A 128,323-nucleotide genomic window follows, 5' to 3' on the forward strand; every position below is an offset into this window, starting at 1 on the left:
GCGCGCACTGTCGTCCGAGAACTCTGTGTTTAGAGATGGGAATGACAGTTCTTTGAAAAAAGAGGTTCTCCCCTGGACCTCCACCGGGGGAAGGAGTGGCCCTGCAACCACCTCCTAGATAGAACTGCAACCCATCTCTGAGCTGCCCGTAACGGGAGCGCCGCATTGCTGCGGGGCTGGTACGGGCTGGGGCGCCTTCCTGCGACTACCTCCACGGCACGGCCTGGGTGAAGGCTGCTGCTAGGGCCGGCGGGGAGTGTCACAGGAGGGCGTCCTCAGCGGCGAGCAGACTGATGCGGCTGAGCCGGCGAGTAGACTGAGGTGGCTGAGCCGGCGGCTGAGCAGCTGGCCGTGGGATCAAAGCCTCAGTCTGCTTCTGATCGGCCGAGAACTGTGGGCAGAGTCCTCGACTGCGCCGCCGAGGAGGCCAGTCTGGGATATGGGGAGTTGAGGAAGCGGGTTTGCTCAGCCTCGCACATATCAACCAGACTAAGCCAGTTTTTTCTGGACCATATGTGGACATCACCTGACCCAGGGAGCATGTGGTCAACTTCGTCGCCCGTACAGCGAGCTCGGTGACGGCACGCAGCTCTTGCAAGAGCCCTGGACCAGCCCCACTCTCGTGCATTAGCAATGAGCACCCTTGCCCTGGTAGACCTGAAGGATGGGCAAAGCATGCAGTGAGGCGGCAGCCAGCCCCGCAGCTCTATAGGTAAGGATGGCTGACGCGAAACAGTCGTTCCGAAGCTTTGCGAGATCCCGAAGCGCAGATGTTTCGAAACACTGATCCGAAGCGTGATTCAAAACACCCATGTCACGTGACTATGGCCAAACGAAGCCTCGAAGTGTTTCACTAAGTGTTTCACCAGGTGTGATCCGCCGAATCAGCGTTTGATTGACACACAATCGCACATCTGTATAAAAGTCAAATCAACACATATTGACCTCGGGGGATTTTGTGAGAGGAGTTTGATTTAGGGTCACCACGCCAGTGGATGCTGAAAACTGTAGAGGAATATTGGTGTGTCGACTGCGTATATTTATAGGTTTTACTCATGCTGATTGAGTGGACCTGTTGATTACTGATTGATGACAGCTGGTTGGAATGACTTGATTGCTTGATCATTAGAACGTGTTCCTCCCGAACCTTGTTAATAAAACATAATTTAGAATGAGAACCAGAGTGTCACTAAATCTCCCATTGCTGGAACCTTGGATTCGGCTTGAAAATGCGACCTGAACTTGTTTTGTAAGGTGCATTACTGACCTTAGTGGGAGACTGTACTGTGTGCCAACTAGCCTCTCCCGATGAAGGATCCCTTTATCACTCTACAGATAGAGCATTGTGGAAAATTTGCGTATCTACCCCGTAGTGATAAAATAAAATAAAATCCTGTATCAAATTTATAGGCAGGACAAGTAGTTTGTTTAGGCTTGCAGAGAATTACAAACATGCGCACATATATTCAAACGCACATAACTATAGAATTAATTATTGATGCGCACGTGAGCGCCATCAACGTTACTCACAGGTTCGCGTTTAAAGTCTGTTTAGAGAGAACGGTGTCGTCTTAGCGACTCCTAATTTAATAACACATTATCCTTTCGACGGAAGTGAATCAATCAAAACTAACTTTAGCTGGGAAATAACATTATTCAAGAACCGCTATAAAGCCAAAACAACCTGTTACCTTAAATTATACGTTTAACTCTGTAAAGCAGCTTTGAAACAATCTACATTGTTAAAAGCGCTATATAAATGAAGATGACTTGACTTGACTTGTGCTTTGTCAAGACAGTAGGTGTGGATTCTGGTTGTGGTAGGTGTATTTGTGGTGAGTGTGGTGTATGAGCAAAGTCCTCTGTAAGTGTAGTGAGTGTAAGTGTTGAGAGTCAAAGTTCTCTGAGGTGAGCCGTGATGGAGGGGGCACTGCAACAGGAAGTATGTGGCATCGATTCCTCCTGTATGTCCTCCCATTGCATTGGATGGTGTATGAGCGAGGCTCCTTATTCACCTCTTTTACCGTGCCAAGGTGCTCATATCCTTTCAGTGTTTGCATTCTGACAACTTGTATAAAGATCCGTTTGACCATTAACTTTTAAATGCATCGGAATGCATGAGGAGAGTCTCCGCATTAAAGAAACGTGACTGGCAGATCAACGTGCTACTGCATTTCTCACCGATATGGTAGGACATTAAATTCAATTAAATGTTGAGAGTTGTATCTTTGACAAGATAATTGACAGGTCTATCAATCATAACCGACAGAGAGCATCTGTTAAAGATGCAATTTTATGATGTGATAGTTTGTCCCAAAGCTAGTCTACTCTTCTGCTACACACTCAAAAGAATTAACTTTTTCTTTTAGACGAATTGAGACGCACCATATGTTTTTTTTCAGTGGTTGTTCTTCTGTTCCTTAAATCTAGTGTTTGTTATTTTAAATGATTGTTTATTAAAGTTATTAAAGTTTTACTGCTGCATTTAGATTCTTCCTCATCTTTGTTGTAACCACACCGTGACAGTTTAAGCAGTCTTCTATTTGAGGTTTAGATATTTTATTGGTTTTATTTGTAAAAAAAAAATTTGAAAAGGGACCATGTAAAATAACAAATGTTGCCATTTCATGCATTGTTCCAGATCTGGCCAAAGGCTAACTTTCATCCACAGTCTCTTGGCAGGTCATCTCTAACATACTTCCTATAAATTATAAAATAACATAAAACAATTTCTACATACAATAAAACATACATAGCAACATATATTTCAGTCTGTTTTTAAAATTGAGTAGTCTGTAAAGAATGTGTCATGTTTCTATTACCTAGAATAAAGTGTAAACTGCAACAGTGTAAAGTTTCCACCTTTTAAACTTATATTTGTAACGGGAAGTTATAAGATCATAATCCAGTCACTTCTTAAGAGCTATTCAAACAGAAATAGTTTACACTGAGGTGTTTGGGAAAATTCTCATGTGAATAAAACACTTTTTTTTTTTCAACCCAGTTACAAAACAACTTCAATAAAATGATGCCGTTTTTTGTGTGTGTGCGTGTATCATATATGAAGAAGTGTTCTCGTGACTAGACCAAAAAAACATCTTGTTTTTACATTACAGAGGCAGTCTGCTTGGTGCTACATCAATTTTGTCTTTCTCATAACAACCCTGCCCCTAATCTTTTTATTTTTTCCCCTTTTTGCAGGATCCTCATGTAATCTTTGTCTGTGGCAATAATAATAGCGGCCTTTTCTTCCGAACTACAACATTCTACAATAATATGTGGATCACAAATATAGTAAGATTGTTTGAGCACTTTTTTTTTATCAAATAATTTTCAAATAATCTGATTTTTATAAATGAATAATTTTTTCAGCAAAATGTAACAAATATCCAGGGTTTGATACAGTCAAGCTTGATTCAGTGTGTTTTCACAATCCCCATTGATGAAACCGTCACATCCTTCCTAAGCAGTGGCAACGGCACACATTTCAACATCAGCAACATTGCTAATTCCCAAATTTTCATGTTCCTTGACATCTGGAAGGGTTCAACCAATGGTGAGTTTGTTATATTACAGGTTGATATAGGATATGTATCAAATGCTGTAAGAAATATATTTAATTTAAAAAAAAATTCTATACAAAGACAGTGGGGTCCAAATGTCAAAGATATTGAAAAATAATTTTCAATAAATCACAAAGATAAATAAATCTTCTTTGGTTGTTCCAAGTCTAGAAACGGTCTTGTTAGCCAGTTAGGCCATATGCAACAAATCTGGGTATTATATTGGATTCAGATCTCTAACTTGATTGAATACATTAAGTCAATTAAAAATAGTTTCAACCAGTTGAGAGCTATTTTTGACTTTTCATGATTTGCAAAAGGTTCCATGCTTATATTACATCAGGAGCAGGCCATTGCAATTATCTAGGTCTTTCCCACATCCCCAGTCCTCATTAACACGCTTGCAGATTTTTATGATTTGGAGGTTGTGGTAAAACAGCAGAGAGAGAGTGAGAATCCAAATGCAACTCACAAGTATAATTTGTCTACCAAAATAGTATAATCCAAACAAGTATAATCCATAGTCATACCAGGAAGAGGGTCAAGCACATGTAATTGGTCCAAACACACATACAATCCATGAAATGCAGACAGGAAGAAGGATTCCAAGACTCAGGAAAAGGTTAACTTAAAGGAGAACTTGGCAACTTTTTTAACTTAATAAAACTGTCTAGAAATCATTTGGATGGTTAAACAACCTGTTCTGGTGATATTGGTGACTTTCCCCGCTCCCCCCAGCGTTCCCAGGTGGAAAACCAACCTAGCAACTTGGGGACTACCGTCCCGGCAAGATAGAAATTGAATTGATTGAAAGATAGAAAACGAACCGCTTTATGGTTGATAACAGAATACAAAATGTACATGTCAAATGTTCTATGATAATGTGTATGATGTATTATCCACCTCGGTAGACATAGCTCCACACGATAAAGTTGGCTTGCTCCGATCATAACAAATGCACATGAGCAGCGGTTGAAAGGGGGAGGAGGGTGCCGCAAGTGAGTTGTTTTACGACAGTGTTGTGAAATATACGCCCCACAGCTGTAGGGGGAGCTTGTGAGGAAAACGTGTGACAACAGTGAAAATCAGTGAAAAAAATGACTAGAGTTGCCGAGTTCTGCTTTAAGGAACACAAGAACTGCACAAAATGCTGACAGAGAATCCTAACCAAAAACAAACAAGACTTCACAACAAAGGCAAGGCAAATGGCATATGCATAGACAGGGGTAATGATCAAATGAAACAAAACAGCTGAAACAGATAAACTAATAATGAGCAGAGGGTTCTGGGAAATGAAGTCAGGGAATAAGTCTATGGGAACAGTGAGGGACGAGGCTGCCACCTGCTGGTACATGATGGCACCCGCAGCTGACAGATGTAACACAGATAGTGCAGAATGCAGCAGCAAGACTGATGACTGGTACTAAAAAAAGGAATCACATTACTTCAGTTCTGGACTTGTTTGATTGGCTCCCTGTCCATTTTTTTATTCATTTTAAGCTTACCTAATTGTTTACAATGCTTGTAATTAGTTTCTATGTCTATTGTGCAGCACTGGGACACTACATGTGCTTTATAAATAACATTGACTTATTTTTGTAAAACAATCCATTAAAAATGCATTCAATATTGTAGACTTTGCACTATTTCTAGGGCACTTATCAAATAAGCAAATTTGTAACATGACCATATGAACTCCTTTTATTTTTAGCATGGATCATTGTTTTGTTTAATGTGTTCCTATCATTAAAGGAAAAGGTGAATATTCCAAATACTCAAAATTATGAAATATTTTTTATTTTTTCTATTCAACTTTTGATTCAACCATTCAACTCAAGTTGTTTAAATATAATATAAGTTGTGGTAAGGAAATTGTATAATACATATGAAAAATGCAAAATAGTAGCATTTTTAGTGGCTGAGGCTTTTGGTCCCAACTGTACATGCATAAACCCTTTGCTGATTATAGACTGACATTTTGCAATTTGTTTTAAAGGAACTGTGCTGGGAGCACCAACAAGTGCACTTGGGTCCTCTGTTCTGGTTAATCTAGCTAATGTCAATTCTAATAATGTTGTAAGCACCACAGCTGGCACCACAGCTAACACCACAGCTGGCACTACAGCTAACACCACAGCTGGCACCACAGCTAACACCACAGCTGGCACCACAGCTAGGACCACAGCTGGCACTACAGCTAACACCACAGCTAACACCACAGCTGGCACTACAGCTAACACCACAGCTGGCACTACAGCTAACACCACAGCTGGCACTACAGCTAACACCACAGCTGGCACCACAGCTAACACCACAGCTGGCATCACAGCTAACACCACAGCTGGCACCACAGCTAACACCACAGCTGGCACCACAGCTGGCACCACAGCTAGGACCACAGCTAAATCAAATGCCATCTCACTCACCAGCCTACTGAGTCATGGTAACAATTCTCAAAAGTTCTCCAATGTTGTGTTAAATCACAATTCATCCAACAATAACATTTATGTTTTTTTCTCTCAATGCATACAGTTCAAATAACTCTCTCTCTTCTTGTTATGACTTACAGCAGCAATTTGCCTTCTCAGTATCTTCTTGCGACTGATCTGATGAGACCCGAGAGAGACCTGAAGACTAATCATGCTTTAGAGTACGATATAGATATAGTAGTAACGTTGGCATGTTTTCAAAACAAAAACAAAAAAACTCTTATTTCTATTGGCTTCTTTCTTTATCTGATTCTTTCTATTCACAAACCCATGTGTGTTTGATATTTACATGGTGTTAGGTATGTTGGACACATAAAAGACTACTTTTTTTATTGTGTTTTAATTATCGTATGATAACATTATTTACTGATAGTGGAAATGATCACATAAATGTACACTTGTATTTTGAAAGAAATTTGAAGTTACTTTGCATCCATTTGTTAAAATAATAGCCTACATAAATAACAAATGTCATATTTATATATATATATATATATATATATATATATACACACACATCAGGTACAGTATTTACAGTAATCATTAATTACAATATTATTAAAATGTTTGTTGGTCAATCTTTACGTAATATAAATAAACACCTTTGAAACTTAAATGTTTATTGTGACGTCTCTTTAAAGGTGCAATGTGTAATATTTCTGAGGATCTATTGACAGAAATGCTATACAAGATCCATAACTATGTTTTCAGTGGTGTATAAAGACCTTACTTAATGAAAGTTACCTGATCGTGCTCAGTCAATAGCCGCGTGTGGTGTCCAAGTTTGTAAATAAAGACTAAATGGCTGCGTCTGATATATTTGTATAGCGACTTATTTTTTACTGGAGTGCCGTGAGACATGATTTCGGCCTCTGTGGCATGAAGAAGACTGCATATTCGTGAGATGGACGTATTTGCATTAGGCTACTCTATTTGTTTTCTTTCTAGGCGATGTTTAGGTGGTATTTTTCATGTTTTTCATCATATTTTCATCACGCAATCATGTTTTTGATGCAGTGGTGACGGGTGGCGGCGGCGCTGCCGATAAAGCACCTAAAAGCTGTCACAAAGCACCGGCAAAAGCAATGATTATGAATATGTCAAATATAGCAAGGAGACATTTGAATTGTTTATTAATAAACATGAAGTTGACGATGCTGACTCGCCATCTTCGCATGTAGTGAATGCGCCAGAGAGAATGCACATTTCATACGGATTACATAAGCAGAGAGCAGTCGGTTTTCTTTCATTTTGAATTGTTCTGTTTAAAAGTAGACATTTCAATATAGATATATTTTTCAGGTCTGTGAAGTAGACTACCTTATACGCTGAGTTTCGGTTAATTTATGAGACGCGCTCCAGTTCACGCGCCTCCATGTCGTGATTATCTATTGTCTGCTATATTTACTTCTTATTTATTAAATCCAGGCAATTTGTTGATGAAAAATGTATTAAAATTAAGACACAATTAGCCTAATACAAAACGAAATTCACTTTAAAGAAAGTCTTTGTGCCTTCTTTGAAGTCTCTCTGGACGTTTTAAGTCTTTTAGTGCCGCTTCAGAATGGTCGCGTCCGTAACGGAGAACTGTCACGTCTTGTCAAAAACATTGTTTTTTCCTCATTATTGCGAACACAAAAAATTTAAATAAAAAAAAATATATGTAAAATAAATATAGCTGCAAGCAGCGATTACGGGCCCAAGCCGGTGGCACCGCCACCCTGGTGCCTTTAGTTACACTAAAGGCACCGGGCTGGCGCTGCCACCGGCTTGGGCCCTCCATCGCTGCTTGCAGCTATATTTATATATATATATATATATATATATATATATATATATATATATATATATATATATATATATATAAAAAGCCGCCACCCCGTTGCCTTTCGGGTTCCTGTGCACGACGGGCAATAACGTAACCCCGCTTTGACTGTCGAGAAGAAGTCTGCTTTAGAGCTTGTATCAGTGTGAGTCTTTCTGCTCCCCTCCAAACACACACAGAAAAGGGGGGGGACTCACATTAGTTACATCCATGTGATCGCTCTCTTACAACAAACACGCTACTGAAGTTTCATCAAGATCAATTAATGTATGAAGACGTTATAACACATCGTGTTTCTCTTTTCTCGCCATAATTTCGTTTCCTCGCCACGGCCAAACTGTTCGAGATATCAAAAATCCGTCAGCAATTTAGTATCCTCAATGTCTTGTCGTCAGGCTGACCGAGTTTGGTTGCGATTGGATGAATTTTCTAGAAAGAGTGTTTCAAATTCCAGGGGCATGCGTTTTCATACCACCCATAATAGCCGACTTCCTGTTGGGCTGGCGTAAAACTTAGAGCACGAAAGTTGTTGTACCGAGTTTCATATTATTACATGCAAGCGTGTTTGATATACGGACAAGTGTTTGAATCCCATTCCAGGGGGCGCTGTCGAGCCCCCCTGCCACACCCGGGTACCAGCTTCAGCCTGGCCCTGATGGCCGCGGGTTCTGACCTGTGTGCAAAATTTCAAGAGTTTTCGAGCACGTTAAGGGCCCCAAAAGTGCCCGAGATTTTGCACACAGCAGAGAAAGGGTTAAACTAAACTAGCCCCCCTCCTCACACACACACACACAATAGCCCCATTCACACAGCACTTTGAACCCGGCAAATTGCCGGCAAATTGCCGGAACGCCTTCTGTGTGAACGCAAACACGACCCGGGTTTAATGCCGGGATCGATGCCGGGTTGGGGACCTAGTAACATTGCCGTGTTCAGACCCGGAACGCGCGCTGTGTGAACAAAAGCCAGGACAAATGCCGTAAGGGGTGTGTCGTAGTGATGATGCACGAGCCTTCGCAATGACAGTTATCGTGCGACTCTGTTACTCTGTTAGAAGAAAGTTTGTGTTCGTCATCGATACAAGAAAGAACGAAAAGATGTCTGCAAACTGGACTGAAGCAGAGACCCGAGAGCTCCTTGCAATCCGCGCCGAAGCTGAGATCGTTCGCCAGCTTTGTGGAACGTTACGTGATGCGTTAGTGTACGACCGAATCCGAAAAAAAATGATCGAGCGTGCGTACCTTATACGTCACATCATAACGTCACGCGTCTATCCGGGACATACCCGGGTTGTGTGTGAACGCGCTCTCTGATTCCGGCAAATCACTGGCAGTGTGAATGAACCATTTTCAAACGAACCCGGGTCAAATCCCGGGTCACTTTATCCGTGTATTTTCCGGAATCTCTGTGTGAAAGGGGCTATACACAGATCCCCCCCTCCCCTCCCCACCCCACACAGACAGACACACACACACAGAATGGCAGAGAGACAGAGAGAGACACAATTCACATTCAAACCACAATATCTGACTTTCTGTTGGTCGGAGCTAATGACTGTAAATTAGAAAGTTGTTCGGCTTGATAAGATCAATATACACGCTGAGTTTTGTAACTGTAGGTAAAACTATAACTAAGTTATAACACACTTTATGCATCCTTTTTTAATCATAAATTCGTTTCCTCGCCACGGCCAAACCGTTCGAGATATCAAAAATCCGTCCGCAATTTAGCATCCTCCATGTCTTGACTTCATGCACACCGAGTTTCGTGGTCATCGGATGAATTCTCTGGGAGAAGTGTTTCAAATGCCAGAACATGCGTTTCCATAATAGCCGACTTCCTGTTGGACTGGCGTAAAACTTAGAGCACGAAAGTTGTTCGGCCCGATGAGATCTATATGTGTACCGAGTTTCATATTATTACATGCAAGCGTGTTTGATATATGGACATGTTTTTGAATCCCATTCCAGGGGGCGCTGCCGAGCCCCCCTGCCACGCCCGGGTACCAGCTTCAGGCCGGCCCTGATGGCCGCAGGTTCTGACCTGTGTACAAAGTTTCAAGAGTTTTCGAGCACGTTAAGGGCCCCAAAAGTGCCCGAGAAGTCCCACACAGCAGAGAAAGGGTTAAAATAAAGCCCCCCTCCTCTCTCACACACACAGACACTGAGAGAGACTGGCAAAATTCCCATCAAATCACATTCAAACCAAAATATCTGACTTCCTGTTGGTCGGAGCTAATGACTGTAAACTAGAAAGTTGTCCGGCTCATGGAGATAAATATAGATACCGATTTTTGTTACTGTAGGTAAAACTAATACCCCATTTTTGACTAAAGGTGGCGCTACTGAGCCCCTTACCACGCCCGTTTCTAAAACTTTGCACAAGTGTACTAGGCAATAAATGTAAAGTGTCTGTCGAGTTTCATGCAATTTCAAGTATGCTAAGAGTCTCAAAAACTTTAAAAAAGAACATTAAAGTTTGATGCGTTGCCATGGCAACAGTATTTAAGATATAAATAATCCTTTCACAGGTCTACATCTGCCGTGTGTTTACATTATACAGATGAAGTTTGAAGCAAATCGGGTAAAAATAAGAGGGTGATTTCAAAGCATTTTGAAAGTGACACACTTCCTGCTGCCAGTTGGTGGCGCTATAACTTTGACTCACAATAGTCACATCCATGTGATCGGCCTCTTACAGCGAACACACTGCTGAAGTTTCATCAAGATCAGTTAATGTATGAGGATGTTATAACACACTTCCTGTTTCCAATATTCGCCATAAATTCGTTTCCTCGCCACGGCCAAACCGTTCGAGATATCAAAAATCCCCTCGCAATTTATCATCCTCCATGTCTTGACTTCATGCACACCGAGTTTCGTGGTCATCCGATGAATTCTCTAGGACAAGTGTTTCAAATGCCAGAACATGCGTTTCCATACAACCCATAATAACCGACTTCCTGTTGGACTGGCGTAAAACTTAGAGCACGAAAGTTGTTCGGCCCAATGAGATCTATACGTGTACCGAGTTTCATATTATTACATGCAAGCATGTTTGAGATATGGACATGTTTTTGAATCCCATTCCAGGGGGCGCTGGCGAGCCCCCCTGGCACGCCCGGGTCCCAGCTTCAGTCGGGCCCTAATGGCCGCGGGTTCTGACATTTGTGCAAAGTTTCAAGAGTTTTTGAGCACGTTAAGGCCCCCAAAAGTGCCCAAAAGGTAGTAAAATAATAATAAATATAAATAAATATAGCTGCAAGCAGCGATTACGGGCCCAAGCCGGTGGCACCGCCACCCTGGTGCCTTTAGTTACACTAAAGGCACCGGGCTGGCGCTGCCACCGGCTTGGGCCCTCCATCGCTGCTTGCAGCTATATTTATTTATATTTATATATATATATATATATATATATATATAAAAAGCCGCCACCGCGTTGCCTTTCGGGTTCCTGTGCACGACGGGCAATAACGTAACCCCGCTTTGACTGTCGAGAAGAAGTCTGCTTTAGAGCTTGCATCAGTGTGAGTCTTTCTGCTCCCCTCCAAACACACACAGAAAAGGGGGGGGGGGGGGGCTGTCTGTGTGTGTGCCCTCCCTCCCTCCCCCCACACACACACACGCACACACACACACACACACACACACACACACACACACACACACACAGAGAATGGCAGGGGGAACTCTGTCAGAGAGAGACAAAACCACATTCAAACCAAAATATCTGACTTCCTGTTGGTCGGAGCTTATGACTGTAAATGAGAAAGTTGTCCGGATCGATAAGCACAATATACAGACCGAGTTTTGTGACTGTAGGTAAAAATAACCCACCCACTTTAGTCAAAAGTATCTTGAAAGTAACACACTTCCTGCTGCCAGTTGGTGGCGCTATAACTTTGACTCACAATAGTCACATCCATGTGATCGCCCTCTTACAACAAACACACTGCTGAAGTTTCATCAAGATCAATAAATGTATGAAGACGTTATAACACATTGTGTTTTTCTTTTCTCGCCATAACTTTGTTTCCTCGCCACAGCCAAACCGTTCGAGATATCAAAAATCCGTCCGCAATTTAGCGTCCTCAATGTCTTGACTTCATGCTGACCGAGTTTGGTGGCGATAGGATAATTTTTCTTGGAGGAGTATATCAAATTCCAGGGGCATGCATTTTCATACAGCCCATGATAGCCGACTTCCTGTTGGACTGGCGTAAAACTTAGAGCACGAAAGTTGTTCGGCCCGATTAAATCTATATGTGTACCGAGTTTCATATTATTACATGCAAACGTGTTTGATATATGGACCAAGTTTTTCGGACCACGTTCAAGGGGGCGCTGTTGAGCTCCCCTGCCACGCCCGGGTACCAGCTTCAGCCCAGCCCTGATGGTCGCAGGTTCTGACCTGTGTGCAAAGTTTCAAGAGTTTTCGAGCACGTTAAGGGCCCCAAAAGTTCCCGAGAAGTCCCACACAGCAGAGAAAGGGTTAAAATAAAGCCCCCCTCCTCTCTCACACACACAGACACTGAGGGCCCTATCTTGCACCCAGCGCAATTGACTTTGAACACCGACGCATGTATCATTCCTATTTTGCACCCGCGCACAGCGGACTTTTCCCTCCACAGACGCACGTCGGTAAATTAGGGAATGAACTTGCGCTCGCGGGGGCGGTTCAGCGCAAAGAGAAGGCGTGTTCCGGCGCAAAACTTCCATGGTGCTATTTTCCAGTTTTAGAAAGCAATTGCGCCATTGATCAGAAAATAAACAGTCTAAAGACAGTGGCGCGTTGCGCGTTAGTGATATGGTATTTTAAGGGCGCGTGCTTGGCCATAATGTTAACGCGCATCCACTTTGATTCTCTAATATAAACAGATGCAGCAGTTTTCATTTTTGCAAATCATACATTATTACAAGGAAAAATATTAACACACGAGGGAAATCATTGTTGTGTCCGTGAAGATGTGAAAAAGATCTATCTAGATAAAAAAAAAAAAAAAATCTAGATTAGGCTACACATTTACCCAAATTATACGCCTGTTTAACCGAACCTAATTTGGGTGGGTTTCTCCCATCATCCCCAATGTCACTTCTCTGTGTTTTACAGCCCTGACGAGAACGTCGGTTTCCTCGGCTGTGAACTGCTCCTGGCGTGCGCCGGCAAATCCGCCGTTATAATAGCGATCCGCCATGGAACAAGCGCGCCTGCTCTTAAAGGGAATGTGAGATGGCGCTCTGATTGGTTTATTTCACGTTACGCCCAAACCACACCTATGAATAATGAAGCTACTTCAGACCAACCCCTTTTACATTTGCGTCGGGCGCAAGAGTCATTTATCCCGCTGGGAAAATAGCAACAGCGCCGGGATCCGCCCACAAAGTTACTTGCGCTTTGCACTTTGACACTTGCGTTTCAGATCGTTAAAATAGGGCCCTGAGAGAGACTGGCAAAATTCCCATCAAATCACATTCAAACCAAAATATCTGACTTCCTGTTGGTCGGAGCTAATGACTGTAAATTAGAAAGTTGTCCGGCTCGGGGAGATAAATATAAATACCGATTTTTGTTACTGTAGGTAAAACTAATACCCCATTTTTGACTAAAGGTGGCGCTACTGAGCCCCTTACCACGCCCGTTTCTGAAACTTCACACATGCCTAGTACCTAATAAATCTGATATGCATGTTGAGTTTCATGCAATTTGAAGCATGTTAAGAGCCTCAAATGCACCCAAAAAGAATATAAAAGTTTAAAGCGTTGCCATGGCAACAGTATTTAAGATATCAATAATTCTTTCACAGGTCTACATCTGCCGTGTGTTTACATTATACACATAAAGTTTGAAGCAAATCGGGTAAAAATAAGAGGGTGAATTCAAAGCATTTTGAAAGTGACACACTTCCTGCTGCCAGTTGGTGGCGCTATAACTTTGACTCACAATAGTCACATCCATGCGATCGGCCTCTTACAACGAACACACTGCTGAAGTTTCATCAAGATCAATTAATGTATGAGGATGTTATAACACACTTCCTGTTTCCAATATTCGCCATAAATTCGTTTCCTCGCCACGGCCAAACCGTTCGAGATTTCAAAAATCCCCTCGCAATTTATCATCCTCCATGTCTTGACTTCATGCACACCGAGTTTCGTGGTGATTGGTTGAATCGTCTAGGAGGAGTATTTTAAATTCCATTGCATGTGTTTTTTAAACTACGGCAAATAGCCGACTTCCTGTTGGGCTGGGGTAAAAAGTCAGAGCACGAAGGATATATGAACCGATGAGATCTATAAGTGTACCGAGTTTCATATTATTACACGCAAGCGTGTTTGATTTATGGACCAAGTTTTCGGACCGCGTTCCAGGGGGCGCTGTCGAGCCCCCCTGCCACGCCCGGGTACCAGCTTCAGTCCGGCTCTAATGGCCGCGGGTTCTGACATTTGTGCAAAGTTTCAAGAGTTTTTGAGCACGTTAAGGCCCCCAAAAGTGCCCAAAAGGTAGTAATATAATAATAATGAAGAATAATCCGAAGGAAAACAATAGGGCCTTCGACTTTTCAAGGCTTGGGCCCTAATAATAATAATAAAGAAGAAGAAGAATAATAATCCTTAGAAAAACAATAGGGCCTTCGCCTTTTCAAGGCTTGGGCCCTAATTAATATTTTATGTTCTGTGGAAAGCCAACCCTTCTTCATCCGGTGGGTAGTATTACTTTTGATTTGCAGTGTAATTCATAGAATTACTTAAAAATATTTTGCCTGCAAAAAGTAAAAAAAATAAAAATTGTCACGCATGAATATGCGTGTCTATTTCCCTCTTATTCCGTTACATACTCAGGTTGTCCCTGACTCTGCAAACGTGGAGAAAAACATCCTGTCTGAACGACACCTTGGACATCTTAACGTTAGCTATTTCCCCTTACAGCTGCTTTGATGCTCTTATCCACATAGCTCTTATCTTATACTAACTAGCATGGAAACAAGCTATGGTAAAGTCAGTGAATAAAAGACTAACACAATGATGAACAAGTAAAAATAACAATCGCAATAACATGTGGTTTTACTGAATAATTAAGCTACATATAATTTAATATAAAATATAATATAAAGAAAACTCATTGCTTGATTTGCTACTCTCTGCTGACTCAGACAACGAAATCTTTTATCCTACGTCGGCCACCGTAGCTTCTCATTCGAGTTTGAAAAGGGCCGTAAGTGACTCTCTGTTTGCAATTCGCAAATCTCACCACTAGATGGCGCTAAAAATTACACACTGCACCTTTAAAGTGCCTCTATTATGCTTTTTCGAATATTTCATGCAGTAATATAGCTGTCTGTGAATGTAAACGGTCTGCAAAGTTGGAAAGTCGAAAGTGCACGATAAAGAAAGCTATTGTCTCCCAGAAGAAAGAATAGGCTAACGAGTCGTCAGGAACTCTTCCGTATGTAACACGGTATCACATTTGCATAATGCCATCCTATGGTCTTCAAACGTCTACTTTGACCCTATAGCAACTCATAATGTAAAAACTGCACATAATGTAAAAACGACACATAACATAATAAATGTTACATAATAATTGTAATAAAATGTTCATAATGTAATAATTTTCTCAATGTAATAAAATCTTGAGCTCACAATGTAATAATTTTTATATTTTGAGAGATGTATTACATTAAAAACTCACCAAAAACATTGTCATTTTGTCATAATTTTAATAGCTTTTAAAACATCTTACAATCATGTACAGTGGTTGTAAAATGTCTACAAACCTTTGTTAAAACAGTTAGGTTTTGTCAAAGAAAGAAAGAAAGAAAGAAAGAAAGAAAGAAAGAAAGAAAGAAAGAAAGAAAGAAAGAAAGAAAGAAAGAAAGAAAGAAAGAAAGAAAGAAAAATCTAACATTTGCACCTTTAATGTGTAATAATAACCTATGCAATCCCACTGAAAAAAATATAATCAAGCTCATGTTTAATAGTACACGCCTGTCATCTGAAGTGACTCTGATTAACACCAAATAAATCTCAGCTGTTCTTGAAAGATTTTTCTGGCATCTTCTTGGGTTGCACGCTACTACAACATTTCCAAGCCATTAGGTGTACCATAGTATATCTATATCAACACAATGACAACATTCATCAACAAGTGGAGAAAGTATGAAACAACAGTGACAATATCAAGAACATTTTCCCTCCAAAACTGATGAGAAGACTATTGGCGCTTTTCCACTGCAAGGTACGGTACGGTATGGCACGGTTCGGAACGGCAACCTTTGGCTCTTTTCCACTGCATGGTATGGTATGGTACGGTACGGCTCGGCTCGCTTTAAATGGTACCACCTCTGTTGAGGTTCCAAGCATACCGTACCAATACTAAAATGTGACCAGAAAACAGAAGCAGATCAGATTGGAAAAGCGCCAAAAGAGAAAACTGGTCAGAGAGGCTGACAGCAACATTAAAAGAGTTTCAGCTCTATCTGGTAAGTACCGGTACATGTGACAACTATCTCCCATATTCTACATGTCTGGGCTTTGAGATGCAAAGCCAAAAAACATTAGGTGCTTTTCCATTAGTTTGGAAACCCACGTAAAAGTCCTAACAGAAAGTGATGCATAAGAATGTAGTGTAACGAAGAAGTATTGGAGGATGTTAAATGCCAGTTTTAAGTTTATTCTCGGTTCTCCCAAGCCAGGAAAGTGCAAGGTGCTCACAGGTGCCAAAAACATTTAAAAAAAAAGAAAAGAAAAAAAGACTTCAATATACATGAGACTTCACCTTGGATCAGGTATAACAATTCAATCAGACTAGTACTCGGTAGATAGCCTACTGCACTCACTACCAGTAATAGACTCCCTGACCACTTCCTTATGTGAGCATTTATACACATGGGTACAACCATTTCTCAATCATAAGATGGGAAAGTATTAAAGACCATAAACATGTGCTAAAGATCAAGTAACCCCATTTCCTTCAACACACAAATTTAAATAACACAGCACAAACTTCAGTTCAACAATAATTATAGAAAGTAGAATTATAATTATATCAATCAACAATAATTAACATAAATAACTTAATCAAAACAATTCCACCCCTTACCCACCATTCTTGGTATCTCCCACTCCCATGATGCAACACAGCACAGGTACAAAAAGCACGACAAAAGTCCATTCCGGTCTTCTTTATTTATTTATCTTAATAACACTGGTTTAATGAAAATAATATAGTTGCCCTCATTTATTTTTTATTTTTTATTAATAGACTCTATGCCGTTTATGGTATTACACACTCCTGTACAGTTGGTGGCGATGTACTACAAAAGAGTCATCTGCCAAGAAATAGAAGAAGAAGAAGAAGAACAACAACAACAACAACATGGCCGCCCCCATGTATGCTGATTTAGGTGATAAGTCTACCAGTAGTAGTGTGATATCTGAATGTTGTGTTCCATCTCCTAGACCTTTAAAGATCGTAACAGTCGCGTTGACAGAAAATGTTCCATCATTGATAGAATGTTTTTTAGCAGTGACAGAAAAATCTGAAAGCCATCCGTCATTTTGACAGAATAAAAAAAACAAAACAATCTAGCCTATATGCTTGTCCTGTAAGTTTGTGAATGAAAATGTGAACAAAAATAGAGCTGATTAAATGGCTTATTATCATTAAAATATGAAAATTACGGGTAATAATATATACTATTTACGCAAGGCTAACCAAGATGGGCCTCACCTCCGCACCACGCCAAACATGTAAATATACAATATATACATGCCATAAAAGACAGGCTCCGCAAGTCGCTAGCGCCATCTCCAAATGGTAGAAGGGTTGTCCAGGTTAGTCCGCAAGTCGCAAGATCCAACGAGGACCCAGTTAAAACTCCGCCAGATGGAAGAGTTTAAATTGAGTCTGGGCAACCCGGGTCAGCCCGCCAGACGTAAGGCTAACCAAGAGGGCCTCACCTCCTCACCACACAAAGCACACACTGGCTACCACCTTCAGGCAAACTGCTATTCCTCACAATTAATTAACAAAAGGCACAAAAGAGTCACTTACTATAACCAGAGTGATATTAAAGAGTTTGCTTTGTTATTAAATAGCATAACTATTTATAATGAGAAATCTAATAATGAACATATCCGACAGATGTTTCAAAGAAAAGAAAAAAAGAAGAACAAATTGTCTCTAGAGATAGATCCCATTGGAATGACTGGAGAAAAGCAGTTGTTGACCCATTAATACTTTATTCCCAACAAGTCCACATTAAAATCTAGCACAAAATACACCCTGTACATTTAAATTTTCCTAGTCATGATGATGAAACTTTAATAAAAAAATAATTCTTGTGAATCCATTCAGAAGATTTGGTCTAACTTAAATTCCCATTTAGTTAAACCCCCTATTTTTGACCAGTCTTTTAATTTAGTATTATCCCTTTTTGTTTTTTATTATTAGATATTATTTGCCGTTTTACTAACAATGACTAAGGAATAATTTTTTTTTTTAGATATCCATAAAACAGAAGTGTTTTTGGCCTCACTTCCTACTCTCACTTTTTTATTTATTAAGGTAGACTCTTAATAATAGCAATAATTCTGACTAAAATATAATTTTGCTACATTAAATATGCCTTTTATTGGCTGCTAGGAATACAATACTACATTTGCATTTTGATGAGAGCAGAAAATGTGACTGTTGTAATAGTAATATAATAAAATATGATACATATAATAATAAATATGATAAATATAATAAAATAAGAGTAATACAAATTACTATTTCCAAATAAGTAAATGTGTGTGTTTAGTCTGTGCTTTTGTTTTTCTGTGTTATAGTGGGCAAGTTTAAGAATGTAATGTTTATATTTTAACGCTTTTGCATTAAAATTTTAACATTGCCTAGTCACATTCACTATATTTGTGTCCATAGGTTTTATTTTAATAGTTTATTTATTTTAGTTTTAACATTGTTTTGAGGACAACATTGTGTAGGATGAAATAACTTGTTTATAATAAGATCTGCTGGACATATATATATATATATATATATATTTTTATCCAATTAATAAGATATATTTGACAGATTAGTCAAAATAATGATTAGTTGCAGCCCTAGTCATGACTCGCTGATCCTGGGTCTCTTGTTTTTTTAAGACGGGTTTAGTTTAACTAAAGCTCTATTTTCTATTTCTTTATCCTGTTTCTCTGTTACTTGTTTCTTTTCCCTGTTGTAATAAATAAAACTCATTATGCTGGTTTACACTCTGCAGTGCAATGACTTTCACGTGTCGACCTCTATCTCACCGTAAAATATGTTAGTTATTGTTCTGAGCATAAAAAAAATGTTGTATTAAAAATTGAGTTTCTAGTCTTTAGTTTATAGATGCATTCTATGTGTCTATCTCCACCTACTGGACTTTTTTTTTACTTTTATTTTATTGGTCCTAATTTTAAAAATAATAAAAATGCATTATGCTAGTTTAGACCTTGCCTCAGACTGTTATGCTTTTTTACACTCTGTCCCAATTTTTTCTTATTGGGGTACTAACTACATGCTTTGCTACTCTCGACTAGCTGATCTCTGGCCCGGGCTCTGGTTTCAGCTGCCGCTGTGTGTTCAGCTCCTCCAGCATCCACACAGAACGGAGAAGAGGATGTAAACTGTAGTTCACGGTCCACTTCTCTTTCTATAGGTGATCAGGAAGATCTCTGCAGTTCCTGTGTCTCTCCTGCTCACCCTATACAAATAATCAAAACAGTTTATCTACACTAATCCTAACAATACAATCCAAGCCATGTCTGCTGTGATTCAGATAAGTGTAATGTCACTGGCCACCTGTTCAGTGTAGCCAAGGATGGCGCTCAATGTCGTCTAAACTGGGACGATCTCCTGCCGCGTCACTGAGACACCAGCTAATCAACTGACGGCACTCTGTTACACACAATACAATCTTCAGGAACACAAAAGAACAAACTTATCCTGGGTTTCTACTTCTGAATGTTTGCTATCTCTTGCCTATAGACAGTTCTCTAGGGAAGAGCAGTCGGCTTTTGAAGGAGACCCTCTGTGCGGCTCTGAAGGGAAAGCACAGGATGTTGTAGAGCGTCACCCCCACTGACCAAACAGTAGCCGGTCCTGCATGATAGCAGTGCTGATCAAACCACTCAGGAGGAGCGTATTCAAGACTACCTGAGAGACCCAAGAAGAGCAAAAACATCCACTGAAAAGGTTCCAGTCCAAACAAATTCATCAAAAGTTCACAAACATCCACAGAGCATTTCTTGCTGTAACGCAAAACTAACCTGCATAGTATGTGTAGGCCGAGTCCTTAAGCAGGTCTCCACAACCAAAGTCCAGCAGCTTGATGTCATGGGACGCTGTGGAAATCAGCAGGTTCTCTGGCTTGACGTCCCGGTGCAGGACTCCGCGGCTCTCGCAGTGTTTCAGCGCGGTGATCAGCTGCACCAGCACTTTCTTGGCCAAGCCCTCATCCACACCGTTCTCCTCGCAGAAACTCTGCAGATCTTGGCAGGGAACTGGCCGTTCCAGGATCATGCTGTAGCGACTGCGACGGTCAAACCACTCCACGAGCTGCAGGACGTTGGGGCAGGCAGGAGCTGAATTGACCCGGGTCATCAATGCAACCTCCAGCGGCAGCAGACCCTGACCTTCCTGCAGGGACAAATGCTCCATTATATCCAGGGCTGAACGAAACGGATGAAACAACAGATTCACACTGGAACTTACAACTTTCAGCCTCTCTTGGGTCCTGTCTTTAGAGACGTACTTGATGGCAACCTGTAGACGGGTAAACCACAGTAAATCACACTCATTGTGACAGATGACATTTACTGATATCAACATTTCTAAAGGCTGTCTGAACAAAAGAGAGAAGAAAATGTCTTACTGGCAGTCTGTCAGACCTGCGGATCCCAGCATACACAGAGCCGAATCCGCCTCGTCCCAGCAATGGGCCCTTCGCATATGCTTCTGTAACATATACGATCACAAGAAATGTTTTTAAAAGAACACATGTTGCAGTATCTAATGACAAATTATTAAATAATTGACCCATAACTTTTAAATATAAACTTATTCTGACCTTTGCGAGAGCGTTTAGCAGGTCTTTTAAATGAAGTGGACGGACGTCTATCATCTTGGCTCCTCTGGCTGCCGCTCTGCCTCTTCCTCTTCCTGTCAGCCTGACCTGTGGAAACAGACAACACAGAAGACAGAGGTGCTAAATACCCAGGAAGCTCCTGGCTCAGTGTCTGCGTCGGGTCTGGCAGCAGAACCTGATCGCGATCATCAGAACCGAGTCTCTCCTGACCAGCCGTCTGAGTGGAAGCAGCTCTGCTGGATCTGGAGCGGCCTGAGGCTGGAATATTTCAGACATAAAAAAATAAAAAAATGTAATCAGTAATCAATGTCAGCAAGTCACATCAAATAATTACTTTATTATTTTCACCTTTCTATTTTCAATGACAAATCATTAAATAATTGACCCATAACTTTTAAATATAAGCTTATTCTGACCTCTGCGAGAGCGTTTAGCAGGTCTTTTAAATGAAGTGGACGGACGTCCATCATCTTGGCTCCTCTGGCTGCCGCTCTGCCTCTTCCTCTTCCTGTCAGCCTGACCTGTGGAAACAGAAACAGACAACACAGAAGACAGAGGTGCTAAATACCCAGGTAGCTCCTGGCTCGGTGTCTGCGTCGGGTCTGGCAGCAGAACCTGATCGCGATCATCAGAACCGAGTCTCTCCTGACCAGCCGTCTGAGTGGAAGCAGCTCTGCTGGATCTGGAGCGGCCTGAGGCTGGAATATTTCAAAAAATCACATAGGCCTAGTTAGTAGTTTGCATTATAATAATCAATAATCAATGTCAGTGGTCAATTAAAAATTGTTACTAGTTAACGTTACTCAAATTGAAAAGTTTATTTCATATGCAAGAAATCAAGTAACATGTGGTCACTTAGCTGGGAACATTTAGGGATCAAATGGGTTATCTCGAACACGTTTCTTCACATTAAGTTAGTCTATCATTGTACAGTACAACATCATACCAATAAAAAATTAAACACTCACCTCTTCTTTCACTAATGTGAGCCATCGATATCCTCCTCCAACCTGCAATAAAACCAATACAAAAAGCACAAAAAAAACAAACAAAAAAAAGAGAATACAAATCTCCCCAGAAATACTCCTCGAAAAAAAAGAGTAATGTAAAAAATAAAATAAAAAAATTACATAAAACTCGCAACTCCCTCTAAAACTAGAAATAACAATAAAATAAAAGTTTCCTCAGAAATAATATGAACTCTTTCAAAAGTAAAACTATGTGATGAAAATATCCTCCAATCTCTTTCTAAAGTGTCCTCTCAGCAATCCTCCGAACAGCTTCAAAATCTCAAAATACTCTGCAAAAGTCTCTTAAATCGCCTCGTCTTTAAACCAACAGATGTCGATTTGTTTGATTGTTGATATGCAGTCCGAAATCATACAACGCGTCGCTATAGCAACTAACATTCGAATCAATCAATGGCACCGCACGCACACCAGAAGTCGCGTGCATGAGTAAGTTACAGCAGAGCACACTCAACAAATGTATAGCTTCATCTTTGATGTTTTCTTTAATACATGTGAGATTTATTCTTTCTGAACAGTTAGTATTAGTTTTACAATCCCTGGAATTATTCGTGTAAAAGGGGTGTCGTGCGATATCACGTTGAAGAGCATCTAACGTTATCAGTTGTAGTTCTGGCGCCTCCGTCTCAACATACAGTACAACGCGACGTATATTCACATGAAATGCAGAGGAACGGGACGCTGTAGTTCATAAAAAAATATTATTTGCATGTGCTTTAAAGCCTTGCCGGTTAAACATGTCATTCTCTGCTGATGCGCTGTTCTAACGAGCGCTTTTCTGAGCACATAAGTTAATACACCCGACGCACATGCACTAAAAGCCTGTCTAACAGCGCCTAGTTACTGGACTAAGTTATCTTTCGTGTCTTATTGCGCTAATTCTGTCAAATACACACAAGGTTTACATAAACAAAGTTGGTTATGTCTAAAGTGAAAGAACAATAGATTTTTTTTTTGAGAAAATCTGCTTGTCAAATGCTTGTAGGCCCATATTAGACTCGTCGCGTGCATATCTTAAAGTGACAGTAGCCCTAATAGTAAACATGCTGCCGCTTGTCCTTAAAGGGATAGTTACCTCAAAAATAAAAGTTCTGTCATTATTGACTCACTCACTCTAATGTTGTTCCATACCTGTATTAATTTCTTTCTTGTGCTGAACACAAAAGAAGATATTTTGAGGAGTGTGGCTAACATAGTAGGAAAAAACTATTATGGAAGTCACTGGGGTACATACATCAACTGTTTGGTTACCCACATTCTTCCAAATAACTTTTCAACAGAAGAGGGAGACTTATTCGGGTTTGAAACGGCTTGAGAGAGTAAATAATGACAATTACAATTTTTGGGAGAACTATCCTTGTTACTAAAACAACAAAATACAAAGAGCAAATCACTCACTGCTCTTGACTGAGAACTTTAATAGTAGCTTTAATAAGAATCAATGTACAATTTATACAGTGAAGTCTATGTTGTGTTTTATTTTCATATTTGTTCATTCAATTACTTTCTTCAATGCTGTTAAATACACCTACTGTAGCTGAAACAATAAAACACTGTTTATTTAATTTGTTTATTAAGTTGTGTATGTGTATCTTTGTTCTTAATTTTTATTAATAAAGAAAATGACAAAGATGTTTTATCTTCGCCACTTTGGCCTAAATGACCGCCATTCTTTTTTATTTTATATTTTGTTACCTAAGGCTTTGTTTTTAAAATAGGGAGATTAGTTTGGCTGTAATGCTCAGTCACTTGCAAAATAGTAAAACCAACATGAAAAGGAAGCGTGATAAAATCGCGAATCGTGATTTTCCTGAAAAAAATCGTGATATGATCTTTTTTGCCATATCGCCTACCCCTTGCAAAAGTGTCCACTTGGCAAGGCTAATTTTCACTTAAAGTCCCTGTAAAGTAAAAATTAAGTATGTGTTGAGTTTGTCACACCACAGAAAAAAAATTGTATTAGCCACCGAGCCAAATTTAAATTATTAAAAAAAGCATTGTGTTTTAGCAATACATTTCTAACATAATGTGTTTAGATTTTTTTATTTTTTAGAATTGCCTTACAGTCTGGAGCCCAGTCATTGCTTCTGTCCAAAATGCGAGCAAAAAAGCTAAAGGGAGGAGTGGCGAAGCTACCTCAAACGGATTGTTGTACAAATGTCTCAACTGGTAAAACTAATTATACTTTCAAATGTCCAAGATATTAGGAATACTTACAGGAAAAAAATGCCCTTTCTTATTTTAGGAGTTTGGTGTTTTGTTTATCTTTTATTTTGAGAGTTGTATTTATTCTTTTTTATTGTTTTTATTGCAGGTTAGAGGAGGATTGATTGCGATGGCTCACATGGGTGAAAGAGGTCAGTGTTTTAATTTTTCATTTGTTTATTGGTATATTATGGTTGGTATGAGGTTGTATAATGGTTTAGTAAATGTCTAAAATTGAAACGTTTTTTATTTCTTGCCATGATTCTAGCTCAATTGCAATTCAAATCAAGACCCAATAGAAAACTATATATATATGCATGTACGGTAAAATTTGATGTGACCAATGGCATGAATTATTGATTATTATTAAAACATTACCATGTGATGTCTGAAATATTCCATCCTCTGGCCGCTCCAGATCCAGCAGAGCTGCTTCCACTCAGACGGCTGGTCAGGAGAGACTCGGTTCTGATGATCGCGATCCGGATCCGCTGCCAGACCCGACGCAGACACTGAGCCAGGAGCTACCTGGGTATTTAACACCTCTGTCTTCTGTGTTGTCTGTTTCTGTTTCCACAGGTCAGGCTGACAGGAAGAGGAAGAGGCAGAGCGGCAGCCAGAGGAGCCAAGATGATGGACGTCCGTCCACTTCATTTAAAAGACCTGCTAAACGCTCTCGCAAAGGTCAGAATAAGTTTATATTTAAAAGTTATGGGTCATTTATTTAATGATTTGTCATTAGATACTGCAACATGTGTTCTTTTAAAAACATTTCTTGTGATCGTATATGTTACAGAAGCATATGCGAAGGGCCCATTGCTGGGACGAGGCGGATTCGGCTCTGTGTATGCTGGGATCCGCAGGTCTGACAGACTGCCAGTAAGACATTTTCTTCTCTCTTTTGTTCAGACAGCCTTTAGAAATGTTGATATCAGTAAATGTCATCTGTCACAATTAGGCAGGTGTGATTTACTGTGGTTTACAGTACCTTCCGACCCCCCCGGAAGGTATAGGCAGGACCATCCTGCTGGTGGCGGGGAGGGTGGAGGTAATTTTTGCATCAGCATCTGCGAACTCTAACATGTGTAAGTACTGATCTTTTATACAGCAAGTTTTAGGACATAATTGGTTAGATGTGAAGGTAATAAAGTGACGTAGTAATTGAGTCTTCCTGGCAGAACTTATGCTGAAGCTTTAATTTCTGTGATTGATCAGTAGCTTAGAAACTAAAAAGTTCTAGCATATATTTCTAAGTAACTAAAACTCACAGCTTCACTATTAGTAGAGAGACGCTGCCAGGTGCAATTCACACATAATCACTCTCTCTCTAATGGATTCATATAAATGTAATCTTTACTGTGCTACATTATCTGTATCTGATTTAGAACGAGCAGAAATCTGTGAGAAATATAATGACCCAAAGACAAATTAACTGAAAAAAATAAGCTGTTATGTAGGAGTGCTGTGTCATATACCATTGCTGTGCACAAGGCAACCCGCATCAGAGGCTCAGCTCTAGATTCAGGATTATTTGTTCATCAATGACATCAGTAGCAACTAGACGACGTTGACTCAACTTACATCACATAAATGTTGACTTTAAAGGGGGGGTACAATGGTGTTTCATGTATTTAGAGTTGTTTACAGTGTTAAAGAGATGGATTCTCATGCTAATAATGGCCAAAGTTTGAAAAGTTATTTTGAACGAATAACAGAGAATTTCTGTGCTGAAAATCATACTTCCGGATTGCAACACGTTTCGGCTGGTTTTTTTCTATCGTAGATCTAATGACGTAGACCAGAGTGGAACTCCTTATATGAGCATTGCTCTCGGAAAAGCGCGTTCACGCACACGTCGACCAGAGGAGAGAAAGACCGCGCTCATCGGCGCATGGACATCATATATCTCTATATAATATCTATGCATCGACGCGCTACTACCGGAAATCATCATCAGCAGCGCTAAATAGGAATGGTTGATGTCAAGAATGTCTCCAAAAAAGTGTGTTTTGGGATGTGAGGGAAAGTTTACCTTGTTCAGCTTCCCAAAGAACCCAGTGTTACTGGAACAGTGGATGCAGTTTGTATTTCCGGGACAGCAAAGGAGTGTGGCAAGTGCGGTTTTGTGTTCTGGTCATTTCAGTGACGAATGTTTTATTAACAAGGCCGAGGTCGTCGCTGGATTTGCAAACCAAATACTATATGTATATATATATATAGTAATATGGCCTACCGCACCACGATCGATAATAAGCAAACCTTCCCGGGCGCTCCCGCTTGACTCTATAGCTCCGCCCACGCCCAGAATCAAGGACCTCGGCTTTTTCCGGTAAGAATCGGAAAGCTGTATTTTTATTTTATAAATATGATGAAACTAAAGACTTTTTGGAGATATGAAGGACGCACTATTACTCTATAGGTACTCAAGATGAACATGAGATTGACTGAAACTAAGTATTTTACCCCCCCTTTAAAAAAATCTGAAGTTGTTCAACCCCTAGCGCACACCAGCATTCATTCAGTGAAGTCTCTGAAGTTTAAAACATGTTGTCTTTTAAAAAAAATAAAAAGTAACCACGTGTCTACTTTGTCTGGTTTACAGGGATATTGATAGACAAAAACCACACACTAGTAATCTAGGATTTTTCTGGAAAGATATCAAGCAGTTATTATTCATTATATTGGTCATAACATGGTATGTGTGCTCCCCCAGTGCAACCGCATTCATAGTACGAACGTGATTTCAAAGAAAAGGGCAGGTCAACCCTACAAAGCACCGTCACTGAAAAGAAAATACATAACAGAATCTAAATCATGTACAATAATTGTCTGAAAATGGTCAAATGTAAAAAAAAAAAAAAAATAAAAAAATATTACAAATAATTGTAATAAAATTGTAAATGCAGGGTTTTTCCTGGCTCAAAACGAGGCAGAGGTGCCTCCCTAAGGAGGATTTTTTTTTTTACATTTTAAAGATGCACTCATTAATCTGGTGCACTTTGAGTCCGAATCCGCTGTTAAAAATAAATAATGCACCGCCAACCGCCCAAACCTATGATATTCTTTGATTTAGATATTTGCATCTGATCATCACATTACAATTATTCAAATTCTTAGTGTTAAGCATGATGATACATATCATGCTGAAGTATTCTTAAAATAAAAGTTCTTCTTTTGGCAAAATAAAATTTCATTAATAGCCTAAACAGAGGCTTTACTCCCTTCAAACTTAAATTGTCAATGTTTCATTACACTGTGATCACTGTAAAACACTCTTATCAGAATAATTTTGATACCTTTATAAAGGGCATTTTTCCCTAATTTTATTAAATGTATGCTCCTTCTCTCATTTCAAATTCTTTATTTTGATCAATACATTCAATTAGAATAATAAGACACTATAGGGACCAATCAAATTAAATAAGTTACATTGAAAAATTACAACAGTATTAAATTAGATTATTTTAAATATTTTGTGAATATACAAATAAGGAATGTTGAAAAGAATGATACTTTGAAACTAAACCGCCAGTAGGTGGCGGCAGGCGACCCTCTTAATGAATTAGTATTTGAGTCATTCATTCAAACGGCTGATTTATTCAGAATGAGGCAGTTTATGAATGGGTAGTTGAATCTTTGACTCAATCGATTTGTTCAAAACACTGAATCATTCAGTAATGAAGCACGAGTGTTCCTGTGAGATGCATTATGGTTCTGCTGTGATCTTTGTTTGGAACTATTTTCGCTGCTGAAACAGAACAAAAACAGTCATTGTGTCTACAATGTAAGTGACTTAATTTTAACTATTTGTTTATTGAACTGTTATGAATCAGTGTCTCGGTTTCAATCGCGTTTTCGGTGATTTCCTAGTTATTTTTTATATTGAAAATTGTTTTAATCAGGGCATTTGTCTGGTTGGGCAAGTACAATTCTCTTTCATTTGTCCCTTAAAAAGCGTTAATGTCGAGCCTTGGCATGTGTTTTCCTTGATTGGTTTTCCCTGAAGAGAATTACGTTGTTGAAAACGAAAGTAAAAGAGTGACGCACGTTCATTGTGCTTTACCCGTGATGAGTTTCCGTGTCTTTATTAAACTCAACACATTATAATGATTCATCTGTCATCCACTCTTTTATGACTTGGCCCGCCTGACCCATGGATTTTAATCCGCGCATCACTATCGGCAAACTATACGGTTTGAGAATGGATACAGGCCAGGAACCCGCAACAGAACCGTTACAGTGGAAAAAGGGTATCTGAGCACTTGTCTGAGTTTATTCGGGAGCCGGAGGCGGCACGAAATTTGACGGAGGCAGCCGCCTTGTAATTCTCTATGCAGGAAAAACCCTTGTAAATGGTAAAATTACATAAAAAGGACTAGATGTTACAATCCCAACTGATTCAGTCCAATTCCTGTTTTGAGTGGGTTTTGAGGCACAATCTTAGTTGGGGGGGTTTCGTTAGTGACCACTTTCGTTAGTGATGTTTCCTCCTTTTACGACACATCTTCAGTTGTGCATCTTGGCTTCTTTAGGTGTTTCAGCCATTTATCACAAGACACCCTCCGCCAAGGCAGTCCGCTTGTGTTTTGCAAGGGGACTGAGTGGTCATTTAAGCATAGCACAGCTTTTTCTTTTCGTATGCTTCTTCAGTGGTTTCATCCCAGGGGACCGTTAGCTCAAAAATGTAGACACGACAGCAGGACATGGACCACAGCACTAGGTCTGGGCGCAGGTTGGTCACAGCTATCGCTGGTGGGAAAATGAGTCTCTGGTCTAAGTCGACTCGCATTTCCAAGTCCCTGGCTTCGTTTAATGGGCTAGAATCTGAGGATATAAGGGGTCAATGTGCTTAATTTCCCCTTCTCGGATGAAGGCTGTTGGCTTTTGGAGGATGGTCTGGGTATTTGGGATGGCATTGGTTGTGACTCTCTTATGCTCAAGTGTTGAGGCTAGGCATCTCAACACTTGGTTGTGGCGCAAGGTGCATCTTCCTTGGGTCAAAGAGATCTTACAACCCACCAAGATGTGTTTGAGGGTTGCTTTGGCTGCACACAGAGGACATGCCGGGTCCTTTCCAAGCCAACGGTGTACATTTGCTGGAGAGGGCAGAATGTCGTATGTGGCTCTGATGAAAAAATATTCCATATTCCACAGGTCGCTCCAGGTGATTTTTCTTTTCTCTATGCCATCCCAACTCACCCACTGGCCTTGCTGGACTTGGGCGACCACTCTGGCATATCTAGCTGCTTCCTCCTGGCGTCGCACCTCCATCACTACCATTTGGCGCCGCTCGGTTGGAGTAGCTTTTTCCCATGTGGGTGTTGTTGTTCCTAACCCAAAGCCTCCCCTACCCTGTTGGACATGCCCCACTATATCCCGATGTCTGAGGGCGGCCTTTGCGTCTGCTACTGCTGCGCCCGGCTTCCATTTCCTCCTAGTTGCCAAAGTGGGAGCAGCACTACGTACCAATGGATCCTGGGACTCAATGAGTGTTAACTCAAGCCGTGTCTTGTAGGGGTGTAACAATATATCGTGCCACAATATATCGCAATACAAAAATGCAACAATACGTATCGTGGATAGTGACAATATGTATCGTGGATAGTTCACCCAAAATAGAAATTACTGTATAAGAAAAAAATCATGTTTTCAGAGTTTTAGTGTCAGTACTACATTAAACTACTATATAATGTTGATAATAATGTATAATAATGCAATGGTCAGCTTCAGAATCATGAATATTTTTATTCTGGTGTCACCATTGTCCTTGAATTACAAGCACCAAGTCCAAACCTGTTAATTTAAACCCACAATGTAATTTCAAAGTTAGCATTTTAATCAACAGTACATTTTTTGTTAACCTTTTATCATATGTCTTGGGAGTATCGCAATAATATCGTATCGTGAGTTCAGTATCGTGATATATATCGAATCGTGAAATGAAGGTATCGTTACACCCCTAGTGTCTTGGCACATTTGTACTCTTCCACCAGGCTTGAGAAAGCACTCCGTTCACATACACTGCTCATGCATCTTGGCAGCCCAAGCCACTTCCTTATTCGTCTCATCCGTGAGAAACTCGAGACTGGTGTTGCGTGCTGGTGACGCTCATTATGAGTTACGTTTAGTATGTACTTGAAGTATACCAGGGTAGGATGCATTGCAATCTTTCAATATAAACACAAAACATAATATAAGTAATAAAGTGTTTTTCATATAAGTTTCTATTCAGGAAAAATTATTTAATTATTCAACAACAAAAGTTACAACAGACTGGTGTGCATGAACTGGTTTCTGGATCTACTTAACTGCCAATTATCAAATCCAAACAGTCAAGTCTTTCTAATATTGTACATACAAATTATAAATGTCATATTAAACATACATATTTCCTTATATTATACTATATTTCCAAATAGCAAGTTAAGTTAACATACATACAAACAATCAGTTTTGTTCAATGTGTGAATATATTGTATGACTATGAGAACTCTGATTGGATGTTTGACTCATGTTTATGTAATGATCTGTTTGAAAGAAAATATCTCCTTATGAGGTGGAAGATATCTCTAAATGAATAGGTAGTAGTTATTCTTTTGTTTGTGTGTGTGCTGGGCAACGTTTAATCAGCTGTTACAATACAACCTCGCCTCGTTGGATATGAAAGCCTAATAATGTTTTTACACCTCATGCAGTGAAGAGAGAGATATTGAACTGCTTTGCCAGTGTCACTACGATTTGTTAAAATGAGCCTATTAGCCAGAGAGCCTAAAAACCCCTCTCTAATAATTGACATGAAGACAGGTAGAACAATGGAAAAGAAAAGTTGTGATTGATGGCCTGTGAATTTTAGGTTATTCAAAAACCCAATAAAGATGACTGATACTGTTCTCTGGGCAAAAGGGAAATGCAGCAGACTAGAAAAAAAAACTATTTATAGTTTATAGTAGGTGTTCTTGGTGTGAACAAGCCTTAAACCACTAGATGGCACAAAAACTCACCTCATCATTCTTCTGAACATCTGTGTTTCACCATGGACTTGGAAATTTGGCTGATCAGGAACATGTTTGCATTGCAGTATACAGTATCTCATGATTCCTATGCTGCATGTAAAACCTTTTGGTTAAAGTACAACATAACCTCACTGTATCTGAAAACAACATATTAATCATTTTACACATCATGCAGTGAAAAGAGATATAACGGTTTTTCCAGTATGTTTACAATTTGTCTAAATGACCCCATTAGCCAGAGAACCTGAAAACCTCTCTAACTGACATGAAGATGGGATAGGAAGAGAAAGAGTGACGAGTGGAAAAGAATCATGACTGACGGTCTGTGAATTTCAGGTTATTCAAAGAGGAGCCAGTAACTATGACCGATCCTGCGCTCAGGGTGTACATGGGAAATTGGTGCATTCCTGAAAAAATAATGTATTGTTGAGTCATTTTTAGCAATGGAAATGAACTCTGAGGGACTCTCGACTGCTAACTGGCCAATCCAAAAATTACTTCGCAATCTGTTCATTTCCTTTCATAATGTGACATAACAGTAAGACCCTCAGGTGGTCTAATAACCACTTCCTCTCTGATTGCAAACGGAAGACACATTGATCTCTGTCAAAGTTTCACCAGAGGACAGAAAGGCAGCCTCTCCAGGGACAGCTCTGGGGACACAAGGCAGCTCCTTTGACAGTGGTTCGGGTTATTAAAAAGAACTGCACATATACGTTTTTGACCAATCCAAAATTGCACATCAATGCAAATTTCGAATTAACCAAGAAAATCATCCATCCATAACCATTTAAAAGCAATGCAAAGTTTGCTGATATATCTATTCATCTCCGAGCTGACTGAGACATCATTTTGCAGTGGACGTTCTAGCAAGATGTCATTTCACCACTCGTAATTTACAATGTGGACAATTAGCTTGAGCGACTGTCATTTGCAATGGAGTAGGAAGTCATTATGCAGTGAAGGAGATGCTTTTATTGGGCTCAGAGGGCATTCAGAGACAGATGAGAGCAAGGATATGAGCGCTGGCCTCTTTGATAAAGTGTGCCATTAAATTTGTGCTTGTGTGGAGACAAACAGCATCTAACTGCCCTGCAGTTGGACCTGTGAATCTGCTACTGTGGTTACACTATCAAATGTTGCGTGCAGGAAGGTTGTGTGTTTACATACAGCTCCAAGAGAGTTTCTTTGGAACACAAAGAAACTGAGAATTAATACCTGGTACATTCTAAACTGTTATTTGTTATTGGGATATAAATGAATGTACATAAACAGGCTGCACATATTGAACTTGCAAAAAATATATACATGAACATGTTATCACACTCAAACTGAAAATCCAAATGCCCTGATTGTTCTTTTTAGCTTTGTCTCTTCTTTTTTATAAATGAAATTTATAAACCATAAAGATACATGCTAACAATTCCATTTGCAGACTCATTAACAAACATGCACACACAGTCAGTTCAGACAGATTCTGAAAGCAATTTATAATTGCTCTAATTACTTATTATTACACAAACATATGCACACTTCAATGTAAAACTTTTTTAATGTATTTTTGCTTTTTTTTACGTATTCTTGTTGTACACATATTCATACTTCAGGATTCAGAAGTATTGACCTTCTTGACTGTATCCAACAATTAAGACTATATAACAGCATATTTTTTTACAAAATCTGTTCTGTTGAAATTATATTCAGATCATTAAAAGTATTTTGCTGCGCCCTACATTTCACAGTCAAAACTAAAACTGTTACTACATGACTTTACACCATTAATATAATTTTATTATTGCCTGAAACTGAAACCCAAAAAGTGACAATGCGGACACTTTCTATATGAAAAGACTGCATTTATTTAAGCTCAACTTTCATCCCTGTTACCCAGGTATTGTGAGAGAGGGAAAAACTGGTGCCATTACTGAACAGTTGTATGGTCCTTCTCATAAGTCTCTGGAGCATTGTGAATCCTCAGAGGCCATTAAACAAAATTCAGACCCTGCATATCTGCCCAGTATGCCCATTTACTCACTTCATCACAGGCTAAAGTAAGCATACTACTTTTCTTATTCTAAATGTGGACCTATAAATCATCTGCGAATATATCATGACAAAGAAGAAATGGAAATACAATAAGATGGCCATAATATTTATATAAAAAAAGTATTTATGTATGACAGTGTGCAGATGTGTATGTGTGTGAGAGAGATCGCAGTTCCTACCCTGAAGAAACCAAAATAGCTAATTCACTGTTCATCTATTTTAAATAAGCTTCGGGGCTTCATTTGGTCCAGAGTCAATTAAGACTTATTCAACAGGGAAATCAGTTCATCAGTCTCAGTTAAAGATTACAAAGGCAAATGAAATCTGATACTATATGGAAGCTTGTTTCCGCCACAGAATAAAAAAATAAAAAAGGTAACTGTGACTTTTTAGCTCACAATTCAAACTTTTTTTCTCAGAAGTGTGTGGTATAAAGTTGCATTTGCGAGTTATAAAGTCAGAATTGCCAGATATAAACTCGCAATTGCTAGTTATAAAGTCAGAATTGCGTGATATATAGTCGCAAATCGCATCGCCCGAGCGAGAGGATCTTATGACTTCGCCTCCGGCATCTGATCCCTTCGCTCGACCTCGGCCCGTTGACCTGTCAGCCCCGCCTTGGCTCCTCCCACCCTCGGCTCCACCAGAGACCCTCGACCTTGCGGCTTCACCTGGTTCCCTCGTCCCACCGGCTCCCACTTGGTCAATTGTCACTCTGCTTACGCCACAGACTTGCAAGCCTTCCGCTGCACTCAATCTCTCCACCTCTACGGCTTCAGCGAGTTCCTCCTCCCCTTCTGCTCCGCCTCATTCCTCTGGCATTCTGGCTCCACCTCAAGTGCTCATCGCCGCACCCTCGCCTTGGTCTCCAGAGCCAGTGGTATCACTCAAGTCCATCAGTTCTCTCTCTGCGCCCTGCGCTCGTCCCCCGGATGTCATCAGCCAAAACTCAATCATTGCTCCTCCATCGACTCTGCCGTGTGCTATTGTCCTGGCTGTGCTCTGTGCACCATCTGGCCACTCCTCCCATCTTCTCCTCCCTGGCTGCTACCACCATTTTCTCCTCCTTGGTCCCTTCTACCTGCTCTCACTAGCCCTTCGCCTGCTCGTCCACCTTCAAAGCCACCTCCTTTCCTCCCTCATCTTCTTTACTATGGCGCAAGTTTGTGCCTTCTGGGAGGGGGCGGACTGTCACAGTTATGTTCTGCTAAATTCATTTTCATGGACTTTTAGTTTGTTTATCTTCAGTCACAAGTTTTTCTTTGTCTAGTGTAACAAGGTTAGATGTTATGGGAAAAAGGAGGCGGGAACCGGCGAACATTCAACAACTTTAATAAATAAATAAATCCAAAATGAAAGTATAAGCCAGCAGCCCCTCGCGGACGACTGCTGGCTACAGAAACAAAACACAACACAAACACAGGCCTGTCCTCTCTCGATCTTCACTGTCGTCGCTCCTCCTTTTATGCCTCCTCTCCTCCGTGAGAGATACGAGACCGGTGCGTCACGCAGGTGTCGCTCATCAGTAATCACGCCACCGGTCTCACGCCGCTCTCACGTCCCTCGACCTCGTCCTGCTCGCCACATCTAGTTTCCTGCCACTTATGAGTTGTTATGATTACTGATATGACAACACGATCTCATGAAAGTGCGTATCTATACCACGAATGTTATTTCTTGTGCCATTTATACGCCAAAATTGTTTTCCGCGTGCATATGTTACGCACTGATAGCCCTTGGTTAGGTTTAGGGGTGGGGAGTGTGCGTATTACACGCCATAACGTGTGTATCATATACACGCGCAAACTGCGTATCATATGCACACACAAAATATTTTTGCCATATAAATGGATCGAGAAATAACATTCGTGGTATAGATACGCACTTTCATGATATCGGGCTGGATATGATTAGTCATTCTGTTCAACTGTTTGTCATTAATTAATCTTGTCTGCCTGAGTATTTAGTTTCTGTGTTTTCAGTTCTGTTTGTCGGTTGTCATTAACTTATTTCCTGAGTTTGGTTATGGTTTGCTTTCATTGTATTAGTTTATTTTGTATTCATCTTCATCGTCCGGTTGTCTACCTACAACAGTGTTACTCATTGGCTCGCCAAGCTTTAATTTGTGGCTCGCATGGCGGTACATAATACAGTGATATGATCATGTAGTCACTACAGATTTCAGTGATATATAAACATGCACATCAACCCAATCACGTGTTTAGCGTTCATACAAACTACAATACATTCAGATTCATCAATCGGGATGGTAAGATACATGATGGGCTAATGTAGAAAAAAATAACTCAAGGTCATTAAATATATTCTGGAAATCCTGCTTTTTTTTTGTCATTAAGGGAAATCATCTTGTCTCAGTTACAAATGTGACTGGTAAATCATGAAGAATGTATTTTTCCCCGCCCTTTTGTATTGTTTCCAATGCATATTGTATTTTCATGGATGACAGATTGATAAGCAGACATGGTATTTATGACTGGATGTAACTTTTGATACTTCGCGGTTAAATTGGCTCTCCTACTGACTTGGTCCTATCAGTTTGGCTCTCATGACAAAAATAGTGGAGACCACACTTGGAGACTTTGTGACACCAATGGAAGGGTTTGTCCATATTTGACCCAAACATGGGTTGAACCAACCCAGCATTTTTTAGAGTGAAGATCCACTATGTTCTTCACAAAAAGATGTCGTATGGCTTCCGAAGACTTGAAACACAACATGAGTTAATACTTTTATACTGTTTTCGGTCAGTTTTTGCAATAAATACAATAAGGGGCTGTACTTTTATTTGCCTGTTACGTGTTTTATATTGTTTAAAAGTGGGTAGGTTTAGGATTATGGTGGGGTTTGCTGCTCTTAGCTGGAGTCACGCTCTTCTATCTACGTGAGCTGTTTTGTGTGCTGAGCGTGGTATTCTGATTCCGGCACTTTGGTCTAGTTTGGTTTCAGTTCTGTGTCGGGATTCGAACATTCATGCTCTTTGTTTTTGTCTTGTGTTGTGAGCACACGGGATGAGCATTCACTCGTTCTCGTGTGCTTTGGGTGCTTCTCATTTCTAATTTGTGCATCCTCGTTTCCTTTCTTCGCGTCTCAGCTCCGCCTCAACCCCCCGGCTGCAAGGGAAGAAAATGTGGACGGAGGAATCGAAGGAAAGCTTATTGGAATATTCTTGATCACTTAAGTGTCACTTCACAGAGTCATCAGATTCGCTCAAAGGATCTGTCCTTATGTTGTTGAAGTTTAGTTATTTAAGAAATTCTTAATAAATAATAATGCAAGATGCCCTGTTGAACTATGTGAGATGTACAGTATAGCTTATTTAAACTGCAAAGGAAAAGCATGAATTATAATGAATATGACAGTTGTGAAGGGGGAGGAGAATTCATACGTGCATCAGGATTCTCAACAAGAAAGACTTCTGCATTGGATACACCTGTGTATACTCGCTCAAAGCTCCACTGGAAGTTTCCTAACTCCTCATTCCTCGCCTCCTCGCAGTGCAATTAGAGAATTGAAATGGCCTTCAACATGGCTTTCTTTGGTTGGTTTCCGGGTCACATGCTGGAGGACGGAAGAACGAGGAAGCATCAACTCGAGTATTGAGAAGCACTTGTTGTGTGAGTGTGTGGTTTCGAGTTGGCTCTGGCCATACACTCTTCTGTCACGTGTGTTCAGTGTAGCACGCGGTTCATGTTTCATCAGCCGATTGCTCTCTTGTGGTTTCGTACACGGCGTGTGATTTCATGTTAGCCTATGTTTTGTCTTGTGTTGTGTAGCAAGTGGCTCGTTGTTTGTCACTGGCTGTGTGCTTTCATGTTGTCATGTTTGAGTGTTATGAGTGTTCTCATTAGCTGTGTGTTCGTGTCTTGTTTTGTTTGAGCACATGGCTTGTGATTGTGTTCGCTTGCCGTGTGCTACTGTCTAACCCCTCCCATCTTGTTACCTGATTATTGGTTCAGTTGTCCCACCTGCTCTCCCTCGTTACCTGCCTTGTTTGCTCCCTATTTATTCTCCTTGTGGTTGCAGTCCTGTGCCAAATCATCGTCATATGTTTACCCATTGTATTCCCTCTCATGTAGTCTAAAAACACTTTGGTGGACACACGGCCTTAGAATTTAACCAAGCCATGTAATAAATAAATAATAAATACAGCAATAAATTAATGTTTTTTTTAATAACATTTCATATGTAGATTTTACAAAGTAACGGACATGTTTAGCATACACAAAGGAACTTACTAAACTGTTTTTTTAGGTGGAAATACCTTTTTTACAGATCGGTGAAATAAGAAATAAATATTTTCTATTCAAAATTAGAATAATTTTTATCTCAATGTGAGGAATACAATTATTTGTAATAGGTAGGAGATTGTTACATCCTTCTCAACCATGGTGGCCTGAATTACCAAAAATGAGTGATGTGATTTTTTTCACATGTTATGTAGCAGTGATATAAGGTGTCACTATTTATCAGTGTGTTTATCAGCACTGTTATCTGTGACAACCTGACCCAAAAACTTGCCTGAGTTGGAAAATACACGTAATTTTTCTTATTACTGTTCATTTTCTCAACTGCGCATCTTAACTTCCTCAGGAACTACCTGACATGCCCTCCAACCAACAGGATATTTAAGGAATACATGATGCATCCAATCATGACTCTAAGGCTTCATTATTTTGAATGTTGATTTCAAGTCTCTCTCTCTCTCTCTCTCTCTCTCTCTCTCTCTCTCTCTCTCTCTCTCTCTCTCTCTCTCTCTCTCTCTCTCTCTCTCTCTCTCTCTCTCTCTCTCTCTCTCTCTCTCTCTTTGTTTTCAAAATTTCTTTGAGATAAGGCAAGAAGACTGTAAACTAATTGAAATATAATTGACAAATGTAAACAAAAAAATCTACTTCATTAAAGGGGGTCAAATGGAAAATAAAAATGGAAAATTTTATATAAAAAAAAAAATCAGAGCCAAATCATTGTGAATATCATGTTATGTGCAAAGCAAGCATAAAGTGAAGTTTCATATATTTGCTGTTGATGGGATAATTAATAATTCTGTTTCACAATTCAAACAAAAGGTGCTGATCTGGAAAATATACAGTAAGTGTAGTAAAAAAACTTTATTGCATCCTCAGTGGACTCAAATATTCTGAGGAGCACCACCGTATACAGCTGTTTAAATGGGATTCCAAAATGCAGAAAATATCTTAATATAAATATATATAGTGTGATATGGAAAGGCTCTCTCTCATCCCAGAGATTTATTGTAATAGATACAGCATAAAAACTATGTTTAGAGGAAATACTGCTTGTCCAAAAAAAAAACCTTCGTAAATGGGATTCCAAAATGCACTTTTCCCCAAAAAAATTTACAACTGTTGCTCTTTAGAAAAGTTGGTTTGTTTGAGCTGAGACAGTCAAGCGACAGCCCTGCAAATATGCAAGACACTCGTGGTAAGATAATTGTTAATAAGGCCTATTTGTTTGGGGCAAAGACATTATTGCTTTTGGGAAACAATTCTTTAAAACTTAGAAGGGGAATTGAGAACTTCTTACAAGCAAACATTATTACAGAGAATAACACTTTTATCTGTCTTCTTGTTGTGACCCACAGCCAATCTATGATCAATTTCAAAAATTAATACCATTGTCTTGATACATAGAATCTTTGCGGTGAATACAGACACTCTAGACACAGTACATAATTGGAGAGCTCAATCAAGTGTATACATCTCTTAACCCTTGTGTGGTGTTCAGAGACTGAAAATAAGAGAAACATTTAGTTTTCTGGAGCATGTTCATTATGTTCATGTACACATAAGTGTATGTGTGCTTGCAAACATTGAGCCCTTGGACCTGTGCCTGTGTGGATACATGCATACACACTCTACCCAAACATGCAACCCAATTAAATGCACCTGAACCAGCCAATCAAGGTCTTACTAGGCATGCTAGAAACTTTCAGGTAGGTGTGTTTTAGGCAAGTTGGAGCCAAACTCTGCAGGACAGTGGCCCTCCAGGACCAAGTTTGGATACCCCTGGTCTAGCACATCCCACAGATGCTCAATTGACCTATCGGTATCTCAATTGACCTAATGGAAGAGTATCAGTTGCACGGGGACCAGTTGGAAATATTTAGATTTCAGCGCCATAGAGAAACATTGGGAGATCCGAAACTCTCATCGGTTTTATGGCGTTTTTGTTATAAAATGGTAAAACAATGTGCCTGGGGTACTTGTAGCACTGATTCCAGGTTTCCTGAGAGGATGGGAATGTATATTCATACATTCATGTATTGAATCACCGTATTTTGCGAGTGTTCACCCACGTGTTCCAAAAGTGTGATAAGATTTGCGTGAACGGACCAATTATCTGCGCAATACAACTGAAGCCCGGTTTATTTATAATTTCAATAATGTTACACTCTTAGAAGAAAAGGTTCTATATAGAACCTTAAAAGGTTCTATAGGCGCTTCGTATTTGGAACCCCTAAAAGGTTCTATACAGAACCCTTTTTAAGGGTTCAATCAAAAGGGGTTCATTAAGGGGTTCATTCATTAATTTAGAAAATTTAAAAGGTTCTTTTGGAGTTGAGTAAAGAACCCTATGGTTCTATATAGAACCCCAATGAACCCTTTTTTTCTAAGAGTGTAGAACCTTTTAGGGGTTCCAAATACGTAGCGCCTATAGAACCTTTTAAGGTTCTATATAGAACCTTTTCTTCTAAGAGTGTAGTAACCAGTAACCTGGTTCCCTAATGGTGCGTTAACACCGGACGCGAATAGAGCGTCATAGTGATTTTTGTGCATTTTGTTTGACGCGAATTCGCGTCTGCCACCCGGGTTGAAAAATCTGAACTTCTGCGTCAATTCACGCCATGTTAACCAGTCAGGAGCCTGCTTGCTTCACATGGCATAAAATAGGATTATGGTGAAATTCGCCAAACTGGGTTCGCTTCCGGAGGGTCTGGTGGACCCAAATACGGCGACGATGATCCCTACGCCACTGTTCTGATCTCCAGAGCAAATACAGAGCGGTGACTCTCTCGATAAATGATCTATCAACATCACACATCTTGTAAAAAGATGGCTGCCAACGGGTTTCGAAACTTTTAAAACTTTTGCCTCAATTTTGCTTCAAACTTATGTTTTTATGCGCATCAATGTCGCTCTTGACACGCGAATGGACACAAAGTGGTCAAGCGTATAAATAAAGCGTATAACGCGCTATTCGCATCCGGTGTGAACGCACAGTAAGGATTCAACCCCAATCCCAATGATGACAAAAACTTAAATTTTCTGGTTGTCTTAGTCATACTCTCATTAAGTTATAATTAAAGTTAGTGAGTTAATGCAAAGTGCAAACCTAAATAGGTAACTGTTCTCACGTCATTTACAGTGTAGGTCGAAACAGCCATCTGTGATCGTGACAACCGTAACATGAGACTTCTCCCGCTTGTATTGTGATCTGTAAACCCTCGCTTCCAAATTAATCGTGTTACGTATTTATTTAAAAATCTTTTATATATCCCTCCATGGCATATTTAAGTCCCACTTGAATGCTCCTTGTCAAGAGGTGGTTCTTCTGTGTCCAAAATTGATCAAAAACATCTTGGGACAAGGTTTTCACACTGACAGCTGTCATTGTAAGACAGTTAGCTACTCTGTTTGTTTGTCCGAGATAGCAACAGTAACTTAAGGGGGCGGGGCTTACCGATAGGTAATTGACGATAGGGATTGAGATCTGAGGAATTATGAGGCAGGACAACACCTCAAACTCTTCATAATGTTTCTCAAACCATTTGACAATGTGTGTGCAATATTGCAGGGTGCATTATCCTGCTGAAAGAAGCCACTTCCACCAGGGAACACGATTGTCATGAAAGGGTTTACCTGGTCTGCACTTTGCTACACTCTGCTGCGTATGGGGCTGCATAGCTGCTGACCAATCAGAGTGCCTATTGACTCAAAAGTGCCTACAATAGGCACTCGAGCGTCGCTACTGGACATTGGATCAGTAAAAGAAGGTCACCTGGTCCAATGAGTCCTGTTTTCTATTACATTACATGGACGGCCGTGGACGTGTGCACCGTTTACCTGGGGAAATGATAGCACCAGGATGTGTGTTGTGACACAATCCTCCCATAACCAACATTAAAATGTTGTGTGACTTGTGCCACAATAGTCCTTCTGTTGGCTCGGACCCGACGGGATAGCCTTTGTTACCCTCATGCATCGATGAGCCTTGGGCACCCAACACCCTGTCACCTGTGTTTGTGGTTTGTCCCTCCAATGAGAACTGTTGGTAAATTCTCACTGCTGACTGGGAGCAACATACAAGTCTTGCCATATCATAGATACTCTGACCCAGTTGCCTTGTCGTCATTTTACCCTCGTCAAAGTCGCACAGATCTTAATTCCAGCCCATTTCTCCTGCATCCACGTTGATTACAAGAACTGATTGTTTGAATTGGTCAAAATGTTTTGGCTCAGTGTATAAAGTCATACTTATAAATATATATAGTATAAAGTATAGATATATATATAGTATAAAGTCATACTATAGAGTCATACTTATTTTACATAATCAGCCATAACACAGCCAAGTGGAACATATAGTCCATACAGCAAATGGGTGACTGATACTTTTGTATGCTCCTTCGTACATTTAGGACCGATAAAGCCTCATAAACAAACAACTTAATTTGCTTTGAATCTGTTATGACTCATAATAAGGCCATACACAATCCATGAATAACAAAATAAATATGAGACTTTGAATGGTAGAGTTGAGAGTCAGGATACAAAATGATGGCCTAACACTGAATGTTCAGCTTGTTAAATTGGGTTGATGAAACTTTTGAGTTGAAGTGCATTGAATGTGGTCAGAGTGCAGGAGATGTCTTATGGTGCATGACAGTGTATATTCCTGCACTACTTTGTAACCTCTTCTAAACTATTTTCCAGAAATAAAAGCAAATTCAGACTGATGATGAAAATAAGGTCAGAAAATCGGTTTCTATTAATCATTATTATTTGAGTAACCTGAGCGATGTTCAAATGACATCCTGCTTTTGCCCCTTCTCTCTTAATCCAGCTCATCAAAGCTTATACACACTTCTATCTTCTAGAAAGCTAGCCTGGCTGCTTTAATTGTCTTGCTCAGTGCTGCCACGTTTTATTCAACCCCATAAATTAGAAAATTTTAAGTATATTATCAGTCAGTCAGTCATATTTATTTATAGAGCACATTTAAAAACAACAGCTGTTGGCCAAAGTGCTGTACAACATGTAAGCAAGTATTCTAATGAGTAAACATAAAATCACAGATAAACAATACACAATACAATACAATACATTACAATACCACTATGCCCACTTATGACCATAAGCAGCAGTAAATAAGTGGGTTTTAAGCAAAGATTTAAAATCAATGTATGTTGGAGCTGTCTTTATGTGAGATGGCAGATTGTTCCAAAGCTGTGGAGCGGCCACTGAAAAGGCACGATCTCCTTTTAATTTTAGACGTGTTCTTGGAACAGTCAGCTGTAGACTGCTGGTTGACCTGAGATTTCTAAAAGCATTATGGTGGAATGAAAGGAGATCAGAGATGTATGGAGGAGCCAGTCCATGCAATCCCTTATAAACGAACAGTAGTGTTTTGAACTCAATACGATGTTTAACTGGCAGCCAATGGAGAGAGAACAATACTGGCGAAATATGTTCTCTTTTCCTTGTTCCTGTCAACAATCTAGCAGCAGCATTTTGGACTAGTTGAAGACGTGACAGTAGGGACTGTGAAACACCCAAGTACAGTACATTACAGTAATCTAATCTTGATGAAATAAAAGCATGTATCACAGACTCCATGTCTCTGGGTGTTAAAAATGCCTTAATTTTCGCAATATTCTTCAACTGATAAAAACAACTTCTGACCACACCGTTGATCTGTTTGTCAAAAGTCAGAGCAGAGTCAAAAGTAACACCCAGATTGCGGACATGTGGATGGAGATTGCCAGATAAAGGTCCCAATTTACCTGCAACAACCTCTGTTAACGTAGATGAGTACATGAATTAATTCTTGAGAGAGACAATGATGAGTTAACATTTAGTAATTACCCTTACAAAAAAAGGTTCAAGAGTGATATTAATATACTTTTAAACTAAAAATAATAAAGAAAACTTTCTATCTACTTTTTACGTACTTCTCAGAAACATACTTAATTGCACCTAAATATACTTGACTTATACTGACAGAAAGGTCTTATATTTGGCCTATACTTGTCCTCGATCTTTTGATTAAGATACAACTACAAGCTAAGAATACTTAGAATAAGTATGTTTAATCTTTTGATTGTGTGTCCCATCGGGTAATCAAAAGTTCTACAAGCACTTGCAGTCTTCACGCCTACTTGAACACTTGGCTCAAATACAGGAAATACGTCATGTAAGACAAGTAGTCAAGTGCAAAGACCACAAGGGTGTGTATTTGGAAAGGCCCAAGCAATCTCCACCTTTTTCCTACACCCCATGACGCTTTGCACAAATTGTGGGTGTAACTTCTGCTAAACTGTAGCCTGCAATACCAGACTCTGCTACTTCACTTTGCTTCGTAGACAGAGTCTGGAATGGCATAATAGAGAAGTGCTTTCTCTCTCGCTAGGGGGCGCTTGTCTGAAGTTTAAAATCATTGGTTACCCGTAAGCCAATCAGATAAGTTTAGTTATGACGTATGTTATGGGCCTGTACAGCCGCATCGAACCACAGACATCATGCATCAAACTCAAATCTATGATTGAACTTCCACTGTAAACACATGATGATGCGAGCGAAATACCGGAGTGAACATGGCTGTAAACGACTTTTGCAGACATTGCCGGCGCTCCCACCACGCGCTGTGCGTAGGGTACCAAGAGCTGAGGGAGCACCAAAAAAATAGCCTCCCGGAAGGTCCGAGAGTCTCCCGCATATTGATAGCGGCTCACTGATGCCCGCGAATTAGTTAAAATCTCCGGAATCTAGAGCGAGCGCGCCCGCGAGACAGAGACTGTGCTCCAAACCGCGTAGCGCGTGCACGGCAGAGAGGGAGAGAGAGAGAGCAAGAGACCTCATGAAGCGCATGTAATATCATCCCATTTCCGTCACTTTTTTTTTCTTCATATGAGAATGTTTAAGAGACATGCACGTTTAAATCTCCGATGAAAAACACGGCAGGCCTTTCTTTTCTTTTTTGATAATCAAAAAATTATTTTCTAATACAGAACAGGACGTTGATTTCATACATGTGAACATAGAAATAAGTTTCCGTTTTCGATTTCTCTAACCTACAATGTAAAACTCGGCGCTTAGCGTCTACGTCACGGCTCTCAGCCCGCCCTCTGTTCGTTGATTGGTCCGGCCGTCCGAAGGCCGCTGGAAAACTGAAAGATAGGCTGCTATCTCAGACTGACTACAGGGGCGAAATGAAATTAGCGGAAGTAGGAAGTCTGACGTAGTCAGGCTAGCTGAACTGAACACAATCAGTGAATTGTTCAATGTAATCCTTTTTTTATTATTAAAATTACCCACATTCAAGTGTTGATAAAAAATTTATGCATGAAGATGTTTCTTTTTTTAAGCAGAGGCTCTGTTCTTTCTTTTGATATACTGTATTTTCAGATGTTCATACAACAAATTGTTCTGGTTGCCATGAAAGTTTTGTGAAAATGATCAAAAATGCTGCCCCTGGCTGGTAACTTAAAAAAATGCTAGTGGGGAAAGTAAAGTATACAGCAAAATCAGTTGAATGCTCTGCTGCATTATAAAAAAAAGTTTTTCACAAGCTTCACAATAAGGTTTCATTTGTTACATTAGATAACTATATTATACAGTTAACATGAACTAACAATAAAAATGTATTATCTTAATGTTGATTTAAACATTTACTAATACATTATTTTAACAAGTAGTTCAGTATTTACAACACTAACAACATCTTTTTGCATGCGCATATATGAAATAGGCATATTACAACGACTCTAATCAGTAATTAGCAAGTTATTTTGACAATTGAACATCACTTTAAAAATACTAACATAAAGCAACATTAAATGAGTAATTAGTGTACTCATTTGAAGGTCAAACTCCCTTTTCCGTGTTGGGACACCTCTTGCCTTTTCAATTGCTTTATCTCATTCTCCTTCTTTATAACAGAGAATAGTCACCAGAAATGGGTTAAGTCCACAATTTGGTCACAAATTGGTCTGGCGATTCAGTCATTCATGTAATTCTGCTGGCTGTAATGAGTCATGCTTGTCTTACTCATCCTCATTTCAGAACACTACAGTGACATGCTAGACCTCACTTATGACACTGGTGCCGTGAAGATAAAAGAGGATGTGAAGTTCGGTAATAAGTGGATGGAACCACTATCGATTGAATTCTATCTGATTTTGTGCAACACTTAGAAAAAAGCAATTTGATGCTGCTGAAATATTGTCTCCAGAAACAAAAGGGACTTTGTGAAAGAAAGAATGAAATAAAACTAGATTTGAAAGAATTAACTCGGCACAAAAACTAAAAAAAGTCGGCTCCAAAAAAAATAAAATGTAAGCGTGAACTCACACAAAAGTAGGCACTATAACAATATAATACGTAACTATGGTAACTAATAAGATGAAATCAAGAACTAAGGGTACGTTGACAACAATGTACAAAAAACGTAAAAGTTTTTCTTTGCGTTTTTTGAAAGGTTTCGTGTACAGATGACAATTTTATAAAAATCATCCCCGTTAACATAGGTGCAACAGTAGGTGGGTTATGTGGTAACATTAGAATATTGACATGTAAAAAAAAATGTGTACAACATTTTTTCACAATAATTTTTATATCAACCCCTTTGGGAAAAATTATAATTGTATTTTTACTATAGCAAATCTTTTTTTTTTTTTTTACAAATCATGCATGAAATGTGCTGACAATTAAAATAACACTCTTAAGGGCCGTTCACACCAAGGACGATTACTATAAAGATAACGATAAAGATATAATTCTTAAAAATGTTCTCCAATTAAAGAATAACAGAGTTCACACCACAACTATAACGATAAAGATATGAGGAACGATATCGTTGGGATCACTTTCAGAACTTTCACACATTGTATCAGTTTATCAGAATAAAAATGACACAAAATAGGACAATGTATAAGCCAAAATTTAACACAACTCGACAACTGTGAAAATGACAACTAAAGGGCCGTTCACACCAAGGACGATAACTTTAAAGATAACGATTAATATATGCGTCCACACTAACGACCGATAACGGCCTTTTTAAGCACGCGATGTCATCTGCCATTTTAAATGCGCGAGACCTTTAAATTAGAATGGATTTGTTAGAACGATTGTTTTATCGTTCGACAGCTGGAAAAAAATCGTTCTAACAAATCCATTCTAATTTAAAGGTCTCGCGCATTTAAAATGGCAGATGACATCGCGTGCTTAAAAAGGCCGTTATCGGTCGTTAGTGTGGACGCATATATTAATCGTTATCTTTAAAGTTATCGTCCTTGGTGTGAACGGCCCTTTAGTTGTCATTTTCACAGTTGTCGAGTTGTTAAATTTTGGCTTATACATTGTCCTATTTTGTGTCATTTTTATTCTGATAAACTGATACAATGGGCCTCATTCATGAAACATTCGTAAATATACGAGTAAATATGTGAGTGATTTGCGCGTAAAGAGACCTTCCCGAAAACTCTTCTCCTGATTCACAAATACTTCGTAAACGTCAGATGTGATAGTGAAACCTGTGTGTGTGTGTTATGAATTCCAATCAGTCGTAAATGGGACGCGCGTGCACGCTCATTCTCAATTACCATAAATCCCGCCCATTAAATCCGACTGACAACTATATATGGGCATCATATTATGACACCAAACGAAGGATTTCAACATGTCTTCTCAAAAGCGAATGAAAAAGAACAATTTCTCAGATGTAGAAATTGAAGTTTTATTATCAGATGTTCATTAAAAACGCCACATTTTATTTTCAAGCGTAGCCTGTAGTGGCGTATCAGGTCCTAAAAAAAGGAAGCTTGGCAGCATACAGATGCAGTTTGGAGTTTCATCTGTTAATCGAACAGTCCCAGAAGTTAAAAGAAAATGGTTCGACATGAAGCGACTGCAAAAAACGAATTAGTTCACTTCGAAAAAATATAGCCCAGCCCTATTGAAAGCAATTAATTATTTTATTAAAGTGTACTGTTTGCAGATGCTATTACTGGCTCTCATAATGAAAGTAAAAAGAAAAACCATATGTATTGCTATATATAATAATATTTTTTCAAAATGCTGTGTGTAAATGTACCCGATTAGGTGAATTAAAATGCAGCCTTATTAATGAGCAAAACGTTCGGAAGTTAAACGCACTATTTACGCGTGGCTGGGAGCAGGTGTAGATTTCTTTCGTACCAACTAACATTTGGAAAATACGAACATTTTAATGAATCCGAAAATTTACGCCAGAACCACTTTACACACGATTTACACAAAAATTCGTTCTGCTCGTGTTTCATGAATGAGACCCAATGGGTCTCATTCATGAAACATTCGTAAATATACGAGTAAATATGTGAGTGATTTGCGCGTAAAGAGACCTTCCCGAAAACTCTTCTCCTGATTCACAAATACTTCGTAAACGTCAGATGTGATAGTGAAACATGTGTGTGTGTGTTAATGAATTCCAATCAGTCGTAAATGGGACGCGCGTGCACGCTCATTCTCAATTACCATAATTCCCGCCCATTAAATCCGACTGACAACCATATATGGGCATCATATTATGACACCAAACGAAGGATTTCAACATGTCTTCTCAAAAGCGAATGAAAAAGAACAATTTCTCAGATGCAGAAATTGAAGTTTTATAATCAGAAGTTCATTCAAAACGCCACATTTTATTTTCAAGCGTAGCCTAGTGGCGTATTATAGGTATTAAACAAAGGAAGCTTGGCAGATATTACAGATGCAGTTAATGGAGTTTCATCTGTTCATCGAACAGTCCCAGAAGTGAAAAGAAAATGGTTTGACACGAAGCTTGACTGCAAAAAAAAAACAAATTAGTTCACTTCGAAAAAATATAGCCCAGCCCTATTGAAAGCAATTAATTATTTGATTAAAGTGTACCGTTTGCAGATGCTATTACTGGCTCTCATAATAAAAGTAAAAAGAAAAACCATATGTAATTACTATATATAATATTTTTTCAAAATGCTGTGTAAATATGTACCCGATTAAGGTGAATTAAAATGCAGCCTTATTAATGAGCAAAACGTTCGGATGTTAAACACACTATTTACGCGTGGCTGGGAGCAGGTGTAGATTTCTTTCGTACCAACTAACATTTGGAAAATACCAACATTTTAATGAATCCGAAAATTTACGCCAGAACCACTTTACACACGATTTACACAAAAATTCGTTCTGCTCGTGTTTCATGAATGAGACCCATTGTGTGTATGTATGTTTTACTGTACGTATGTTTTGTTTGTGTTATTTTTATCACTTATGTTAGTGTTGACCTGTCCAGGAGACAGTGGATGAAAATTAGCCTTTATAATACATGAAATGGTAACATTTATGTAAAAATTTACAAATATGATCCTTTTACAAATAAATCAAAAAAAAAAAATGTCCATAACTGTTGCTGTCTCCTTTGATAAATGAAAAAGGGCACTTATGTTTTGCAGTGTGGTCAGAGATGGGCTGTTTATTTGGTGCACAGCCGATTTGAAGATTCTGCAGTCTCATTAAACTGAAAAACCCCACAACTCACTTTATGCTCAATGTATGCAAATCCTTGTATTTGAGTTTTACCCAAAGGACATTCCTGCATATCTGTCGACAGACATAGAATATTTAATGGTTTGTAGCTTTATTGTCCAAATTTGTTCAAAAACAACACTTGTGAATGTTGTGTTTGATCATTTTAACCATTAACATATTCACTTTCATTAACTGTAAACCTGACTTAGTCCATGTCACCATTACCACGGGCCTGGAGTTGAGCGCTCCGCTTCAATCTCCCAAAATCTCTTTAACAAGCAGGAACACAGGTCATAATATCTGCTAAAGAGACATTCTGCTGAAATTCACGTGTAGGATGAATACAATACATAGTGGAAGTCTCATATTAGCTTTTAATACTCACACAAGTCCATTTTTAATTTTACTTAATATAACAATCATTACAATTCCATAGGAAAACAGACATTATTGTCAGAGTTACTCTTTAGTAAGATAGATACCTTCCTTCATTAAAGAATCATAGATTCAAAAAAATTAAAGAAGCTTAATATATGCAATCGAAAATGGTGTCTGGTAAATGAATACAGATCATCTGGAAACCAGTCTTCAGGACACAAAAAGCATGATATTTATCATTGACTAATGTCAGCTTATATTTTTTAACTCATGAGTTATCAAAGACAAGATGATGGTGCACTGTGGAAATCGAATGCCTAGCTTTTTAAATGTTTTAACCCAGAGCAAAAATATAAACACGATAGTGATCAAAAAGTCAATAAAGTTCACAGTCTCAGTTTAAATAAAGATCCCATGTATCTGTAAATTCATTCAGAATTCCATCTATTATAAGTATTGGAAGATTATAAATTTAATAAGATATGCTCAAATGTGTGTTCTTTTATCAGCATGCAAATTAATTAGTATCTGAAAATGAAGTACCTCAAGGTTGCATGGAAAATAATTTCATATGATGGTTTGAATATGATTGATTTAAATTATTGATGTCAAATGCCATTTTGATTTTATTTTTATTTTTTTTAGGCAATAGCAACACAAATGTTTTGTGTAAATTGGTGATGAAGGCAATATTTTAAAGTAATACTTTTTTTTAAACAATCTAAATATTAAAGGGATAGTCTGTCATCATTTACTCATCCTGATCTTGTTCCAAACCTGTATGACTTTCTTTCTTCTGTTTGTCCATACAGTTGAAGTCAATGGTCACCAAAACGTTTGGTTAACATCAAAATCTCTTTTTTGTGTGTTCCACAGAAGACATAGTTTGAAACAACATAAGTGTGAATAAATTATGACAGAATTGTATTTTTTTGTATAAGTGAATTGTATAAGTTTTTATAATATGTTATAAATAATTTGTAAATAAGTTTGCATGTTTCTCCTTCAATGCAGAAATATAGCTGAAATTCTTTTGTTTTTTTACTGTTAACTGTATATTTGTCTATGTCTGAGGCTGTGACCAAAACCTTAGTGTCTTCGTGCTCTGTCAAGCAAGATTCCATCACTGGTCAGGAGTGAAGAGACACTGCGTTCTTGTTTTTTTTTCAGCTGTGATTTAATTCCTATGGACATATAGTAGAGACAATGTTATGATGCAATCAGTTTTCTGCATCACAAGCAGAGACTATTCCTATTCTTGGCTACCGAGAACAGCCAGGCCCGGTCACAAGGATTCACTTTTCAGTGTCCCAAACCCGTTGAGGTGGAGTCCATCTCCACCTCAACCAGAGCAGGTGATGCTGGAGAGAACAAAAAACTGAAAACCATTCAGAAAACTGAAAATGTATACAGGTGAAACTCAAACAATTAGAATATGGTGCAAAAGTTCATTTATTTCAGTAATTCAACTTAAAAGGTGAAACTAATATATTATAGACTCATTACATGCAAAGTGAGATATTTCAAGCCTTTATTTGTTATAATTTTTATGATTATGGCTTACAGCTGAAAACCTTTTCACAATATTCTAATATTGAATTTGGGGTTTTCATAAGCTGCGATCCATAATCATCAAAATTATAACAAATAAAGGCTTGAAATATCTCACTTTGCATGTAATGAGTCTATATAATATATTAGTTTGCCAAATTAAGTTAAATTATTGAAATAAATTAACTTTTGCACGATATTAAAATTTTTCGAGTTATTTTGTCCCTCTAGAATACAATTTTAATCAGAACTTTAAAACTGATATTTAGCCAAATTTATTCAGGGTTATTTATCGGCAGATGCATGGTTTTGCCCTTATATTTGCCTATAATCTAATGTTCCCTGCACATATAATAAAATCTATCCAGTGTTTGTATGGGCAAAACAAGCACTTGACATTCCATCCCCCATGGGCAAACACGTAGCATCTGACATCATTACCTCTCTCTAGACGATACTCTCCTTATCAATGGTGGCTCTAAATTAATAAAAGCATTAATGACCACAAATAATGCTGCCTGTTCAATTGATCCGCGATGGACAGCGTCAGTAGCTCTTTGGTTATTTAACTAATCGCTTCCTGAAGCAGATTTCACCTGAGGTTCACAGTAATAAATCAGAAAGCTGGCATGGAATGGTTCTTCCTGTGATTAAGGAGAAAGTAAATATGGTTTCTGAAGCATTTGCACTTTGATCTGGTAAAGATGTTATGTTACAACTGTGCATTTGAAGCAAAACTACACTGGAAAACATATTAAAATGACAATTTATTATATATTAAAATATCAAATAAATGTTATTTAAAAAAATATTTAATATGTAACAATTTAAGCCATTTTAATGGTCAGGTCGGGTATTAATAGCTCTTTAAGCATAGCAGCAACACAAACGTGTTCACTTCCTGACCAATAACAAAAAGGAATTGTCTCTGATGCCTGATTAAACCCATGTGACATGTGTCAGCGCTGGATTACCGGAAATCATTGTCATTTTATTCGCTGCTTTCATATCTCTCCAGACACTTTGACATTTGCATGCCAGCATACGCACGTTTCGGTCGGCAAATTTGCGCTGACTGAAATGTACCTGACTTTTGATGACGTCCTTCCTCTTTTCCATCCCGGCGGATATGAGAGCACTTAAGGCTTCCAGGGACATTCTCACGAACTGCCATTTTGCCTTCGGTCTGTTGGGTCCTTGTCTCGTTGATCTGTTCTTATCTACTCAAGTGTTTTTCTCAGACTGCCAGCATTCGGCCTGCAGGATTCAAAAATACATGATACTTTATTTCCCTCTGCAGTGCCAAAGAGATCACAGGAATGTGTTGTACATGAGCTTTCCACATGACAAAGATCAAATAAACCAACTTCAACATATTGAGATATGCTTCAAGTGGGTATTACAGTAATACAAAGTTACAGAAGAATATTTGAACAAAAATAACTTTTAAAATGAGGTAATTGTCTTATACTAAGGGGCTGTTGAATGCTTGAATGTGATTGGTTGCAGTTACTTATAGACCTACAACAGCAAAAGAACCAAAACCCACAACGACACTGATCAAGAAAATAAATATGGAAAACAATAGGATAAAAATAACTAATTATTTCCATGTTGTTGTTTTTTGCCACAAAATGATGTTTTATTATGTATGGAAAGCACATACTCTCTTTCTCCCGCTCTCTCTCCCACTCCAACGCACACACATACAGTATGGACACACACTCGCACATAAACGTGTTGTCAGCTCTGATGATTTTATCATTAAAGTAGTTTAGCAACTTAAAAGCTACCTCACATTTCTAGCGAGTTAATAACGGCGCTGTTCTTGAAGCAGATCAATTTACAGTTTCGCTATTAGTGGAGATGCTGCTGCCGTACAAATAACTGAACAAATGATGAGTGAATAACCATTTTACATACATTTTCACCAGTAATTTTCACTCACTTCCCAAAGAATGCGCAATAATAATAGAGATGCTATAACACACTCCGCTTATAATATTTCTGCACAAATAGTGAATCTAGTTGACCTCAGGGTCACCACGGCCACCTCCTACTCTCAGTGTTTTATATTCATTCTTCCACCTCCTTCAATAAACACGTGTGGCTTCACACATTTAACTTCACTGATGGCATGACTTTCTGCCAAAATGCACGTAGCTCCAATCACCAGCAGCTGGAGAAAAAGAGCTGCGAGCTGTAAAATCCTCTGACCTCACTTATGCTCCAAATTGTTGCTTATGTTTCAAATCATATTAGGAGGCTCTCATAAAGTCAAAGAACTCTTAATTGCCAACCTCCATGCGCTCTTGTTGCTAAAATGTTTGTCACGTAATTATTGCACTTGAAGCTGTTTATATGAGAGTGCCTTCTCTAATTATCGCTCAGATAAATGTTATTGTTAATAATAGTGTCAGAGCTAAGTTACATCAGACAATTGGCTTTAGGACACAATTAACATCGGGGCAGAACACACGCGCGCCATTGTCCATTAAACACTTCAGTGCCTACCCAAAAGCCACCTGAGAGATGCGTACTTTCTGTGGAAAAACACAGAATGCGAAGTAGATTGAGAAATTGCACTGAATAAACTGGTAAATGAATGAACTAATACTAGAAAAGGTGAAATATATGAAACACATATGAAAATAAAATATCTAAGCTCTGAGTGCAGATCCTTTACAGTCTCTGACACAGTTACCAGTGACATTTCCTGTGACGTCTTCAGTGACGCCGTTGTTAGTTCACACTGAAAGCAGAAATGCTGAGAAAAGCAACACAATCACAGCCAATCATATTTGATGTTAAATATACAGGTATGTTTTGGGGATTTTGGACCAATGATATTTCACTGTGGATGGTGCTACCCTTTTCAGCATGACATAAATAGATAATAAAAAAACGTGAATAAAATATTCTGTTAATAACCCATGCCACTTTAGTGTGTTCAGGTTGAATGGGCACAGTAGCAGGACACTACTGAACGTCTAAGTTCGGAAGAAGGATTTGAGACAGCAAATCAATACAGCTTGTGAAAGAAGAAAAATTTACTGTATTGGTACCATCAAATGAAATGAGTTCAACGGTTGCAAACATACAGTCAATATAACTAAAAATAAATACAATCAGGCCTGTTTGGTACAACAAATAAAATAAATGTTTCCCCAAACGCAGTCCAGCAAGTCTTTTCTTTATGGTCTTATTTGTCTTTTTAAAGTATGATCCTTCCGGAAAAAAAATGTAAGTTATAAAATAGAAATAGAAGAAATAAAAAAAATAAAAAAAAGTTATCACGTGACAGAAGAAAGATTTACTAAGAAAATGCAACACACCATACACCTTGAGTGAAAGGTGTCCGAAGTGTATGGTGTGTTGCATTCTCTTATCTGTATCCAGAGATTGATGACAGATTAAGGATACTGAATTTGCTCCAGAAAATAATGTGTTGCGATCAATTAGACACTGTTGGCTCACCATACACTCGTCCAAGGTAGACTCAAGAAGTATGTATCAACAGGAAACAAAAACAAACAAACTGCACAATAGGTTGGGAATGAATTTATCACTCATTCACATTCACTTAATCTGAATTGGCAACAGATGAATGTCATGAAATTACACATGAAATTAATTTTCTTTCTTCAACTGCATGTTGACTTATTTTACAAAGAAAATCCTCGGAGAATACAGGCTACCCACCTAATCAACATTAAACCGAGCAATGTCTGACATCTTATCATTATTGTATGACTTAACCATAAAATGAAACAACTGGATGTCATACCTACAATGTCATTAAATAATCACATACTCTGCTTCTTTTCTTAACAGTATAATTAATAATATCAAACTATCACAAAATGACTCAGTTTGCATGAACAGATGCACATTAATTGGCATGTGTGACGCAGTTGATTTAAACATCACACTTGAATCAACTCCGATTGGTTTTATGACATAATTATCTTTTATTGCTGTCACAACATGTATATTTCAATATTTACTCATCATCTGTTAGTTATCAATTAGATTTCTTACCATAAATCATTAATTGAACACAAATGAGCAATTACAAAAAAAAACAATGGAAGAAAAAAACACTCACCGGTGTTCCCCGAAATAAAAGTATGAAAGATATTTTTTTCCCGGATTTCACTGGAAAAATAACTTAAAGGTACACTGTGTAGTTTTTAAGTGTTTTATTAGCTAAAATAAATGTCTTTATTTATAAATATGTCCTCATTGGTGTAAACCTCTGCCAAGGATCTGACTTATCCTCGTAAGCGAATAATTTCTTATTTTTATTTACATTGGACGGGTACAGTAAGTCCAATGTAAATACCGTTACGCCATTTTGAAAAACTATAATGGCAGAGAGGGACAAAAAGCACTAGCCTACCTCAACAGATTTCGTTCAGAGCCAGTGTCACGTGACTGAAACTAGCTGGACAAGGAGATCAGTGAGAGGCGCTTGTCACTGTCCTGGCGAATTTGAAAGGCTGCACTGCACGGTACTTCATAATGCAGAATCACTTATGCCGAGCCACAGGAGATGCTTTTTACAGGCTGTGATTCATACTGTAACATTCGTTTGTTCGTTGTGTGTCAAGTTGCAATTTGTTTTTAAATAACGAACCTCATCACCTGAAAGAAAACTCGATGAAGTGCTATTGGAAGACATGTTGTCATAGCTTCTTGGTACATAACGGCTACCATAGTGGAAACACGCATTTGAAAAAGCGAGGCGCTAGAGAGCACTATTTGTTCGAATGCAAAATACAATTTCACCGCTAGATGGGAGAAATTCCTATACAGTGTACCTTTAAAACTCTTTCCTGACACTGTTTCAATCTTTTAAAATAATTATGCTCTGAATCAAGTCTTTTTCTCGCCTCTCTCTGGTCACTGTAGCAGCAGAAGGATAAAAACTCACACCATTGATTGAGCCAGTGTTGCTATGTCAGGATAGATTGCACTTGCACTAGTAATGCTTAAATAAACAAAACAGTGTTCTGAGATACCAAAGGTTTTTGGAAAATCAACAAACAAATGGCTCTGTGGTGCATTCAAACAATGCTTTGTGTGTTGGATCATCCTGACTTTGGGGTAGGAATACGCGCTCCCTTTGAGTGAACTTGTGCTGCATCGATGACAACACTTTGGGGAACGCCTCTGCGTGACTGTCGTCTGAAGCACGTGTGCAACCTGTCCAGTCTTGGTTTGCGCTGAGTCACCTCATGATGTGTGAGAGCGAAACACGGAAGCTTTAAAGAGAAGGCGGCACAAGGCAGCGTTAGCAAGTGCTGTCTGTTGAACGGTTTGTCCTATTTATTGTGTATTTGTCCCAAAAATAGAAAAGAAAAGAAAGAATTATAGCGAGTGAACAGTTCAGAGTGTGTGTGCCTCCCTGCCCTAGATAGATCAGGGGCGGGGACACACACGAGTAATGTGTGAGCTGTTTGAGGGCGAAGCATGCACGAGAGTGAGCTGCCTCTCGAGTGAACTGCTTGCATGCACTGTGAGCAGCTGCCATTTAGGACCCTCCACTCCCACCTGAACGTGTTTGATAAGAGTGGCCAAGCTCGTGCTCCCCCAGCTGTTAGAGGCAGCTTCTGCTTTTTCTCGACTCAAGTCTGCTGACTCCAGCGCTCTCGCTCAGGATCCGGAAGCCCACTTCGCGGCTTTTTCTGCCTTGAGGGAGAGCCTGATGCTGGGACTGTCTAGTTTTGAGGAATTAGACGTCCTTAGTATTGATGCAGGGGATATTTAAGACTCACCACCTCTTTCCCCTGCATATGAGGAGCTCTTGGAGGTTGTGACTCCTGCTGTTAACAAATTAAATATCGACTGGCCAGTCGAGAAACAGGAAACGCGGAGAAAGAATAAGCTGGACGAGTGCTTCCTGCAAATTAGAGCACAACCTCCATGTTGGGGGCTGCCTTTCTTTCCTGATCTCTATACTGAGGTATCGATATCGTGGAAAAGGCATTTATAATCCTGTAATTCTAGCCCTACGGTTTCATATTATTGGTTTATCCTGGGGCTAAAGGAGAATGGCTATGGGAGGATGCCTAGGGTGGAAGAGACTTTAGCATCATATCTCTCCCCTGACATCACCTCCCCTTGTGTCATCCCTCAAGGCCCCGACACTGCCCACCAAACCCTGCAGAGTGATATCTTCTATGGTGGGCAAAGGTGGCAGCAGGTCGGGCTGGGGCATGCTTGCAGACCATGGGCATCATGTAAGCTTACCGGGCCAGCCTGCTAAGGGACCTTGATGAGGGTGAGGGGGTCGTGCCCGATGCCATCAAAGAACTGCATTGGGCCACAGACCTGTCTCTTTGGGCTACCAAGGAAACGGATAAACCTCTTTGGCATCAAGGAGAAGCACAAGACATTCCTTCTTAATGCCCCGCTGTCACCTTCTGGCCTCTTCAGCGACTCTTTCCAGGAGGTTAAGCAACAGTTGGCAGCATTCCAGAATTTTATCCCTCGCAGCTCCCAGTCCCGTTAAGCTGCTGCCAGGGGGCAGCCTCATCCATCAACAAGCTCCTTACACAGACAGCAGCAGAAGGAGAGTGTTGGCACTCAAAGAGTCTTGGGGTCAAAGCAGCACTCTTGCCCGTAGCCTACGAAAGAAAAAAAAGATCTAAGGAATGTGCTTCGGGAAAGAGGTCCTGACACAAAGTGTATGCCTCTAAGGGTCACACCCCTCTAAAGGCCCAGCAGAGCCCTCAGAAAATCTAATTGTTTACCCCACTGTCTTTGGCGCTTCGGGACACATCAGTTTCCAACTAACGCATATCTCAGTGTCCGCCTGAGTTCATTGCGCCCCTGCAAAGTATGTTCCTTCCAAGGAAGCCTGTAGTTTGGATGTTCCCTGCCAGCCAGCCGCTTCAGGGTGTCAAGTACAGTATTCAAAGTATACCTGAGGTTAGTCTCGACAGGCTGGTACCCCTAGTGCACTACAAAGAGGCCTTGTAGGATCCCGGGAAGATCCCGACCACCCAGGTTTAATGGGTTGGTGTCTACTATAGTGGCCCCCGAGCAGGGTCTGGTATTGGAGCAAGAAATGTTTTGGAGAGAGGGCCATAAAATGTATTCCTCCTGCCTAAAGGGATTCCTGGTTTTACAGCCAGTAATTCATAGTTACCGAGAAGGATGGGGGGTTGCGTCCCATCAAAGATCTATGACAACTGAATCTTTCTCAGAAGAGATTCAGATTCAAGATGCTGACGATTCCGTTAATCGTGAGTCAAATTGAATCGGACGATTGGTTTGTCACGATCAATCTAAAAGTATGACTACCATATTTTAATCATTCTTCAACACAGGAAGTTCCTGAGGTTCACTTTTGGGGGCGAAGCATACCAGTATCCGGTTCTTCCGTTCGGCCTACCTTTTCCCCGAAGCATCTCCAAGATGTCACTCTAGCCCACATAAGTTGCTTGGGGTTGAGACTAAACTCCAAGCAGTGTATGTTGTCTCCATTCCAGAGGACAGTCTTTTTAGGAGTGATATGGGACTTTACTACAATGCAGGCACATTTGTCTCTAGCTCGTGTCGAGTCAATTCTGTTAGCAGCGACCAGAATCAAGCTAGTCCAGGCTGTTACTGTGAAACAAGTTAAAGGTTTTTGGAACTCATGGCAGATAATATACCACCCTCTGCCAGAGCTATGGAAACTGTGGGTCTGGCCCTTGAGGGCTAGCGAGGTTCTAGAGACCCTCTTAAACTTTAGAAGCTAATACTGCCTTGTGCCGGCTTCCCTTTATAGCTTCCATGGTTCACCATAACACGTTATGACGCAGCGCCAATCGAGATTGAACTAGTTTCACACGTGCTTCAGATGACAGTCAATCAGAGGCATTCCCCAAAGTGTCGTCATCAATGCAGCGTCTCGTTCCCTTCTCATGGAACAATGGTTACATTCGTAACCTGATATGTTTGTCTGATGAATTGCAGATGGGAGAGTTTTTGAGAAACCTGTACTTAAATGCATTTAGAAACTGGTTGCAGTTTTTTTTTAACTAGAGCTGTAAATTGATGCAAACATTTTAGTTTTCTGTGTCAATGCATAATGGCCCATTTTACAAGATGTAAAATAAGTCTCTGATGTCCCCAGAGTGTGTGTATGTGAAGTTTTAGCTGAAAATACCCCACAGATGGGTTTTTTTCCCAGCATGTTAAAATTGCCACTTTTAGGGGGTCCCTTTAAATGCAAATGAGCTGGTGCCTCTGGCCCCCTTTCAAGAAGAGGGCAGAACTTCAAGAGCTCGTGCTTCAGTTCAGTGTCAGGACAATCTCATCTCACAGAACGGAATGAAAATGTCAGAACAGAAACTGTAATAGCGGTGTTCAGCTCGAATCGGAGTCGACAATGATGCCTACAGAGCCAGAGAATATATGTTGCATGGAGATAGAACAGGTATAGTTTAGTTTAATTGCGGTTATAACTTATTTGTCATCTTGCTTTTATCCACTAGTACAAGCCTGTTTTAGCGGACCTCGTCCGAATTGATGGCCAAAAATGTACTAATAAGTTTTATAAAGTTTATTGTACTTGATATTGTACATACAAAAGATGAAGCATTTGTTTTAAACCAGAAAATCACTGTAAGAGCTGAGGAAAACAGTACAAAATGTGTGCATTAAAGTCTTATCCATAAACTCTCTCTCCCTTGCATTATCATCAACATACACAGCGAATTACACAAAAACACTTGTTACTAACAGTAAACATATATATATACAGACCTTTTCAGTGGGTGCTTAATAAACTGGTAAACTTTATATCCGTAAAACAATTCTGAACTGTAATAAAGTGCGTCCTGTCCCTTTCATTACTGCCGTGACCAGTATCGCGGCTCCGGACACTGTAAGCTGGATCACAAACACAACAGTTGGTACAGATCCATCGTCGAGTATCAACTTTTTGGCAAAGCCTGCTTTGTGCGGACCCTCGTTCACAAAGCAGTCAGGTATAAAATGATTTGCGCAAATATAAACGCATGTAGGGAGATTGTGGGCCCATAACAAAAGTAATCCACTTTGTCTTTAGCAGCTCTAATTTGTACGTCAGTAAAGATCGGTAAATGACGACTGCTATGTTCATTCTTACATCCAAAAACAAAACACCTAAATCACTTAAAGACATTCTTTTAACATCTATTTTAACACCTTCAAGTTATTGATCTATTATAAATATTTATCCTTTATGCACACACTAAGTTCATCATGAAGGGCCACCAACAAATGTGTCTTATATATCACTTGCTTCTTGTGTTTTCTGCCCCACTACTAGTTTTGAGCACAATTAAAGCAGCATTACTATAATCTATCAAACCTTTCTCTCTCCAATACTCCACACGAGAGTGGGTGGTTGTTTCACACTCCTATCTGTTTGTCCTTCCCCTTGGGGCCACTTTGGTGTTTGTGTCACTGGAGTCACTCCATCACTCTATAGCCCGACTGCATGGCAGCTTCTGTCAAGACTGCAGGGGAACAATCTATAGAGATGAGCAACTGAAGAGCGCTTTGTGCTTCACAGTGTTCTTTTTCTAGAAACTAAGGTTAAATGCAAAGCAGATGAAAAACAAACACTGAAATACTTTCCACTTAATAACACAGAGGTCTCCATTGTGAGTGCGGTTTGTTTGGGAAGAGCATAACGTGTATTATGCATTGCGGAATTGGATTGACTTTGCCTTTACAGTGAGAATGAATGGACGAAAGTCAACATGAGTGCTAGTCACAATAGCCATGACTCACTAAAATGAATAAGCCACTCAGCGTGTCTTTATTGCAAAGCTACAAAAGCTGGCAACATCGTGCAAACAAGGTGTGTGACCTTAGAGTTAAACCACTCCAGCACTGTGTTTTCAGGAAAAAATATATAGTAACTCGTTAGAACAGTGGTTTTATGAATATATATAAAAAAGTTCAATTACATATAATAATTCAATATATTGTATAATGAAATAACGAATAAAAATTTTTTTAACTGTTACTGTGTATTCACTATTAAAGCTCACTGGTTGGTTGTGTGAAGAATAAACCAAAAATGTATCTATTTTTGCTGCATACTTACTGTAGGCTACAACAGATTTGAACATGGATAAATGGTTATCAACACGGTGGCTAAAAAGTACAAATTTAGATGTTTCTCTACAAGTAAAGATAAATCTTCAGCAAAGCATAAAATCAATTAGACTAAAAATAAAGCTAACCAAAGAATATACAGTATTGACTACCTATATCGCTAGTTTACACATGTGTGGGAGGGGAGCACAAGAAGCTATGTTCTGTATTGCTGAGATGAAGCTTTACATTATTTCGCTTATTTTAGCTTTACTTTACATTATTTAGCTTTACACATTTTTTTGCCGGAATAAGTTTCACGTCAAGCCTGCTCTCCGTTTGCAACTTTCTTCTCTTCAGCCCGACAGTGCTTAGTAAATGCTAAACAACACCAACCTCACAAAGATTTTAATTTATAAGGTCTAATTGTTATATGCGCCACAGTCTATTGAGGCTTGGTCAGGCCCGGTTCCACGGGGCCGGGGGTGCTAAGCCCCCTTAAATGAAAGCAAAAGAGCACCCTCAGTTGAATCTGTAATAATAGGATATTGGCGAAACAGATTTGGCAAACGCTCCAGTGCGTATTTGTGTTTGCGCTTTGGGGAGAGTCAAATTATTCTATTTACAACTTGCTTGTGCAGTGTTGAGCAATGTAGCCACTGTGATAACAATCTCAGTTTCCAAGACCTTGTTAACCAAATTCTTGCAGTGGGCTGGTTGCCCACATGTGTTTGGTTGTGTGGGCTGCGAGTTGGAAGAGGTTGGGATCCACTACTTTCATTCAACTGTGCACTATTACTTAATAATTTGTTAATCCGAGTTTCTTGTTAGTTAATAGCAGTTTCTAAAATGTTAATATTATGTTACTCATTTGTTCATATGTAGTTATTCATTAATGACGGAACAGTATTCTAAAGTGTTACCTTTTTAAGTACACATTTACATGCTGTTCCAGATTTTACTGTGACTGTACAATGGCTGTTGTCTCTTGTATTTGATTCATGTCTAGAAAAGGTCACATTTCATGGACAGGAAATGTGCAAGCGACTGTTAAACGTGTTGATTCAGACAATTGATCTTCCCGTGCCAACTGGAAAGAGGGTACGTTGTTTGTCCGATAACTGCGAGACTAGCCATTGGGCATTTAAAAGAGAACTTCAGAACTGTTCAGGTGGAAAATTAGATGTTGAAAGAACAAACATTTATGGGAAAGGCTATCGATCATCGTTTCAGTGCAATAAAGTTTTGTTTCTTCTCATAATTAGTGATCAATATTCATCAGCTCTGTGGATTGAGATAATTTTTTGATTGTTCTAAATAGCAAATGTTACAGTTTAATGTGTTTCATTTTCTTCTTTTGGTGCAGGGCAGAGAGTGAAAGATAGAAAGAATGAAAGAAAGGATGGAGAAAATGCCCTGGAGCCAATCAGTTGGGTCCTCAAAGGTGTTACTGTGTGAATTGTGGACAGTCCAGCCTGCTAAATTGTGTCCCGTCTGCCATGAAAAAAACTGTTCAGAAACACTCACAGGGAACCCATTTATTGTCACTGAGAATGGGATTGCAGTACAACACATATTAGAGCCCCAAGCCAAAAAGTATGAAATGTATAATTTCCTTCAGACGTAATACATTTGGATTACATTTTTGGATTATATGGGAAGAGAGGTCAAAAGTCGAACAGAAAGACCAGGGAAGAAAGTGCAAGATGTCTTCCCCCACAAAGAATGGGATTAGACAGATTGCAAAATGTCAGAGGAAGCTGGAATTTCCCTTCTGTTTTTGATGTTGATTATATATCCTCTGACTATATCCTCTTTTTTCATTCCACTAATGGAGAAAAATTCCAATTCTACGTGCAACATTAACACAAGACAGATTGAAATGTAAGCCTTTATTAACTGTCAAATTATTGCTGCTTACACAGAAAACATCAAATATGAATCTCAAAAAAATATCTAAAACCTCATTGGTTCTCACATCCAATGTGGCCAAATGTCGTGATGTTGCGAGAACCATGTTCTGTGTTCATGGGTGTCTCAATCAGGTCTTCAGTTCAGTAGTCATGGCACTGATCAGGGAGTCGGCCATTTTAACAGCTGTCTCAGTCGTGTACTGAAGTGTTCGCTCCCTAAAAAGTCCCACAATGCTACATGAAAATCTGGGAGTATCGTTGCTCACTATGTTTCCTTAACGGCAGTTCTGAAGCACGAAACATAAATTACGTTATAATGATATGGGATAGATGTTTCGTTAAAAAATAATGGTTATTTAGTGATATATTTTGTTTTTCTAGCAAAACATACGTCTAGACAGGTACTGAACATAATCTGGCTAACTTTTATAATTTTATTTATGGCTGAAATGTTACAGGTATACATGTACCAATCAAAGTATTTATCGTAAGATACTTTAAAAGTGCATTGTGTAATATTTAGGAGGATCTGTTGACAAAATGTTTATATCGTATAAATAACTATGTTTTCAGTGGTGTATAAAGACCTTACATAATGAACCATCTACATACATGTAGGATGTTCCCCTTACATCGAAATAGCCATTTTGCGCCGACATGTTTCTACAGTCAATCAATCAATCAATCAGTGGCCCTAAACGCACAGTGGCCCTAAACGCACAGTGGCCCTAAACGCACAAACTACTACAGAGCGCGCTTCGTCACTATGTTGTTCTTTGTGCAAAGAAGCTAGCTAAATTCGGGCGAATAAAACACTGACACAATGATGAACTAGGGACAATAATATTCGCAATAACATCTATTCAAGTTATCTTCTGTTTTGTTCTACAGAAGCAAAAAAAAAAAAAAAAAAAAGCCATATGAACCTGAAACAACAGGGTGAATAAATGATGACAGAATTTCCATTTTTAACTATCATGGAACAGAGCATGTTGACAATTTTTAGCTTGAATCGACCCAAACATACATTTGGTTGTAGTTGTAGGTATTAGAATTTCAACAAACGGGTCATGGATACAATTTCAGGGGGTTGTAAAAGAGACCCAGCGCTCTCACGGTGAGATCGATACAGTGTTTCTGCGCTTTTAGCATCATCTCGGGCTGATAATAACTGCAGCTCACGCTTCCTGTTGCTTCAGCAGCTTCTACTGTCTTCATTTGCTTAACATTGTTAGACTCATTCTTTTCCATTCCCAGAAACATTACAGAAGCCACAACAGTAATGCATTCTATTCACAGTAATTCTATTCTATTCATGTGTTGTTATGTGCCTAATGGCTGTTTGTGTGTTACAAAATCAATGGCATAGAAGCAATTACTTGCAACTGATGTTGAATGAAGTGTATGAGCTGGGGCACCAAGTGTAACTTCACAGATTTTCGTGAATGAATTGCGTGACACAAAATACAGTATTTTACACTTGAATATATTTCTTACACAGAAAGACAAACAGCGATTGCATTTTGTCAACTGAAAAGTGAAATGTAATGTTTATGTCAGCACTTAATTTACACACAAGCTCATTCCATTTTGTGCACATAAAGGGGAATGTACTTTATTATTTTTGGGATGACACACTATTCATAGACACAATGCACTCAGCATGCCACATATATCGAATTATTTATCCATTTTATCCACAGAAGGGGCTGTGTTTTGTCAAGATGTTTATTGTCCATTTCATTTAGTTAATCAGAATTTCATAAAGTGTAAAATTTCCTGATAATTTACTCATCCCCACATCATCCAAGATGTTCATGTCTTTCTTCAGACCAAAAGAAATTAAGGTTTTTGTGGAAAACATTCCAGGATTTTTCTACATATAGTGGACTTCAATGTTATCAACGGGTTGAAGGTCCAAATTGATGTTTCAATGCAGCTTCGAAGTGCTCTACACGATCCCAGCCGAGGAATAAGGGTCTTATCTTGCCAAATTATCTGTCATTTACAAAAAAAAAGTTTGTTTTTAACAAATGCTTGTCTTGCACTAGATAGCTGTGATGCGCCACACATTATGTAATCACGTTGAAAGGTCACGCGTGACTTGGTGGAAGTACCAACCTAGTGTTTACAAAGCGAATGTGCAAAGACTAAGTCAAACGGCCTTTACAAAAAATAAGTAAATGGTAAAACAACGTTGTCAGACAATCTTAAAAGTTTTTCGCCCTACCCTACCTTTTTGAACCGGAACAATCGTGACCTCTCAACGTGATTACGTAATGTGTGGCGCATCGCAGTGCTAGTACAAGATGAGCATTTGTGGTTAAAAAGTATATGTTTATTATTTTTAGAAAATGGCGGATAGTTTGGCTAGATAAGATAAGATTCCTCGGCTGGGATCGTGTAGAGCATTTTGAAGCTGCATTGAAGCGGCAATATCGACCTTCAAACTGTTGTACCCCATTGAAGTCTATGTATATGAAGAAAAATCCTGGAATGTTTTCCTCAAAAACCTTCATTTCTTTTCTGCTGAAGAAATAAAGACATGAACATCTTGGATGACATGGGGGTGAGTAAATTATCAGGAAAATATTATTCTGAAGTGAACTCATCCTTTAAGGCCCATTCACACCAAGAATAATAACTAAATATAAATATTATAATAACTATATAAGCGACAAATATAACTATATTAACAACAAACTATAACGTTCAGTTTGCTGCAGTAATATCTTCTGAGCTCTTTAAAGCAATGTGGATTTTGTTTGCCTGTCAATGATTGTATAGTATAAAAATGATTGTATAAAAAATTATAAAAGCGATTCCAACAATATTGTTATCCTGTGTAGTTATCGTTATAGTTTTTTGTGGACTTCATTTATCTAGAATTAGAACAATTATTTAAATCGAATTGTTATAGTTGGTGTGACCAGGCATTTAGAATTATATTTTGGTATTTTTTTAGCATTCTGACTGTTTCCAACAATCATCTGGTATTCTTGTTTACACTGTTGATCATTCATGTCCTCACTATCATCATTAGACCCGCTCTCTTCTGGTATCCTTCCATGGCCATGAAGATCTAGTCTTCCTGATAGCCCTCATACTTTGCACATTGACATGCACCCAGAAGCCTCTGAGGGATCCCTGTGGCAAGAGGGCGGGTGGTGACAATGAGGCCGCAGTTTCTCTGACTCACACACTCAAAGTAATTGCTACACTCATACGCCAGCGTCCTCATACCCACTCCAAATGATGGACTCTGCCACTGGATTATTTAATGAATCATGTTGCCCTGTTTTCGCGGAGATTGTTGTGGAGTGTTGATCGCTGGTTGCTCTGTAGGACTGAAGCTCATTGCTATTCATTATGCAGTTGTTGTTCTGTTGAAAAGCCGAGAGGAGATGCTTTCGAGGCCTGCAACCTTGAGCACAGGTTAACCAAAGCCAAGAGGCAATTATCAGAAAGACAATAGCTCTTTTGCACTGTGTGAGAAGTGTGTGAATCATTTTATGAAGAAAACTTATTTAGTATTTAGAGGTTAAAGGTTTGGAACAAAGTTATATAAATGTGTAAAATAAATATAATAGGCAGTATACAGTCTGTCAATCTAAATCTAGATTAAAGACTTATCTCTTTACACATAACAATCTATCACATTTCAATAATTCAAATCCCTTAAAGGAACTCCCTTATCCCCCAGAGTTAGATAAGTCCATACATACCCTTTTCATCTCTGTGCGTGCCGTAACTCTGTCTGACGCACCCACCGCTAGCCTAGCTTAGCACAAAGACTAACTTTAGGCTTAGACTTAAGGGAGTTAAACAGTTAAACAGTTTAGACTTTAGGGAGCTAAACGGCTCCAGCTAGCATACTGCTCCCAATAAGTGACAAAATAACGCCAACATTTTCCTATTTACATGTTGTGATTTGTATAGTCACAGTGGCCCTCATTTATGAAAAGTGCGTACACCAAATTTCCAGCGTGCACCTGGCGTACACCCAAAACCACGGTGACTTTGCGATTTATCAATATGGACGTTGGCGTACGGCACGCTCAAATCCTACGCCAGCTCAGGAGGTGGTGTACATGTACGCACGTTTTGAGTTAGTGCTGAAATGCACAGAAAAACAATTCCTAACACCACAAAACGCACTGACAAACTAAAGATATGATATATTATGACCCACTGTAAAATAACAACAACATAGAAATGATAAACTTCAGTGTTTATTTTTGTGAGTTAAGCCCGGCAGGTGCGTACGGACTGGGTCCAGTAATGAAAGGCTTTCAATGAACAAAACATAATTCAGACTGACAAAATAATAAAAATGACATTCTTCTTCTTTTAAATAATAATAATACAAATAATAATAATAACAAAGACATTCTTCTTAATAACAATAAGTGTCATTAATAATCAAAATCATAATACTAATAAGAAGAATATTACAAATTGTCATGCAATTATTCACATCATCATCACTATTGTACACCCCATTACATGTGACGTCATGCGAAATTCAACGCTAATAGTTTCAAAACACGTGCTGTAAAATAATGCATTGTGATAGGTAATTTGCTCAACCAACCAACGATTTAAACTGGATTTCCACCGGAGAAGTTTCTCCTCTTTGCCGTCTTCCGTGTGTCCATGGCGTAAAATGAGGGCGTGGGGGAGGCGGAGACGTGAATATATAGGGGCGTGTTAATCTAATGACGATCAATTTCAGCCGTGGCATTTATCAAGGGCAGGTATTGCGTACACCTGAATTTCAAAGGTACGCACAGCTTCATAAATCAGGCGGTGAGAGGAGTGTAAGCATAATCTTACGCCAACATATACGCCCGTTTCGACGCAAGATTGATAAATGAGGGCCAGAGTGTACAAATAACATGGTCACATGAGACACAGCCATCTTCTAACCGCATACATACTGGGAACTATATTCTCAGAAGGCGAAGCACTGCTACTTGGGCGGAGTGATTAGCGCAACACTCTGAGCGATCTCTCTGCTCCTCACCAGAGGGCTTCTCTGGTGCTGCGAGCAAATCACTCCGCAGATGTAGCAGTGCTTCGCCTTCTGACAAATATAGTTCCCAGTATGTATACGGTTAGAAGATGGCGGTGTCTCATGAGACCATGTTATTTGTACACACTGTGACTATACAAATCACAACATGTAAATAGGAAAATGTTGCCGTTATTTTGTCACTTATTGGGAGCAGTATGCTGGAGCCGTTTACCTCCAGTATTTGTGCTAAGCTAGGCTAGCGGTGGGTGCGTCAGACAGAGTTACGGCACCATAGGAGATGAAAAGGGTATGTATGGACTTATCTAACTCTGGGGGATACGGTGAATAAGCTAAAGTCCCCAAAAGTCGGTGTGTTCCTTTAAAGGATTGTTAAACTGTATAAATTAGGTCAACCGGAACCTATAGGAACACTTCCCATAACCTCCGATGTACTTGATACAACGTAAGAGGAGTGGCATCAACATTCTTATCCTTAGGTTACCGTAGGCAGCCGAATCTGGTCCATATCCACACCTGAACATGGAGATAACCACAACAGCGCAGAACAGACAATTAGACGAGCCCTAGAGACAGATCCCCTGTGAGGACCTCTTCAAGTAAACAGCCATCAGCACAGACCCTCAGTGAAGACCGCGAGAACCAGACAAGTCTGCACACCTAATGGCCAGCTTCAACTCCCATCCCACCAAATGTTGCCGTAATATCTCCCGATCATCAAGCAGAAGGAACTAGATTAAGTATTCTGAATTATATCAATCCACAATCTGACTTGTGATGCAGCCAGGAATTAAACCACACCATGTTCATTTGTCTGGCCGGAAAAGAACTGCCCCCCCCCCCCCGACTAGCCTGGTTTCTCCCAAGGTTTTTTTACTCCATTTCTGTCACAGATGGAGTTTGGGATCTATGCCACTGTCGCCTTTTGTTTTGCTTATTGGGGAGACTTAATATTCAACAATATTATTGATTTGCCTGCACTGACACTATTGGATGAGAACCGAACTGAGCTGGATGATGACATCACTGTTTTCTCCAGAGCGGCTTTATAGACAAATTGAACTCATTCCATAATTGATGAACTTTACATAGTCATGGAACTGAACTGAATCAACACTGAACTGATTTCAACTGAATAATGACTATTTACTGTTGTCTTTAGAGCTGCTTTACAGCCGATTTTAATTCTGTTTGCATCGTTTATTTCCTGTTTATCACTGTAACGCTGTTTTTAAACAATCTGTATTGTACAAAGCGCTAAATAAATAAAGGTGACTTGACTATATGGATAATGATAGTAGAAAATTATTATTATAACTATAATGTCAGTTATCTTGTGCATTTGGTGTCAGGTTATGGAGATGATCCTAACTACACATAGGAAACAATACAATAGCCTTTAAAGCTGATCGTTTTAAATGGAAAGATAATGTTGAAAAACTGCAATAAAAGTACACAACAAACAATAGTAAATGAATAAACAACACGATCTCATGATAGTGCGTATCTATACGACGAATGTTATTTCTCGTACCATCTATACACCAAATTTATTTAAATTTTTTTGCGTGCATATGATATGCGCATAAAACTGCGTATCATGTGCACGCAAAAACTATTTTTGTCGTATAAATGGCACGAGAAATAACATTCGTCGTATAGATACGCACTTTCATGAGATCGGGCTGGAATAAACCACATTGCACAAAAGATATTCTGAGAGTTTATTTCTTCCCAGACCCCATGTGTACAGCTGTGAGAATAACACTGTGAATGATTTAAATACAATTTTCTTTTTCATTCCTACAGACAAATTAAAACATTAACAGTGAATGTTGGAAGTCATCCTGATGCTCAGCACAGTTTGCTGACATCTGGGCTGCAGAATGGTTGTTCTTTGCAGAAGATGGCTTCAGTGCGAACATTATTGGATCAGAATATTCATTCAGTGTTGTTCCCACCTGGAAGATATAAAACATAAGATATAATTTAGACATGTTTCCAGTTGCCTTGGTATTAGTACTAAAATCAACTTGCATTTTAAATCCAACCATATAACTTCAAAACGAATAGTCTGTTCTACATTTGTTCTAATAATCCCTCAAGAGAAAACCATTATAACTGATCATTATAAATCATTGTTCATTTTGCTTTGTAGAGTCTAGACTCTCAAACACAAGTGGATGTTTATATACACACCATTTTGAGGAGTAGGTAATCAAGTCCCCATCAAACCCACGATGAAAACACACAGAAATGCACTTAGAAAAGAGACACACAGCCTCATTGAGACTTGAAACGTAGCATCCTTTCCATTTTATGACTCACGATTACATGCGTCATTCACTGACAATAAATAGTTTAACCAAATATTTCTGAGCAAAGTATTAGACGTGGAGTTTGTAGCTAATAAAACTAAATGCTAATATTTTTAAATACTGAAAACAAAACTTGGCAACACTTTACAATACGTATAAAGTACTTACAACTCATGTGCAAACTATTAGTTTATAGTTAATTAATAGTTTATAAACTGTAGTTGATACATTAATAGACTATATACAAATAGTGAGGTTTTTTTTTTTAATTAGCCTAATACATAGGTTAGTTGAAATATATATATAAAGTGAGTATAAACTATTTGGACTGTGATATTATCATTACTCAACCAGTTGAAATAGCGCTGTTAAACATCTGTCAGGCAGAAGTAATTCCTAAGCTTACAGCAGATATAAGCTTGAGGCTGATCATGTGAACATACTGCATTTACCTTCATCCCCATGATGGAGTCAATCCTCTCGAAGACAGACTGAGTGGTTGCCTGAAGTCTTGTGGAGAACTGTGCCTTATTTTCTCATAGCCGGGTGTTCAGTGGGTGTTCTGCATTCAAAGAGCAAAGGACCGGCAGAGTCGGACGAATTCAATGAGCACTTTCTCTTTTTCTTTCTTCTCTTTAGTGTTATATTCAGTTTCTATTCCATTATAAGATTCCATCTTATATGCTACAGATGTAGTATTGCATTACATGCTATGAAAGTGTGCGTGGAACAGGGTCTGTTTACCAAAATGGAAAACAATAAGCATCTAATTATCAAGGCATTATGAATAAATTGCCTGCCATGCATTTATCATCTAAAACCATGATCAAAACTATTAACTAGTTGCTTATTAGCATGCATACTATGATATTTGCTGTTTATTAGTACTTATAAAGCACACATTAGGGCCTTATTCTGTATGACCATATTATACATCCCTTAATCCTACCTATTAATAAGCAGTAATTATGTGTTATTTGAGGCAAAAGTCTTAGTTAAAATGAGTTAATAGTGAGAATTGGACCCTAATCTAAAGTGTGACCAAATATTTTTGGTACACTAGTTTAGGGTCCAATTCTCACTATTAACTAGTTGCTTATTGTGCATATTATGACATTGGCTGTTTCTGTACTTATAAAGCACATATTACCTTATTCTTTCTGCATGACCATATTCTACATCCCTTAATCTTACCCAATACATATAGCAACTATCTAGTAATAATCAGTAATTAAGAGTTTAATGAGGCAAAAGTCAGTTAATAGTGAGATTTTGGACACTAAACTAAAGTGTGACCATCAAATAATTGATTAATTATGATTTATTAATTTAACTACTATTATATTAATGTTATAAATATTAATGTCAAGGCCTTTTTGTTTGCTTTTGCACGATAAAAAATGTTTGTATGATGGGTCGTCACTTGCATGTCCTATTTAAAATCTGAATACTGAGGTAAAAATAGCTAAGTGTCACTGGAATAAGTGTCAAGCACAGTGCAGTGCACAATAAAGACATCAGTATCCATAACATCAAAATGTGCATCCTATGGTCCATGGCCATAGAGGGATGGACTCTTGTAGGGAGGAGTAAACTCAGTTGTTGTGGAGGTGTGTGCATATGTGTAATTAGGATGGTGACCTCTGGAGATCCCTCGGTCCCCTTGAGTGACAATGTCACAATCTGTATCCTGTGAGAATACCTCGCTGCTCTCGGATCTGCGTCAAGCTTGCGCAAATACACAACCTCATTCATATACACAGACAGCGGGATTGCGCCTGTCACTACGTGGGTCAAACAGAGCCAGCCCACTCAGAGCGCTATTTAAGGGCCTCTCTTGCACAGTGCAGCGAAGTTGTGCAAGCACACTTGTTCTGCAGTCAGCGTGTGTTCTCCATCTCTCTCTCTCTCCTCCTCCTCCTCTCTGCCAGAGTTTCACCTGAAGGTACGATCTCAATTTTGTTCTTAGTTTTGAATGTGGAGTATTGCATGCTTACACCGGCTGTTGCATTTATTGTGTGAAATCATTTGATTTATTTATTTTAACACGTCATTGTATGAAATATATTGTGAAATATTTCAAATGTGTGCTTGTGTGTGGCATGTGCTAAAATTTTGACATTTAATTTGTAGATTTTAATGAAAACTACGAAGATGTGAAGTGAGTGAATGAGATTCACGAGTGATGCAGTTTCTATTTTGTTATAATAATTGAGAAATTGGATCTATTTAAAATTCCTTTTGCTGTTGCTTCTTGGCTTGAATCCAGTTAGGCTTATTTTGTCCTCAAGCACAATTTTTCCAGTCTGAACGACTTCATTGTTTGACAATGATGAATGAAAAAAAAAAAGTGGTTAAGTAAAATTTTGGGAACCCAGAAAACATCTTGGGGAAATGGGTTTTATTTGAACCACGTGTACTAAACGGAAAAACAAAGAGCTTAGATCTACCCCTATTAAAAATTGCATTTAGTCCATCTATCAGATGTTGAATACAAATGTATTTACTTTTGTTTGGTCCATAAATGTGTAGGATTTAGTATTTTGGGGTTGAGGCAGGAATTTTATTTTAGCAATCATTATTAATTAGTTTGGTGGTGGTGGATTTTAATGTTTGATTTTTTTTCAGGTTAAATCATTTAAAAAGCAGCTCACTAGCCTTAACATAAAAATGTATGTAATAGGTTTGAAAAGCGACATGAAAGCTCTAACATGTGTGTGTATGTTTCAGCTATGAACACTGGGATCTGTGTGTGCGTGCTGCTGGCTGCCCTCTCCACCAGCAGTTGCTTTTCTCTCCCGACACATTCAGAAGATGGAGTTCAGTCTGATCTGGGGACCATAGCGAAACACACACGCCACACCCGTGCAGCGCCGTCCAGTGGACAGCTGAGCCTTCTGTCGAAACAAGACGATGATGAAGAACCCCGCAGCAGCTTGACTGAACTACTGGCCAGAATCATCTCCACCAAAGGTGGAATTCCTCTTTCAAATGGCTTCATTTTATATTTATAGAACTTTTTATCAATCGTGCTTCCTGCTTATTATGTTATATGGTATAAACAATGATCAGAACTCACAAGCATACATTATAGTCATTCATATAGTCTTTGTCCTTCCATGCAGGCACATACCGCAGAAGTCCCTCTCCGAATAGCAGGTCCATGGGCTCCCCTCACAGAATAAAGGACAGAGATTACCTGGGATGGATGGATTTTGGCCGACGGAGCGCAGAAGAGTACGAATACTCCTCATAAGACCCATTCAACCACTGACATGAATCAACCTGATTAGCCAGTCATCTGTACAGAGTCACTCATTTTAATGTCAATCAATCACAGTCTGAGCTCGGTCTGATGTAAATTTGTTTGTACAATGGAGATGATGCAATATATCAATACGCGTGTCCATCTATGTACATTTATTTTGCAGAAAAAAAACCAGAGTGAGAATGTAGTCTCTACTGCTTTTATTCTCATAACTCATGTATATATGATTTTGTCCTCAGACATATCACAGATGTCTATGAATAAATCATTGCCTTAACTCACTCATCCGAACTCCGTGTGGTGTAAACTTTTTTTGAGACAGAGAAATTGCATTTTTGGAATATTAAACAACAGCAACATATAAAACTACAGAAAAACGACAAGAAAATTGTTAGGGTAAAAAAAACTAAATCAGCAGCTGAGGCCATTTTGTCCATTATAATGTTTCTTGATCAATATTACATCCATATTAGCTTATATTAGTATGTAGCTTTGAATAACTATCTCAGCTGAATCCACCACAGCTCAGTGAAGCCATTTGTGTGGCGTTGAGGGACCAGGCTGACGGATTACTGTTAATGATCTTATTATGAAAGCTTTCTCTTATTTGAAAGCTGAATTACAGCACTAGTGCCACGAGTAGCCTTCAAATCCAATTGTCTTCCCATTGCTCGAGGGACAGATTAGAGTTCAGGCAATAATACCCGATTCTGCTGTAGAAGAGAACAGGGTGAGAAACGGAGAGAGAAACACATGCAGACGGTAAGATGGGGAGACAGCGCTCCACGGTTTATTGCGCAAAACACTTGAGGTAGCACATAATGGATGAATCGTAGGCTGATGATTGCGAGCAAATGAAGGGCTACACCAAACAAAAAGAGCCATTATGCCACAGGTGTGCCCTAGTGAAAGAGATTTCATTCTGTTAGACGATATAAAGTGAACCAATAAATGCTCGCTTACACACACAGTGCCAAACATGAAAAGGTTTGCAACCAGGGCAATTAAATGTGTTCTGGCAATGTAGATACATTGTCTGAGCCAACTAGCCAATTCTCTTATTTCCCCCTCGCTCGTACATAGACATCTGCATCTTTGAAGTCTCTTCACTGACTCAACTATCAGCTGACTGATACTAAAGAGTTTGGCTTTGCCTTATTGATCACAGGTAGGGTAACCTTAAAATTCTCTTGGTGAATAAAACAAGGCCTACAGAACAGTAGCATATGCTTAGCAATTAGTCTGGCACTAAAATGGCACTTCCTGTATCTATGTCTTGTCCATCATATTTAAATTTCCTTTATAATATAACAGCATATTAGATATAACTACGACCTTATGTGATTAACTTACAATTCACTTACTCTTTTTACCCAATGACTTAATTTAGTTTAATAAATTATGATGAGGTGTATGATGTATGACTGAATGTAACAAATTGACAGATTATTCGGCAGAAATTATGACGTATGAATTGTACACTGAGATTTAGTTCTTGGTTCTGGGGTTTGTTAAAATCCCTAATCCAAAGTATGAGTTTTTGTTTCAGTGTTTTTGTTTAGACATTTTTCAGTGTCTATCCAAACACACAAATATGGAAAATGTGTGGCATTAATTTACTGCCTAACATGTTGTGGATGTAACCACATATTCAACGTTAAGAGCAAACTTTATTTAGGTTGCAGTCCTGGCTGAAAATCTTGGAAGTCAGGAAACCAGACCTGGATATTGTTCTTAAACTCAAGCTTCTCTTCTTCAGAGGGTTTAGATTCCGGAACTTTTAAAAGAATTACAAACTTGTTATGGACAAGTGGTAGTAATTTAACAAGTGAATGTGAATACATATTCAAGATTATGAGCAAACAATATCTGTTGTAGTTGCAGCTCTGGCTGAAGTTCTTACCCTTAAAGTCGGGAAACCAGTCCTGGAGCTTCCTCCTGAACTCAGCATTCTCTTCAGCTGATAGTTTTACTAAAAGGGTTCATGCAGAAAATGTTACTACACATTTTGCATATTATTCATTGGCTGAATAAAACATAGGCTACGTTAACATGTTGTGAAATATCCAGATCATCCTTAAATACTAATTTTCGGTGTTCCTACCTTGAAAATTTGGAAACCAGTTCTTTAGTTTCTCATGAAACAGAGAACGACTGCTTTCAATGTCCCTTCCGATGTTATCCATCGCTTGATCAGTTGGGGTTATACAAATCACTGTGAATGTATTTGACTTTATACTCAAATATCAACTCTATATCAATTCTCTTTTAGCTTTCAATCAACTAACACACTACACACAAAAACAGTCTTTTATACTAAGTTGTGCTACAATGACATCATAATGTCTGTGAACATTCCACAGAATCCTGCCACAAGACATAGGTGCCAACATTTCTCACAAACCTTTATGCACATTTACATTATTCAGAGCCTAGGCTACATATTGTCAACCAATATCAAACTAGTGCCCCCCACCTTCACACACATTATATACAAGAGACAAAGACCTTCCATTGACTTATTATTTTCTGTCCCATAAACCTAACCCCCTAAAAATGTTCACTTAGACAACTGTATGAGGAATACGTGCATTTTGCATAGGATTGGAAGGTGAGAGTTAGGCTGAATCCGAAATAGACCCTTATACTCACACATAGGGCATTACTTGAGGGTACAGCAATTTGTAGTGGTGTCTGAAACCACAGTGGACTTTATTGAGTGCACTCATTCAATCCCACATTTCGCTCACTAGTTTTCATTTACTCCAAGTGAACTGTACTAACTGGACTAACGTAGGGAATTGTGATTGAGGGTTTAGGGGGCGATTTTGGATCCAGCCTTAATCTTGAGTGATCTGCTATGTGGATGGATGGTTGTTATCAAGAAGTATCAGACCACTAAAGTATTCCAGAGAGCCATGTAGCCTAATTTATGCTGTAGGATGCAGGTGGTGTTTTAATTTAGTGGATAATCATCCATTTCCTTCTCAACCAATTTACAATTGGACAACTGAACTACGACTCATGCTTGTTTATTTCTCTCACTCATCAACGGTGAACATTTTCCTTTCAGTGGGCAACAATTATTTTAAAAAAATGAAGTTGAAATGATGCAGACTGCTGACTTCACGCTTCAGCATAAACATATACCAATCCTTGGAGCTCACAGTAAGTCTGTGATTTCAAAATTCATCTTTGTAAAAGTTCCTCTATGGGAAAAAGAATGATATGTGCATGCGTTTGATTGTGCGCCTTCACAAAGTGGATCAATATAAAATAAAAAAATAGCGGTTAACACATATTCCACATATATTCTAACTACACAACTATCAATGTACTTTTATTTGCCTGTTAAAGTTTTTACAGTTGAAAATTGTTTAGGTTTGGTGTTTGGATTAAGAGGTCTGACTTTAAATAGTAAAAATGTAACTAAACATATCTATGAATATAAAGGATGTATACATTTTACATTTCTACAGCTGTACAATAGCTCCATAATTGGTCATATCTTAAGTTTATGAAGAAAAATATTGGGCCACTCTGAACAATCTTGCAGGAACAGTCTTGAATTTGTGAGTTCACAATAACTTGCCGTGTTTCTATGGAAACCCTCTTCAGCTAGAGAATGTCATCTGAATATCATCACATTGTTAGTAAATAGCCGGTGCTCTTCAACAGTAAGTGGCCTGTTGATCAGTCAGCTGTGGTCTGGTCACAAGCATCTACTCCATGCAAATGTGCAAGACAAGGGCCCTAAGGGGTTTCTGTCAGCACAAGATCAAACAATGACAAATTCAGAAACGTGAACTGGCATATTTTGGACTTTGGATCTACGCAATATGGAAATATGTTTGAAGGGACCATAATTTATAACTGAATCAGCTATGCCACTGAATCCAGGTGATAGGGAACATTTTTTTTATTTGGTGTTGCAAACACAAATGTAGAGCTGTTCTGCATGCTCAATGTTGGTGAAACACTCCCTCTTGTGGTCAACAAGGCTAGTGCATCTCATGCTTTCTAAATAATGTTTAGAACGGATATTTGTGTACATATACTTGAACAAAGACCCGATAGCATCAAAATAAGACAACCGACACAAAATTATCGCAACTGGTTTATTGATCCTGCAAAGGGGAGCTTCTAAAATTCATGAACAAAAACTCCACTTTTCACCAGTGTCAAGTTGTCATTGCTTTTCCATTTTCTCATTTTTATTCCCTTCAAGTTTATTTTTTTTTATTTTTTTTTTATATATATAAAAAGTTAGCATGTTTAAATTCTTTGCATATTTACCATTTACAATATACAAATAAAATGTCCTTTCTAATGAAATAAACACCATTGAAATCAATGACCAGTCATGGCAGATACCTCTGAAACACATTCAACAAAGGTCATGCTATGATTAAATGCGCACACACAAATACGCACACATTTTCATCTAACAAACTTGATTTGCCTGAACTAAAAGAAAAAATACCTTTTCTTTAGACCGACTCATGCACTTTCAACTGTATATGCATCCTCGACAATGCATCAAATACAATATATCTTTCAAAAATCTGCATCGTCAGGTAAAAACAACTGTTAAGTCAATACATCACACATAGTTACAGTGTGTATGCCAGTGCATACTGTGGCAGGTGAAGCCATTATGATTCAGTCTGTCAAAAAAAAAGAAGAAGAAAAAAGAATCAGGCACTATGAATGACTTCCTATTGCACCCTTGAAATCTTTAAAGCTCACAATACATACTTCACTTGCTTTACATACGACACGTATCAGTCAGTAGGTTCCAAAACCACAGCAGATGTACAGTATTTTTTTGTCTTCGGTTCAACCTGACATCCTTTTGACCAATGAAATGTTTTGTGCAATTTTTCCATCAAGTCTTTGATACTGCAATTCCACACGCCATGTACATCCATACACATACACTAATAAATAATGTTGGTCTTCAACAAAAGGACACTAAAAACATGAACATGATTGTGTTTCAAGTTTAAACCTGCTGCAATTTCTTTACGCAGCCCCTTCACAGCCCTGTGGTCTCGGCTTCTCTCTGAAGTGTTTCAGTCAGTCGACTCTTGAGGATGTATAAAGCAGAGAGTTTGTGCTAATGTGCAAATGATCACCAATTCATGCCAACAGCGTTTATTACTGAACTGTGTTATTACACTGTAATTACTATCATATTATGCATTAATAAGCCATTTTAGACAATGAACATTACGCTGTAGTTATTTATTTGCCTGGACTAGACAGAGAAGGCTTCTGTGCAGGCATTTGTGCTTGGTAAAAGCAGATTTTCGGCACACTATAGGGGCTTGATAAAAAGCTGTATGTCATGGCCTTTTAAAAAGTGCCAAATCAGACCACATAATAAATAAGAAATGACAATACTTCATTGTTCACCAATGTCTGGGTTACCATTAGCATTAAGGTGCTATCAGTGCTCTTGCTAGCATCAAAAAACTAACAAATCTTGAAATGTCACATGGGAAGACCAGATTCAGAACAAGAAAAAAAAAAAAGTGAAAAAAATAATAATTTGGGGGCATGAATTTTCTGCTCAGTTTGTATGCTACATTTTCTCACAGCCAGCAAGTGCAAATTGTCACACAACGACAAAAGCTTGGAATATGCCCCAAGCTATGTGACAATGCTGAATGAATTGTACTGTATATGTTGGTCAGACGGAGAGAAGTAGACAAAAAAGAGGTTGTTATATCAACTGTTATAACAAAATAATCTATACAAATATCATCTTAATAACAGGCACTCGAGTTGTCGCGAGAATGATATACTGTATCAATGCAAATTTAAACAAATAAAAGGCAAAAGGGGACGACAGAGAGGCAACATTCACTTTTCATTGAGGCTAGTTTGTCTTGGTGGCCCATGGACCAATAGCAGGTCCTCACTGGGAGGCCCTGCGCCCTTCATAGCCATACTAGCCCCAACCATAGCTGGGTAACTGCGGTTTCGTCTCATCCCTGAGTTCAGCACTGGCAGTCCCCCGATAGGGGAGGTCACAACAGCGTGGGCTCCGAATGGCGGTCCTGGGGCCAATGTTCTGGGAGCTAGGCTAAACCTCTTTACCTTGTCCACAAGTCTCAGATTCTGCACACTGACTTCAGTCTGACTCTGTGTGTCCGTTTCAGCCCTTTCGTCCGCCTCCCGCACTTCCTTTAGAATCGAGCTGGCTGGCCGTGAAGCCAGGAAGGTTTCGTAGGGGGGGTCTGAGGGGCTGTAGTCTACAGGGAGCACAGGTCTGGTGGGTTTGGACTTGCTGGGGGAGTTTGGAGGGGTGGAAGGGAGCGTGTCTGGACAGGGGTGTAAGGGGTGGGCAGTGTGTGATGAGCAGGGGTCTGGTGGAGGGGCTCGATCCGCCCGGTCCCAACTGAGAGGGTTATAGACAGCAGAAGATATACCTCTCTCCTGCAGGAGGCGCACAAGGCCCAAAGAGGTGCTGGTGGTCTTGGTTGAGTCGCGGAGGTTGGTGAAACTCTCCGCCAGGCTGAGGCGACGAGGCGTGCAGGGGGTGGACACAGGGGTTGAGCGCAGACTGCTGCTGGACATCACGCAGGTAGTCAGTGATGGACCAGACACAAGACTGAGAAAGAAACACTCGGTTAGTTCGCATTATCGGGCTATATAAGCCACAAGCCAAACCATGCAATGGTAACTCTGTGAACACGATTAATCAAACTGAAATATTCAATCCAATTCAGGAACATTTTGCTCACAAGAAAAACAATTGGTTAGTGTTTGCAACATAACTGGGACATATACGTTTTGGATTGCGAGAGTTTAGATTTTCTTTTTTATATAATACATTATAATGTGGCCCCAATACTAAATTAATTAAAGGAGAACTCCGGCGCAAAATGAACCTTTGGTCTAATTACACATTGTTACCTAGTCAACCGTTATCTGAGATTTGTTTTCATGATTATCGAATGTAAATAGTTTTATCTCTAAAAAAAGTTTAGCCTATAACGCTAGTATAACGCTAGTATATGGGGCATTGAGTAATGACAAATAAAAATCGCTTGTTAATACCACTAACAAGGCTCAAAATAGCCTCACACTAACAAGCCTCTGGACACTTACACCGTTCTCAATGCTTCGGTTTGCATGTAGGGACCCTCATTATGCTACCGTGTTAGTGTGGGGCTATTTTGAGCCTTGTTAGTGGTATTAACAAGCGATTTTTATTTGTCATTACTCAATGCCCCATATACTAGCGTTATACTAGCGTTATAGGCTAAACTGTTTTTAGAGATAAAACTATTTACATTCGATAATCATGAAAACAAATCTCAGATAATGGTTGACTAGGTAACAATGTGTACTGTAATTAGACCAAAGGTTCATTTTGCGCCGGAGTTCTCCTTTAAGGCTACATGATTTGGGCAGGCTTTCATTAAAGCAGAATTTACTACGAATCGAGTCGAGCATTTTATGCAAGAACACCATGTCCTGCTTTACTTTGAAACATGCAGTGGATACATTTACTTAATTAAATTGTGGTCTTTGCGGTTTGATTTTTGCACAAAGCCATATCACGATTTTAGTTTTTATTTTAAATAATTATGCAGCCCCAATATGAATTTCAATGCATAAAAGGACTTTACGATATATTAAACCAATTGGCATCTTCAAATAAATTATGCCTTGTTTCAGAACTACATTTAATTACTTTTATTGGTAACCACAGGTGTACGAATTATTATGCTTTTTTTTTTTTTTTTGGCAAATACTCTTATCCAAAGCAACTTGCATTACTTTCAAAGTATATATTTTTTGTCTTGCTTTTCTTTTTTTTCTACATTTCTTGCATTCCCTGAAAATCGAACCCATGTCCTTGGCGTTAATAGCACCTTGTTCTACTCTTTGAGCTACAGGAACGCCATTGATCTATTTTAATATCTAATGCAATGGCATTCAGACATTATCATTTTGAAGGCAAATTCTTTTGATTATAGATTAACAGCTTTAAAAAAAATTCCTCATGCACTACAATCAGTGGCGGACTGGGACAATAATTCAGGCCGGGAATTTGACTCCACTGCCAGGCCACCTCTGCTGCTGCAGTCACCACCACCCTATTCATGTAATCTACTGGACTGATAAACTTGTAGGCTAACCCTATTAATGTAACAGGTAGACTACCAGATGCAATAATATATATAAAAAAATAACCCTTACAAACTCACTAGGAATACACCATTTATACTACCAAACCAATGACAAATAGAAAATTGCCTTAAATTGGTAAAATAAATAAATAAACAAACAAACATTGTAGGCTACATATTGTAGACTAGAAATGAAAAATCTAAATAACTAACACTGTATTCTTTTCCATACCATCTACTTGATTTATTTATTATTTAAACAATTTGACCCAATAACACTATTCTGTCTACTTTTTATACATTTTTATTTATTATATTAAAAATATGCTACATGTAGACGAAACGAGACTTGACACAGCACCACTTACATATTGTTGCTCGTTTGTTGGTTTAATTTTATCTATTGTGATTATCTAAGTGATTTGTATGTAGTGTTAATTTTGTCACCTATTTTTAATTTAGTCTTAGTCTTGTGCCAAGTGTCTTAGTTAGTCTTAGTTTTAGTCAACTAAAAGTCTCGTCATTTTAGTCTAGTTTTAGTCAAAAGAAACTCAAGGTATCTTAGTCAAGTTTTAGTCGACTAAAAGTCTCGTTATTTTAGTCAAATTTTAATTAGTCGTCTAATTTTAGTCAAAAGAAACTCAATATTTCTAAGTTTTAGTTAAAACATTTTAGTCTTTTTTTTAAATAACAAATTATTTCTGAGATTATTTCTAATAACCATTTCAGTCAAATAGTGTTTCACACATCTCAAATATTGGTTAAATGTCATAATTACCTGAAAAAAATGTAATAGATCTTTTTAATGCAACTATTTTTTAACATTAATCTGTTCATAACAGATGAATATCCTATCTCCTGATGATGGCAAGTAGAGACGATTGGAGACGAAAATGAAGAGAGATTTTATCTTAGTTTTTATTTTATGCAAAACATTCTCGTCTTTTTTCGTCAACAATAATGCATGTTAATTTAGTCTTAGTCAGCGTTTTTGGACATTGGTGCAGTCTCGTCATGGAAAAAAAGGTCGTTGACGAACATTTTTAGTCTCGTCTCGTCTGACGAAATTAACACTATTTGGATGAAAGCGTTTATCTGCCAAATTATTACAAATATAATGTAAATGTAATCTTGACCGACCTGTTCCCTTACTGGCAAACATGGCTGAGATTTTGCAGCAGCTTGCCGAGTCTGTGGTCAGGGCTTTTTTCCTTTTTAAACGCTCCCTCTCTGCTCCTCCTTTGCGTTTACGCTCCATTTTTTGAACTATTTAGTCAGATATTAGGCAGTGCTTCGTGACGTTGGGTGGGATTGTCATTTTCACTCCGCCATTATGATTCGTCGATTGAGAGATCCGTCAATTAATTCGTAGTTGCACACCAGCCTATCCAACGCATTCTCATCCTAGGGCGTCATATACTGACACTTTTGACAAATATCTGCGTCTCATATTGACGCTAAAGGGTGCCATGTGCGTTGGATGTAAACGATTTGTCAAAGCGTCAGTATATGACGCCTTGGGATGAGATCGGGCTGATCGTCTGCCGGCAGGCCTTTTTTTTTTTTTTTTTTTTTTTTTTTTTTTTTTTTTTTTTTTGGGCAGCCGGCAGGCCAGAACGACCGTCAGGCCACCGGGAAATGTCCCGGTGCTCCCGATGGCCAGTCCGCCCCTGACTACAATGTCCCATTGTTTACAGTACACACACGCATAGATACAACCATAGATTTATACACCGTATGTATTATCAGTCACATCATACTGCATTAGTCTCCCACAAAAAAGTTTCTGGTGTTAGTTGAGAAACATCCTACAGGTCAGTTAGGACATTAGAGTGGTTTGGTTAGAGAACAGCATACTCCCATGACACAAGTTTTAATTAGGACTAGGCAGGTCATGCTATTCATCCTCACCCACAGGGGGTGCTGCTCAGTGAGTGTGCTCTAAGCCCGTCACCAGAACAACATGATAGAGAGCCGCCTCATCATCCTCGTCATATGACCTGCAGTAGGAGCCAATCACACAGCTGTACAGTATGGCTGCTATAGAGACAAGCTATTTGTCAGGTGCCTTTTCTCTGGCACCCTCAATTCAGATTGCAGGTTACACTGTTGAAGATTTTGTATGCTGGATTTATCCTGATATCTTATATGGAAAACCTGAATGATTTCAATAAATGTAAACTTAATTGAAACAAGTCCCACATTTTTGTAAAAGAGTTGCAATTAGGGTTGGGTATTGACACAAGTTTCACAATTCGATTTGATTCGAATTCGATTCACAAGTGCTTGATTTGATTCGATTATTATCCCCAACTGGTTTGATTCCACATCGATTCATTTGTGTATGTATGTATGTATGTATATATATATCAGGTATAGTACATGCCAATTTTTTGTAAAAAAAAAAAAACATACATACACCATTAAAGCTGTAAACTATACAGGGAAGTGCCGAGGAAGCCTCTGGAGTTGAAATTCAATTAAGCAGTCGACCAATTACAACAGACTGGGCTGTCTGACCAATCAGAGCAGAGTAGGCTCACGGAAAGGAGGGGTTTAGAGAGACTGGATCCTCAAACTAACCGTTTTCCGACTCTTTGAGGAACTGAGGTGATGTGGAATCTATATTATGAGGTAATTAGATACATGCACACCTATTGTAGGAGACCTCCAAAACAAAATTAGGAACCTTTAAAATAGCATAATAGGGGCACTTTAAAGGGTTAGTTCACCCAAAAATGAAAATAATGTCATTAATGACCCTCATGTCGTTCTAAGCCCGTAAGACCTCCGTTCATCTTCGGAACACAGTTTAAGATATTTTAGATTTAGTCCGAGAGCTTTCTGTCCCTCCATTGAAAATGTATATACAGTATACTGTCCATGTCCATAAAGGTAATAAAAACATCATCACAGTAGTCCATGTGACATCAGTGGGTTAGTTAGAAGTTTTTGAAGCATCGAAAATACTTTTTGGTCCAAAAATAACACAAAATAAGACTTTATTCAGCATTGTATTCTCTCCCGGGTCTGTTGTCAATCCTTCACAGTTACGCTGATGGCGTAAGACGCTGATGACGTGTTATCTGGTGCGCCCGAGCTTCATTTATAGACTGAGGGAAACGCACGCTGTAAAAGTGTCTCATCCGCGACATGCACATTAAGCACCATTAAAAAAATTATATCCACGCAAACAATGTAGAATAGCTTGAATATAGCGTGCGTCTCCCTCAGACTGTAAACGAAGCTCGGGCGCACCAGATAACACGTCATCAGCGTCTTACGTCAGCAGCGTCACTGCGGAGTCGTGAACGCAGATTCACAACAGACCCGGGAGAGAATACAATGCTGAATAAAGTCTTATTTTGTGTTATTTTTGGACCAAAAAGTATTTTTGATGCTTCAAAAACTTCTAACTAACCCACTGATGTCACATGGACTACTTTGATGATGTTTTTATTACCTTTCTGGACATGGACAGTATACCGTACATACATTTTCAATGGAGGGACAGAAAGCTCTCGGACTAAATCTAAAATATCTTAAACTGTGTTCCGAAGATGAACGGAGGTCTTACGGGCTTAGAACGACATGAGGGCGAGTCATTAATGACATTATTTTCATTTTTGGGTGAACTAACCCTTTAAGGGTACTGCCCAGTGACATGCAGTTGTAACCCTAAAGGTAACATTTTTGCACATATTTATGGCAGTGTATTTGTTAAAAGTGTCTGATATTATCTATGAACCAATAGTTGCTAGGAGGGTATTATGAGAAGACCACAGTGTATTTACCTGGGTGTGACTCTGGTGAGTTCATCTGTAGGGTGCAGAATCCTGCAGGTGGTGAAGGTGTACGTGGAGCTGGTGTGAGACATACATTTACCAGGAAAATGCACTGGGGAGAGCAAGAGAGGAGAGACAAACATCAGTACACAAAACCACAAACAAACTTAGAGATGGAATTAAAACTGCTTCAGGATCTGAGGAGACCTAATGCAATCTAATGGGGTATACTGCATAAATGTGACAGCAGAATTTGATTTGTTACATTTCCTTTCAAATCATGGGTTTGTGGTGGTATGATTCATCCTGATGCAGTTTTAAATAGATTCACACAGCAGGAGAGAAAAGTGGGAAAGAGGAACGATCAAACGGTGAAGTCCATTGTTATCAGCTGGCATTATGTTTCAATAATTCTCTGCAGAAAGAAACTGTAATTGTCATTAAAGGGATAGTTCACCCTAAAAAAAAAACTAAACTGAATAAAAACTAAATCACAAAACAAAACCAATATGCACAGCATGTATGTGAGCACGGTGTATAATTCTCCAGATAAACTGGGGCTGTCAGAGTATGTGTGTGTGTGTCTGACAAGCTTGACTCTGAAAGCATGTGGAGTGTGTTTATGTAGCTACATGTGGTGTCAATGTGACCTCTGTCCAGTGTCCAGAGTCTGTTCACTCACATGATTGCGACTCACACCTCCCCGTTTTTAATAGAACTCTGTAACATTATCCTTTAAAAGACACTGAGAACTCTAGCTGGATGTTACATGCTGGGGCTCCTGTTGGGACTGTGTGATGTGTGCTAAAGGCATGTGTGTGTGTGTGTGTTCTGCAGATAAGTATTAAACATCACACTCTGTGCCCTCAGGCTGGACGCCTGCCTAAATCTCACATACAGGTTTACCAGGGGACAAGTGGACTTGCGTGTGTGTGTGTGTGTGTGTGTGTGTGTGTGGAGAGAGTGAATAAATAAATGTTGTTTCCCCACCACCAGGCATTAAACTTTCTGACACAGCGTTCAGGTAATGCAGGTTAGAAAAGAGATTTAGCTGAGAAGAGTTTTTAAGATACTGGAAATTTAACGAGTGCTGAAAATGAGAATCAAGTCTAGAAGGCCACACTTATTCATAAGTATCTTAAAGTAGACCTATTATTTAATTAATCATAATTAAATGATAAAATATTTATATTTTACCATGGCAGTATATATGTTATACTATATTTTATGAATAATAATAATTAAGGCTGTCAAATCGATTAAAAAAGTTTGTAAATATATAATATATGTGTATATATATACACACATACCGTACACACATATTTACAAACTGCTATGTTAGATGCGATTAGTCGATTTGACAGCACTAATACTTCTACTAATAATAATTATAATAAGTTATAATAAGTTATGTCTAGACAGGATGATAATCAATCTTTGAACAATGAGCATTACAAACTCAAAAGTTGACATTACTGTAGTGATAATAATGGGGGTAGGGATTTAATAGTAATCAAATGTCAAAAAAAAAAAAAAAAGATTCTAAAATGTTTAGGGGTAAATATGACCCACACAGAAAGGTAACCCCTAGAATGCAGGTGATAAAGAAATTTGGTACTGCTGGTGGTACTTTATTTATCATAGATACTTTAATATTTAAAGTATTTTAACTAATACTTGATGTATTCTAGTTTCCATAGACTGATTTCTCATTTTTCAGCGCATTGATCAAGAGAGATGACAGGTAGAACGACAGTAAAATGTTTAAAAAAAGACTATACTCAAAAGAACATGGCAGCTGTCTTCATGGGTGAGGTAGTGGTTGGTGTGCAGTGGGTGTGTGGAGAGAACCAGCTCATCCTATAGACCCTCTCAGGCACTATACAACTGGGGCTTATGGGTACTCCACTGGGGCTTCGGTCTGTTTTATAGAGGCTTTTTGATCCCACCCCCCTAAGCCTGTCCGGAGGGTTAGTGAGGTTATGAGGGTCCCTCACCAGATGAGACCTCTTCCTCTCCAGCCTCCATTCGGTCTTGCCCCACTCCAGGGGTCCCTCCATTTTCTCTGAGCTGCTCTTCCTGGTTGTCAGGATTGTTGGCACGAGGTCGTCGTAAAGCAGGCGAGCAAGGCACAGAGCCCAGGTAAGAGGTAGAGACGGCGGATGGGGAATGCTGTCCTGACTCATCTTCCTCCAGGTCGGTGAATTGGTACACCTCCTCCAGGTCCAGCTCCAGCGTTCGGAAGCCCTTGGTCACGACGCCGGGCCGTGTGTCCAGGATGCCGCCCAGGTGTGGCTGCGCGAGCTGCTGCCATGCGTGCAGAGTGGCCGAACCTGAGGAACAGAGGAAACAAGAGCACAGATCAGGTACAAATTACAACAAATGCCACATAACACACAACATGTATATTGAGATCATGAACGCAAGGTGGCATTCATGAAGTGTGACATGAGATACATAAGAGCGATTGGACAAGAATTTCAGATCAGTCTGATTGATTTAAAATTAGCATCCATTGTAGTCCAAGAGAAAAGAGGCAGCATGAGATTGCTTGCCTCAGAAATGCATATCAAAATAAGAAAGTAATATTGGATGATTATTGAGCATGTGTCATATATATATATATATATATATATATATATATATATATATATAAATAAGCTGATTAAATGGCAAGTCCAGGAGAGTTTTAAGCAAACCTCTGTGATGCCAAGTGTGAAAACCAACTGGTTTCAATGCCGAGAACTGATCTGTTCATTTTTATGTAGAATTTGTCTGTGTTCCAATACATTTTAAAATAGATATATTTTCGAGGCAACCAGATGTGGAGATATACTGTATATTTAACAGCAGTCGTGATCACAGTTCTATATTCTTTCATAAATATTATTTGCAGAGTTATTTTAATTGCTTTTTGATTATAGTTACTCTTATAAAGTTACACTACATATGCTATTTCTATACTCAGTTGAATATGTGCGCTTGAAAAGGTTTACACAGAGCTACATTTCATGACATGCTAACTATGGACAGCCTAAAGCAAGAAAAGAAAGAGAAAAAGAAGGAGGGGGAAATTAAAGTTGTGTTTATTGGAGAGGTATAAACACGTTAAAAGACAAAAAGGTAAGAAAAGGAATTCAAACATCCAAACTGAAAACTGACAAGAGAGACAGTAGGAGTAAACAATGGTGAACACAATGGGGAAAACAGGGGCTCAAGTCAAATAATATTCCTCAGGAGCTAATCTGTCAGATTGCTTGTTAGTACCTTTGAAACATGTTTAAATATGTTAAGCAAATCAGAAGAAAACAGAGGAATCACTCAAGAAAATGCTTTAGAGTTTTCTGTAATTCCTAAGCTTTACTTTTGGGCAGGCAATGTCAGACTACTTTGCTCTATTAGCTATAACCAGCAGGGGGCGCTAGAGATGTAATTGTAAGATCACCACTGTAGCTGTAATCATGCAATATTATAATATTAAATAACATGACAAACTACAATCAGCTGTACCTGTTATATACAACTAAATGAATCCAATCACCTCTTTGTTGGTGTAAAACTGAAAAGATCCACCGAAAACGAGAAGGGAAAGATGTACAATCAACTTTGTTTTTGGCTTTCTGTAAACGGGCAACACCAATTTAAAAATGTGTCTTTTAAAATATGTACCATAAAGTGCATTGTGGGTAGTTTTTCAGTTTGCTGACTCAGTATTCACTCTCTCTATATAATGGTAAGTGGGATGTGTCTAAGGCCTTGACACGCTGGTTCAGGAGTGACAACTGCATTTACAAACAAGAACAAATCCTCTAATCGATCCATGTGTGTATGGAACACGACTCCATCCCGAAATTGCAATGATTGACACCGTGGTAACTATAGCAACGTTTTGGCATCTCATGTGCTATTTTTGACCAAAGTAATATTATAGCAACCAAAGACTCATTATGTTCTACAAGTGTTGACATGTCCACTTATTATAAGCGTTTTTTGGGCTTGGCTCATAAAGCAAATTTATGGATTTATTAAACTAGGAAGGTGCAAAATTAATGGTTATGTTTTCAATTTGAAGGATTTTGATTTATTTTGGCGTACAATGTGCTTGTTTGCTGTTTTTTCTAACAACCATAGCCATAACTCATTTGTGTTCCCAGATCTTATATTTTTTTGCACCATACATGGCAGAAGAGAGTCTTATGTGCGTTTAAATACATCATTAACAACTAGTTGTTCAGTTCAGCACAATGCATATCATTTTTGTAAGTGGGTCATTCCTACAGTGGATTTTGGACTGAGCAGGTTTGTTGAAAACCTTTTTAATATTCAATTATTTTTCAGTCTTGTCAGAGGGAGAAAATGTCTGTCTATCATTAAAAAAAACCTAATAACCCACATAAAATATTTACATTTCACATTCTGTGGAACTCGTTCAGCCCGTTACATTACATATTTACAATGCAACGTGTAACAGGGTGGACGTTTTAAGCTAATAAAGGCCATTACTCACCAAGAAAGAGCATGCAAGCAGAAGATTACCATTTAGAAAGAATTTTAATAGATATATCAAATCTATTAAAAAAACTTTTTCTCGTCCAGTATAAATTGACACAACAGGATGGACATGCTATGTTTTATGCTATTAGATAAATCAGCTAAAAAGAGTGAAAAGTTTATGAACGATTCTTACTTTTTTCGTGGAGTTGCTTTCCCTTGAAGTAATGATGTCACTTCTAGCAAGTCATGTAATTTAGGGCATACGCTTCAGATTTTAAAGGGTAAATCGCAACAATATAACAGGGTGGACTGGAGTTTGAGGGAAATAAACTCAGTTCATGGTTTAATATGCATCACAATAAATTGTATTGTATGTCAAAGATAATAAGTGCACATACTAATTCTTCAAAAAGTTGAGAAAACATGTTTGGGGACATGGGATGGGAATTTACAGTGTTTCAGATTATTTCATTATTCGGTACTAATCATTATGAAGTTGTGTTAATTGGGGTACATCTATGCATTGAAAACCATGTGGTGTTCAAGTTAATTAATATTTTGTGTAAATTATGCAGCATTGTTTCATGGGAACATAAAATCCACCAAACTGTAGGAATGACCCAAACTTGTAGAATGTGCTTGCCAGTCACTAAATGACTGAACTCAGGACAGTACAGAACAGGATAAAGCACTAAAAGGTGAGCTGACAACCAAATTGAACTGTAGTGTGTGCGTGGCCTAGATCTCAAACCAGCAGCGAGGCTGTGTGTGTCTGAAAAAGAAGGAGTGTTGTGTAGACAGATCCTCAGCACTGTGGTGCATTAACGCCCACAGAGCATCAAACAGTGAGAGGGTGAAAGGCCTGGCTTTGGCTCGGTCACCTTCCAGAGGCTTGACGATCTGGAGTTTCTCGGGCAGGTATGACCGGGCGCTGTAGATGGAGTAAACCGAGTGCAGGGTGCCCAGAGACATGATGCTTTCTGCCGGAGTAAGACGACCGCCGTCTTCACTGCCACTACCAACATCTCTGTCCTCGTACAAATCGCTTTTCTCTACTGCCAGGGCGTTGAGTTTACGCTCTCGCTCCTCCTCAAAGAAACGTCGCTCGCATAGGTAGTTGTCCCGTCGAAGGGAAAGGCGACGCAGTGCCGCCTCCAGGTCCTGGGAGCCGGGTGTGCCAGGCGTGCCAGGCTTTCTGTTGGAGTCATTAGAGCTGGAACAAATATTACAGGAGAAATAACCTCAATACAGTGTGGTCCAATGTCAACTAATCTCATAAAAAATAAAGGTTCCAAAGGTTTTGTTTTTGCATTTTGTTCTTGTTTTCAGTCGTAGAAGAATAATTTTGGGCTCCGCTAATCTTTCACTTTTCTTAGAGTGAAGAATATTTAAATAAATCTAAAGAACCTTTTCTTCCACTGTTAAAAACCTTTTGTGCAATGAGAATATTTAATGGATGGTAAAGGTTCTTCATGGAACCATATAAGCCAATTAAGAACCTTTATTTTTAAGTCTAATGAAAAACCTCCACACACACATTATTATTTACCTAAATGTAACAACTTATATTGTTTTAATATAAGTAGAATCAATAAAAACATATGAAATTTATCAATACAGATACTGTAAGCTGATAATTATTTTTAAATGAATGGCAATGTTTAATGTAAATTACATTTATATTTATAATTTAATATAATATAATTATATTTTGACACTATTTAATACCTTTTTAAAATATTACACTTAAGTTACACTAAAGTCAACTTTTAAGTGCTAAAAGTGAAATTTTGGGTCACAATATTATAACATACGGTATAAAAAAATATATATTTATTTAGAGATTTACTAAATATTACATTGAACAGTGAGTGTTATTAAATTATTAGTGTTTTCAAAGATGAATCAATAACCAACATAGTAGTTATAGTTACTACAGAGAAACTAACCTAAACCTTAAATTAAAAGTAACTTATATGACAACAACTAAAAACAGTAAAATTGTGAAATATTATTAGTATCATTTCTCCAGTCTCCAGTGTAACATGATCCTTCAGAGATCAATCTAATCTGCTGATCTGGTGCTCCGTTATTATCAATTATTAAATCTGAACTATTCCAAACTTTTTACCAGTATTGTATATACTCAACAAAAGGTCAAAAGTTTGGGGTTAGTACATTTTTTGATTTTTAGGAATTTAATATTTTTATTTATCAAGGATGCAGTAAATTGATAAAAATGACTTCTAAGATTCTATTTCACATACATTAAATGCTTATTACATTTGTAATATTTCTCAATATTTTTGCTTTTACTACATTTTTGATCAAATAAATGCAGCATTGATGAGCATAAGACACTTCTTTTTTTTAAAAACATTCAAAAATCTTACTGACACCAAAGTTTTGAACTATAGTATATATATATATATATATATATATATATATATATATACTATAGTTAAAAAGTTCAAAATCTATTTACATCTACTATATACTATATATATATATATATATATATATATATATATATATATATATATATATATATATATATATGTCCCTGAATGTCCACAAATAGATTTTGCCAGATTTAGCTCACATATGGGGACAAATTTGTCCCCAAACTATAGTTAAGTAAACACGCACGACACATTTCTATCATATTCTTCAAAAACGTATGGTGGAAAATCATGTTTGATGCTCTTACCCATCTTGAGGTGAGTGAGTTTCCAGAAGCATACTGCTAGTGCGGTTGTCCATTTCAACCCCATCCCCTCCGTACATGCTCGATCGGGGCGTGCTCAGACAACTAGAACGCCTGGAGTTTATACAGGACGTCTGATTGGACCCTGGGATGTTCATAGGGGACGGGCCCATGGAGCGTTGCCGAACCGTCTGGTTGATGTTACGCACCGTCTCGAAGACACGTTTTGGGTGCAACCTGAAAAAAACATTTTAAACTTGAAGACAATCACTTTCCCTTTTAAGCAGATTAGATGGATTACAATGTCACCCTTGGAGGATTTGAAACTACAAACTAAGCGTTACAGGAAAACATTTTAAACATACGGTACAATGATTTGTATTTGAAATATACAAATGCATATTTTATATTCATCTAAATTTGACTCTGCATGCAAATCCAAAACTTAATAGGAGACATACAGGCAGGACACAGGAAATGACACACAAACATACCGTTGTTCCTCTACGTCTGGATCAGACATCTCAATCTCTTTCCTCATGGTGCCTTCAATTTCAGCAGCTAAAGAGTCCTGTTACACACAGCACAAACACACCGTTAGCCAGGGGAATCAAAGTGATAGTGTATGTATTTATCATTATTGGTGTATTTATTTTTTAGAAATTGTTCACCTATTTGTAGTCAGATAAAAACTCATTAACGCATACTAGTGTCCTGCTTACTGTGTAGGACACCCTGTATACTGACTACTATTTCATGAAAATACTACATTTAACAGTATGCTGCAAAAAGTAATGTGCTTCGGTGATGTCACACGACCTCATCTCCATGTTTAATTGTCTTATAATCTTGGTAATACAAATTATTATTTGTATTTAAATATATATAAAATGGCTGTTGATAGATTACATTTTCGAATGCTTAATTATGCTTAATTTCACGATAAGTGTGCAATTAATCATGATTATTTCACACAAAAGGGTGCGATTAATCGTGAAATTAAGCATAAACCATTTAGCCCATCTTGTTTAACACATACATTTTTTCATCATTTGTTATATCCAGCAAAGTAAACCAGGTGATTCTCACAAAACTCTTTTCTGCAAGCTTTTCAACATATATTTAGGTCTTTTTAAAAAGGGACACATGGACCTCCAAAAGGACACCAAACAACCAAATTATATAAGGATTCCATATAATTTACAAACTTACACACACCAAAGCACTCATGAAAAAAAATTCACAGTGCATAATATGTGTACAGTGCAACGGCAAAGAGCCTCTTATAGTTTAGACAAGTCAAGCTGCAATCCCGAACCAGCTGCGAACCTAAACCAACTGCCTTGACCTGACTGGATATACCTACTACAGTGCACGGATGCAGAGCAACATACACATGACAAACCAAAACATTTTCCTGAATGTGTGTGGAAACAACGCTAATGTATTGAAATGTGTCTGTGCATAAATACAATGTGCATCGAGAGCGCACATACACGGTTTGTATACGCATCAATATAACGGACTCACGCGTGCTTACTGTACAAGTCCTGTACGTCAACGCAATCATCTTTACCTTAATTACAATCCTCATCCATCAAAACTTTACTAGTGAGACGCTGGTTTGCTTTATCCAGCCGAGAAACGAAGTTTGCGTATCATCTGGCCATGCAGCGGAGGGATGTTTTGACGTTCCGATCAGTCTGTATTTCACACAGCGCATTGCGTGATGGCTCGCGCTTCAGAAACAATCACAGAATATTACAGAGCTCGGGTTAAAGGGTTAGAACAGAAATGTCCACCTATCAGGGTTACAGGTGCTTGAGCCATTGTAGATGCTCAGTGTGATAAACTCCTGACTTCTAAGATCATCTGACTGCGTGACGTTATTTTAACGCGTTAAGGATTTTAAATGAATAGTATCTGTTAACGTTGACACATAAATATATGTGGGCAGCAGTATATTAGGCTGCTGTCACTTTAAGACCTGACGCACAGATTCATTATACTGTCACACATGCGTCTTTCTCAACTGTATACATTCACTTAAAACATATCTGACTGTGTTTACGTGAATACTCGCCAAGACCGGTATTTTGACATTTTATTTTGTGTGTATTTAATAATAATTAGTTACATTTATATAGTGCTTTTCTAGGTACTCAAATCGCTTTACATATGGATGGGGGAATCTCCTCAACCACCACCAATGTGTAGCATCCACCTGCGCCAGAATGCCCATCACACACCAGCTTACTGGTGGAGAGGAGACAGTGATGAAGCCAATCAGTATATGGGGATGATTAGGAGGCCATTATGGACAGAGGCCGATGGGTAAATTTGGCCAGGATGCCGGGGTTACACCCCTACTCTTTTTCCGAAGGACATCCTGGGATTTTTAAGGACCACAGAGAGTCAGGACCTCGGTTTAACGTCTCATCCGAAATGCGGGGCTCTTTGTCAGTATAGTGTCCCCATCACTACACTGGGGTGTTAGGACTCATAGACCACAGGGTTAGCCTCACTAACACCTCTTCCAGCAGCAACCTGGTTTTCCCAAGAGCTCTCCCATCCAGGTACTAACCAGGCTCTACTCTGCTTAGCTATTTGACTGTTTAAGCAAAATAAGCAGCAAAAAGAACAAGGCAACTTTAAATGAGCACAAAATCAAATGATGCACAATACGTGGAATCCCAAGCCGAAATTTAAGCCCTGTAACAACAACAAAGTGGAACACAAACGAGTGAGTGAGGGGAGGCGGGTTTGTGTGTCAACTTGCTGTCAGAGAGATGGGAGAGCGAGAAAGCGCAGCTGGTATTGTGTGTCTATTTTGCGGTAAATGAGTATTGGAAGCGTTTCAGGCATTTCAGTATCGATATGTTTCGAAAAAACTAATTATTTAATAGAATTATTTTTTTATTTTTTTATGTTTCTCACCATGGGGAACAGGCCGAGTGAGTGGAATCGTCGCGGTGTACTGAGAGGCAGCGTCTTATTTCTGAAGTTCTTCAGTTCCTCCTGTGCTTCATGAAGCATCTCCATACACTCAGCATACTTATCCTCCAGCTCCCTCAGCTAGAGAACGAAACAGATAAAGACTGAGATAAAGAGACTTATAGCAGGTAAAAACAGCAGTAACAATTATTTAATCATTCATATGTTATGGATTCAATTCAAATCAAATAATTCACACCTATTTTTTTTTTCTTTCTATTTTAGTTGAATTACAGTTTGCGTATATGCTGGTAGAGATGTGGTACAACATTGATGCACATTGTGTGTGTGCACATGTTACCTCTGCTGTTAGTGCTCTTTGGGCGTCTTTAGCAGCTCCCAGATGCTGTGTGAGCTCTTCATTTTCCACTGCATACTGAAAAATAAAAAACACATGAATAAGTGTGCTGCTTATAACTGACAATACAAGCTAAATGAAACGAGATCCAATAAGAAAACTTTTATAGAAAACAAGATTACATTTCATTAATACATTTCAAATTATGTATAAACACAGAACACAACAGCCTTGTCCAGTAAAAAAATAAATAATGAAATCAATAATAAATTATCATTATATAAAATAATATTAAAATAATATTATTATGGTAGTAATATATATTTTTTCATCTGTCTGCTGTAATCCATCTCTTTATATATTTTTTGAAAAATGTGAAACCACAATGGTGGATTTTTATATTTGAAGCAAATGGGAACACAAAAATTATATTTGCTATGAATCTCTATAGACTGCAACAGTTAGGTTCCGGAAGTAAAAGGTTGTTAATCTTTGGTATTTGCTTTTGCTGAAGCCGTAAGCCCGCTTTAATGGTGTTTAACATTGAAAAACTACATTACCCATGATGCTGTTGGTGCAGAAAATTACACTAATCAGAAAGTCAAAAAAATAAAATAAACAAGCTCCAAAATAACTCTTTAGCTCCGGCCACTCCAAATGAAGCATTGTGAATGATGTAATCAAGTTGATCTGATTATATATGAAGAGTTCAGATGCAAAAACCTCTGAGTCTGTCTGACGTGTTTTCTTTTTAATGAGCATTTTACCGGGCTCCTATGTTTAGGCTTAGTAATTTCACTTTAATGGCAATGAAAAGGTTATAAGTCAGTTATTAAAATGCCTTCATAGTAGGGGATTTACTAAGGTTTGCTCTAGTCAATATACTGGTGTTTGCGCCATTATTTACGGAAAAAACAGCATGCTAATTTGCGGTGTTCTTGGTAGATTGCGTTGGTCATTATGGAAATGATCCGGCTGCGTCTCTGTGTTCTTTAATCTACTGTCACTCGTCAGTATATCATGTGCAGAACTTTCGCTGCTCTTTTGGAATTGTGCTCTCATGCTAATTTGCCCTGTCCTGTTTGCCCTACAACCATTAAGAATACAGTCTTGTACCTTTGTCTTTTTTAAATCCCTATGGGAAAAATGAATGAAAAAAATACTTCGGGGAACCAGCGCCGCTGAAAAAGGGGACGGGCACTGTTGCACTGAACATTACGATGCTGTATAGTTGACCACTGTGTTCCTAATCTATAAATGTGAAAAGGGTGCCTGCAGGATGCAGTACCTGACCAATCAGAAACAAGTATTCCAGGGAACCATGTATTAATCGTGTCTACTGGCTATAGTGAGGAGAACTCACAGATTTGGCCTTTTTCTGCAGGTCCACGATCTGAGAGAGGAGGTGTGTGATTTCCTCTTGCTGGCGAGAGGCATCTTCTGTTTTCTTAGCCAGCTCTTCCGCAATGCTGCAGAGCTGTATGTTAGCATCTCCTAAGGGTGAAGAGATACACTTCATGTGTAAGACGCCACATTCAAAAACACCTTTGGTAAACACAAAACTTGGAAAGTTCCTAATCCCCATTAAAGGCAAGTTATACAGTAGACTAACCCCATGGTATCTGCAGTCCATGACTTTAATAACCGCACTGTTAAACTACAAGAGTGGGACAATGAGGTAATGAATAGCATACATGGATTTGTGGATGGGTTGTAATATCAGTTTACACTGGTAGGGAATGTGATCTTTGATGGTGTAACAGATGAATCTACTCACTGAGCTCTTTAACACAATCATTGACAAGCTGTTGTTCTTTTTCTTCATACGAGATGGTCTCTGTCTCCAAGTGATTTGCCTATAAACAAACACACAATAAAGAACGATCTGAATAAACAATGGAGGTATCATTTTACATGGCTGCTCTTTTGTTTTAGGGTACTTGTCAGAGGAACTAAGTGCCCATATTGTAGAGCAAAACAATCTAGGAAGAATATAATCTACAGCAACAGGCAAAGCTGTGGAGTTGCCATCTAACTCTGTTACACAAGCTTTTCGGTTTTCATGTCACGGCCCAGTTTAACGGGGAACACATACGCTGAGAAATGTTATACAGTGATGTCTTTACTTTCACTTTCTAAAATGTTCGGGTGTGAATAGGTCTTGTGTGAGTGTGGATGTAGATTTCATGGTCAGTGAGGCGTGGAATTCCACCTGTCTGCTGGAGTCCGATGCCCGACACACGTCACTGCAGATATACAGTTACAGTGACGGGGGGAATACAGTGAGAAAGAGCTACAAGGTGGGTGATAAAATTTGATACGACCAACATTTTATTTCAAGATAATGACATACTGCATATTATGAGTATATAGTACTGCATATATACTATAATATGATAATTTTTTTGAATATACACTGCTCGGCCAAAAAAAGGTTGATGTTTGGATTCAAACATAGGCTTATGATTGGATCATTATTGCAGTGATTATGTTTCTAGCATGTAATTGGTTTGGCAACAGTTCTTCTAACCCTAATTGATGGAGTGTGTAGGAAGACACATCATGGCCATATTCCAGGATGACAATGTAAAGATTCATTAGGCTCAAAGTGTGAAAGAATGGTTGGAAGGGAGCACGAAGAATCATTTTCACACATTTTGACATCATTTTTTTGTGTATTTGACTGTAGAAGTCGCAAAAGAGAACTCAATTTGGGGTTGCCTGCTCTTCGGGTGTGTGTTGGTCATTTCTTTATCATTCTAACGTGTCTTTAAACGGTCTTGAGCTGTGTGGACATATTTACATACCGCGACGATATACACAAAATAGCAAAATCTCTTTATTTTTATATCGCATTTTACAATGTCGCCACTATTATCGTCATGCCGCCCAGCTCTAAAAGCTGCTAAAGCTAAATATGAACTTCGTATGAATTTACTTTATAATTCTATAATCTAAAGCCGTGTTTTTTAAAATATAATTATTATACATTTATTATGACCACATATTAATTGAAAGAAAAGACAACATGAAATATTTTGCTTTTAAATATATATTAAAGATGTACTTTTCCTTTCCCTTTCTCACATATCTAAGTGGATGTTATAGAGTTTATTATAAAGGTATTGCAGTTCTTATTTTACTAAAGCACACAGATAACGCTCAAATGCCTTTATCTGAGAATTAAGTTGGGTACATACAGTATTGAGTTTGTCTTGGAAATGTGATATGCCTAGAACCCTGAAAAGTTTGATTGGAGGCTGTTTTGAATAATATAATGCAAAACACTGATATGAGCGGTGGAAGAATGTGCATACTGAGGTCACTCTCTCACCTCTGATCGCAGGCTGATGTTCTCTTCCTCCAGGTCCTTGAGTTTCTTCTGCAGTGAATCCAGAGGGAGGTAATCCGGGAGCGTGAAAGACAAGTCATTTCTGCGAATACTGCAAAGAAAAACCACAGACTGATGTGCCTCCTTCAGTACACAGAAATATCATCACTGAAAATAATATACCTAGCTAGATTTGTACATTTGTCAGGCAAAAATCTAAAATAATAGTATCCACACAATTTGAGGTATCAATCATGCCAATGGCATACGTATCAAGTTAATAGGTTGTCTAATATATGGACTCACGGTGTGGTAGAAGCAGACTCTCCATCACTCTCCTCAGCTGCACTTGTGTAGAACTGCAGGAGTTCATCCTTCATCGAGAGATCATGACGCAGCTGAGACACCTGCGTGCACACACATGAGAAACATGCAAACTGTGGACTCAAATAGTCTGTCGTTTTGTTCTGCAGTATAAGATGTTTTAGATCAAATCAATTGTATACTGCACTATTAAAGGAGTAGTTCACTTTAGAATGAAAATTAGCCCATGATTTACTCACCCTCAAGCCATCCTAAGTGTATATGACTTTCTTCTTTCAGACGAATACAATCGAAGTTATATTAATAAACACCCTGACGCTTACGAGCTTTAAAATGGCAGTGGATTGCAACCATTAGATTGAAGCTCAAAAAAGTGCATCCATCCATTATATAAGAAATCCACATGGTTAATAAAGGCCTTCTGAAGCAAAATAATGAGTTTGTGTAAGAAAAACACGCTACTATTTAACACGCTACTAAGTAAAATTCCAAGTAATATGTCGTTAACTTGCGTATAAAGCGCAACTTACAAATGTGTATGATGTCAGAAGTAGCGTAGTGCGTATTACAAATGTGTATGATGTCAGAAGTAGCGTAGTGCGTCATGGCGTAGCGTAAATATCAGCTGTACGTCACATTACTAACATATGTTGCGCTTTAGTCTAAGTGGAATCTGTATGTTTGTTTTAAAGTGAACTACTCCTTTAAAAAAAGATGGTCTTTAAAGGTTCTTTGCACATAGTAACAGTTCTCTTTAGAAAAATGTATTTATTTATTTAACAGTTTTTTTTTTCATAACACCATTAACGTTTTCTATAGCATTTTCAAAGCATGATTCTTTATGGAACCTTTTAAAAATTGTTCTATTTAACAGCACAAAGGGTTCTGTTATTAGCTGAAAACCCCTAATCTGGTACTGATGGCAGCACCACAAGTGGCACAAAATGTAGTCTTCCATAGTTCAGAAAGGATGAAGCATTTTAAATTCATGGTTATGTTCATTTAAAACAGGTGCACTCATCAAACAAACAAAGTTGACATTAGCCAGCAGGCTTGTTTCACCTTTCCATGTTCTCATCTTACCTCTTCTCGTATGTGATCCACCTGCTCCTCCAGGAAGGCATTCCTCTCACTGAGGGTTTTGTTCTTTTTCAGCAGAGACTGGCCAATACGTGCCGCCAACTCCAAATCACGCTCTTTCTGAAATTACATAGAGTGAAGACATAAGTTTCTATTTAATTCACATTCACTTTACACTATTAAATGCTTTCCCAATGTGCAGTCACAGTAGCTAAATGTATGCAACATTTTGCAGGCAAAATACGTTCATTGTCAATAGTGTAGCGATGTATAAAGCACAGCTCAGACTAAACTCATGTTTAAACCAAGCAGATTTCCGTTAGATTTGCGTGACCAAATTGAACACGAGCGAATCCGATCGTCTGAATTCCTATTGAAATGACTGGAATTCGTCCACAAAATTTGGCTGAGCAACGGTGAATGTGATTGAACCTTCAGCATGAGGTTGTCAGTGACTGGAGTACATCATTATGTTTTACAAAAATAACTGAATATACTGTAAATTTATTAAAATATAGTTCCTTAATATCCCAGATATTACATCTAGCTCACAATAATTATAATCTCACAAAAACATATGGAAACATCACCCAGTGCAGGAACGCAAGATTTGCATCATACTTATGTAACCATGAACTATTTTGGTACATTGTAAGACCTACATCACATGTGAGACATGCTTCCTCCAAAAACCTCTCCACCCTATTTAAAAAAATATATATATTTTTACTCCTACTTCACACAGCTTACCTCCTCCAGGAGACGTGTAACAGCATCTATGTCATTATATGTCTTAGTCATCTGGCCCACTCGATCAGCACATAGAACTGTGGAAACAAAGAAAAGAAAAATCACAAACTTAAAGTAAACCTTTCTAGGTTAAAGCTGCATTATTTAAAACACAAAAGTATCAGTATGTAACATAAGAGGTGCCTACATGCTTTTTACATAGTCACTTGTGAAAAAGTATACTTGAGTAAAAATGGGGGCTCGTCCGGGATCATAATAGAGCCCTGTATTTCTTTTGATGTGTGTGTGTGTGTGTGTGTGTGTGTGTGTGTGTGTGTGTGTGTGTGTGTGTGTGTGTGTGTGTTAGACAACACATCAAAATAAGTGTACTTCTTTCAAGTTCAACAAAATATGAATACATGATTTAAAATGTACTTTAAATGTAACATTTTTGCTAAACAGTTTTTTAAAAGTGTACTAAAATGTGTTAAGAAACAGTCATGGAATATACTTAAAGTACACTTAAGTGGCCTTTTACTTCATTCATGTTATCTGCAAGTACAGTTTTTATTTATTTTACTTTTAAGATTTAAAGTACACTACAAGTGCACCTTCAATACAATGAAACACACGTCTTTAACAATATGGATGACACATGATTCTGATTCATCCTATTTAAAAAAGGAAATCTTATGATGCAACATATACAGTACTGTATATCAGATCCAAAGATGAAATAAACAATTTTACAGATAACACTGAGCAATATTAAATAGTTGTAAAACAAATATATGCGTAATGGAACTCCCTTTTTTTCCACCATTATTTCAACATTTAAAGAGGCAGTGTGTAATTTATGTGCCACTTTAACCACAAAAACCCCCTGCAAAATTAATAATTCATTCCATTGTTTGCACAAACAGACTATAAACTCTAAACTCACGCAAATGGATTGCTAGTCAGAAAGGGGAAAGAAAGAAAAAAAGCCACAGTGTTTACACTTTTAGGGGAATTGCTGAATTTATAGTATATTTATCATTTATAATATTTAGGTTTTTAACAATGAAACACTTTCATTAGCACGATAAACAAAACTACAGTTGCTGTACTGCTGGTGGGAAGGCCATCTATGGCAATAGACAGCAAGATAATGCTTCCAACGGTTCAAAAGCGACACGACTACAGAAGCTCTTCGAGTTAAGTGTGATGTTAAAGAATCAAATGCAAAGCAGACATTTTCATCTGCGTCACACACAGCACAGAGAGAGCACAGACTCTACCAGCACCTGAATCCAACACAGCAACACCCAGCTATAAAACCACACAGAAACATTCCTGTAGCGTAAATATATCAGCTCCGTACTGTTGCTCTTCTCCTGAAACAATCAACTCTGAAAATGTTCTTTGTTATTATAGAGTTATTATTTGATCATGGTTAACAATATTTATTTAGGACCTACACAAGCTCTCAGTATACTGTAGGTTAAACTTAGAACTGTGAGTCACACGACAACAATGGCTAATAGGATACGGCCCAATGGTAAACCTAACAAACCCACCCAGTGATATTATTCTCTGATTAACTTGAGAACCACTGTTGTCCTGGTCACCAATAATACAGAACAAAGTCCTAAACAGATCGGCATTTAATAAATATTCAACCCACAAAATCAATAATAAAAAATCCTAACATTAAAAATCATTCATCCATCTTACTTTTAGCTTTAACTGTATTAAATACCAGATAAAAAGGAAGAACAACATGTATAAAAAGGGATTTTTATACACTATCACTTAAAAGTTGACAAGTTGGACTAAATATGTGTTTTTTCTGATTTTAGATACCTTTTGATCTAAAGTTTAAAATTAGCTTAATAAAACATAAATGGTAGCAATAAAATATACACTACTACATGCAAAATTTGTTAGTACAATGTTTTTTTTTAGTCCGAAGTTAATATATATGATTACATACTAATATACACATATCCCATATATCTCAGGCCACATTTGAAGGAGATCACATTATGTACCTTTCACGGTTCAATGGTCATCACAAGGAATTAATCTGCTTAGCAAGGTTTATTTACACTCATCTAAGATCATGTTAGACTATTAACAACTGCTGGTCTAAGATCCCATAGGACAGTGCGTTTCAAACTAATTTTTCCATCCACCAGCATATAGAGATTTACTTCAATTACCCCTGTATGACGCTCAACACCAGACAGAACACCAAACTCAGACCAACCGTACACAATGACAAGCCATCGGATCAACTCCCAATGCACAGAGACAATTATCCCCATAGTGTAAACGGGACACAAAGAACACAGCCAGGCATTGAAAACTCATGCACATCTTGTTTAGTGTCTTAATAAAGGTGACTTTCTTTGTCCTGAAATAACCTCCAATAAAAGTCACATACAGAAATTAACTTTCCCAGCTTTTTAATTGCACCTGTATGCATATGCATTATAAATGTATTGTTAGTTAGAGAGTTATAAATGTATTTGCTCAATAATATGATTTTCCTGTGTGTGTGTGTGTGTGTGTGTGTGTGTGTGTGTGTGTGTGTGTGTTTCTGTGTGTGCGTGTGTGTGTGTGCGTGTGTGTGTGTGTGCGTGTGTGGTTTTTAACATTTTAACACTGCCTATAATTACATGTATAGATACATATAAATAGGGGAAAAATTACTGACAAAATAGCAATAAAATAGCAGAATAACTTGAAAAGTCTTTCATAAATACATGTATTATATATAAATAGTACATTTATTTACACTTAGTACAATTTATATCGTGCTATTGATATGTATTACTATTATGAATTACTAATAATCATAATAATTATGGTTATCATTATGATTATTTTCAAAACCAAAGGCAATTTTCATGACATTAACAGATCAGTTTATGCAGTGCAATGAAAAACAATAAACAAACCCTTACACATGTGTAAGAAAAAAGGTAAATATTGACATTAAAAAAAATCAATTCTGAATACAATTTTGTCTAATGATATTAGAAGCAGGGCAGTCTGTAAGCAAAAAGAGAAAAACGAGGTTGATAGTCAATCATTACAATAGTTATATAATGACATACGTGCAGTGCATGTTGTGCCACTATGAGGACGGTCTGTGCAGTGTTGACATGATCAACCTTATGAAAAGCTCTGGGACAGTGCACTTTTATAATAAATCCAAGCAGCATGTAACCTTAATCAGTCATAATAAATAAACTTCATGATGAATACAATTAGTAAATGATTCAAACTGAGTAACTCACTGATTTCCTTAAGGCACTGACACTAATAAAGATGTTCTAACACAAATGACAGGCTGTGTGTTTACGCTCATGTCGAATAACATGAACTAGGCAACACATAGTGATTAGATCTGGGCTGAGAAAAGAAGAAACCCAATAAGAAGGGGAATCTGAAGTGTGCATTTTAAAAGTCCTAACCAAGTATGTCATCACCAACCAAGGACGGACAAACCTGTTTAGATTGTCTCATTCTGAGATCAAAACATTCTTGAAAGCCATTGAGTTACTTTGACAGTCCACCTCTTTAATAGCACACTGACGTTTAACATTTACAAGGATCAAACCGTCGAAGGGCACAGGTACTGTACCTTGCTCCAGATTATACGGCTCTGCATCTTCACCATCATCATCCTCATCAGCAGCAGCAGCACTGTTTGAGCTTAAGCAAGATGAGGTAGATATATCCAGTATCTCTGAAGAGGAGTCAAACTCAAAGTGCTCCTCATTAGAACAATCAAAAGGCAATGCCATGCTGTCACTGGGCTAGTTGCGCCCAGACTGGCCCAGTCGTCTCAGGTACACAGCCATGAGTGAGACTGGGATGTTGGGCTGGACATATAACCTCAAAGATCAGATAGACGGTTTCTGACTGACACACACCTGATACAGGAGACTCAATGCACGGACGCTACCACTCAGATACGAAACAGCAGGTGAGGTGTCACTAAAGGAAGAAAAGAACGACTGCGTTTTTGCAGATCAGCATGCATTTATGTATAGGATTGAAAAGCTTGTAGATGACAACAATTAACAGATTGCATAAGGTTTTATGTCAAGATTATTCAAACTTGAAAGGAAATGCGACTCCCGCCCCCCCTTCTGCATAGGACTGAATGGTACTTTCCACTGACGCACCATCGCAACCTATCAGGGCGTGACTTGGTTGTGTTTGACTACACCTGTTGTGTGGGCGGGGCCTGGTCATATTCCCTGATGAAAAGATTTCATATTACCATAGAGAAGGCAAACAGGACATTTGACACAACAGGAACCATAAAGTAAAAACACCAAAGGCAAAATGACACACCTGCTAATATATATATATATACACACACATTTAAATGCAATCCCACTCATGAGTATTCATATGTTTTTTTATGTAAACTGTGATTCTGTCACACTTACATTTACTTTCTTTGTAGTCACTAAAATGTGCAAAATAGGCATCTTCTAAAACTTTTTTCTTAAACCATTTACGTACAGTATGAACAACTTAACAGATGCAAAAGTGTTTATGAATCCTTATTGACTGCACGAATCTTTAATCTACAAGAACTTATGTATAAACACAGACCAGGCTGATTATTTCCTCATTATTATTATTATTAACTTGCCTCATACAACTAGGCTAAATAACATTTATTAGGAACGTGCTAAATCCTTTTAGTTGATAGCATTATATGGTGATAGACTTTAAACTCCAACAACTGGAGTGTGAAGATAACAGCTGCACTTCTACACTTGTGCAACTCCACCTAGTCTAGCAATGACACATGAATCACACAATACCAATTCAGTTCGCCTTGGTTAGTTGTGTTATCACTCATTTTTCTTGTTACATTAACAGAATGCAAATGGCTTATAACTGCAATACAATCTAACTGCAATAGTAATTCCTGCAAATGTGGGCCTTCTGACGGACTTCATTCCAATGGAAACACAATAGCGTGACAGGAATTGTGTGATGGTACAAAGGCTGTGGCCGTGAAGGAGGCGGGTTTCTCTTTAGAGTGAACTTAAGCCTTTGCGCCTTAACTCCACTGAAGGGGAAAATGGAAAAGCAAGAAAAGAGCCAGAAAATGGTGAAGAATATGGTGAAGGGCTGGGAAACCTTTAGAGGGAGGTGAAAGAGAGAATGAGACTGGGAAATGCAAAGGAGGTCAGACGGGAATGAAAAAGAATATGTGTGTGTGTGAGAGTGTGCGTGTGTGTGTGTGTGTGTGTGTGTGTGTGTGTGTGTGTGTGTGTGTGTGTGTGTGTGACAGCATGCGTATGTGTGAGAATTCTGCTCCCCCCGCTGAAGTAATCAATATGCTGTGCGAGAGTGATAGAGAACCAAACCACAACACATAATGTGGGTCAACACAAAGTACAGTCCTGAAGAGTATACTTTATCACCAGCTGTACATTTTAAACATAAACATATCATATCATCACATACACTGAGAATTATACAAACAAAGCTTATATTCTACATATTCTTTCAAGCCACAAATATTTATATCACCTCTTAAAAGAACAAAAACAAATATATGTGAAGAAACTGCAAGATCCGGGCACTTGTGATCCACATACAACAACCGCAGCAGTTTTTATATTAGTAAAAACAGCAGAGCATTTTGAAGCACTTATCATGATAAATGCTTACCTGGCTTAATGTACAGTGAGAGACAGTGATATTACAAGATCAAATTCAGTATGCACATTATTGATGATGCATATTATAAATACAAGCAGATGAATGATCTCAACATGCTAAATTGCACATTAAGCGTTATCTTGTAATGGTTTTCGATGGGAAAATGCTTAACGTGAAACTTTTGTGCATTTAATTCGTATTCTAGGTTAATTTGCTTGCCTGTAAATGCTATGTTTTATTAAATTAATATTTTCTGTAGCCTAAAGAGCATGGCGTAGCAACGGCACAGTCATGGGATCCCTGATTCCCAGGGAAAGAAAAAACTGTTAAAGGTGAATAATGAATTTGGGGTATCACTTTATTTTACAGTCCTGTTCCCCATGTACATACTATGTACTTATTATAGTAGTTACAATAACTGGGTAATAACTAGGTACTAACCTTTAACCTACCCCTAAACCAACCTTAACCCATGTAGTTACCTTACATTAACCAGTACTTTCTTAGGTAAGTACACTATAAGTAGGTAAGTGCACAAACTGACACAAACCGAATTTGGTCTTCCAATATCATAGTCTTAAATGTATTAAAGGGATAGTTCACCCAAAAATGAAAATCTGCTGTTAATTTACTTATCCTCAGGACATCCAAGATGTAGGTGACTTTTTTTCTTCAGTTGAACAGTAAAGAGGATTTTTAGCTGAAACCTTGGTCCTTGGTGATTTGTATAATGCAAGGCAATGGCTACCATTACTTGGAGATAAAAAATAAAATAAAACTTTCTGAAAAAAAAAGTCTAGACTCCAGACTGCCATGAACTCGCTTAACACCGCTTGCCAAGGCTGTGGATTACATGTAATAATTAGGGCTGTCAAAATTAGCGCGTTAATAATGCATTAACTCAAATTCATTTTAACGGCACTAATTTATTTAACGCGCGATTAACGCAGCGCACATTATCTGTTTGTTGCCATAGCCCGTAGTTGGAGAGATAACGGTTATGCTGCGTTCACACCAAACGCGTATAGAGCGTCTGGCGAGTGATTTCAATGTTAAGTTAATGTAAAGACGCGTTTACGCGCTGGATGTCTTGCGGCACGAATGAGGCGTTTAGCACGGCTCGGTAGACGTCTGTTTGAGCAACTGGCTCAGTGCAAAGAAGGAGAAATAATGGTAACCTGTGTTTTTCTATATTCTTTTCCCCATGTGTTTAATAGACATAAACAAGTTCTTTGAAAAACATCTTTATGTTCTTTATGATCTATGTTTAGGGTGGTTTCAGTAATAATAAATGCAAATTGTACATGTTCAGAAGAAGTGTCGTGCGAAAATGTAAACAGGCTTGTGCAAGTAAATTGAGTAAAGAAAGAGAAGTAATGGGAACCTGGTATTTCTATGTTATTTTTTTCATGTGTCTAATAGACATCAACAAGTTCTTTGAAAAACATGACCTTTGATACTATGATACCTTTGATAGATGTCTAGTCTTCATTCTGTTGAGTATGGTTTCACTAATAATAAACATGCATTTGCTTAAAGCATCCATATTTGTCCACACCCATGTTGATTAATGTATTCAAAACTTGGAAAGTATACATTTAAGGTACATTTAGAACTGATAAAAATATGCGATTAATCGCGAGTTAACTCGTGACAATCATGTGATTAATCGTGATTAAATATTTTAATCAATTGACAGCCCTAGTAATAATGTTTTAAATAATGTTCAGTTTCTTGCACAGACTGATTGTTTTGCTTCATAAGACCTCAATTAATCGTCAGGAGCCACGTGTATTAATTTAGTTTTGCCTGTATATGTTGTTTTGACTCTTAAAGTGACATTAGCCATTTACTTGCATTATAATAATCACCAAGGACCACCGTTTCAGCGAAAAATCTTTACTGTTCAACTGAAGAAAAAAAAGACTGAGGGCTTAACTATCCTTTTATACCACATTAAACATTTTCCAAGTTCAAAACGAGCTTGGAGTGCTCTTTTAATATCACTGTCGTAGTGCATTAATACTGTACTTAGTGCAAAACTGCCGGGCAGCAGAAAAAAGCTTTGCTTTGCTCTCCAGGTGGGCGTTACTATAAGTCTGTGATGTCACGTGAAAACTATGAATAGCTTGGTCTAGTTTTAGGCATGATGGGATGTTTAAGTGTTACGATGAAGTGTGCTTGGGACAATATAACATCAGTCATCTGGGGTAAATGTAGTTCAGACAGTTGAAACGACACCATCAATTCTTATCTTGTCAATGAGCCATTAAACACATACAATATTTACATGTCTCCAAATAATATTTCACATCACGGCCTCAGTCTGAATGATTTCTGGTCTTCTTGCCTACAACAGTCTGTGTGTTTGACAACATGTACACATCCATCTAGCACGTCTGGACTGTTTATCACTGTCTTTACACTAGATTAAAGGGATCCATCTCTGTGGTTGGTTGATGGCAATGTGTTCAAATCAAGACGGAAAGCTATCCATAAAATCCACCACAGACCAGAAAACCAAATAAACTGCACATGCACAACTTGACACCAGAACTTGCATAATACGCTGCATGGAGACACAACATAACAGTAAATGTCTGGGATCAAAACAGAGCAGTTTTATGCACAGGATTACGTAACCATTCCAATTCTGAGGAGAAGTATTGTAAGGAAGGAAGGATAAGGCGGCCATCAGTCAACAGAGACGAATAAAACATGCAGCAAGTCTAGATCAGAGTGCAGTGCTGTGATATAACCTCCTGCTTCTTGTGAAACAGTGTCAACGCATCATCGATGGCTGATCTCAGATTAGCGAGAGACAGCGTTGATTAAAAAGAGCAGAGCATGACTAATGTCTGTGTGAACAGAATCATTTCCCTGCTTTGAAATAAGGTGCACAGTGATATTAAAAAGGGGTTTAAAGGAACAACAGACACATGAGATATGATGTCTATAAATATTCAGATATAACTGACTAGGGTGTGAATGTGGTTTAAACCAGAATACAGACAGTCATAAACTTATGTGTTTCCGTTTTCAGACTGAGACAAGTGAATAAATGTTATTGGGCAGTTCTGCTGAAAAGCAACACTTTTCAAAAGCTTTATGAGTAAAACTTAGATAGATGGATGGACAAATGGATGGATGGACAAGTGGCTAAACAAATGGATGGATGGATGGATGGATGGATATATGGAACTGGGTGGATGGACGGAACTGGGTGGATGGATGGATAGACGGAACTGGATGGATGGATATATGGAACTGGATGGATGGATATATGGAACTGGGTGGATGGACGGAACTGGATGGATGGATATATGGAACTGGGTGGATGGACGGAACTGGGTGGATGGACGGAACTGGGTGGATGGATGGAACTGGGTGGATGGACGGAACTGGGTGGATGCATGGATGGATGGATGGATGGAACTGGGTGGATGGATGGAACTGGGTGGATGGACGGATGGAACTGGATGGATGCATGGATGGATGGATGGAACTGGGTGGATGGATGGAACTGGGTGGATGGATGGAACTGGGTGGATGGACGGAACTGGGTGGATGGATGGAACTGGGTGGATGGATGGAACTGGGTGGATGGACGGAACTGGGTGGATGGATGGAACTGGGTGGATGGATGGAACTGGGTGGATGGATGGAACTGGGTGGATGGACGGAACTGGGTGGATGGACGGAACTGGGTGGATGGACGGAACTGGGTGGATGCATGGATGGATGGATGGATGGAACTGGGTGGATGGATGGAACTGGGTGGATGGACGGAACTGGGTGGATGGACGGAACTGGGTGGATGCATGGATGGATGGATGGATGGAACTGGGTGGATGGATGGAACTGGGTGGATGGACGGATGGAACTGGATGGATGCATGGATGGATGGATGGAACTGGGTGGATGGACGGAACTGGGTGGATGGACGGATGGAACTGGATGGATGCATGGATGAATGGATGGAACTGGGTGGATGGATGGAACTGGGTGGATATACAGATAGCTAACTGGATTGACAGATGGATGAATATATGTATGTATGAATATATGGATGGATAGATGGATGGAACTGGGTGGATGCATGGATGGATGGAACTGGATAGATGGATGGAACTGATGGATGGAACTGGATAGATGGATGGAACTGATGGATGGAACGTTATACAGATTGCTACCTGAATTATGATTACTGATAATGGATGGATTGATTTGACGTCTTTATTTATCCATATTTATGGATGGATGGATGAATGAATGTATGGATGTATCATATGCATCTATGGATGGAAGAAACTGGATGGATGGGTGGGTGGATAGGATGCTGTTTTGGATCCTTCTCAAAAATCATGCTGGATAACATTCAGCAGGTGGTACACATTTGTGAATTTCATGTCAGCTCGAGTGGTGCTGTCTTTCAAGCAAAATACATTGTTCATTTTTCAAATAAACTTTTCACTCAAGTTGAAAAAAAAAATTAGACTTGATATATATTTTTATATATATATATATATATATATATATATATATATATATATATATATACAATATATATATATATATATTAGTCATTGCATATTCACTTATCTTTTCAGCATTATATAAAGTTTGTGACTTATTAATGCAGGTAATGTTAAAGCTTTACCCTGGTGCTGAGTCTGATGCAACACAGGAGCTGAGAGGCCAGCTATACTTAGTCACCCTCAATGTTTCCTCCATCATTCGTACAGTACGTCTCAGCCCAAATATTATTTCCATATTCTTTCACAGTCTCGTCCATGGCAGACCATGTTACTAACCAACTTTTCTGAAAGTGTTTAATTCCCATGGGTGATTCTCCCCACCCCTCTCTCCCCCTCAGTGGCAGCAGACAGGATTTTTCCTTCTTACCGTCAGCGCATTCTTCATAATACCAGTCCAGCTCGTAGTAATCCGCCTCCACAAACCTCTGCATGCTCAGTCTCCTTCAGTCGCGAGCTGGAGCCTCTCCTGTCCGGAGTCTGAGGTCACACACACATACATGTACCCACGGCCGCCCATTCTCCCAACAGCTCGGTAGCCAGATCCACCACCAACTAATCACAATGCATTCCACACACACACACACACACACACAAGGTCAGAGAACAAGAGATGATGGAGAGAAAAATGCAGTGCCCCTAAAAGCCAGCAGTGTTGCGCAAGAAACTGCACTGCTAGTCAAGGTTGTATCACACTCCGGAGGGCGGGGCTTACCCAAAGCCAGCCAATCAGAGCACACTTCATCAGAGCTGCTCTCATCATCTCTAAGCATTCGTCACAGCCCAACCCCACCTCCTCATCTCCCTTTAGAGAGGTTGCCATGGCAACTGGCTCTGACTCCAGGCTGTGTTGGTGTCTGCACGTGCTCTGTTGCTTAACTTTCCCTTTTGTTTTTTCCTCCGTCACTCTTCCTTTATGCTTTTCTGTCACACGTATAGCAGCGGTAGTGCTGCATGCATGGGACATTTCATTTTGCTGCTCAGGTCAAGTGTAAGTGGCTGGTACAGTGATGGCAGGCGTTTGCTGTCTGCCTGCCAAAAGAAGCAGCTGACTCTCTGCAACTCACTGTGCCAAGAATAGATACAAATAGGCTGGTGGGGAAAAAAGGCCACAAAAAGCCGTGGTTCTTTATTCTTTACAAAGGCTTATTCTTTGCCAAACACTATTGATTTAATTGATACCATTGATTGTTTGACTCTACTGAACACCACAAACTATTCCTGAACAGTGTGAATCATCCAATCACAAGCTTGCATTCAGCTGTGATGTCATTTTCCTGTGCCATGGGCCTGCTATTGATGACTTTCCAGTTGCCACCTCATCGGCTGATACCAGCAGCAGGCTCATACTGATGACATCATGCTGGTTGGATAATGGATTTATGGAGTTGTGTGATATGAGGAATGATTGGAGGAAACAAAGGTGAAAATCATGTCTATAATTACCATGGGTGACCACTGATTTAATTTTATAAATCTTTTTATTTTTTTTACATGATGACATTTTTTCAGGACTATGAAAATTGTTAAAGAAACCAATCATCATGTTTGCAGTAGTTTCATTTTTTTATTTATGTTATGACAACTGGCTCATTTGATAGGTTCTTGGCTAGAGTCAAAGCCATGGGGTGATTTTTTATTTTATTTTATTAAGAATAAACCCAAATCAGTAGCTTACAAATGTTTAACAATTGAAATAAAACAAATATAAATAAAAAATAAAAATAAAAATAATAATAATTTGCATTAACGTGAAATTTTTCATATTATGTAAAGATAAAGAGAGACATGTGCCATATCATCATGGAAATAATGTAAAAATGCAAAGAAGGAGCTAAAATTAGGCTTTAATCAAAGTATATATAAAAAAAATTATATCTTTTTGTGATTTATTTGGTTTTATATATATATATATATATATATATATATATATATATATATATATATATATATATATATATATATATAATTTTAGAAACCTGACATTTTTAGAGTTACTTCACTCTTTCTAGACAATTTGCTAATATATATATATATACATACATACATACACACACTGATATACTAATATATATATACATATATAGTTTCTAAAATTCACACCACAGATGCCAGTTCACACATAATGTGTTTTTGCTGTTAAAAACGTGAGACGCAGGTCAGTGAAAAAAAAAAAAGTTGAACTTATTTTAAAGGCACTGTATGTAATTTTCGCAGCTAGAGGTTGGATATTCAAAACAATAACAAAGGCGCAGCTTGATGGCGCTGTGAAGGAGCGGGGAATGATGGGAGTTGTCGTCTTCACCTCCACAGCCAATGGAAATCAATCCGATGGGACTCATGTCATGAATCATGTTCATGGATGTGGTAATGAAATAAAGTTTTATAACCATTACGTTTGATCACATGATTTTATTTCATTCAAATGAATTAGCCGCAAGTAAAAGTAATGTTTAATGCCAAATTACTACTCATACACGTCTAGAGGTCGACCGATGATGGATTTTACCGATGCCGATAACTAGGTTTGACCGTACGTGCCGATAACCGATTAATCAACCGATATTTTTAAAATGGATACATAACACTCCAAGTAAAACAGTGCTGAACTGAAATGTGCTAAATTAAATAAATATATAAATATGAATATTTTAAAATGAGAAGTTCTACAGAACGAACTCTACAGAAAACAATTTAAACATTAAAATATTACAGGTTTCTTTAGCTATAACCTAAAAACATGCGTTCATTTCAGAGGTAACTTTGCAAGTCCTATTTGTTAACAAGGATGTATTAGCTAGCTTTCATGCACTATATGCATTATGCAATATAATTTTTTTGACAGCAATACAATTGTACCTTGATCATTCATGTTAGTTCATAGTACATTAACTAAGGTAAACAGATATAATAAAAATGAACTCAATTTAAAATGTATTAGTAAATGTCGAAATTAACAAACTAACAATGAACAATACTACAACATTTATTAACCTTAGTTAATACTAAAAATGTAATCTTATTGTAAAGTGTTACCATTTCATATACATCCAAAGAGTCTGCTATGCTTAAAATGTATATTATATGTACTGCACTGCATTAAAATTGCATAAATGTATATTATATGTACAGTCTCTCACTTTATTTGCTTCTATATTAGAACACTCTATGATTATCTAATCAAAATAACAATATGTATTGCAGTGATAAAAAAAGAATTGAACCGAATGCGTTTATGATTTGTTTAGTTTGTCAGTCGGCTGCATGAACATATCAATGTTGAGAAAGCAATCACGTCATAGCTTTAAATATGCAACTTCCCCGGCTAACGAATGCATAAAAGTGACCAGCTGGATATACTAATGCAAATAGATGGTAACAATTGCAACATTAAACAATTGGATCAGGTTTGTGTGCGTTTTTGTCACATTGTTTTAACCACTTGAGGTAGCCACTACTAATGTTAGTCGCTTTCAGCCTCGACGGCAAACATAGGCTACTTTAGTTTTTTCTCTGCTAATGCAGCATCTAGGCAACAAATGAATTACTTTATAATGATATGGCAACATGGACTGTAGTGTTCTGTATTCCTACTGTTTCGCTGTCAGTGTTTTAAATGTGCTCTCTCTGTGCTGCGCAGCCTTACGTGTTAACGTAAACAACTCAGCCAGTGATAGTTTATATTCGGCCTCTAGAGGGCGCTCTCACTCTGTATAATGCCAGCAGTCTCTTCTCAGCGCTCTCTGTGTAATGACTGCACACTCTTCTCAGCCGCTCCAGCAACGGACGCAACCCGGAAAAACTATCAGTAAGGATTTTTGCCGATAACGATAGTTCCACCAATCACCTATCGGTGCCGATATATCGGCAAACCCGATGAACTTTATTTGCCAAATTAAATGGTGAGGTAACACAGCGCAGCTTCACGTGAGTCTTTTTGCTTCAAAAAAAGTTCCAAACAATAGGATGAACTATTGTGCATCTCCAAGCAACAAACAGTAGTGGCGTCCATTTCTGAAGGAGTTGGTTTTTAACAAAAAATAACTTTTGCGTATATTACATAACAACATGCACTGAGATTTTTTTAAATCATATTAGCCACAGTCCCTCTCCAACTCAGAGCAGGGTCTCAGTTTGAGCTATTTTTTAGCTAAAAGAGCTGTATGACAGCTCATAAGATCCAGGCCATCAAATCCAGGGCATCAGCTCCTAATGTGTGAATAACATACAAACACACTGTAAATCTGTGATCTACAAAGTCTGATGACTATACTGTACACTGAAAGACAATAATCAAAACCAGCATTTTTAATGTCTGAAGGGATTTCTCCACTCTACTTAAAGCACTGGGCATTTTGGAACACGTTTACATAAGCCCATGTAAAACCATTTTCCAGGGAGGCTAAAACCTCTACATTGTTGACTGCAATTATTTTACTATGTCAACACAGTGGTTAAAAGATTGAGAATGTAAGGTCGACAGCAAATCTTCCTGTTAAATACTGAATACATTTTTTTTTGCATGTGGTCAAATGGTGACGGCCCAAGTGTTCAAGCTCAAACTCAAGGACATATCATGGCAAAGGAACTGATCTCATAGAGTTACCACACCTATAAACACTGGTGCTGTGAGTGACACAAGACTCAGCCAATGACCAGCAGTGTAGGGCAGTTGCCAAGCAATGAGACCCAGTGTTGTGGCCACCAAACACAGCTGTCACATGGCAACAATTGCACATGTATTAGCCAAGTTATATCCCAAGTATCTCAAGTTTCATGTAATGAAGCATTTAAAATCTTTCAGCCATACTATCATGAAGATTTAAATGGTTCTATACTTTATTCTAGACTTATTGAAATAAAGGATGCAACAATAAAATAATTGTTGTTTCAACTTAAAATAGTAAGTATTCATACTACCTTAAAAGTTTAGTCAACTTAAAATGTGAAGTTGTACTAAGTGACAACTTGGATATTTCAGTTGACTAAACTTTTATTTTATTTTAAGGCAGCACTCACTTACTTTTTTAAGTTGAAACAACAATTTTACAGTGAAATGTTCAACCAATGCAATGCTCACTGGTAAACCTTATGTAAAAGCATTGTTAAAGCATGTATGAATGGTGTTTATGAGTATGTGTGTCAGTGCATGTGTGAGATATTTGTTGATACTATTTTGAGTAAAACAGTGTCAATGGAAAAAGACAACTTCATGATGGGTGACTGAGAAAGAGACAGGGAAACCAGAGGATGTAAGAGAGAAAAATAGAGGAACCGGATGAGAGTGAGTGATTCTGTGCTTACGGAAATATTTGAGGGTCTCCTCGATCTGTTCTGTGGTCAGGTCGAGGTTGACGTCGGGTGAGAGGAGAGGAGTGTGGAGCCAGTCGTCGTGGTCATAGCCGTAGATCGTGTCAGCTCTCAGCTTATAATGAGGCAACTGCTCCTCAAGCAAACTGATGATTTCCACCTCAGGAAGATCAGTGCTGTTACACACATCTGACAAGGAGAGAGAGCAAAGAGAATGATGAGAAAAAGCAGGCGCCAGGGAATGGAGACATTTGCTCAATGAATCTGACTAGAAGAAGAAGAAGAAGAAGAAAAAAAAACCTATGCTAAAAATAACTATGTTTTACATGGTACAACCATGTTTTCTGGTACTATGGTAGTCTTTGAAGTCAGTGCATTTGCAACAACATGTGACAATTTATTAAATTAAATTAACTAAAGTAGTTATCTAATGTTAGCTTATGGAGCCTTATTGTAAAGTGCTACTGTGTGAACTTCATACATTCACATAGATATACAAAAAAGGACTTTATACATTCACTAAAAACAATCTTTGGGTGGACAGGGTTCCATTTATTGCAGAAATAGCCCAGAAACACCCATACACAGTGCATAAAGTATTCAAATACCTTTTGGGTTCGAAATATCATCATTGGTTGACCACCACAGTAAAATACCACATACATTCTTTAAAGCTATTGAAGCAACGTATGGTTGTAATAACTGTGTAATAAGAGTGTAATAACACAACAATTTACTAGATGTGACATCAAAGACACACGCTTGGGGTCAAACTAAATATGTATACATGAAAATACATTAAGTGTGAGTCTAGGCTGACCTCTAGTGGTCTGATGAAGAACTACACAACTAAGTTTTAAATTTTGCTGACAAAACCTTTTGAGTTTCTCATGAACACGCATATAAACGGCAACACTTTTAAAACGACAAGCCAGAACAATAGATAAAACAATGATAAAACTCACAGATGGTGGAAAAATACTGAGGTTCAACTTTTTGTTTAAGCACAGCATATCTCGTTTGAATTCATAAGCACACACACACACATTACATCATTACATTACAGCTAATTATCAAGCGGCCACAGTCTCAACAGAATATTTTATTCTGCCCATCCTCCCTTCAGACAACATGCTGTTGTTCAACACTGCAGCTTCTCCTCCGTCAGACAACCAGCCCTTATTCCGACCCACCAATATCATTATAACTCTCTTCTGTGTAGTAACAACTAAATCGCTGCAAGCAGAAATGTAGGATTGAAATATAAGTGGAAAATAAGAGACCCAACAACCACGTGTGATGGAGGCCGCATGCTTGTGTTTAACCAAGCACAGGGTTTAACCTCTAGAATGGGACTGGCCTTGTGGCTACATTACCGAGAGCACACAGAAACAATGCAAACCCATTACTGCGGTAATGCCAAAGAGATAAACCACTGACGGTCAGCAGAGAGAGAGAGAGATCTGAACATCAAGTGCACTACTGGCATGTGCTGACTCCTTGACCCAAGATAAAAGCAGTGTTCACCTTTAGACAAGGTCACCAAGTTTGTGACACAAATATAATGCAACCTGGCAATGAACTTTGCATGATTTCAAAGCTGCTGTTTGTCATTTTCTGTTAAAATACTATAAAGTGAAGAAACGTTTGGTACACAGCAGTAGAAAGCGTGTGTCAGTCTTTTATTTAAGTGCTTATTACAGGTATGCTCAGTTCCAAAACAAGGCAACTGGAATAATGTGCCTACGGTACATTTATGCAAAACTACAAACATGTACCATTTAAAAGTTTGGAAAATTGTGCTTTTTATTGTTTTTGAAAGTCACATAACATGTTCACAAAGGCTGCATTTATTTGTAACAGTAAACACAGTAATATGGTGAATTATTATTACAATGTAACGGCTTGTCATTTTATTACAATTTAAGTTTTATTTTTTTTATATATTTTAATTAATTCCTTTGATGGTAAAGCTGCATTTTCAGCAGCCAGTACTCCAGTCTTCAGTGTCACATCATCAACTATTTGGTGCTCAATTATTAATAATGGTTATCAATTATCAATTATTTTCATCAATTATTCAATTATCTTATTATCAATGTTGAAAACAATGTTGTTTTTACTGCTTACTATTTTTTTTAAAGGCCGTAATACATTATTTCAAGGATTCTCTGATGCATAGAAATGTTCAAGATTCAAGAACAGCATTACATTTTTGTTTGTATTTGTAACATTATAAATGTCTGTATTCTTACGTTTGATCAATTGAATGCATGCTTGCTGAACAACAGTGTTAATTTGTCTTTTTTTTCTCCTTTTGTGCCGTGATACGTACAACAACCAATGCAATAAAACGCTCCCAGATTCATGTTCATCGGTTTCAGAGACTATTCTAAATGCTTTTAGCACCACTCACTGAACCTTTCACTTTGGAAATGTCAAAATGTGCAAGAAGCAATGTAATATTTTGCAGAAACCCAACAGACAAACTGGATAGCATCTTTCGGCCATGTACGAGAGTGACAACCCCACTCTAGAACTGAACTTACTCGTGCACATTTTCAGGACGAACACCAGGATTTTCGGCGAACCCCTATGAGAATGAAACTATTCTGGAAAGGTTTTAGTGTTCTGGACGTCATCATCATCGATTTGTACTTTAGTCACTGACCCTTTGGGAAACAGCAAATAAAAAAAGAGGACTGACTTTGGTTAATTCACGCAGCAAAGATGTAGTTTGAACGGGACAGTTTGACATTCAGATTATAAAACATGGTCTTCAATCCCACTGAGTGTGTAAATGTAGCCAACTGTTCAAGAAACAGTAATTATTAAGCATTATCTTAGTATAATAAAAAGAGGGGGAAAACCAAACATAATAAGATTTAAGTTCCCTCCTGTTCTGTAGCGCTGTGCTAAGAGAACGGTATGGTTCTCTACACTACTCTGGAAAGCATGGGGCCCATGAGAGGGAAACCTACTCTGTATTGAACAGAATGACTTGAACACATATCTGCCATATAAACAGACTGAGAATGGAAATAACATCTGTACAAGTGCAGTGAAAACGTGGATTTTTTTCAGATTGCTGAAAAGAAAATCTGTACGCAGGTGTCGGATGAAGTTTTGTTCTGTTAAAATCTGATTAAAGAGTAATCTTTGTTTATAAAGCCAACTGTAAAAAATAAACAGCAGAACACACTCACAACACTAAACTAATAAACAGATCAGACAAATCTAAGATTTATGACAACAATCAACAGCCTATATTGGTTTCCTCTTTTGTGGTCAGGAGACAGATGTGTGTGGAAATATAGTGTGCTTTTGCCATGGAAAGCGGCGGCATGTTTGAGTGTGTGTGCTGGATGTGGATGAAGTGATTATTTCAGGCTTGTATTTTTACAGCAACAGCACTAGTGCAAACACGCTGTCCTTCCAGTCTCCTTCACCATTAAAGAACAGTACCGACATGCATTTACGGTGGGGTCCAATTTGTAAATTATTGATTTAATTAGGATCGAATACATTATCAAAACACTTTCAGTGACAAGTTGAAATTTATATGTATAGTTGTAGGTTTTTAAAGCTGCTGTTTCGAGAGGCATGAACTCTAAAGGTTTCTGTAAAACCTTATAATAACCTTATTCAACATGATTCAAAAAAATATCTAGAGAGCATCTTATGCTTCAATGGAAACATGCATATTTGACCTTTTGAAAAGTACGCAACATTGTCAACATATTTGCTTATTTCAGAAATACTGCCCAGAACATCCTTATCGATAATTTTTATAGCTGTTAAATTTCAGGTTTTAATGTAGATTTTGAATCAGAGATTGTCAATGTGAAGCCAGACTTTTAAATCCCACTTTGTGTATTGCAGACAGACAGACAGACGGACAGACGGACAGACGGACAGACAGACGGACAGACAGACGGACGGACAGACGGACAGACAGACAGACAGACAGACAGAGTACTGTATATGTGAACAGTGAAAGTGATAAGTCCTTAGATAGATAGATAGATAGATAGATAGATAGAGATAGACAGATATATAGATAGATAGATAGACAGATAGATAGATAAAAAAAAAAACACTAAAATGTCTAAACTCCCTAAAAGTAACAAATAATCTCACATAAAATTTCCAATCCAAGATAAAATATCTCTTTGATAGCATTGGAAAGGTTTTAAAAAAGTTTTTTTTTGTTACGAGGCAGTAAAAACGGTCAACTTACAAAGTCACAGTGCAACGAACCCTAAAGACCAACAACTTCGCCTTCACCCTGAATCCCAGAAGGACAAAATCTCTGTCAACAGTGAGACACCAGAAAATGTGCCAGTGAGAGTGAAGAAGCAGTACTCACTCATGGTGCTGCGGCCACGGGCTCTCCGTTCACTCGCCCAAACTTACATTTCCACTCCTTCAAGATCGGACACGGCGTCGAGAGAACGAGTGATTGTGAGAGGAAGAGAGGGAGAGTGGAAAGACGAGGGAGGAGGCAGTGAGCAAACGCGGACACGGCTCAGCCATCTCTGGCATGCTGATGACACCAGTCACATGGTTCCCTCACTAAACATAGACTGAAGCGCTCTCGGGCCAGTTGACTTCAGCGCTCATTGTTCCTGTCCTCCTGACCCTGGATCAGTTTTCTCTTTTCGTGAAAAGTGACTGAGTTCTTTGCGCTGAACGGGCTGCGGATCAGGGGTTTTTGGGGGCGTGTGTTAGGCAGGAAGTTGGACAGCCTCGGGGGAACTGCCTCAGAGATAAATCTAGCAGTTTAACAGCTGTTCAGTGTGTTAGCAAGTAGAAGAGGTAAAGAGAGAGAAGCAACCCAACCATCTAAACAACAGTACATGCATGCATAGACACAATATTTTAAACATAACAAAAAAAAAAAAAAATACATTGGGGTCCACAATGGAAGCTTAGGATTCAAAATAAATTGAATACATAATACCATTATAATAATAATAATAATAGTAATAAACAATTTAAACAGAAAAATAAATAAATAGTATTCATACAATAGTACAAACTGCAGACTCGCAAAATTATATATACATAATATTGAAACAAATATTTAAACATGGAAATTATTATAATTTAGTTATTTTTTACTCAAATTGCTGATAGTATAAATGCAAATATTATTAATAAAGATAAAAAAGCAAAACAGCAGCATTTTAATATGACACACACAGGTTTTCATGGTTTATGGGGACATTTTTATACAGTACAAAGTGTGTAAAATGTGTGTGTGTACGTATCATTATTATACCAGTACATTTAAAATGTAACAGTATAAAAATAATGATTTTTCTTGATGATCTGTCCCAAAGTCTTGAAACAATAACTGAATGTCTTTCCCTCTCTCTGTGTACAAGCACTGCACAAGTCAAACAGTGAATGTCAAGGTGGTTTAATGTCACAGACGGCTACTTTAGTTTGACATGAGCTGGAGTTCAGAACAGGGTGAAACTTTTGGTCACATGCAGACCACTCTAAACACACACGCACACAAGCACACAATATTACCTCTTTACAGTAAAAGTACCATATTTAGTAGACACTCTTATCCAGTGTGACTTCAAAAGTGCTTTAGCTTCACACACGACACTGACGTGGTTAGAAAACACTACTCATTAAGCGAAAGGAATTGCGTAACTACCTTATTACCTGCACACCTAAACTAACTCCAAAGAAAGGACAGCATTTACAAGCTAATATAGATGTACAAAGTCAAAACAGGACTTTTAAAATAGCATATCAATTATATAGACTATTATAAACTGTATTCAAAATATCTAGTCTAGTAAATAATAAAAAAAGTCTATTGAAAGTGGTGATTCCGCACCTGGTTATTAAAGCCCAATGCGTTCTCTATTTATTTAAGGACACAAAAGGTTTTCATGACTCGGCAGTAAGAACATGAGAGGACATGTGGGAAACGCAAGCGTGCACCGCAACACATCCACAGACGACTGCCATAAGGAGATGTATGGGAATCTTTGGGAAAGAGCCAGTCAGATGTAATGGCATCTTACTGTAAGTCTAATACATTTGTTAATCGATCACTTAGGCCCATGGAAGGGGTACTTGTAGGATCAAGTAAAGAACTTGGATCCATCATGCATCCATCATTTTTGATCGACAGATAAAGACAGTGGTACGTAATTGTTTCTTACAATAGCCAAATTGAAAGCAATTCTCTCAGCCAGCGACCTGGAAAAAGTTGTCCACGCTTATATTTTTTCCCGTCTAGATTACTGTAGTGCACTTTATGTTGGGACCTGTCAAACATTGCCCGCTTGCATCTAGCAAAATGCTGTTGCAAGGTTGTTGATGAATGCTGGGAAAACTTTTTGGGGATAGCTACCAATAGATTTTAGGATACAGTATAAGATTCTGATATATGTTTTTAAAGCACTCCACAGAATGGCACCAGAATACTTAACTGAGCTTATTTAAGCCCTACAGGCGTAAGACTGTTCTGTTGGTTTTTACTGCAATGTACAGCACTTTGGAACTACGTTGGTAATCTGTAAGGAGCTACATAAATAAATGAACGAAAGAACAAACGAGAAGATTTGCCAGTAAAATGGGCAGTTACTGTCAGAGTCGTGGCACAAAAGTATTTGCTCTGTTGACTCAAATTTCTCATTCTCACTCTTTCCTCTCTGTAAATTAAGGCTGAAAAGCAGGCAATTTTTAAATAAAATAGAAACATTTAATAAAATAAAAAATAATATAATAATAACAAAAAAAACAAAAACAAAAAAACAGACAGACAACCAATATGATATATTGAGCTTGCTTACTTATAATATTTGAGCAGGCTGGCCAAACCACACATCAGTGGTACATTACTACGGCAACGGCAGTCAAACAGTATTTCTGTTTTGGGAATTCTGAGATAATCTTTGCTGTGACTCAGGACAGGCAGTGTGACCTTGGCAACTGTGTCAAAACAATACTAAAGTTGACTTTACAAAACTCTATTAACCTTTAAATACAAAGGTACATGTACACAACCTTGACCCTGAACGACAATTTATGAAGACAATAGGTGGGGGGGGGACAGAGGAAGAATAAGTAGTTTCTGACATGTAACGTGTTCAATTGCAACACTAATGATGGTGTTAGAGCAAAGTACAGACTGCTTGACAGGTTAATTTGATGTCGCAACATCTTTTTGTACATCATGTGAGACAAACTTCACGCAAGATTTTTAAACACACTGCGTGTTGATTTTTTTGCTGCCAATAATAGGGTACAAAACAGACGCGGAAACTCTAACAAACGTTTTATTTTACTTTACCTACCAAATTATTATATAGTATTTTATTGTATATTCTTTTAATTGCTAATCAACAATTTCCATTCAGTCACTCGGTTTTTGTAATATCCATTTAACTAACAAAAGCCATATATATATATATATTTTTTTTTTTTTCATAATTCATGTTGTTGATTGGGACACTTTTTGCCTGAGATGGTGAATTTAGGTTTAGTGGGGACACTTTTTTCCAACACACACATGCGCACCTACATATAAATAATGATTTACAATATAAATATATGATCTGATATATAATCCGAATTAAAAAAATAAATAAATAAAATATACAAACTGAAAGTTGAAGCTGACACTGACATATATCCCTCTCAAATCCTTGACTTTATCCATTTAGGTTCAGTCCTGTTAGGCATCCTGTTAAATAATCAAGCTTTAATTAATAAGTTTAAATGTCTGAGCTTCCCAGAGCATATGTCTGCAAATCTGACACATTCCCATTACAACACAAGCATATTGTTTACAGACATTTGATATAAATGCAATTTTATGTCGAAGACCACAGCAAATTGACTGAATCATAAAAAGACAAAACATGTAACAGAACTATTTAAACTCATTTAATGCATATGGGTCAAAGGTCAAAGATGAAAGCCAGCTCAGAGATAAGATACGCGTCTGCTCTTCAGACAAGTTTGACTGCTGCATCTCCAACCCTCATTAAACAGAACAAGTAAACATACTGTACGTTATACTGCTCCGCTCATAGCCGTTTGACCTGCTGTAAAAAAAAAAAATACTTGAAAGTGGGACATAACGGCCGTCACATTAACCCTGGACATCCACTAGATGGCAGCGTGCCGTGATTTTGTGTCCAGAGTGAAGAAAAGTAGGTTATATGACCTAAAGCTTTCCATATGCTAATGAGCTGCCTGTGGCATTACAACACTCTAACCGACGTATCTTATCACAAATGGAAGCAAAACCCTGAAAACACAATGCCGTGAGGGGGGTGGAGCGATGATCTCGCTCATTCACCGGCTGTCCTGTCCTTCAGTGGAGGAAGGGCTGGTCACAAAACCCAACCACATTTCCTTGAAGCAATGTATCAAGCTGACTGAAGACATTATTACCTACAGAGAGTACAGAGAGCCCTAACCAGGGATCAGGGTAATTGCTGTTAACTAAAATTAAAACCATTATAATGTATTATTTTTCATTACTTGAAATAAAATTAGTAACTAAAATAAGATGTTTTTTTTTTTTTTAAGAATTATAGTTCATCTAGTTGCCAAGGAAACATTTCTCCCTTTCGTTTAGTTTAAAGGCACAATATGTAAGATTTTTTGGGTTAAAATATCCAAAAAACACTAAAACAAATGTTATATATTTTGTTGACTTGTGTACTTGCATTATCCCAAATTTTTCAAACAATGTTTAAATCCAGAGAAATCCGTAATTCTAACCAGTGTAACGGTCCATTATCAATGATTTGTCTGCCAATGACGTCATGTCCAAGTTACCCTCAATTTTTGGTTTTACTTCCGTAGAAACCATAGAAAACACAGACGCTTTAATATTATGTGTCTTATTAGACAGGTGAGCAACTAGTCATTGTTATATAGCTCAACACGGTTAGTCTTATTGTTTGAATATCTTGTTTTCTTGATTTACCGTGAGTAACATGTTTGTACCATGCCTCAGAGACAACACTATTTTGTCAAGTGGCTAACATAGCAAAATCAGAAAGAGCTTTATTTGTATTAACATTAATACACAATTTTCTCCACCATACACTATATTTTAAAATAAACAGCATACAATTTAGCAACACAAGTCATCCAGCTTTTATTAATATGATATTCACAGAGTAAACGCACATAGTAACATTATTACGACCTTCAATACACTCAAACGTATTTTAGTATGATTGTTTTGACCATGTAAAACAGCGCTGCGTTACCCTTCAAATTTAATTCGCCAGATAAAGTGGCCTGCCTGTATGAGTAGTAATTCATCGCTTGCAGCTGTTTTATTCAAATGAAAAAAAAAATCAGCAGTCGCGTCGCGTCTAGTGTGGACAGACAAATTATTTTTTCGCTGGATCTTATCGCATCGCGTCTGGTTAGGACACGGTGTAACACCTGCCTGGAAGTTTCGAGCAGGAAAGGAGACAAGAGGCTGTTTTTTAATGGATTTCAACAGAGAAGAGGCTTATGCTTAATAAACTGCTTTTGAGAGAAAACAGCTTATCATTTATTGCAGAAGGTATCCAAACCCACTCCTGGAGGGCCACTGTCCTGCAGGGTTTAGCTCCAACTTACCTCAACACTCCTGCCTGGAAGTTTCTAGAATGCCTAGTGAGTCCTTGATTAGCTGGTTCAGATGTGTTTAATTGGGGTTGGGGTTGAACTCTGCAGGACGGTGGCCCTCCAGGAGCAGGATTGGACACCCATGCCCAAAAGTATCAATGATTTGACCTCAACCACACAGAACACCATAGCAACATACAAAAAAAATGCCAAACAACCCTAGTAACAACTCCCTGTCAAAACACCCAAATCTAGCTATGATTCCTGTAGCAACAGTACTACAGAAGTCCCAACAAATCAATGGCAAACTCAGCTGGTGATTTGTGAATTTTTATAAGGTGATGAGTAGGAAGTCTCTCGCTGTTTCATTAAGGACTACTTGTCAGGAGCAGGAGGAAATGGCAGCACAGAATTTGCACTATGCAAATTCAGCCAACTGAGAATCTGTGATGATAGCAGAGGAAATCTCGCAAAGGGTCTTGAATGGATTATATCGTAGTCAGGGATTACCGCTAAAGTATTCACCCTAGACAAAACCAACCCACCAGCCTCAACTCATCTAAGGCTATGTTCACACTGCAGGCTGAAACGACCCAATTCCGATTTTGCCCCTATGCGACCTGTGTCTGATCTTTTCATGACAGTCTGAACGACACAGATCCGATCTTTTCAAATGCGACCCAGGCCACTTGGGTATGTGGTCCAAATCCGATACGTATCCGATCTTTTCAAATGCAACTTCAGTCTGAACGGCCAGGTCACATGTATCCGACCCGCACGTCATTGATATACTATAAACGTCATAATTCTGCGTTGAAGTATTAGTGAAGCCACTCACATCAGTATCCCACCACTCCTGGCTGCGACTCCGCACCCACACGTTTCTCTGTACCGACGTTGCTACCACTGCTCCACAAAACGCCATGACCAAAAACCGTGCTCTCCTTCTTTTTCATTTTCTTCTTAAAACAAGAAGATTGTAATTGTGCTGGCTCCGTTGGGAAAATAACTTTAATATTGCTAAACAAGCTCCACTGTTGACATCCATGTTTAGCTACTTTCGCAAACAACAAGTGATGTCGTTGACCGCTGAGTACTCTTCTGCGCATGCGGGTCACAAAAATATTATAACAAATATCGACAGATGACTGATATTGTATCGATATATTGTGCAATTCTAGTCAACATGTTACACAAAAACTGAGTGTTACACTATAATGCTTTATTCTTCTAGAATATAAAGATGCTTTTACAGTGCATAACCGCATAACTTTGTGGATCAAATCAAACAAATTCAGCCAACATGACTGGTACAACCCTGATAAAAAAGAAAAAAATAGTTTTGAGTTAAAAAAATAACTCAAAAATATCAGATCTCTTTCCCATCCTCCCCTTTTCTCTGGGGACATTGCAAACTAAGGAAGTGACCAAAAACGTTCATCTTCAGTTTGAATTCTAATCACACAAACATAATAGAGTTACACAACTACAGACCCTTAAAGACGAGCAGAGAAAATTCATGAGAGCCTTTTTGTCAGTTCCTCACACAATGTGTATCCAGGAGACAACAGGAAAAACTACGACAGCCAAAAACTGGTGCCAAAAATTCAGTTACACTTGCCAGTTACGTTAATTTGGTGTAAGGCATTTA

At 38.4% G+C, this 128,323-nt stretch overlaps 5 protein-coding genes across 10 annotated transcripts in view; 2 read left to right on the forward strand and 3 right to left on the reverse strand.

Annotated features, from left to right (window-relative positions):
* The window catches only part of LOC307005712 (uncharacterized protein), a 16,033-nt gene extending 9,782 nt beyond the window's left edge, over positions 1–6,251 (forward strand). The window contains exons 4-8 of one of the 2 annotated variants that reach the window (XM_079626107.1): positions 3,202–3,294; positions 3,373–3,556; positions 5,560–5,872; positions 5,933–6,006; positions 6,133–6,238. In XM_079626107.1, the coding sequence (XP_079482233.1) occupies positions 3,202–3,294; positions 3,373–3,556; positions 5,560–5,872; positions 5,933–6,006; positions 6,133–6,173 (705 nt within the window). In that variant the 3' untranslated portion in view covers positions 6,174–6,238. Of the gene's footprint in view, positions 1–3,201; positions 3,295–3,372; positions 3,557–5,559; positions 6,007–6,132 lie in introns of both variants that reach the window. The other variant, XM_079626106.1, reaches the window with a different exon arrangement.
* Positions 6,252–17,561: 11,310 nt separating this feature from the next.
* Positions 17,562–22,088, reverse strand: LOC307005637 (serine/threonine-protein kinase pim-3-like). Of its 3 annotated transcripts, XM_079625984.1 has the most exons (9): positions 21,963–22,088; positions 21,411–21,692; positions 20,977–21,252; positions 20,782–20,864; positions 20,622–20,672; positions 20,177–20,546; positions 19,890–20,063; positions 19,710–19,805; positions 17,562–19,611 (listed from the first exon to the last, which is right to left on the reverse strand). In XM_079625984.1, exons 1-8 carry the CDS (start codon positions 21,985–21,987, stop codon positions 19,714–19,716), a joined length of 1,353 nt encoding a protein of 450 aa, XP_079482110.1. In that variant the 5' UTR covers positions 21,988–22,088; the 3' UTR covers positions 17,562–19,611; positions 19,710–19,713. The 3 variants fall into 3 exon arrangements, with proteins under 3 accessions (XP_079482110.1, XP_079482109.1, XP_079482111.1); XM_079625983.1 differs by having other exon boundaries at positions 17,562–19,805; XM_079625985.1 differs by lacking the exon at positions 20,977–21,252 and having other exon boundaries at positions 17,562–19,805.
* A 2,547-nt stretch (positions 22,089–24,635) lies between these two features.
* ccka (cholecystokinin a) lies at positions 24,636–73,930 on the forward strand. Of its 3 annotated transcripts, XM_079626363.1 has the most exons (4): positions 24,636–24,911; positions 25,024–25,106; positions 73,104–73,346; positions 73,499–73,930. In XM_079626363.1, exons 3-4 carry the CDS (start codon positions 73,106–73,108, stop codon positions 73,627–73,629), a joined length of 372 nt encoding a protein of 123 aa, XP_079482489.1. In that variant the 5' UTR covers positions 24,636–24,911; positions 25,024–25,106; positions 73,104–73,105; the 3' UTR covers positions 73,630–73,930. The 3 variants fall into 3 exon arrangements, with proteins under 3 accessions (XP_079482489.1, XP_079482488.1, XP_079482487.1); XM_079626362.1 differs by lacking the exons at positions 24,636–24,911; positions 25,024–25,106 and adding an exon at positions 71,475–72,318; XM_079626361.1 differs by lacking the exons at positions 24,636–24,911; positions 25,024–25,106 and having other exon boundaries at positions 72,348–73,346.
* A 3,823-nt stretch (positions 73,931–77,753) lies between these two features.
* Positions 77,754–85,633, reverse strand: LOC307005713 (trafficking kinesin-binding protein 1-like). The gene is made up of 3 exons (XM_079626108.1): positions 85,583–85,633; positions 83,700–83,788; positions 77,754–80,260 (listed from the first exon to the last, which is right to left on the reverse strand). Exon 3 carries the CDS (start codon positions 80,224–80,226, stop codon positions 79,510–79,512), a length of 717 nt encoding a protein of 238 aa, XP_079482234.1. The 5' UTR covers positions 80,227–80,260; positions 83,700–83,788; positions 85,583–85,633; the 3' UTR covers positions 77,754–79,509.
* Positions 85,579–121,600, reverse strand: LOC307005710 (trafficking kinesin-binding protein 1-like; the record flags this gene model as incomplete). Its single annotated transcript, XM_079626098.1, has 15 exons — positions 121,430–121,600; positions 117,055–117,249; positions 101,552–101,628; positions 100,805–100,921; positions 99,704–99,804; positions 99,401–99,509; positions 97,844–97,922; positions 97,430–97,560; positions 96,070–96,144; positions 95,712–95,849; positions 93,269–93,345; positions 92,778–93,011; positions 90,949–91,280; positions 87,571–87,906; positions 85,579–85,685 (listed from the first exon to the last, which is right to left on the reverse strand). The coding sequence occupies exons 1-15, from the start codon at positions 121,431–121,433 to the stop codon at positions 85,579–85,581; spliced, it is 2,112 nt and encodes a 703-aa protein (XP_079482224.1). The 5' UTR covers positions 121,434–121,600.
* Between the last annotated feature and the right edge of the window lie 6,723 nt (positions 121,601–128,323).

The sequence above is a fragment of the Phoxinus phoxinus genome, assembly GCF_949152265.1.
Source record: "Phoxinus phoxinus genome assembly, chromosome: 10".
Lineage (NCBI taxonomy): Eukaryota > Metazoa > Chordata > Actinopteri > Cypriniformes > Leuciscidae > Phoxinus > Phoxinus phoxinus.

What these genes read in the sequence shown, in the direction of transcription:
- LOC307005637 (XM_079625984.1), bottom strand. Translation starts at nt 21,987, where the DNA reads ATGGCTCACATTAGTGAAAGAAGAG. An exon ending in TGCTAAACGCTCTCGCAAAG is followed by an intron (nt 20,865 to 20,976) that starts GTCAGAATAAGT and finishes TATATGTTACAG; the next exon opens with AAGCATATGCGAAGGGCCCA. An exon ending in CCCAAGAGAGGCTGAAAGTT is followed by an intron (nt 20,547 to 20,621) that starts GTAAGTTCCAGT and finishes TTGTCCCTGCAG; the next exon opens with GAAGGTCAGGGTCTGCTGCC.
- ccka (XM_079626361.1), top strand. Translation starts at nt 73,085, where the DNA reads ATGTGTGTGTATGTTTCAGCTATGAACACTGGGATCTGTGTGTGCGTG. An exon ending in CAGAATCATCTCCACCAAAG is followed by an intron (nt 73,347 to 73,498) that starts GTGGAATTCCTC and finishes CCTTCCATGCAG; the next exon opens with GCACATACCGCAGAAGTCCC.
- LOC307005713 (XM_079626108.1), bottom strand. Translation starts at nt 80,226, where the DNA reads ATGTCCAGCAGCAGTCTGCGCTCAACCCCTGTGTCCACCCCCTGCACG.